General features: G+C 40.8%; 1 protein-coding gene across 1 annotated transcript; it reads left to right on the top strand.

Moving 5' to 3' along the window:
* The first annotated feature begins 26,618 nt into the window (after window positions 1-26,618).
* Window positions 26,619-138,712, top strand: CDK19 (cyclin dependent kinase 19). The gene is made up of 13 exons (XM_084285399.1): window positions 26,619-26,791; window positions 42,115-42,190; window positions 68,561-68,671; window positions 79,727-79,867; window positions 106,340-106,397; window positions 107,596-107,727; window positions 121,504-121,647; window positions 121,905-121,974; window positions 123,158-123,230; window positions 126,007-126,104; window positions 127,628-127,706; window positions 130,797-131,063; window positions 134,595-138,712. The coding sequence occupies exons 1-13, from the start codon at window positions 26,664-26,666 to the stop codon at window positions 134,724-134,726; spliced, it is 1,509 nt and encodes a 502-aa protein (XP_084141525.1). The 5' UTR covers window positions 26,619-26,663; the 3' UTR covers window positions 134,727-138,712.
* Window positions 138,713-143,486: the final 4,774 nt, after the last annotated feature.

Genomic DNA, 143,486 nt, shown 5'->3' with positions numbered 1-143,486 from the left:
GTGGGGACCGCTTGCTCCAGGAGTGATGAGGGCTGTGTCGCCTCAAAGTGCCTACAAAACCAGAGCCGAGAGGCTGTGAACTCTGCCCGGCCCCAGACCCCCTGTATTTTTAATGCTCGTCCCCCTATGCATGTTTCTGCATCCATCACGCTAATCCCAAATCCCATCTTCTGTCAGTTTAGGGCTAGTTTTCAGTCATCGGGCTGATCCCACTTTATGGCTGTGAGGGGTCCCTGTGACATTGCTCCAACCAGGCATACCTTGGCTGGAGCCCTTGCCTTGCTGACCCCCGATTGCCATGCAGTTTGACCCCATGACTTGGCCCACCCGTGGATGTGCCATCTCCAGCATTTCCCCAAGGCTCGCTGTGCCCCATTCACCTACCACTTTCTCTTACTCTTCCAATTTGGGCTTCAATTTCTTCCCCCCCTGCCACCAGACGCTAGTCTGAGTGTGCCTAGCCCACCGGCTGTGGCAGTTGTCTCCTGGTTTCAAGGCACACCGATCACCCATAAGACTACCTTTAAGACACTGCTGAAAAGGACAATATTAAACAACAACAAAAAAGACACACTTTCTTATTTCTAGGAAGCTTCTCAATGTGAGGGAATAACCCAAGAAGTGGTGGGAAGCGCTGGTTTGGAAGTTTAACAAGTGACAATACGTCCCAGTATCACCAGCTGATGAGAGGAGGGAAATGAGCTCAACACTGAGCAAGACGAAGCCATGAAAGAATTTGGAAACAAAGACGAGTACTTTGTTTGATGTAATGGAAAAGCAGCAGGGCGACGTGGAATATCTGAAGCCAGAGTGTGGGCACGAACACCTAAAGAGTGATTTATATTACTGCTGAAGGTTGCAGGCCTTCCTTCATGAGAGGCTTGCCTGCTGAAAAACACAGAGAGAGCGAGCAGGTGGAGGAGAGAAAAGAGCAGTGAAAGCCCTTTTTTCAGCCTGACTGACAAGTAGGCATGAACAAAGTATTGTCTGAGGGACAGGCTGAGGTTTCAGGAAGGACAGAAGGAGATTGTTGTGGATTAGAGAGATGTTCTGTGAGTCATCGTTGGAAAGATGGTAGCTGAATTCATGTTTACAAGTGAGATTACCCACAGATAAGGGATGGCAATGGAGCTGAAGGACTTGCAGGTTTCAAAATATCTGTTCAAAGGGGTTGTGCTAATTTAACCACAGCAGTTTTAAAATTAATTTAATAGCCTTAGCCAAACATCTGAATCTGGAGGAAGGAGGCTCTAGAAGTCAGGAAGGCTTAGGCATTGTCATATGATCGTGAGACATAGGGCCAAAAATTATTTATCATCTGGCTCCTTTGTAGTGATCTGCTGGTGCAGCAGGCTGCAACTGGCCAGGTGCGTTACCCCGTCAACAGGAGGAATTTGTGTGTAGTACAAAACTGATGTCATTGTATCAGCTTGGTTTTACGGTGTTTTTTGTTAGGTGAGTAACCGAGCCCAGCAGTCAGCATGATTCAGAGTTCCTGCTTGCCAACACAGAGCTTCGGGACAGTCCAAAACAGGATGCAGACTTGTGTGGCGCTGAAGCTGCTCCCCGTTTTCCTTACCAAACCAGCTGCCAGACACAGAGCTCCCGGAGCCAGCAAGAAGCAGCCTGTGCTCTTAGCCGTATTCTCGAATCTGGCAAGCTTAGTGTCAACAAATAACCACGTCCAGAAAGAAAGATGAGAAAGTATGAATGTTTTATTGTGAGGAAAGGACAACGATGAATCCCGTATTCTTACCCAGCCTCTTTACGCTTTTCCAGTAGCACAAAGGGGCTGTAGAGTTCTTGAAATTTCTCCCTCGAGGCTACTCCTTGTGCAGAGGTTTCCTCACTTGGAACAGCTATTTTGAGCTGCTGCAACGATCCATAGGGGGCTGTGGCAGCAAAGTAATTCTGAGCTGCCAACTTAGATGAGAGGCATTGCCAAGAATAATGAAGATTCAAATATGGAATAAAGCTTCATTTACCAGCCCTCCACCCAACGGGCAGCAAAGGCTCACGCTCGCTCTTTGTGAAGGAGAACATTCATTGTAATATTTATGCAAAGGTTAATGTTATGCTAGTTCTCTGCAACCCTGGTATGTGACCACGAGAAGCAAAAACTAGTGTGCTGTGAGGAGGAGGAGCACCTTTGCTGCCTTCCTCAATCATTTTGATGGCCGCTACAACCAGAACAAAAAAGCAAGTTGCTAGAAAGCCAGGGCATGCCCAGAGAATGCATGACTTTCACGACATTTCCCCCCTGTTTTTTTAAAAAACAAAAGCATTCATCTCTAATATGGCCAACTTGGCCCTGCTCCTCCATTCCTGTTTCAATTTACTTGCCCCGCTTCTCAGATTTCTGCTTGCAGGGAGGATGGCAACAACAGCCAACTTCACATTTCAGTGAGTCAAAAGTCAGGAACAGTTTTGTAGCAAATCTGGGCTGTTCATTTAGGATATGGAAGTTCGGAGTTGTTTTACTATAGGAACAAACAACAGCAACATTTTAGTAACTCGAGTAATTTTTAGCACAAAATTAGGATTGCAAGCATCTCCTATGGTTATTTCCTACTTCTTGTCTACAACCAGCAAACATCCTTGTAAATTAAATGAGAAAAATAAATACAAAGAATTGTCCTGCTGTGAAATCCTTCTCAGGATGCCATTATGGTTTCCCCTGCAGTTAGCTCAGATTTGACTGAGAGAACTTGTCAATGTAGAGCTGATACTCACTTTGTCTGCCGACTAATGGCGATTGCTGATCAAAACCAGGAAACTTTGACAATTAATTAATTCCTGTAAAATTCTGGATACATTGAATAACAACAGTAGAGGTAACATTCACTTAAAATGTGGACATTGAATGTTATATTTTAATAATAATTTACTGAAGACTCTCAAAGTTCAGCTTTAACGTCTAGGAGCAAATATTTGGCCAATAGAATAACCACGTGATTCCCCTTTGAAAATGTGAATGAAATCGACACGCTGAGAATTTCAATTTTGACCTGAAGTGTAGTTGATATTCGTTCATTTGTGTTCTAGAGGCCCACACGTCATGGTGATAGGCTCCAAAATCACCACTGCAGGTGTTAGCCACCTTGTTGGTGATAGGTGTGAAATTCATTTCTCTCATTCATTGGGTATTAGACCCCTGAGTTTATGTGCTAGCTCCTTTCAGAAATGGAATGGAGATGGAGAAGTCTCTCTCAAGATGCAGTCTCTTGAACAGACTGCATTAATTTCCCTGAATTTTGCTTTGTTCTGAGCTATGCTTTTCCATACTCCTGCTATTATCTAAACCATCTTTGCTCCAACGATTGGTCATTGTCCTCATTAAAAAGTGAGGAACAATATTTTTTTTTCAGATCAATAATGAAGCACAATTTATCTTTTGCCAAGGTTATCTTCCATCTCTCTCCAGTTCATACTGCACTGCAGCTACAGTCTTTTAGTGTCTTTTTTTTTATGGGGATGAAGAATCTTTGTTGTTGTTTGCTTTTCATACCTTTTTTGAAGTCTAACTCAGCTTGACTTTTGGCAATTCTCATTTTGTCCTTCCTTTTCTTGATCCCTCAGATAACTTTTCCTTTGTGTTTGGTCCTCTTTGCCATTTTCTAAGTGTTTCAGTTTTTGCTTATGGTTATTTATTGAACTAGCTCTGAAGCCCTTCTGTAGAATTTTCCCTGCTTTCTTAAGACAAAAAGTCTACATACCACGATCCTTTTCATTGAAAATAATTACACTATCCTCAGCATTTGTATCCATCAGTCCCTGACTTCACATGTAAGTTCCCTTGATTTATCAAAGCTTGTCTTTTTGAAATTGAGAATTTTGTTTACTATTGGAGTAGCAGCTTTTACCATCTTTCCCCAAATCAATTTTGACCTAAGCAAATTGTTTTATCTATTGTAGCCCTCTTCTGTCATTAATCTGAACTCCTATTTTTTAGGCACTGACTATCATGCCTATACACGTTTGATTAATTAATATAATGCACTGAATGCGATGATGAATGTAATTCACAATGTAAGGATTACAAGGTAAATGTTTTGTCTTTATGAAGATTGCTCATAAGTGCTTTTACCTGAATTGTAGTTATATTCTACTTCACTTTTTAATTTATACTTAATCTATTAAATATATGGTCTTAATTTAACCGTATTCTAAACTTGCATTTATAGGTGTTCTTTGGAGAGGGTCTGAAAAAAGAGATTCAGGTAATCATCATTTTTTTCCTTAGTGATATTATTTTTTTCAGTGTTCCGAAAACTTGTGTATCAATCCCTGCCTAGGGATAATTCAAACCCACAGAGAAACTGCTGCTTGAGATGTTTTGCAGCTGTGTTCCTGAAAATAAATCGACTCTCTTAAACCTCCCTCACTCTGAGGTATGGCATCGGTAGTAAGTTTGAAGCAATGTTGATTTTCAGTCAGTGCTACAAAGCAAGAAAATTACCATCTGAGATCCTAAAAATATCCAAGATTACCTTTCTAAGTGAGCTTTTCTTATGACTCTAGTCTTCCTATAGCACTTGGAAACAAAGCTTTCAGTCAATGGAAATCTTACATACTTTAAGACCAAACGCAGCCTCCAGATGCCCCAATCATATTGGTCATGAGATTCCAGTCTAAAGGAGGTCAATACAAAAACAAAGGCCTTGCTCTTGCAAACACTTATATGTTTAACATTTAAACTAATTTGAAATCAATAGAGGTACACGAATCTATGATGCTATTCATGTACTGAAGTATTAGCGTGGGCAACAATGAGAAAAGCAGATTCCTCCTTGGTTCTTAAGAGGAAAAAAGGGTAATTTTTTAGTATTATAATATTCTGTCACCAGGATACAAGATAATCAGAGGTGAGCTTCAAAGAGGGCTTCCACAGAGGAATAGGGATGCTGTCTTTTTTCTTTTTTTCTTTTTTTTTGGTCAAATAACAAGTAGAATGGAATTATATTCACAATAGGAATTCAGGCTGCATCTACATTCCCACCCACCCACTACTCTACCCACCTGTCCCCAGAGGACAAGAGAAACATCACCCCAAAATTAGATGTTTTAGTTAAATAGATTCTAACATTCACATTGACACGTGCTGTAGTTAAATGCTAAATGAAAACACAAGAGATCTTCATTAGTTCATCTCAATTCCTTCATTTAGATCATTTAGGTCTCAGTTTGTACCTGAGACCTCTCTCCATCATGTTCTGATAGCAGCTAAACCAAAAAAGCTGTAGCAGTCAAAAGAGAAAACAGACGATTTGGTTCAGCAAAAAGTGCCAAAATTATTTGTACTTCAAGGAAAAGTCAAAACTCCAACTTTTCAAATACCCAGTCTGGACTTTATAAGAGCTTTACCTGAAGGAACCAGCCTGGAAAAGGCGGAATTTCAACCACATGGAGGAATTTTATTTACACAGAGTTAACAAAGATGCACCCTGCCTTCTCTCTCCCTCCCTCCTCCCCCCCCCCTTTTTTTTATGACCCCACATGCAAGGCCTGTAGTTGAAGTTAAAAGGATTCTCAGGAAGACAATGCTGAAACAGTGAAAGATATGTTCCTCCTAAAGAGCGCACAGGTAAGCCCAAAGTTCAGTTTGAGACAATGTTCCTTTTGTTTTCATGTAGTCTGAGCTGGCGGTGAAGCATGTTCATTCTTTATTGAATTGATTGAAGAAAACCAGGCTGCCTGCTCTTCGTACTGCTCGTTTCTGCAGAGACATCCGATTGTGATTGATTTATAATCAACCCTCTGCAGGGAAAATTTCATCACGTTTGTCACAAAAGCAATGAAAAAAAATATTTATATTGCTTGCAATTGCTTGTATTGTTTCTAATTGTTCATTTATATAAAGAAGAAATATATATTAGTTATATTATTATCAATGTTAATAAGCCTAAGAATAACAAATCACCAGTTAGGTCTTGAACTAATGAGATTTGTTCAAAAATAATGAGATTTCAGACATCAATAAATTGGGATTTGACCTCTGGGGTATTTCTCAGTGTGTACATGCAAAATTTTAAAACTCTGAAACTGAAGCCAAAAGAAAACATGAGGCTGTCAGATGAACAGAAATACAAACCTTAAAATAAGACACTGAACAATATTGATATGATAAGAGCAAAATGGCTCTACCACTGCTTTATGCAGGCTGCTATATTTCATCCATAGCACAAAAAAATAAAAAGCTTTCTTATAACAAAGAAGAGTAGCTACCAGACTAAATGTATAATTGGCTGTTTTACAATTGAATTAATTTATTCTACTCTATGCTACTGTCATTTACGTCTCTCTGCAGTAGTGTTCCCTGTTGACAATGCAGTAGCTGAGCTTGTGTCAGCAGTTCAAAAAAAAAACAAAACCCCAACACCCTTTAAACAAAGGTTGTGACTCATTTCTGAAAGTTGGTCGAGGATAAATCGTGACAGAGTGCATACTTTTGTATGACAGAAAGAAGCAATCCAGTTTGAAGGGTGGAAGGCAAAGCTTGTACATAAGTGGAGCTGCTGCTGATAACATCCAACAAGGTTCTGGCAAAATAATATGAGTTTTTCATGTCTCCTTTTTGCCCTTTTTACCATGGATCAGTAGTCCTCAGATAAACTGTGGTGTACTTTGGGCCCTTACCATTCACGGATGTTTCTTTAGTAGTTTAATACTGCCCTTCCCTCTATGTTTTCAAAATACTAGCTAAGGTCTGTAACACACAACTTTCTTTGGCTGCAGCTTTGAACTTGTGCACAACATATAACATAGCATGCTATAAAAAAAAAACAGTAATTCTGTTTTCATTTCCTTCCTATTTTCTCTCTGTTTTCTTTAGTTCATATTCCAACAAGGTATTCAGGACTTTTCATCTGAAGAACTTCTCTGATCTGGATACTCTATACCCAAACTTGCCCAAGAAAAGGTAGTTTGGTCCTTGTAGCAAGTGACATACATGGACAATGGTAGGAGACATTTTCTTGACTCACAATCACCTGATGTACTTGGCAGTACAAGAAGTTAATAACTTAAGATTATTTCTTCAAATTGTAAAGCATCATGTAAAAATGTTTCTTTTGATTTCTCTGTGATTTAAAGGTGTTAATTTAGCCATTCTCTTCAATCTCTAATTTTGTGAGTAGAAAGGCAAGATACAGACAGGTAATTAAGAATTTATTTACCTTCCTCTACATCCGTATCAGATCTGTTTTTGTCAGAAGAATAATGTAATTCAGGATGCTATCACTGTGCCATTTCCTATGATTACTAGAGTGGTTAAGTTTTACTGGTTGCTCAGTTTAATTTTCTAGCCTAGAACAGAACATGTTTTAGTTTGAGAAACTTCACATTTTGAATTTGACACAAAAAATAGAAAATACTCTTTATACAGACCCTCAATAAGTTCTGTCCAGGTTCTGCCTATTTCCTTTGCCTCTGGTTATCCACTCCATATTTTTGCACCTTTCCCTGTTGACGTATTCTTCTCAGCAATGTCTGTGTCTGTTTACTTTGAGGACACTTATAAGGTGTCCAGTTGCTCTGTGGCAAAACTACTCATGAAAAAGCTGATCAACATTTCCCTTTGGTCAAAGAACTTCCAAGTCCTTTCTTGTCTTAGAAAAGCCGTGCATCTGAGCTCTTTGGAAGGCACCATATGTTTCTTTTTTTTTTGCTAGGAGATGTCTGAAGTGATTACAGATGCAACCAGAGAAATTCACAACATTTAACTTTACATATGCAATGTAGATGTTGATAACTTAGCCTGTCACCCAGAGCTTCACTTGGTGGTCAGCACAGAAGAACAGGTATGGCTAGGGCATGAATCACCCAATCTATTTTAGACAAGGTTTCATTACATTTTCTAGGTACACCAAAGGGGCTACTTGTTCTACAGGTCCATCTGTACAGCCTATAAACTTTCTCTCATTTCTTTCAGGATACAATCACTTAGTTTTTGGGGCATTTATTTTCAGTTTAATTTGAAACCTTGAAGTTTTCCAGAACAGGGAAAAGTGTCACAGTCGATTCAAATCTCTTTCAATAGAGTGGTGTTTGCTGATGTTCAAAAACGAGGCATAATCCCACAAATAGTTTCTTGTGACCGCAGTAGCTTCTTGTGAAGGGCTCACAAAAGGATTAAAAAAATGGAGGAGCAGGCATCAGGGAGGTGGTGAAACTCTATGGCCAGTCTGGGAAGAGTGAGCAGAGAACTTAACTTCCTATGCAGAAACAGCAACGATCTTTTCACACATTTTCAAGAGCACTACAAGCTATGTTATATAAAAAAATACATGGAATAATTTATTTTATTAATATAATCTATTTAAATTGCCAAAGATTTTGAATGAATGCTGCATGAAATAGCTGCATCAAAGCATGCCTTTCTGTTTCAGGGATTGATAGACTGATGCATTTTTTCTGGAGAGAAAATCGTATTAATTTTCTTAGAAAACTTATGAAGAATGGCTACAAATACCCCTGTTCAGGTGTACACCCCTACATTGATCTGAGAGCTTTTGTCTTCCACCTTTACAGCATCAGCACTGGAATTTGTCTTATCTGCCTTGAGATGTCTGCGTTACTGCTGTCTGCGTCTCTGCTAGTTCTCCAGACCTCGAGCCTCTAACTGACAACCCCAAGGTTTAAAGATATGACTACACGAGCAAGTATGCTGTCAGCCTACAACAGCTGACGCTGCATCAGCAGAGTACATTTACCCGGAGCCGCTTCGCCTGACACAGCCCAGCCTCACTCTGTGTGGTTGTGTTGGGTGGAGCCCCAGCAAAATGTCAGGAGGCATCCTTGTACCAACTTGTACTGCACTTCTTTCTGCAGAATTCTTCCAGTGTCACGATATGAGGATCAGTCTCCCGCAATTCTCTGTTCTACGGTGTTTTCTGAAACAAAACTTTTTTAGAAAAGTTTTTTAAAAATTCACTTTTTGCTATTCTGTCTCTCTGCCATCAGCATGAGATCTGTAAAGGCTAATGTGCCATTTCTGGTTTGCATATCTCTGATATACGTGGGACTTCAGCAACCCCTTCTAAAATGGTGATGAGATGAGTGAAGGGAGAAGAATGGTGAAATTTTGGGGAGGAGAAAAAAAAAAAGTTCAGACCACGGAATAATGTTTTCGGGTCTGAAAAACATGCCAGAGGGGGAAAGTGCATGTTGCAGATTTTGGATGACGAGTGGGAGATGAAGAAATTCAGTATGAAGGAAGCCACAAAAATGAAATTGCATGCCGAAGAGGTAGTGGCTCTGGCCCTTCATCAAAGAGACACCAGAGCGAGAGCCACTCCGACGACAGATAAGCAAATACCAATCACGCTCTAGAAGTCTGCAGTGCTAGCACGCTTACCAGACAGTGGGCGATCAATTGGGCTGGAAAATCCACAGTGAAGACAGTTGTCATGCAGGTCTGCAAGACCATTAAGTGTCTCCTGCTTTCCTAAGATTAGGACTCAGGGTGGTGCCTGGGGAGCAGAGCCGTCTGAAGGAGGGGATGGTGAGATTGCGGTCGGGAAATAGCCGGGACGCATCCTGAGTCTGCACCCTCTGAATACAAATAGGAATATTTGTCCATGATGCAAACCCTGGCTGATCAAGAAAGACATGCAATACTTACAGGAAACATTTTTCTTTAACTGCTTTGTTTTGTTTTAATTGAAGCATGGGCACTGAAACTTAGCCTTTCCTTCTCAAATGCAGAAAGCAAAAAGGAGAGATTCAAGAGATTCAACACTCATTTTAGCAAATGCGAGGTGACTCCGGACGACTTCAAACTGACAAGCAACACGTCCTATTGAGACTGGTTGCAGTGAAGAGAGCATGCTGTTGTAACCACTGGGTACTTTTAGTTCTGTTTTTGTGAAGCCTGCTGTAAGCAACAGGGAAAGCTTGGCAGTAGGTTGTCAGGTTGAGCAGGCACACGTCAGGCTAGTTGTTATGGCATTGCTTTGTTAGGGGAAACATTGGATCCCTGTAGTATTGTGTTCTCAGGAGGGCTCTTTCTGGATAGTCGGTTTTCCCATTGTTGTCCTTAGAAAAAATAATCAGTTTCAAATTAACTACATTCATTACCGACTTCTCCTCAGTTTGGGGTTGGAGTCTGTGGGTTGGAGGAAGGTTTGGAAATATCCAGGAGCAAAAGAACACACGACCATAATGCATGTCTCTGGGAATGGATATGCAGAAAATAAGAACTGGTTCTAACAGCTCGGTATCCAGATTATGTGAATCTCAGGGGTCTTTACTTTTGGATTGGTTCTAGTCTGATCCCAAAACTGAATATCCATTAAAAAACCCAATGTGTCCTCCTGCAGAGCACTCTCACATACAGTTCTAGCCTATAAAATCTAGTTTGTGTACTGTAGGACCACTCTACAGCGTGTATCAAAGCACAGTACAAAGAATGGGGACAAGCAAAAGTTGCCTTCCAAAGGTTTCCTTTCCAAAAAGTTTCCAAAACAGACAAAAAAAAAAATCAATGACCGAATCCGTATGTGATTGGGAATAGATCAACACTTTCTGGGATCGTTAGATTAATGGGCTAAAGCCATTACTGTACTGTGAAGGCAATTGTGGCTTTTTGTAGCCAGCCGGTGCGTTTTGTTGTCGAGATGCTGCTGGTTTCCCTGGCTGGGCAGTCGAGCTGGGAAAGAGGCTGGCAAGAGCTGCTGTGGACGGGGTAGACGAGGAAATCCAGCTCTGCAGACAGGAAAATTTCAGAAATTCCAAGGAGGAATTTGAGCCTGGGGGGAAGGCTTGTTTCTTTTGCTCCGTGACTCCTCAACCTGTTGTCTGAAGCGCTGATTGCTAACAGATGCACCTATCTGCCTCTCTGCTTTTCTTGGGGGATGTTGTTTTTCAGCAGCGTGACGTTTTTTCTGTGATCTCCCCAGGATGTTGTCCCTCTGCTGCGTATGCTCGTCTGTATCATCGTTCTCCGCGGAATAAAGAGGCTCTGGAAGCACGGTACCCCTTGTTTAACCCCTTTTTCTCCTTAATCTATGTCAGTCTTTCAGCAGTTACTGAAGCCGTGGTTTTCTAGGACCGTCTGTCAAATGAGAGATTGTTAAGATTTGCTCGTTAACAGGAAGGAGAAGGAACTTGGAGCTTCTTTAGATAACTTTTCCTGTGTGAAAGTCTTCCAGATACAAGACAGAGGGGCTGTTTCCTTCCAGACAGCTTGCTCCGGGTGTTGGCATTGCTGCAGGGACGCGAAATTGCCAGGGACTGCCTGTGAGCCCGAAGAACGGATATAGGGGACCTTGAAATATGAACACTGGGGCAGTGGAGGCAATGTTAATGTGGAGGCAGTGCTTCTGGCCACCAGAATGTCCTCAGCAGTGACAAGGGCCCACTTCACTGAGTAAAGATAAGAACAGCTTGGGAACTCAAGTATGGGAAGGGATCAGTAAGGATCCAGGAGGATAGAAAGGACATTTTTCTGCAGTTAAAATGCATATTCCGAGGTAATCAGTTTTTTCCCCTTGTCTGAAAGCCAAAGAAAAGCCAGCTGCCATTAAAAGCCTGTCCCTTTGTTATGCTAAGCCACGGAAAAAAAGAAAAGGCAGTCCTTTTGAGAGGAAGAAGTCAGGTTCAAGCATTACCACAAATGAAATATCACACTTTTCAAATTAAAATGCAGGAAATCCTTGAGCTCCTGTCCCCTTTCCTCGCTGTACTCATCTTGGCTCTTCCAGGAAAGTGTCCCTGGTCCCAGGCTGTTTCAAAGAACTGGCTCTCCCACTGGTGCTTGCCCTACCTGGGCACTTTGTTCTCCCCTGAGCTCTTCAGAGGGTTTTGGCTGTTCCTCTTCACCTGTGAGCTGTTCACGGAAATTATGGTATTCAGGCAAGACAAAAGCTGAGCTTTTATATCAGTTTGGAGGAAATTGTTGTAGAGTACGTGCGTTTGCACTATAGATTAAGGAGAGTAAACAACTCTTTTGCAACCGAGCAAATCTCAAAGCACCGAGCCTTTGCAGCTCGGTGCTATGGCATCGCTATGGAGATTGACCAGCAGAGAGGACTCTCTGCAATTTCCTCTCATGTGCTTTTCATAATGATATATTAATTAAAATATATTAATTAAAAGGAAACAGATTTATGATCAATAGCCAGTCGGTCTGTAGGTCATAGAAAAATTAATGGGAGGCCCTTCCAAGAGTTGCTGCATCGTTTGTGTGCTTGAACAGAGGAATGAGAAGTACAAAATCATCCTAAACTTGCTCAGGACCCATGGCTTCTATAATTACATACAGCTCTAACAGAAACTGCAGCTACTAATGGGCTCCCAGGTAACACAACAGAGCGACTCGAGCAGGATTGTTTATTCCCAACCCTCCCAAAAGCTCTGGGTGAGCCCAGTTTAGTCAGGTGTTAAATATGATTAACTGCAGTGGCTTTGGGTGGCTTAAGGTTTTATTTCCAACCCCTGGTTTCTCACAGTGCCACAATATAGGAGGCAATCTAAAGATAATGCAGCTATTGATTTATTTTTTTTTAATGACACAAGTGCATAGGATGGAATACACCAGTATCGATTTCATGCTAAATTTCTGGAAGTCACCGCTGACTCTCACACACCTTAAGCCTGCCGGTTAAACAACAGATTATCTGCCTCTCAAACCCCATCTCCAGCAGGACTCCTTTCGAGGAACAGCAAAGCTGTTGTATAAATTCAGCTCGCTCAGGTTTGGGTTTGTTAAGCTCTTCTGGGGCACAAGTCTGCCTGTAGTGATTGAATGCAGTGCATTAGGCTTCATGCAAGTGACTACAAGGTATTTATGTCTTTCAGGGACACTCCTTGGATGAGCTGCTGAGAGTTCCTGTGTTTTCTGCACAAACATCGCAGCGGTGGCAGATAAGCATCTCGCAGAGGTAAAGCACAGTTTCGGGATCTGCAGTCCCAGGTATGGCACAGGCCACACCGCACGTTGATCTACTTGAACTCAGACAAATGCACGTCAAATGTCCTGTGCCAGGAGCTGAGATCATCTGTTTTGAAAAAAAAAGAAGGGATATACCACTCCCTTGTTTTCTATCAACAGATGGGGTGGTGCAGGGTGCCCTCTGCTATGCAAGAGAGTGCACAGGCAGTGCCATCCCCTGCAGTCCTCCCACCCCGAGCACTCAGTGCTCCAGTTGTTTTCAGGTGCAGGATGGGAAGCGTGGAGTCAAGATCTGTCAAACGTTTTCCAACACAGGGTTTATGTCGAGCTTTCTTTGTACGTTGGATTTTCACAGGAAGCACTGGATCTTTGCTGCAGGGGTAGTTTATCTTCAGGGTTCTTCTCATGCGTTTCTGATTCCTGAGCTGGGAAGCTATGTACGCTCTCCATCAAACTCTCTGTTTATGCAAAGTTATTCTAAAGGAAAAAAACAGGAAAAGGTAGTGGCAATCCCATTAACTCCAGGGCAGGCAGAGTAATTCTGGATTAAATAACTATTATGGCCCTTAGTGTGCAGTCCCAGAAGTTGCCTCTCCTGTGGGATACCCTGATACAACGTACCATCATTAGCAGGGTATCACCTCATGCCACCATTTTTGGTACCTATCTGTCAAAATGCTTTTATTCTGGTACACCGAACCTTGGCTAGAAATAGCAGATGGATTCCCGTCTTCATGTATGATCTTTCTTACATCTCACCTAAATGAAATTGCTGCTCTATCTAAATTACTTAAATCAAGAAAAAAAAGCTTCTCGCTTGCATATGCTGGGTGCCAAGCATGCACTTTCTTTTTTCTCTTAATTAGAGTGGGGCTTTCAGAATGACTTAAGCTCCAAACACTCTGACTGAGAAAGATATCCCAGTTTGCTATTTTCATGTGGAAATTGTTCCATGGAATAAAATGGTTGCATTTGGATTTGTTATGAGATTAGAAGAAGGAACCTCCTACCAGGAACAGAGCGCTGCAAATTGCTCGAATTCCTCAGATGTGTGGAGTGCCTAGGTGGAGCTTTTACCAGGTATTAAGCCATTTCTGAAGCCTCTGACTGATGCTGCCCTTGGGAAGATGGTCACACAGTTCGGTCACACAGTTCGTACTCTGTTAGGGACTTGGGTTGAGTATGGCCTTACTTGACTTTAAGAATTGTTTCTGCAGGTCTGTTTGTGTGTGTGCAGCTTTACAGCTCACTTCCTTTTGCAGGAAGATAAGTCCTGAGGAGTACATGACTCATAGAAACTGAAGAGGAAGAGCAGCCCCTGATGACACTACGCACATACGTGGGTGGCATGGTGCTAAACTGCACCTGGAGATTACAATTTGGGCAATAATCCCGCAGCTGTAAAGCTGATAACAAGCAATACAACCATAGGGTACACCCTCAAAGTGAATGTACAGGTAGAAGAATCAGAGCAGGTAAGGAGCCTTTTTTAATCTTACCCCCGCTAATGAAAATTTACAATTAGAGAAATGAAATAATTTTATGTCACGCATTTGTGTATTTAATATATATTTATATATAGCGTGACTTCTGGGTAGGTTTCTCAAGAAAGAGATCCTGTTTAGAAATGGAGCATCATTTAGAAATACGTTGTGTAATAAACACAGTGCTGGGGCTGAAGGATTTTAAGATGAGAAGTTTGCTATTTTTTCTGCTGTTTTACTTGGTTTCAAGCTGTATCCACCCCAATGCCACCAGCAGGCATTCAGGAGACCCAGGCACGCTCTGTGCCACCTAGCAGGGAGCGACCCCGCGACCCGCAGCCCCTGCCAGCTGTGCTGCAGCCCCCTTTGGCCCTGCCCCGCAGCTTTCCTGCTGTTCCTTTTGTGCAGCAGGGTAATAAGCACCTCCTAGAACTGCTTAAAGTTGTTCTCCTTCATGTTACAGTGCAATTAAAGATGAGATTAAATTTAAAATGTCTTCTGAGATGATAGATAAATAAAAGATGTGAGTAAAGATGAGATACTCATCTTCTTTTGTGCTTCTGCATTGGCTTAGGATGTTTCTGCACTGGCTTAGGATGCAGCACAACCTCCTGCTGTAGAATATGGTAAAATAACATTGTATTGGAGCTAAATTTATAGGAATATCACATCAGGGAAAAAATAACTGCAGAATACTATAAATACGTTTTATGTATAATATTCTATGCAAGAAGAGGGTCAGCTGTATTGATTTTCCAGATCAATATGGCAAGAACAGTACACAGAGCTGTGTGTAGCCAAGGTTTTAGCATGGTTTAGATCTGTTTGTACTGGTTTAGCTGTCAGCAGGGCAGCGGGCTGCTGTTCCCTTCCAAAAAAAAAACCAGAACAGTTGAAGAAATAACATGTCCTGTGGCTTGTCACCCCCAACATCTCCTGGTGGCAGGGCTTGTGTTGGTGCTCCTTGGCTTGTCTCCTTGGGGACTTCATCATCAGGAGCTTCTCCTCTGATGCAGGCTGGTGTGTTTTGGAGCAGGCTGGCAGCGCTGCAGGACTGGGTGGCGTTTTGCAAAGGTCGGTGAGGAGGAGCTAGGGAGTGGTCGCATCTCTGAAGGGCACAACTGTCTGCAAACTTCATGCCTATGGCCTCGAGGTATAACTGTAAAATAAACAGGTACAAACAGCTCTAAGGGAACAGAAGACAAACCACACACAACAGTTGAAGTTTTTTAGTTAACATGGCTTGAATTCACTCCATATAGCTTATGGATGTAGGAAAGGGTTTCTGGAGGGGATTTTACAGGATTTGTCCCACTTAAAGCTCTGCAGTATTCACATCACAGCACTTGGATCTGCTTTTTTTTTGCGTGACCAGACTGAACTGGGAACTTAAATTCCCCATGTTCTGGGGCTTTCCTCCATCTTTTATCTTTATTTTCAGCCTTTGTCATGTAGATGGTCAGAACTTCTCTATTATCCCATTTCCCTGTGAAAGTGAATTATGTGCCCGACCACCCAACCAATACGAGCTATAGTCACTGCGTGCTGTTTGCTCATCAGGAGTGTATCACATCTACCTCTCTGCTTCCAGTTCATCCATAATCAGTATAACCATGATACTACTTTCACACATTAAGTTCTTCTTACACATCTTTTTGACATTAGATGGCTTTTTCGGTGACCTGGCAGACTTTCAACGAAAACTGAATTATTGGCAGACAAAAATAAAGTCATTTGTAAAGCCACTGAGTTCATCTAATCTCTCTGTCTTATTTCCATCAAAGTCATATCAAGGTGAATTTGATGTTTGGCTTTTTTTCCCCCCCTCACTTTTAATGTGTTCTAGGAGGGGTTAGGATGACATGTGGTATCAATATTTAAGTGATATCAAGGAAAAGAGATTACACACAAAAGAAAGCATTCGATTTTATCATACTACAGAACAGGTACCATCTGTTACCTGCGCTGTGCCAAAACTGGCTCTTTTTGCATCTGAGTTTAAGCTGGATACCGTCTAGGATGTTGGCAACATGAAAGAAGAATGCACTTAATAAAGGCAGAAAACACGGCCGTACATGGCATGTGATTCTCATCTATGGATGGTCAAGTAGAAGATCTTTCATACGCAGGAAGTTCTAAAGGCACTGGGAATCTCTCATTCCCAATGAATTTTTTCATTCCCAATAGTAGCACCTATGAATGCTTTTTTTTTAAAAAAAATAATTATTATTATTAATATTATTATTTTTCCCCAAATAAAAAGCCCTAGGTTTTGACAACAAACTACAATTTTATTGTTTGGGAATTGATGCGAGGACATATATCAAAGACTCAAGTTCTGGCTCCTGAAATGCTGTCCTGGTCTCTGCTAAATTCTGTATTAATCCTGATAAATCAAAACAACAATAGTTTTCTTGCTGTGATGCCACTAACTGGTTTTGGAGATCCCCCTTGAATGTTCTAAATGGTTTGGAGACTCCAGAGACCAATATTTTCCTTGTTGCCCAGACCTGTCCTCAATGTTATTATATTTGTTTTAGCATCAGAGGGCACTTCTCTGTGACTGTAAGCCTTAGGAAACAGGGTTGAGGTGATAATGCCGTTTGCCTACTGCTCTTGTCAAACCCTCTCTCATAACTTTTGAACCCACGAGCTTATTTCAGTTACATTTGATACAGAAACAGGAAACTTCGTTTGAAACAGAAACCAAAATTCCTTCAAGTTTGTGAATCGTAAAAGAAAGATCACTTCCTTGTAATTATTACTGTGAAGGAGAGGCTGCTGCCTGAGCTCAAAACTTACTGTATTTATTTTTCTGCCAGCCAGCACATGCCTGGCTAGAAAGCAGCCACATCCCAGTGGTTGTCACCAGCTGGGAGCTGGGGGCACTGGGGGAAGGGAAGATGGATGATGGGCCGGGAGCCCGAGCTGTGGCACAGGGGAGGGACAAAGGATGAAGAGAAGGCAAGGTCTCGTTTCTGCCTCTTTGTAACAGCACAACTTGAATGGGAATGACCCGAGTCAAAAGCAGCACGATTAAATCAAACAGACTGAAGGGGCTTGACACCCAAAAAGAACCAGCACAATGGTCACCATTTAAAGACATGTTATTTCTATTACTTTATCTTCTTTTCCATAAGCATCCAGCTCAATACACACAATATTTGGGACCTCTCATGAGCAATTCACTAACTCGAAACTTGCCTACTGTTACTGTTTGTTACCACTGATAATGCACTAATTTCTATGTCAAGCCATGCTTGTTTCTATAACAATATAGTTTGTTTCTATAACAATAATGGTTTATTTCTAATAAACTATACAGTTTCAGTTCCTTTGTTTGGCCTTAGACCAAAGAATCCACTGTAAGTGGTGGACTTATAGCTTATATGAAGGAAGTCCTGTTTGCACTCCCAACTATTGCCTTGCCATAATGAAGTAATGGCAATAAAATAATGGTAAATACTTTGAGCTTTGAGCTTTCTGTCCAAGGTTATCAATTAAATTTACACAGTCCTATTAATGATGTCTATTGTTCCTCATTACAGACACGAGAGCCAAAACATGAATAATGGAGTTTTCCAATGGTAAAAATGAGGTTCTGTATAGAATCCGGGGTAAATGCAGTTCCAATAAGTTACTATTGAAGCTCAGTGTATGAATTTCACTCTTTAAAACTTAAAACTTTAAAACTTAAGTTTCTCCATTTTGAGGAAAAATATACAAACAACCAAACAAAAAAAAAGAAAAAGCAAAAAAGCAAACAAAAACCAAAAAATCCCCAAACTTTCCACTTTTTTTTTTTTTCTTTTTTCTTCCAGACAGTCCTGAAAAGCTCATGTGCCCGTAGAATCCAAATTCCTACAGTTCATCAGGAGTCACAGAGTTGGTGGAGGAGCCTGTTCTGCAGCAAGATTACCCAATGATAAGAAAACTTCCATCAGAGGAAAACTGTAGATTGGCTGTCATGGGGTCAGCGTGTGGTTGTGCAGTATCAAAGTTTCAGATGAGGAATACGAAAAATGAAAGCTTAAGTTCACTTGGCATCTTGTCAATGCCAAAGGAGTGGTCAAACTGCAAAACGATTTTATAGACTTGTCTGTTACAGACATTTCAGTGCAGAGGAGAGCTAGGTTCGAGGCAACAGGGTAATTTCAGATTCAGCAGCTCCAGAGTTTGCATTTTCTAACAGCTGGACATACAGAATTTGCAGGAACTTCTGTACTTAAGCCGTTTTGTTTGCTTGTTTCACACAACCACCAATTTGTGAATCCTTTAGAGATCCATACTGTCTTCTCACTGATAGGATAGATGGGAAGGAGAAAAGGAGCTGTGACTTCTTCCACGCAGTCCTAGTAATAGGGATTTGGTAGTTTCCATACACACTGCAGAAGACAAATGCCAGGCAAGGCAATTAGCCAGGTAGGATGCATCCCCCTCCTTCTCTTTCTTTCCCAGATGCGGTGGGCTGACCCCGACCAGCAGCTCAACCCACACCCAGTTGCTTGCTCACTGCTCCAAGTGGGACGAGGGAAGAGAATTAAAAGGGCAAAAGTGACAAAAACTTGTGGGTCGAGATAAAGATATTTAAGAAGTCAAGGACTGATGAGCAATGGCTACTTTGCAAAAACTTCCCCCTTTCCCCCCCCACCCCCTCTCGCCCCAGTTTTGTTCCTGGGAACAGTGTTATACAGCACAGAATATCTCTTTGGACACTTCAGGTCAGCCTACTCGCTGCGGGGGCAGAGTGAGAAACAGAGAGAGCCTTGATGCTGGGCAAACACTGCTCAGCAGTGGCCAAAACTTGGGTTTGTTATCAACGTGTTTTGGTCACAGATCTGAAGCACAGCACTGTACAGGCTGCTGTGAAGAAAATTAACTCCATCCCAGCCAGATGCAGTATGCTCTCACAGGCTATGGAGAACCAAAGGCATGTTATATATCAAAGAAGCATTAATGTGGCAGTTGAAAGTGCTTCAGTTTAGGTGCATTAACTTAATACCTTTGGTTTCTTTAATTTAGCTGAGTCTCTAGGCGTACAATGGAGTAAGAACAACACAGAAGCACTGCAGGTGTTTGACAATAAAATTTTGAGGGTCTGGTGGCAAGGCTGTAAGAAGTAGTTTTGCTCCAATAGTTGGTGCTTAGTCTTCTCTCTCCATGGCATTAGCAATAGGCATTTGTCTCAGGAGAATCATTTTTTACTGAGCTGTAGTGGCAAGATCACAGTCTGAAATGTAAAAAGATCTTGGTCTGTTGTTTTTTTTCAGGCTGATTGACATTTGGCCTACTGCAAATTCTTTACTGCTGGACGGACATAGCTAGTAAAGCTAAGTGACAATTTTGGTAGAACTTTAATCCAAAAGTTTTCCTGAAGATGGGGATGTACGCTGCCTTGTATTACAGATAGAAAGCCTGGACTCAAAAGAAATCAAAGAACGCATGGCAATGGCACTTCTGGCTCCTGCTCCCATTAGACCATCTGGCTTTCTTCTAAAATTCAGAGTTGCTCAACTTCTTCAGCATAATGAGCCAGCAGCCGATTCTGTCATTTCCTATTTGGCTGTAAATATAGTTCTGGAACCTAGATAATTTAGGATTTTGCCACTGGGACACGGACAGAATTAGGTAATAATAAAATCAGAGAAGAAAAACAGAACTTCAGTAACATATCAAGGCTCTCAACATAGGAGTTCTTCCCTGGTTTTCTTAAGTCTAATTCCACCATAGTTTCACAAAGCTTGAAATTATCCCCAGGAAGGATGGAATCAGCTCTTGCATTGCTGGTTTCTTTTGCCAGTTCATCTTCTCAGCTTCTAGTAAGCTGAGTTGTTTGGAGCTGGTAGTTTCCCCTGAAACACTGTATATAATAGCCACAAATGACACTCTATTAACCAAGTTTATCCAGCCTCTTTCAAATCAGTGTAGTTTTTGATCATTCTTCACCCCCTATTCATTTATTTCCCCATCTAATTGGTCCAAATTTATTTAGTGTCTCCTCACTGGATGATAAGAACGGCTATAGTAGTCCACAGCAGTGGTCCATCTAGCAAAAAATGAAAGAGAACAAGAAAAGGGCCAGCACATAGCCATAACCCCTTCTGTACTTCAAGACTTTTCCTGACTGATACAAGCTATTCTAGAGCCCATCATCATGTATGCAAGTTTTTTTTCCCCCTCGTGTGCATTACACTGCACTTTGGAACACTGCTTTTCAGCTACCACTACTCATGGGAGTCTCTCTTGCAGCACTTTTCGATCAGGTTTCGATTTGAGGTATTATATATGTTCTTCAAATGTTGTCACATCATCGCTCATTCCTTTTCCCAGTTCTTTTATGAGCTGTGAATGACTCAGCTTCAAGCAATCCATATGGGATAACCTTTCTGCCATGGAAACTCGGGGTTTACTTCTGTCTTTTGTCTTTTAACTTTGTCCATGAGATGACACCCCTTGTACGTCGTATAGAATCAGAGTGTCATAGAAAAATAGGGCAAGACAAAAAAAAAAACACTAAAATCTAATTTCTATCCCCTCTCCTCTCATCATATTGACCTTTATTACCTACAAGATTTCTGTCTGAGGCTTATCTAATCTTTTCTAAAAAACATCTAGTGATTTTAATCTAATGATTAAAGAGTATCTCCAGAAAATTCCACTATGTAAATATCTTTACTTCTCAGACGTTTTCCTGTACATAAATCTCACTCGGTACAACTGAATTCTGTTTTGTCTTGTCCAGTCTTGTCCAGTGTCTCCGATCTGTTGACGATTTATTAAAGCCCTTTTGAACATTTGCTGTAATAAGGGCATCAAAATCTATATGGGCAAAAGGAATACAAGAATGAAATACTGTCCTATAGACTTGTCATGAAATACCATTCCATAGCCATAGCTGTCCATCCATGGGATGGGTTCTCCCAGTAAATTGGTATAAAACTTATTATACTCAGTGGAAACAGCTGAAAACATAGCAGTTACCATTGTGCTGGAATAATAGAACTCGATAAGGCTGAGGTTGTTTACCAGGGCTCTGTTTCTTCTGTGGGAACAGATTTAACTTCAGAAAGCTGTCCCACTGGGCTGTTTTGATGTGTTCCTCTGTATTCTTCAAGTGTATTTTCCCTAGAAATTAAAGAAACATCTTTCATTTTTCATTATACACTACCATCTTTTCCATTTAATGGGAAAAAAAAAAAGGGTGTATTCTACAGGGAAGTTGAGAATTATTTTAGCTTCTGAAAACTGTGGCCAACGTCAGGGAAGCAGTAGTAGGTGGAGTGTGGTGGTGCTGGAATGCCAATGATGCAAGTAGGTTGGAAAAGCCGAGGAAACTCAGTTACGCTGACTGCACGGCCCCCAGTTCCAAATTTTTGGCTGCTATATTCAGAATTAGAGTTTCTGCTTTCTCTGTAATGAAGTGCAGATTCTACATTTTTAGAGTTCAAGGCTTTTCTCTAAATCCCTGCTTTATGCTGGTGGTAATGACTGGCCCGCTAAACCAGCTATCAGGCTCGCTATGTGAACGTGATGGCATTAGTTTGTTGTTTCCTCTGACTTTTTGCCTTTTCTGACAAACTGAAGCAAGCACGCTGTACTGCACGCTGTGTTTCCAGCTGCAATAAGCTCACACATCTTGCTTCACAATTCAAAGGGAGTGAGTGGATGTGCTAAGGCACTGGTGGATCGGTGCTAAGGCTGAGCCGTAGCCCCACACCACACAACGCAGAATTATTTTGCTTTTACTTTGCTGTGTCCCACTTTTTTACCTGCTGAACACTGAAGTCCTTTGTCTCTGTGAGGTAACTGTTCAGTCTTGCCTGTCTGTAAAGAGAAGGTAGGGAGCAGCTTTTGTGAGTTTTTCTTTTTTTTTTTTTGTGAGGGCTCTCTTTTTCTCAAGAAAAAAAAAATGGTTAAAAGCAGCACTGCCTATTTTGAGAGCAGTTTCTTGGATTATACTCAAGAAAAGCAACACAAGGTTTCTATTTTAGTAGTATTTGGATTAAGGTACTGTAAAAAAAAAAAATAAAATAAAAAACACAGAGCTAGCCAAATAATTATATAATGGGAGCAGAAGTCAGGACTCCCATCTTCCATTCCTAGCACGCTCTCTAGATTTACTGCAAAATCTTGATAGAGCACCTTAGTTCTTTACTTTATTTTCTAAATGTGTAAGTTAATACTTTTATTATATGTGTTTTGAAGTTAATTGACATAAAAGGTTCCAAAATAGAGTTTTACTGAGAATGAAAACACCTAAACTTACAGCCAAAGACTTCTTAAGCTATGCCTACCAAAAATCCTCTGACATGCTGTCCCTCTAATTAGCCTCGTCACACTTCCATGCCAATATGTTTGAAATTCCCAAGTATATTTCTACACTTTTTGAGCAGAACCATTAGTTTTTCCCTGCTTCTGCAGAGATAATAATGTAGTTTATGCAATTCTGAGATGCATGAGAAGCAACGTCTACTCCAATCTGACTGACATCAGTAAACATTGCTTCTGTACATTTATTAATGTCCCACTCAAGATCTACTGGAAAAAAAAATCTGTCCCTGAGCCCTAAGAACTCAATATGTCTTACTGGATTAACAAGTAAAATCTACAAAGGTTAAGTTAACAAAAGGTGCAGCCACTTCCAAATGTAGCTTAGAAAAAAAATTCTAAAAACTATTTTTTTTGATCTCAGCAATACACAAATAGGGAAGAGTAAGAGATTGGCTAAGACAGAAAATGCAACTAATTAAGACAGGGAATGAATTTAAAACAAGCTGGAGGTAAAATAAAAAAAAAGTATATTTTATGTGCAAGGCAATATGAATAAAAGAAGATAAATGGTCTGTGCTACTTTCTTAATAGTGAAGTGTTAAAAACCAAATTCTGCTTTTTGTTTTGTTTTGTTTTGTTTTGTTTTATTTTATTTTATTTTATTTTAAATTATTTTAGTTTAGTTTAGTTATTATTAGTAGTATTATTTTCACTAGAAATGCATGTCTTATCTGTTTGGGAGAACCAAATAGGGTCTTTGTGAAGATAGGCAGTTCCTCGTCTTTCAGACTTGTTTCAAACACCTTTCCTGTCCAGCAGCCTGGACACTCCTTAGCCTCAGCAACTCGAGACTGTGAGGAAATGGTGATTCTACCAAGCAACAGCCCTGCATCTTCAGTTAGGCTGTCAGCCCCTCAGGAACCATGCTTGCAGTCTGCAAGCCTCTCCCTTTCTATTTTTGATGTGGCTTTTCAGAATTTCTGCATCAGCACAATCAGCAAAGGGTAGGGCATTATATGTTTAGTGTTACATTCGTTTATCTTCTGATTAGGAGGGAATAACATGATAATAAACCAGAGTCAAGAATGGCAGCAAAACCTTTTGAATAAGCAACAGCCATTCCACGGGAGTACAGTCTCTCAGAACAGGATCAGTGGCAAAGTGGAGTTCAGTAACTGGAGACGGTCCAGGTAGGGGAGAAACACAATCTGAGTCTTTTTACCTCCCACCCATATTTCCCACTCGGCCAAAGTCTGGTTTGCTGGACTTTTTAGAAAAGTGAATGCTACAAGATGCCTATGACCAGTATCATCGTGTGTATGACCATGCTAGGAAGAGCAGCGGCCGTGCCACAGCACCGCTCTCCCTCCCTCACCCCTTTTGCTGCTGCTTGCAGGATGTGTGCAGGGCTGCTCGGTGCCAGGCAGCTGCTCTCAGTGACATTCTCCGTCTGTATGGAGCTGAGGCAGAATCCTGCCGTGTGCCCCAATGTCCAGACGAGACAAATGTGCCCGTCCTCTAACCGTGACCCGATAAAACCTCTGCAGAAGGTACCCTCGTTCCTGCCGCCCTCTGAGCTGGCCTAATCTTGGTGGATGCTGAGCTGATGCTGTGCTTTACATGTTCATCTACATTTTCAGCAGGAGGTTTCAGAACCTGGAAGCAAGGCTATGCCATGAGAGAAGGAACAGGAGCACGGATAACATTTTGCTTTTTACGTATCTTGCTTAGAATCAGCCAACCTCCCATTTTTGGTACAGTGATCAGAGGGAGTCCCATTTTGTGTTATTATTAAACAGACACAAACCTCTCAAGGGTAAAACGAGTGAAAATGAATTTCTAAATAAAAAGGAATGCATTTTATTTAACCGTTTCTATGAGAATTCATAAGGTCATTTCAGATTCTAACAAAACACATGTTTAAGATGCAATGGCATGCTTGCTGCATGAAATGTTTAATGTAAATTCTCCTTTGCAGGATTGGAAAAAACAACAGGATGATCAAAAGAAGAGGGGTTGGGAGTTAATGAGGGGAATGAGAAGAGCACGGCCGGTTTAGTCCAGCAATATAAAGGCTGTGAAGGGATGAGATTGCTGTCTATAAATACTTTTGGCAGGGGACCCGCACAGGAGAGAGGGAAAGGCTACTTCAGGGCACTATTTGCCTGGGAAGAAAAGATGGATGTAGGCTGGTCAGAAGGAAACACAGGCTTGGAATTTAAAAAAAGGCTTCCACCTGGCAGAGAGGTTTCTATCGGGCAGGCTCCCAGGAGCAGCAGTGAGTGGCAGAATATTGACTGCCAATGCATAATCGATTTATGGAAGAAAGGAGAAAACTATTTGCAGCACCAGGCAGCCAGGTACAGTACAGGTTAGAGGGGAATTAAGCTGCCTTGGCTTACAAATGTCAGCCTGGCTGACCTTCTGTACCCGGCTGTGCTGTCAGCTCTCTTAACCAGGGCTGCGGGCATGCAGCAAGAGGCAGACTTTCACCGCATGGTGTAATGGAAAGAGAAGAAAACAAATGTCACTGATGAAAACGGGAAATAACAATTATTACTCTGAGGGCAACGGGAACTCGTAGAGTTTGTTATTACCGACAGCCAGGTATTCCTTAATCCTTGTGACTTTAAGTCTGGATTAATGCAGCGAGGTAGCACAACCTCCTGCAGCAGCTGCATGCGTGTCCTTGTGAGTCTGTGTCCCTTTCTTCTCAACGCTGGATTTGATTACCAGGTGACTAAAGATGTGAGAGCTTTGCAAAATTAAAACGGTTAGCTCTAATTTTAGCAAACGTCTTTAATGTCGATGCTGAAAGATAAATGGCCCTCTCTCCGCTGTGTGTAGGATAATTGCCAGCTCATGATCTGGTCTCATTCAGAAAGATCCGTATCTGCAGCTGAAAAAAATAAAAGGTACTTGTGGTTCTCTGGGCAATATTGCTTTGGTGACGGAGTGACGGTTTTCTGAGAATTTTGACTGTTAGATACGTGGCACATTGGACCAGCCATTGCCTTTGGGAAGAAATAATCACCTCACAGCGTCGTTTGGGAACCAAGCTCCTGGGATAACTGACTGAAATGCGATTTTAAAAGGGATAACTGACTGAAATGTGATTTTAAAACAGGTAACTGACTGAAATGTGATTTTAAAACAGGTAACTGACTGAAATGTGATTTTAAAAGGGATAATTGACCGGAATGTGATTTATACACGTGAACCTGTGGGTAGCACCACCTTTGCCCCAAATCTCTGGGGCTGCCACTGCAGCTTTTTGTCAGGATCCCCAACCACCGCACCTCAGGGCTAGGCGGGGGTCCCCCTGCGATCCCTGTGAGCCCCTCGCTCTAACGCCCAGCCCGCTTCGATCCCCTCAGCGCGCACCCTCCCGCCCCGCGCGCGGCCCAACGGCCGTAACGGCCCCAACGGCCGCCCCGCCCCCAGGCCCGGGCTGCGGGCGCGAAGCCTTTCCCCGAGGCCAGGCAGCGGGGGCGGGGCCGGGCCGGCCAATCAGAGGCCGGCATCCAGCAGCGGGGGCGGGGCTAACGCCTTGAGTGGCAGCCGGCGGGGTAAACAAGCGGCCGCGCTCCCCGGCGGGAGGAGAGAGAGGAGGGGAGGCAAAAAAGGGGATGCGGCGCGGGGCACGCTGGGACTTGTAGTCCCGCCGCGCTGAAATCCCGCCCGCAGCCTCCGGGGCCGCCACCCGCCGCCGCACTACGACTCCCGGCACCCCCCAGCGCCGCGCCGCCGGGAGCCGACTTGAAGCGGGCGGGCGGCGGCGGCGCGCGCCCCCTCCCCCCCCTCCCCCCCCCCCGCCCGCCTGCCTCAGAGCCCCGCAAACCAAAACAAAAACAAAAACAAACCCGAAAACGCCCCCCCCCCCCCGCCCCAAAACCTCCCCTCACGCCCCTCACCCCTCACCTCATGGCGGCGGCCGGAGGGGGCTCCGCCGGCCGGGGGTGCTGATCCGGCCTCTTCCCCCCCCCCCTCCCCCCTTCACCCCCTATGGGCGAGACATGGACTACGAGTTCAAGTCGAAGCTGGCGGCCGAGCGGGAGCGGGTGGAGGACCTCTTCGAGTACGAGGGCTGCAAAGTGGGCAGGGGCACCTACGGGCACGTCTACAAGGCCCGCCGCAAGGACGGGTAAGGCCGACGGCTTCCCTCATCACCCCCCCACCCCCCTTCCCCTCCTCCTCCTCCTCCTCCTCCTCTTCCTCCTTCTCCTCCTGTGGGGTTCAAGGAGCGGTGTTGAGGCCTGAGGAAGGCCCCCCCCGTGCAGGTGCAGGGGCTGGCGGTGACCCCGCTGCTCCCCAGCAGCCGCCCAGCGCTCCCCGTGCGTTGTGGTGGCACAGGCCGGGGCTGCAGGAGCGTGCCAGGCTGCTGGGTGAAGACTTACAAAATATACCTGCAGGTCTCACACCGTACCCGTCAGGCAGGAGGCTGAAGAGCCCTCCACTCTAGGCAAGCGAAACTTCGAAAGAAAAAACCCCTCGTTACGAAAAACCCACCCTTTTCTTTCCTTTTTACCAAGTTCTGGCATGCTGCCTTAACTTCATAGAAAAACCCAGATATCCTTCTTTTTTTTCCTTCTTTTTATAGGACTAAATCACATTCATGCATGTCTCAACTCTAAGCTCTCAGCCCAGAAGACGCAGTATCAAAGAGAGCAGTAGCTGAAAGTTAGCGTGCGCCAGCGCAGGTGGAGGACTGAATGCTGAGAAAGGAGCTCTGGTTCTGACTGAGTCTGGCTCTGCAGCCTAAAAAAAAAATAAATAATTACACCTAACGAACTTTAAAAAGAAACTTTAAAGCCTTTCTGGGTATTACAGGTGCCCCCAAGCTTTCCTAATATCGGTGGGTTTACTCCTCCTGGTTTTATAATTTTAAGTTATTTATTCACATGTGAATATATGACATACAGAAAAGTTATATGAGAGGAAGCTGTGGTAAAAATACCCAGAATGCTGATAAAATATTTGCTCCTGCTCTCTGATGCACTAATCCTGAAATTACTGTTGTAAGAAAAACATAAAAGAGTTGGAACTTTGAGTCTGCTCTTTCTATGACCAAAAAAAAAAAAAAAAAAAGTTTGATGTCTGTCTATAACTTACCTGCTTCATTCCCTTCAGTAGTTGCCAGGATTGCATGGATGCTGTGAAGCACCATGAAGAACGTGTCTGCAAAATCCCTAAATAATAGTATTGGAAATACAAATGGGTAATAAACCAAAAGTAAACATGGCAAAAAGATAAATTATCTCCAGCTCTGACTGATTAGCAAAGAGAGACCTTGAGCTGTAAGCAGGCCTGCTGGTAAAAGGAAGTGAAAAGTTTCAGTAGGCAGTCAACTCGATTGAAATGCTATATAATGTGGCACAAATGCAACCGTACTTTGTAGTCAGAGGTTTTACTTCGTGAAGCATGGAAACTGGGTTATTATCCCCTTTTTTACAACATCAGTAAGCTCACATTCAATTGCTTTTGTTTGACATTTGGACCTAGGGTGAGAAGGAGATGTGACATTAGGAAAATGTAGAGAACAACCTAAGTCATTAAGATGAGATTATTTCTTTACAAAATAAAACTACCTATCGCATCTCTTTGCAGCAGAACATATTTACCATTAGTTCTTAAATTTAAGGGTTTCTTGATGACAGAGGGAAACTTTTTCCAGTGCTAGCAACAACAGAAACCCAGCAGTGATGCATATGTATAGCATGCTGATCACTGGGGGGTTTTGAGGCACATGTAAAGGGATTCTTCTTTGCTTGATCACAGAGAGGCTGTTTCAGTATTTCAAGCTGGCGAAGCATTCTTGTATCAACTGAAAAGATTCTGGCTCCTTGCTTCTCATAGTCAATTTGCAGTCTCGGGGGGCTGAGAGCAGTAAGAACCTTGTAGCTCTGCAGAAATTCCACGGAGAGCCTGTCACTTCATGTTTCAAAAACTTGGCGTATAAACTTTACGAAATAGTAAAATGTGTTTATACGGAGCTTGGCAAGCTGTTGGATAAAGTGCTTGCTTAGAAAAAAAGTGGTTGCGTTGCTTAGATCTCAGTGAATGGCCTGGGCATAAAAGCAGTTTTTAAACAAAGTGGCAACGTAGTTTGGCTTTTTCAGCCTAGAATGCAGTATCATTGGGCGTGTTTCCAGTGAGCCGATTGATTTCTGTGAAAGTTTAAAAGACTGTGTTCAAACCTGACTGCCTTTAAAAAAAATAACGTTGGTCCGATGTTTGCATGTACTGAATGAGCGTATTTTTTAAAGATGTTGAGCACCTGCAGCTTCCATTTGCTTCAGAAGTGTTTGCGTGGTCTGACGAGGTCTGGAGTGTTACCTTTGTTTTGTGTTTAGCTAAATGAGGCACTTGGGTTTGCAGAACTTCCAGTGATATCTTTGTAGCCCAGTAGGGCTAGAAAACAGGGCTCTGTATAAGCTGTCCCATGGTTTGCTTCACTGTACACTGAAGTCACTGGATGGGGGAACAGTGATGCACAGATAAACCTTGTGATGGCAATTCAGCTGCCAACGTTAAGTCTTTAGCTCTTCATGTCGCTGGAAAACCTGTTGTTGTTTTTCTGTGTGTGTTGCCTCAAATACTTCTTTGGACACTGGCTTGCATTTGTCCAGTAAAACAAAGAATGCAATTTTCCCAGTCGCGGCTAGGAAGGTGTGATTAGTTCCACGTCTCACCTCTCCTCCTTACATTCCTTGCTGGTACTTTGGTCACCGTTTAAGCCACCGTGGTGTGTTTAGTCGTTTGACTTCGTGTACCTCTAAAATACAATTACAAATGATAGATTTTTTTTTTCCTAAATAACAATGCATGTAATATTTTTAATCCTCGTGTTTCAAAACACCTTTTAAAAAGCATGTAAGTGCAGGGAATGAGAGCAGTGACCGTCCTGCCATTTAATACTTGGCAAGTGTAAATAGTGTGGCACTGCCCCGTGCTCTGCTGCAGTCATAAACTCACTCTTGATTAATACAGCGTGTCTGCTGAATGAAGAGCATTGATTTCTGTGCTGGTAGAGTAATACACTTTTTAAAATTAAGTCTGTTTGTAAGTTGTCAGGTTGTACTGTTATTAATATACTGAGGTTTCCAAGAAGAATTGGCATAAAACAGGCTCCCCCTTAACTGCCAAGTAGAGAATTCCCTCTTGGAAACTGCGGAGCAGTGACACAGATTCAGAAACATCACTGTAAATTACAGGCATAGGAGGGGGGAAATGAATACATTCACCCTTCCTCCCCCGTTTTTGAGTGTTGTAGATCTGTAACTAAAGGGGAGCCTTGTTTCTTCTGTGTGATGTTGGTGTGTAGAAGTGTGAATGTAAAGTTTGTAAGCTGATCTGAAGTGCTTACAGCATCGAAGTCTGCCCGAGGTCAGGTGAACTTCAGGGAAAGGGCATGGGAAGAGAAAGGAAGGGGAAGTCTGTAGCCAGAGCAAGTGTTTAATCTAACCTAGGAATGCCGGTTTTGGTGCCAACCAAGTAACCTTCATTTCCATTTATTTATTTATATTATGACTCTTATTTGCTTGAAGCAGAAGTGAAAAAATTTAAAAAGAGAAGAAGGGGGATGCTGCAAGGCACAGCTGCCTTGGAAAAGCAGCCTTTCTCCTGCTGCGACTCACCGTGGCTTCAGCGAACGGAGTTGGGTTGTTCAGAGGTTGCCTCTGGTCACACTTAGGGCTGAGATCACCGTGGTGGGAGAAAACCGTCAGTGCCGAACAGGCCGAGGCAGTCTGTTTATTCTGTTAAATCAATATTAGTATAGCAAGAATTTGTGTACAGTTCTCCCCCTATTGCTGTTCTTCAGCATTTAAACTGCTGAAGTAATAGAGCACAACTGTGTCAGGAAATGAATCTCGCACCGGAGCTGACTAAATGCTACAAATGAGCAGTGCTGGGGGGGGAAAAATCCCAGGGAACCCAGAGCTGGGGTACTGCAGTTACGTTCACTGTAGAGAGAGGCAGCTCCTTGATGTGCCAAGCGTTACGCTCGCCTGGATGTGAAGCTGGGGAGTTCTGTACCACTGCAAGTAAGTGCTTGTGAGATGTTTGAAAGCCCGTGATGTGCTGTTTACCTCGTTTTCAGTTTCTCTGTTTGACATTGCCGTGAACTTAAGTGAATTGAATTGTCAGCTGTGGTTGCTGTTCTTACAGGCTCCGTCACGGGAATATTGACCCAAGTCAGAAAGCGATGGCTCCTGAACGCTTCCCTTTCTCTGCAGCAACATCTCTGCCTGCGATGAGATGTGAGAAGCAGTGTTTTCCTCCTTACTTTCATCATTTTTTTTTTTACTCCTTGATGAAACTTGCTATCTTGGGGAAGATAGAAAGGGTAAAGGTGTTCATGCCTCGCTATGATCTCTCCTCGCTAAGGAAGCCTAAATACGAGGCTTACACGCAAACACCGAGAACACTTTATGGCAGCAAACACAGTTAATGTGTGTGAGAAGAAGCAGCAGAATTAAAACGAACCTGTCTAACTAGTTGTCTGCAATGCCTTCTCCCCTCAAGTAGGAAGAGCTCATTAGTATTTCATAATTGAGCCACGCTGAGAGCTGGTAGTCCAGCTATGCTGGTGGCTCTGCTTCCTGCCCAGGAGGACAGTGTGAGTGCTAATGAGTAATTTTCAGTGCTTCCCGCCTATGGGCTCCCCCATAGCGATTTTGTCCTTTCTTCTGCTGCCCTCTGAGCGCAGGGATGAGCTGTGTGGCCCGTGGCCTGCCAGAATGCAAACAGCATTCAGCTGGTGTTTCATTTTCTGCTAGGGCTTTGGGGTGGTGGTAGGAGATTGAGGAAGAAACGAGATGAGTGTGGGTGATGAGAAACAGAAGAGGTTAGGTTTGAGAGAGAAGCAGATGAAGATTTTTGCCAAGCTTGCAGAGGAGTACTCATGTATAAGGTAGCCCAGAATAAACTATGAAGGAAAATCTCTCAAGATTTAGCTTTTTTTTTTTTCTCATTTTAAAAGGAGTTTCCTGATACAGAGAGAGAGAGAGGGTTAAGAGTTGTCTAATGATGCCACATGAAAAGGCAGTGAGAGCAGAGGAGGGAGAAGAGACTGCTTTTGGCACCCCACTTGGTAAAAAGGTGCAAAGTAAGATAGAGGGGCTAAATATTGCATGTGTAATCCGAATTTCTGTGAGATGCTCTAACCAAATTTTGTTAGAGACTAAATGAGTGATGTAAGGTTTTCCTATACCTTTTGGAAATATCTCCTGAAAGAGCATCTGCCTTTCCTGTGGCCTTAATCGATCTTGTGACTTGTACAGATGCTGCCTGACCCAAATCTTTCTCTTCTCTTTTAAGGTCAAAAGTTCTATGCTGCAAAATAAGTTTATATTTACATATGCTTACTGCTGCTTGAAGTATAGTTCAGGATATCGTCCAGTCCATGTGTACGATACAGGAAAAGGATCTTTAGAAGTGATTTTCAGCTCTTACCTTTGCCTTTCAAAGATGTGTTGTTTTTTGAGCTTGTTTGCTGCTATTCAAGAACTGACACAATCTGCATTTTTTTTAATTTATTTTATTTTGCAAAGTATCAGAACTTCAAAAAAAAAAAAAAAAAAAAAGATTTATTTGTTTCAATAACAGCGTGTTTGCCTGGAGGAATGCTGAAGTTGGTCCAGGGCAACTGCTCTTGGATTAAATTGCCTAGCTCAGCATGTCGCTTTAGGAAATGAAGAACAATTTCTACTTGTATAGCAGAGACACAACCTTGACTGTTTTGGCTTGACTGATGAGTGAATGCATCTAAATAATTTAAGTTTATAAAAGACCTCCCTGCTCTGGGGACTTTGTTTATATGGATCACTTGACTATAAGATCCATGACTGACAGCTAAAAATGCTGGTTGTGAGGGTATTAGAAATAATGACTTCTGAGCTTGAGTTATCTTGATAGATTTGAGAAGAAATAAACTACAGAAAAGGAAACCTTTTAAATCAAAATTAGTTGTTATTAGCAAAGTCCTGCGATAGCCTTTAATATCTGAATATCTTTAATATCTGAATTTCTCATTAATGGTTCCTTAGGCTTTTCTGTAGGATTGCAAGGCTTTGGTTTAGCAGGGTTTTCTTAGAGGATTGCTGAAATATTAGTGTATCTGATAAGGATGAAAGGAGTGCTGTGGAGGTTGTGTAAACTGATCTTTGCAAAATGGGTGTCCTATTTTGTTCATTTTTTTTGAATTGGAAAGTAGAAGCATCTTTTCTTACCATGAGAAAGATTGGTGGAGCAGAGCTTACTGGAGCAGGTGATCTCTGAAGGACACTGCTTCGGTTTACTTACGTCTTTTTTGGGATTAGCAGTTTTTTAATGAATATTTTAGGTGTCAGGCTTTCTGATAGGCAAAGCAGCACACACGAGGAGCTATAGCTACTAGGAGTGCTGGATTTCTAACCTACAGGTATGAGATCTGATGTAAGTAAGAGCACAGGTATGAATTGTGGACAGCCGTAGCCAATATGGATTTAAACATACATTCTCATAAACTGGGCCTCGTGTGCAGTAAGGTTTTTTTGTCGATTGCCATTCCCTGCTGACTGAAGTAGAAGATGCTATTGATGACTTTATACAGTCAAGTGAAAATAAATGTTACAGGCAATTGATTGGGATGCAGAAGCAGATCTTCCAGAAAGGAAACGACATCCAGAGGTGAGGTAGGACACTGCTGTTTTGAAGTGATACATCTGGTTTCTTCGTGCATTAATTGCAGAAAGAGTTAGTCACCTCTGTGTGGCCAGAAAAGGTTTTCTGCCTCTTTTCTCCCCCTTTTCTTTCCCTGCCTTTACCGGAGTGCTTGGAGCACCCAGACTGGTAGCACTGGGACTGCTCCGACCACGAGTGCCCCTGACTCTCCCGTGGCTTTGCTATCTCCCGGTGCCCCTGTGCCTGGAGAGATGTGATGATACAAAGGCCGCTCACGCGTGCAGTTCTGGCAGCGTCGGATGAGCTGTTGGACTCCGAAGCAGATTCTTTTGGAAGAGGAGCCTCTTGTCTTCTGGTTCATGGATTCTGCAAATTCAAAGGCATTTAGAGAAAATTCTCACCAGTCTTAATGCTTCCATGGATTGCCACAGCTTCATGATAAGATTCAGCACCTTTAGGCTGTTGCCAGTTGAATGCCATTGATTCTACCTTTAGCATGAGTTCAGTGGCAGGGAGAAAATGTTGGTGTAAAACTTCATCCTTAAAGGCTACTGGAAGAGCTCAAGAGCAGCCAGTTTTCACTATGTGATCATAGAATCGTTAAGGTTGGAAAAGCCCTTCAAGATCATCTGGTCCAACCATCCCCCTACTACTATTACCCACTGAACCATGTCTGTAAGCACCTTTCCTTAAACACCTCCAGCCATGATGACCCCACCACCTCCCTGGGCAACCCATCCCAGTGCCTGACTGCTCTTTCTGAGCAGAAATGTCTCCTCATTGCCAACATAAACCACCCCTGGTGCAACTTGAGGCCATTCCTTCTGGTCCTATCGCTAGTTACCTGTGAGAAGAGGCCGACCCCCAGCTCCCCACACCTTCCTTTCAGGTAGTTGTAGAGAGCAGTAAGGTCTGCCCTGAGCTTCCTCTTCTCCAGGCTAAACACCCCCAGCTCCCTCAGCTGCTCCTCACAGGCCTTGTGCTCCAGGCCCTTCACCAGCTTCGTAGCCCTGCTCTGGGCACACTCCAGGGCCTCGATGTCCTTGTTGTACTGAGGGGCTCAAAACTGAACACAGTACTCGAGGTGCGGCCTCACCAGAGCAGAGTACAGGGGGATGATCACCTCCCTGCTCCTGCTGGCTACACTATTCCTCCTACAAGCCAGGATGCTGTTGGCCTTCTTGGCCACTTGGGCACACTGGTAGCTGCAGAGCCTTCCTACCCTCTGGCAGATTGACACTTCACCCCAACTTGGTGCCCTCTGCAAACTTACTGAGGGTGTCCTCGATTCCCTCATCCAAGTCATCAACAAAGATATTAAAGAGGATGGGCCCCAACACTGACCCCTGGGGAACACCACTCGTGACCGGTCACCAGCTGGACTTAACTCTGTTCACATTCGCTTCGTGTGGACTTCTGTGTAGCTTTAGTAAAGAGTTGAAGATTTCACGTGTTCAATCTGTTGAGCTGAAACGTCTGAGAAAAAGAAGAGCAGAAGCGGGACAGATCTCTACATGCTTTAGGGGAGGCACACTGTGTCATGAACCAGGAAAGGAAAACTAAATAAGTGCAGTTTTTAGGCTGTTGTCTAGGTCATTGAGTCAATAATTTCTTCCTGCTGTAGGTGAAACTAATGCATCATATTAATTTAGAAAAAAAAACCCTGCTGTGTTTCAAACTTGAGGTTCTTGCTGAAGAGACTTAAAACAAATGCTGGCTTCTTAGTGTTTGTCATTGCAAACTGTTTCCCACCTATCCAAGTTGCAGTATTTAACCAGATAAGCGCTACAGAGAAAGACCTGGTGTGCAGTGAGCTGAGCTGTGTATTTACAGTATGGTTTTACGCTGAGGTTTTAGGACTTTTACTGAGAAACAGATGGCTAATGTTATTGGCGTTTGTGGTTAGTCACAAGCATGCTCCTTCAAAGTGACTTTATGAAACAAAAGGCAGATTCCTTTTTGGCGTAGTCTAAAGGACCCTGTATCTGTGTCCTTGATACATAATTCCCTGATAAATAAAAGCTTGTTTTCTCCTTATTTCATTGTGTTCTTTTTTTTTTTAATTTTTTTTTCTTCTTGCTGCTGCTGCTTATTTCAAGGTAACAGATCCTCAAATATGGATCCTTAAAATCCAACAAATAATCAGGAGCCTTTCCAGAAAGGAGGTGTTTCCTAAATGTGTTCATTAGCTGTAATCGAACCTGTAAATAAGATCAGGTACAGATCAATCTGCTGCTTTAATGCAACAAATGCTGAAAGAAGTTACTTGGAGCGACGGAATACTTTTACTGCTTTGCAAGTTTAATGTGAACACTTCAAGTTTTGCGTTTATAAATATGCTGTCAAGTCTGTTTATGCCAGTCTGTTATAAAATAAACCTACTCACGTGAACTTGATGGTTCTCGGTCATTCATTGGAGCCAGTTTAGCTCTGGCAGTGGCACAAGCCCTGTAGCTGGTTGAGGTCTCTGGGTCTTCTCCAGTGGCTGTGGAGTTTCAGTGGCTGAAGTTGTGCTCCTTTTCCTTATAAGATGTTTTATTATGTAAAGGCTTAGCTATGGCTGATAAGTTTTCCAGTTGTCTGTTGTTAGAGAGATCTTGAACATCTGTCAGTGGCTGTGAAAGAGTGTCGAACTGTTGTTAACAGACAGTATCTGTCTGTTATCTACAGGTGTTGTGAAGATCATTTCTTTTTTAATACTTACTTCACATATACTTTGTGAGGTTCTGTGGAAGGACAGAGTGTAAGGGTGTCACGTTTAAAGGCAAGTACCCCAGCATCACGTTAAGAACTTGCCTTTTTCTTTAACAGGCATATCTCCTCCTGAGTTCATAGCCTGGCTTGCAGAGGAATAAATAGACAGAAGAGCAGCCATATCAATAGTGGTTTTTAAAGGTACACCCCAGGATATGCTGTAGATAACAGAACAAAATCAGGGCATAGTTCAACTTCTAATAGGATAGTGTGATAACACCGAGTGTCTATTCATAGCCTGATGCCAGTGGTACTTGTAACGTGAGCTCTTTTACATCGCTGGGATGCGTCAGATTTTCCAGCAGGCTAAGCTCTGGGAGATTGTTCTCCTGTGTGTTTCTTATAATGCATGTAATGAGAGTCTTTTTTCTTATAATGCATGTAATGATAATGAAAGTCTTTTTAATTTTTTTATTATTCTTTTTAAGGCTAATTGTTGTAAGCAGTTGCTCCATGTTCGCACAACTCTTGCAATATCTTTACTTAGCCATGTAGTTGCAGAGGAGAAGCAAACTCAACTTTGAATGGCTTTTTTTTTCCCTACCCCTCCAAGATTCATGCTATTGAGATGCTTCAGTATATTTTGGGGTGCAAACTGAGTTCTGTTTGAGTTATGTTGACTTTTTTTTTTTTTTTTTTTTTTAAGCTAGGCAAATCTTTATTGCTTGCTTCTCAACTCCAAGATTTTTGATCTGGTGTTCCAACAGTTACATGCAAAAGGCACAAATTGTTTATTTGTGCTAGTAAAAAGAGCATTTGATCAAAACAGCTCTAAACCATAGCAGACTTCTGTTTAAAAAATGTTTATTAGTATAATGATGCTAATAGTAATGAGACATTAACTCTTGTTCTGGAGGTAGAAATAGTTTCTCTAATTCTAGAGGGGGCACAATAGCATATTTTCTGTTGCAGCTCTTTTTGGTCTTGACTTCGGTTAAGTCTATGTATCATTTTCCATTTCACTGATAGCAACTTCTAAAGAAAATCCCCTAAAATGGTTTGTGATATTCTGTCTCTCACCTTAGAGCATGTGCTTGTAATTGCTGTTTTATTTTTTCATAGCCCCCTGGAAAAATGAATGCACCATTTCTTGTATTTTTGTTATTCCCAGTGCCGAATGGGATCCCTGCAGTGGCTTTGCTCCTGGAAAGCTTCGTGAGCCAAATACCACAGAGGGATTTTTCACTTTTTCCTGCAGTACTCTGCTTTGAGGCCACTGGGCTGTGTAGTGGTCCCGGTCTTTGTCCTATAAAGACACAATTATGCGTGCCACAAAAATGTGATTATTCCATTAGTGTTGCGTACAAGGGTGACTTGTTGTCTTCTGTCAGTGTTTTCTAGCTAGGTCTTGGGATGTTTATTGTGTACTTTATTTGTTTAAGGCATTGCACGCTTTATTTTCTATTTTCAATGCTCTGCTCTTAATTAAGAAAATTAGTATATGGTATAATGTTAATATCTGTATTAACTGGTGTAATAGTTACAGTTGTAGCTTAAGTGTGATTATAGGCTTCCAGGCCAGTTCTTTGATGTGGCTAATAAACTATGGATTTTGGTATGTTAAATACTTTATGAATTCAGGAGGGACCATCATTAGAAGTTTAAAAATTTGAATAATATGGATAAAACAATAGTTTGAACCATGTGCTATTTTCAGATCCTCCAGTTTTTTCCTTGGGCAAGCTGTTTCTAGTCTTCCATTGACTTGTTTCTTGTTGTATTCTAAGTCATCCGAACTGAACCCTTTTAAAGTGATTTTTTTTAAAAGCATGCGGAAAAGGAAAACTGAAAGTGTTCCCCAGGAGGTGATATCATCATATTTTTCACATTCTGCACTGAATGCTGTAATCGGACATAGAGCCAGCCGAGTACAGTTTTGTGGGGAAAGGACAGAAATTTCCTTTGCACTGTACATATGAAAATGTTAGCATTAACCTGAAGGACTTAAAGAATGGGATCTTTACTGGTGAGGGAGGAAAGCTTAAGCTGAAAGACCAAGCTGCAGCCTTACACCGGTATGGGTTTTCCTCACAGAGGGATGTTCTGAACGATTGCTGCTAGGCTTTGAGGGAGCCTTGAGCTTGGTACTGTGGAATACAGACCTGAGAGTGCACCCCACTTTTCTGCTGAGGTGGCTGTCTAATTGACCCCTCTTGGTCCAGCTTTGCCATGCACCCTTCTCCCCTGCCCGCAGGCACAAATGGGCAGAGCAGGACCTCCTGGCACGTTGGCTGGCTTCTAGGACACTGGTAGTGTGGACCCCAGGGCGGTATCTTCACACAGGGACCTTGCTTCTGCTTGGTTACCTCCATCATGGTGCCTTCTGCCTCTTCCCAGACCTGTGGAGCTCATTGCTCTGCTTTGTTTTCTAAACTGGATCCTGCTTGCTACGCTCTCGAATGAAAAATACACTGATGTAGCACCTGTCAGAGAAGAATTTAGGAAAATGAAAACTGTATTGTTCTGTAGGAGTTCTTGAAATATGTTCCGGGTTCACTGGAGCTTTTCTGTGTATTCAACATGAAGCAGAAATAATTCCCTCTGCCCACGGTGTTTCTTAAGAGCACAGGTCTCTAGGGAGTCGAACAATATACTTGCATATCACTGCGTTTTACATTATTTATGGAGCTCTTACAGCAGAGAAACAGCTAATAAAGTACCTATTTTTTCTTTGGCCATTTAAGACCGTTTTATTGAGTAAACAGAATTGTGGATTTCATCAGATTGCGTTGACCGACTCAGTGTCGAGGATTTAAATATATTCCTTTCTCAAACTATCTTGAGGTCACTCTTAAATGAGAAATATTGTTAGTTAAAGTACCAGTTGGTGGAGATCTTTTGGGAAGTGCTTTAAGCAGCCATTATGTTTGCTTAATAAGAACCTTGAGCTTTGGAAACATTTTCATATAACCTTGCTTCTCTGCCAAAACTAGTAAATGATATTGATGTACTTAAAGGAGGTTATGATTTGAAATTTTTGATAAAACGCAAACAGATGTTTTTTGAGACCTAGAATATGCTAGTTTTGGAGTTCTTTGTACTTGATGCCCATTTACTTTAGATAAGTGTTTTAATTATCCCCATTTTTACTCACTGCTCACAAAACCCAGTGTCCTAGAAGCATGCTGGTTGCTGCTTGGTGATACTGGCTTCTTATTCCACATGCTGTAATGTCTTATGGCGATATGGTGTTTTTTTTTGTTTTTTTTTGTTTTTTTATGCGTCTTTCATAATTTCTCATTTGTCTCCTAAAATCCTACGTAGAGCGGTTGGTGTTTGATGATGACAGACTTGCAGTGGTGCTAAGCCATGCTGTTAAATACAGCATGTGCCAAACAGCTTACCCGTTTTCTGCAGCGTCCTTCAGCCTGCCCAAGCCTGGGTAACTGAATTTAATGCTTGCCTTGCCGAGCTAGTTGTAGTTGTACCCGTGTGGCGGTGTGCTCTCTTCAGGAGATGTGCCGAAGGAAGGGGACATTTCACTTCTGCAGTGACCATTTTGTACTGGGACTTCAGCTGGTAAGCACAGGATCATTCCGTACCATGCAGTGTGAGCATGACTGTAGTTTAAAACCTGTGAGCAATTTTAAATATCTGGAGTTGGTTTTGGTTCTGCTGACAACACAATTTTGTCTTCATAGCTTCAGTGCATGATCTGAATAATGAAGTTAATACTTTGCACTTCATGTAAATCTGTCTGCATAGGTAGAACTGTGTATGAGAAGGGACGAGCATTTATTACTCACTTTTCAAAATTTAATGAAATCTAAATTTCTAAAAGACAAAATATGAGCTTATCACCTGTAAATGCACAGATTTCTTGGTTCTGTATCGGTGTCTTGATCCAAGTTCTTGTAAATGACATTCACAAAAATAAATGGCTGCTCTATGGGGAGCAAAGATGGAATCTGGTTTATCGTGTCAGTAGATCCTGGTGAGTCCTCCTGCATAGGAAGGAGATAAACCTGTGAAGTTATTCCTGAAAGGGTCCTTGGTGAGCAGCTCGTACGGATTATCTTTGTTAATGCAGTGTGTGGCCTAATCTTAGTAATGGTAACTTCTGAAACTCTCTTTTTTCCCCTCAGTGCAGAATCTGAAGTTACACCTTCAAAATAGCATGTTATAAAGCACTTAATTTATTTAGCATAAAGGAACAAAAGCTTCTTTTAGAAGGGGAAGGTCTAATCTTGCTATATTTGTTTGTCATATGTGTTGTTGAGGTTTGTGTCTAAGTGTCCGAATAAGCGAATATTTCTGGTGTAGTTACAAGGCATGGTGTAAGCTGCTGGCCTTTGTATTTCTCCACAGAAGATCAGTGCACAACGAGGACATGCATGTATTTCTTCCTTTTGGCAGCTCTAGCATCATTTAGGTCACCTTAAAGTAACACATTGCTTTCTTTTCAGCTGCAGAAGGGCCTTTTGTTACTCCAGGCCTATCAGTAGAGAGAGGCCTGTTGGAGCCTGTAGCCTAACGTGCTTCGTCTTGCTTGCTTTGGGAGCGCTGCTACATCAAATCCCAAGCACAATGAAACGCCCAGCTTGAAATAAAGCAGATGGTAACCCCATCACAACTGATTTTTCTCTGTTTTTAATTTGGAGGGGATACCTTTTCAAACATAGCAAGTGATTTCCAAAGACTTCAGGTAGGTGCTTGTTTGAGAGAGGAGTAACAACCGCTTTTGAACGAGGGTGGAATAACAGCGCCCAGGTTTTCCAGTTGGAACAGCTGCGGGATGACTCATCTTCAGAGGTGGATTTACTTTTTGCAAATCTTGCAATGCACCAGCTTAATTTGTAGTCTGAGCAAGACTGGAATTTTTCTTGCTGAATTTTCACGTCAAAAAATGTGGTGTGAAACTGGTCAGCTGGGAGCTAACCACAATCTTAACGACAGATATGTTTTATGGATGTAATTGCTACTGAAAATTGCTGATAAAAATGATCCTCTGTAGTTACTAACGTGTGTAGGTGGTTTTAATTTCTGGTCAGTCCCATGCCTTCCCCACATCGCTCTGCTCATCCCATCAGTTTCAGAGATGGGGTTTCTGGAGGAGGCTGGAGCTGGGCAGGACCTGGACCTGGAGGTGGAAGCAAGACAAACTGAAACCAGGGCAGCAAAATGAAATGGTGTGGGACTGGAAAAGGGGGAAACTTGAGATGCTGTAGGGAATTTGGACGGGAGACTCTGGGTTACTGAGTGGTCCAGAAGTTGTAATCGGTGGGCCCACATAAGTGCATCAGCGCTGAGGGTGATGCTGCTCATCAACACCCATTGCTTCCAGCTGAATCTTACCCAAATTTACCATGGGTATTAAAGTGATTATGTTGTGTCACAAGGGCTTTGAGGTCCTCCTCGTGTTCTTGTTCTGGTTGTCTTCCCTGACAGCCAGAAATTACTTCCAATTATGTTTATTTAAAAGGATAATGCTTTGTTCAGGCAGAGCAGTTTCACGTTCTGTGTAGGGGTCTGTAGTAGTGAGTGCTTGACAGGAGTCCTGTACTTGTGGCTGGCAAACACAGACTTGCCCAGTGAAACTCATGTTCTTTCAATGTATAATTACTTATGAAATGCTGTTATGTTTTAAATTAAAAGTCAATTGACACTGGCTCATAAAATCAAGTAAGATCCTTGTAGTTTCTAGGTACTTCCAGGGGAGTCCTCCAGGCATGGGATGCGACAGACAGTATTTGAAAATGTCAAGAAAATACCAAAATATCCTATAGGATTCAAAAATTTCAGGAAAAATGTCCATCAAAATACCCTATGGATGTGTTTGCCATTAACAATATGGTTTAGAGAGAAGTGGAAATAGGTTAACAAAGTTTATTTACGCAGGAGTTTTTGTTTGTATTTTTTGAAGTCTCTTAAAAAGGAAACCTGCTTTTAATATCTAAGTGTAATTTATACATAAAAACAGATTAGCTTTTCAGCTTCTTGATCTAGACAAAATCAAAATAAATCATTGTACTTGTATTGATTGGTGCAACATAAATCAGAGCTAAAAATATTCCCCTCTCTCTTTCTTTCTCTCTTTTTTTCGTACAGAAAAGATGAAAAGGAGTATGCACTGAAGCAAATTGAAGGTACAGGGATATCCATGTCGGCCTGTAGAGAGATTGCAGTAAGTGTGCTTAAATGAAAGTATTTTTACTGACATTATTATTCAACAGATATTTTCTTTTATCTACACCAGATAACAGAAAGGTTATGTAAATGTTTTCCTTGAAGTATGCAAGCATGAAAGTTATTCAAACATGCGCTTTTCATAAAATGCTTTGTACATATTACAGTTTTTTTTCTTGGGTGTGGAAAGAGGTGTTCTTGCTAGGTTAATGGTAACGCCTCTTTCTGGTATTGTTGTGTTTTATATGCTTTTATGTGTTGAGAGGGAAATAAATGAGAGTCTTTTAATGAAGATTTATTTTAAAACTGGATGTTTTTAAAATAACTTGAAGGAAAAAGGTTCTGAAAGGTTACAACTGCCATTACCAGTCAGCTTGCTAACAGTGTGTTTTATTTCAGACTAATGGTAGCTTACTGTTGTTTGGTACCTTATGACAGTTTGTTCCCCTCATTCTTTATGTGCTTTACTAAGTACAGAGAACTTTCATAGCAAAATAAAATAAAAAAAAAAAAACCTTTAATTGTATTTTTATTGCATGTATCTTAAGAGGAAAAAATGGATTCACTTTTGCACATAGTAGCGTCCATGCATGTGTGTGTGTATATATTTAAGTCCTTCCGAGGTGGTAAGAATCAGGTGTTCTTATATGAAGAGAGAATTTAAATCTATTTAAATCTTTAAATGCTTATTCTATAACTATAACAAAGTATAAAACTTTGATTCTTGTCAAAGTGCTGAGTCACTTAGTAAAATTTTGCAATGCAAGAATTCCTTGCATTGCAAAAGAAGTGCATTTTCTTGATTAAATATTTACCTTGTTTGAATGGTGTCAGTATGCTGAGGGCTGTTGAAATGTAACACAGGATTTGTGCCCAAAGCCTTTTATGATCTAGTAGTGTTGCACAGAAATACAGCATTCATCGTGAGGCGCTAGGAACTCGTGATGTTCATGAACTGAACAGAACGCTGTGTTGTGTTCAGTGTAGTGCTGTATCAAGAGACTGGGCAGATAATAGTGCTATCTTTTCAAAGGGCTTGTCTCTAGAAGGTCAAGGTCACTCCTAGATTTGAGAGGTGGCTCCGTTGCTGTCCATTAGTTTACACAGAGTCTATTCAGTCACCTTTTTGGTAATATTTCTCCCTTTGGAGGGAACAAGAAGTCCTTTAACATTAAGACTAGGTCATATTCTTTTTATTTTACAGTCTGTTTTGACAGCAGTGGAGTGTTATTCAGTTTCTTTGTCTCCATAGTGGTATAATTTAAAACAGACAAAAAACTAAATCACAGAATGGTTTGGGTTGGAAAGGACCGTAAAGATCAACTAATTGCAACCTCCTGCCATGGGCAGGGAAACCTCCCACTAGGCAGGTTGCTCAGAGCCACATCCAGCCTGGTCTCAAGACAAGAATCAATGTGTGGAATATAGCCCAAAGGAGACCTTTCTGTTGCCATGATAGCACTGTGGTATGGAGCTGCTTCTGTCATACTTGGAGGCAACATCGCGAGGAAATAGTGTCAAATTATTTTGTCCTCTAACCGTACATCAGCATTTCATTCTTGATTATTTATTTAATTTTAAAAAATTGGTTGAGCTTTGTACAAAAAGCTCAATAAAACATGGGAAATACCATAAATTGTTTAAATCCCCTGAATGGTTCCTCCTTTAATTTTTCCATGGATTCTGTTTTACTCTTCTCCAAACTTCAGAGTAAAACTATAACTTGAGATAATGTAGCAAATCACTGCTTGCCTCAGTGAATTTTCAGGCTAGTCAAATATTAGAAATATGTAAAGGGTAAAGGTGAAATAGTTGAAAAAGAACCACAATCTGATTTCTTTTCCTTACAAAAACAAGCAGGATCAAGTGTATTTTCCACAAAGAGAAGCAGACTTATAATTAATGCATTAATAGTTAATCTCGTGTTTAAAAGCATAAGCAGGTAACAAAACAGGTAGTGTTTACTGATTAAATAATGATTATAAGCCAGAAAGAGGCCACGTTTAAAATACTGTGGGTAGTTCTTTTGATGTCTAACTTAACAAGCCCCCCCAATTGTCACATGGAAGAAACATCCGTGTACTTGGTTCTTGTGTGTGCTCAGAATATTTCAGTAGTCCTACAACCTGTAGACATAGCCAATGTGCTCGAGAAATGAATTGCCGAACTGAAAGGCATTCAGAGTTGTGGTCCAAGACTGGTTTGTGTGTAGTCTTGCCTACACACTCACAGTAAGATCTACTGGATATCTTTCCCTAAGATAAAAGGCAGTCTACTCATCTCTTCTGGCATTACAGATCGAATTGGGCTGGCTTTGCTTAGCACTTTGGAAAACATCAAGCCTCTTTGCCGTTATTACGATGGGTTTTTCACGGAAGAAGGCGTATGTCAGTGATAACATCAGAAAGGCAGTGGTTCCCGGGGCGAGTGATGATTGCTTTCTTTCGACTGTGGGGTGATACCTGCCGAAGCAGGAATCCGTATTGCAGCCAATTCTGTTGTGCCAGAATGTGCAAATGGTAGAGGACAGTCCTATACGGTAAAGAATTGTATCTTAAGAAAACAACACACACACAAAAACAAAAAACAAAAAGCAAATTTATTCTCTGTAACTAGAGTCTGCTCTGAAGATAACTGAAATGCCAACTATTTGTGTGTTCTTGTCAGACAGTTTATTGCTGGGCTTAAGCATGAATATTTCTGAAAAGTAAAACTGGAAAATATAAATGAGAGTTAGTGGCTGAGTCACTCAGAATTTGTGGTTTTCTGCTGCTTTTCACATGAGGGATTGCAGAAACCAAAGGCTGAATGTAGCAGAGGATTCTCAGTGCTCGGAGAATCTCAGAAAGATTCCAGTCTTGAACAACAGGGAGCTGCAGTATGGCTGTTACTGGCTTATTTAGGTGAGCTGGTGGAGTTTAGGATCCTAGGAGAAGTGAGCACAGCAAGAAGCAGGTTCACAGCCTTCGTTAGTGACCTGGATGCTGGGACAGAGCGCACCCTCAACAGGTTTGTAGGTGATGCACACTGGAAGAGCAGTAGGTACGCCAGAGCCTTGTGCTGCTCAGGGGGGTCAGGTGCTTTTCAGTGGAGCCCGGTAACAAGACAAAAGGCAACGGGCACAGATTAAAGCACATGAAATTCCATGTGAACATTTAATGACAACCACAAAACGCTTAACTTTTTTATTGCAAGGGTGACTGAGCATTGGTACACGTTGCCCAGAGAGGTTGTGGGCTCTCCACTGGTGGAGGTGCTCAAAACTTGACTGGACACACCTTGGGCAATCTGCTCTGCATGACCTTGCTTGAGCAGGGGGTTAGACCAGATCCTAAGAGGTCCCTGCCACCCTGAAACATTCTCTGATTCTGTAAAACAATTTTCTAGTATTTCTCTTCATTTATTGGAAATAGAGCCACACCTTTAAGATGTATTTCTAATAAGCAGATAAATATTTTGTACTAACAAAACAGAATAATTATACACTACTTTGCAGTAAAATATAATGAAGAAACATTCGATAAGTTCCAATAAAAGACACGGATCCCTTTGGTCTCATGATCCTACCCTGAGTTGCTGTTTCTGCCTGGTCACTGAAATCAGGTATCTTATGCAAAGTTCCTGGAAACTTTTCTGAAGGTCTGAACTCTATTCCCCATTTTTTGTTCTGATCTATTTCTCACCAAAACACACATTTATCTAACATTTATAGCAGCTCCCTGGTATGAATTAAGAATATTTTCAAAGAAGTCGATGAGAAATCAGAAGTAAGTTCAGTTTGGAGCTTCATTGGATTTTCTGTTTCAGCACTTTTTTATAGCTCAGTAGCCTTTTTTGTGGGCGGGGGGGATGAGGCTATTCCATATGGCTGAAACGGGAGAAACAGAGCCACGAAACGGCAGCATTTTTCTCCTGGCCTTGCTATGAGCTCTCTGAATTGTTGCAGTTGTGCCCCGTGCGAGTGTGGGGTCTGGGATGCGTAACCCATTCCTCTGCGTGCTGGCTGTTAGCGAGGCTGCTCCTTCTGGGAGACCTTGACGTGGTGCCAGCGCGCTGTGGGATGCTGGTGGGAGCATTAGCTGCCCTTTGTCTTCAGGCTTGCATTTATGGGTACAGGCTAAAATAATTCAGGCCGACGTTAAATGAGTTACTGAAAGCTCATTCAAACAATTTAGCCTGCACAAATTATTCTCAGGCCTTTTGCCTCTTGATGCAAAGTATATTACAAAGTGCTAGAGGGTACAAATGTTTTGGGCTCCTCGGTTTCCGAGGGTGGGCAAGGTTTCAGAAGCCTGGCTGGTTAAATGATGGTTTTCTAATCTTTATGTGTTCAAATCTCTTGAGTGAGGCTCAGTCCCCTCGATATTTGCATTCTTCTTTTCCTTCTCTTCTCCTTTTCCTTCCTTTTCCTGGCAGCACAGTGCACGGTGCTCAAGGTCGTGCCTTGCTGAGAGCCTCATGGGCTGGCAATCACACGGTCAAATGAGCTAAGCATGAGGCTACTTAATTTGAGCCTCCGGATCGTGCTGGCCTAATAACCTTTTGACCTGTCTGCATCTCTTAGGGATGTAGAGGAGGTCAGTTGGACAGGACTAATGATAACATTTTGGTGTCAATAAATCACTCCGAAGATGTGGAGCACCACTGACTCCTTGCAAGTACAGTTACGTCGAATTTCGTAACTGACGCTCCTTTGATTTGGTTATATGACCCTTTCCTTGACTTTAAACATCACAGCAGCTTGCAATATTTACTGTTACGTAGACAAATAGGCTTTTAACCTTGGCCCTTGTCTTCATTTAAGACAACTCTAGGTAAAACAAGGTATTCAAAAAAAAAAAAAAAAGTGCCTCTGTCAGTACATTTGCTGTAGGAGATTCCTTTTGAATGTCAGAACTTCTTTCCCTTCGCCAAGATAATATGAACATGTACAATATTTGGCAGTATAAAATCTCACCATAAATTCTCTACGACCTAATTAGAGAAGATTGCTACATTTCTGTTGGTGGAAATTTTGAAACTCTGCTCCCTCTTTCAATAGCTGGAGGTAGTGAAATAAGTGTAAGGCGTGTGCTGTTTTTTTTTTTTTTTTTAAAGGATTTTTTTATTAGAAAATTAGGGCATGTGTTGGCTAGAGGTATCTGCCTATCATGATTTTATAAGTATGAATCAGCTGGAAGGGAGGTTTTGGTTCAGCTACATGACAACTCATGTTTTGCATGCCATAGGATGAATAAGAGCTCTCTGAATTACATGCCCTAATCTTGTATAATCTGTGTAATTTAAATGCTTTTTGTGTAAGGGAGTTCCTGCTTTGGTTATTCTTCTAAAGGGTTCTGTGGACATTTTGTGTCCTCCTCTATTTTATCTGAAAGAAAAATTGACTTCATAAAACAGAAAAAACACACAGGTAATAAATCTGCTGAATAAAAAGAGATTTTTTATTTTAATCAATTAAGTTGACGTTTATCAGCACATAAAAGCACTGTAACGTCTATGAAAGTAGGTTTCACAGGCTTGGAGTATAATATTTTGTCATTTATGACAAAAGTAGAGTGTCATCTGAAGAAGCCGGTCAGCTCCACTATCTAACTACAACCACCTCTTTCAGCAGTGAACAAAAAGGGCGTGCGGAGGGGAAAGAAAGGGAAGCATTGCTTTCAGCACCCAGTTGCTTTCCAACTACCATATATGAAACTTTTCAGGCAAGTTATTTGCATTTTCTTGAAATCTCTATGCTCAGAGCAGGAAAACACCATCAACAAACCAGTGGCAAGCTTCTTAAGAAGAAAGCTTTTCACTTCTCGATGAATTTGGTACTTGACATCATTTAGGGTATCATCCAAATTCCCCATGAAGTTGAGATGGGGAATTTGATGTTTAATGCTGTTGCAATTTGGTTGTTTTCACTTTACTGACTTGGCATCCCGAGTACTTTCTGAAGCACCCAAACAGATGGTGACTTCGACAGAAATGAACAAAAAGAGCACCTCCAAGCCTCTTTAAGTTAAGGTGTAGGCAGCAACACACTGAAAGGAAACAGCTGCCTTATCGCTCAGATAAAGAAGAAAAGAGTCACAGATAAAATAGGAAAAAAAATCTAAATACTTACTTGCCAAACTTAAATATTCTTTTCAAGATTGTGTGTACAAAAACATATCTGTATATGTTTTAATGCTTCAGATGGTACAGTTTAAAAATCTTGCTTTCTGAATTTGTCCTATACCTTTGTTTTCACTTCTGTACATTTTTCGTTACGTATTGTCCTTTTGTTCTTCCATGTATGATTTCTCTGTCGTCAAGCAAAATTAGTTTATATATGTTTTCAGTTAATTTTGTGGGGCTTTGTAAAATTGTTTGCATGGTATCTTGACTTGTGTAACTCTGTGAGTCTTTAACTTTAACCACGTGTGGTTGTTTTTGATGCCTCAGACTGGAAGGTGAGCGCACAGGTTTTCAGGTGATGGATTCTTTTTAAGGCAGGACTCTTCTGTATCATCTGTATTCAGTTACTCTGCCCGCTTCTTGCAGCAACAGGCTCACGTTTTCTTGTTCAGCCTTTCATAGCTAACGTGGTAGCAGACACTCTTCTTGTTGCCCTCGATTGTTCCTTGCGAGTGTCAATTGTAAGTGAGCTTTGACTTTCCTGGTGTTATCCTTACATGCATGGGTGATCCTTTGAAATTGTTCCTGTGTAGCCTCTCCCTGTTTTCAGCCCTGTCCCTATACTGCCCATTGCTACTCTGACAATTAGGTTAGGGAAGCCAGACTTGTGGTATTTGTATTTTTGGGTAGACCTGCCAGTTTTCCAGGGCTCCTTTGCTCTTCGGAGCCTGCCTCCCATGGCCACCTGCCAGTTCCCTGAACAAGCTGAAGTCTGTTCTCGTAAAGCCAAGATTTGTACTCTGCTGCTTGACTCCTTTACTCGGGATCTTCAGTTGCACTACTTGATGGCTGCTACACACCAGGCTACTCTTGGTTGTTGCATCTCCAGCCAGTTCTTCATTTTTTGAAGAGTTGTGTGCCAGCCTTCTTGGTCAATCCACTAAGTATATCAAGAAGTTGTCCCTGATGTCCTCCAGAAAACACCTGCATTACTTGCTCCCAGTTGTGTTGCCCTTCCTGCTTGCTCCCCAGACAACGCACATCAGTGTGTATAGTTGAGATAGGCTTCTGTGTGCTCTGATTTATTGGTCCTGAGGGGTGCCATCCTTTCATCGTACACCCTCTGCTTTCCATCCCTGTTCATGGCTTCTTGTCCCGCACTGTAAAATAAGAACGACTTTGTGCTGTGCATAAGTTGCTAATCTATAGAGTACTGAATGTTAGAGCCCCGGAGCACTTTTCTTTTTTCTTTTAAAGGGTAATAGTCTTGATTTTTACATTCTTTACATTTGATTTTATCATCGTTAAAATTTGTGATTGTGTTATCAAGTCTACAACTGTTTTGCTAGTTAACTTGGCTAGAGATGAAACGTTCTTATTAAAATAATATGTAATAACAACAGTTCTTAAAATCAGTGTTCCTGTATTTCCACACACTGGATAGAGAGGCTCATCATTCTTGTTCTGTGCCCATGGAGTCTGTGAGGCAGAAATAAAATGGTATTGGCAGTTCCTTAGCTGGATAAACTAATACAGAACAGAGATGGCTGGACTGAGAATAGAACATCAATGGGGAAATCTTTAGGTCTTGATCAAACGTTAATGGATAGGTAACTTTTTTCAGTAGTTCACTTGGCGTTCGTTTCAACTCTGTGTATGGTTAAATAAATGGAGTTTGGGGTCTACTGTTGTTTACGGGTTTTGTATCTTAAGCTGTAGCCAGCCTTGTTATTGAAGGCAAGATGTCTTGGTACCTTGAGCTGAAACTTTATTAACCTCCTAACCTAAATTTCATTACGTTCCAAGTTTCAGTATGGTGTTCATTTTCATGGGAACCTCTGTGCCTGTTTCTGTAAGTTGAAAACCAGCTGTGTTTAAATACAGCTTCCATTAAATCTTCCTGTGACTTTCCTCGTCTTCGCAAGGCTTTGATGCATTGTTGTATGGGGATTTGGAGACACAGGGGTGCTCTCCGAAGTCTGTGTGCAAACCAGTTAACAGTACAGCAGTCACCAAATGAATATCCAAATTGCTTGGATATCTCAAATTCTGTTATTACTGTGTAGCATTTGATAAGTTTGAAAAACAAAAAACCGTGAGCATCACAGATTTGTTCTCTGCTGCATTTTGCCATCTGACTAGCTAAATGCTCCTGCCTTGTAGAAACACCATCATGCTCACCCTTCCTACCCTCATTAGCAGCATCAGGATGTTGTTTTATACCTGCTCTTTGCCTGTATGTTGTGCATGCACTAAATTGTGGCTGTGCATTGATGGTCAGTGGCTTGACATTGAGCTTTTTTCCATGCATTCGTCTGAGGATATTAAAATTAGGGTAGTCTTGACAGGCCACACCATTAGACAAAGAAGTCGTTTTTTGGAGTATGTGAGCAGCATATTAAAGGAAGTTATCGGTAAAATAATTTTGATTGTAGACAAATTACGAAGTATGACACATACTGCCAGTTCTTGAAGTCATTTGAGGAAGCCTTCTCTTTCTCTACTAACAAGCTTTTCCCATCTCTTGGCCCCTGCAGAGCTTTTCTCAACTCTCATTGTCTTTCTGTATTTTTACTTATTAAATTACTCTTAGTTTCTTTTTTATCTCAGTTGCCTTTTGTACTATTTTCCCTGATTTCTTCGCCCTTTATCTCCAAATGCCTTTAATATTTGCAAGCAATGCAGTGGTTTCCTGTCCACTAGCTCCGTCTTGGATCCGTTTTGATTTGACTTCTCTGAGCTTCTACTCTAATGAAACTGTTCTTGCTACTGTGATGAATGACCTTTCTCTGACCAAACTCCAAGGTTTGTTCTCTATCCTTGTTTGCCTTAGCATCTTCGTGTTTCAGAGCAATAATTGTTCCTTCCTTTTTGACACGTGATTTTCGTCGTGGGTTAGGGATTCTGTTTTTGCCTGGGCTTTATCTAGGGTTTGTATTTATTTATTTATTTATTTATTTATTTATTTATTTGAGGTGGAGGGATCACTGCAGCTTTACATTCAGTCTATAACCATTTATTATATTTGTGGCTTAAATATTTTACCAGTAGCAAACTTCCTTTGGTACTGTTTCACATCTGAAATTCTCCGAACTTGCTCAAAGTCTTGCAGTCTAAATAAGGAATTCTTCTGTGATTTTAAGTTTTAATGGTTTTCAGCTATCTCCATTGTTCAGATTTTCAGTCTGAGGCCAGCAGGATTATTTCATTTCTCCTTCTTCTGGGTATTTCAAATCTGGACCGTTTTCTAGCTCTTGCATTGTTGGTTTGGCGCTGTTTTTTTGTGCTTGCAGAAATCCTTTTTATTTCAGTGCATATAGACCTGAAGAAAGAATCCCACTTGGTTTATTTTCAGCGCTACCTTTCTCCTATAAAACAGTGCTGCATAAGATGCTGCCACAGAAGTCTTCCTTTAAACCATTCCCGTTCTCTCTTACAAGTTAAGTGACTGGAAGACCCCTCTAAAAACGCAAAAATGTGCAAAACAAATGAAAGCCAGTCTTACTTTCTATGGTTAAACTTCATATTCCTGGTTACTCTAGTGAATGTTCAAAATGTCATCTCCTCACTTATCAGATGTTCAAGTAATTGCGTCTGTGCTGTTCTGCGTGCTGCTGGAAATCCGTGGAAATACAACTTCTCGGAGCTCTCCCCGAAAGTATCAGTCATGTTGGCATTAGGAGAGTCCTAAAATACTGAATTTAAATTCTCTCCTGTGGTCTGTGGTGAACTGCTTGTTTATATTTTGGGTTAATAGTGTTTCCTTGTTTTCTTACTTGGCATTTTCTGCTGCTATTGCCTTGTATTGTCTGACTCACTCGAAGCCTTAAACACGTACCCAGGGCCTGATGGCTATTGTGTGTGCAAAACCAACCCTAAAAACTATAGGGGTTCTCCTACAGAAGTTTCCATCCCAACCAGGGACAACGACAGCACATGCATTTGAGGACAATGGTGTTCCTCCTCTTCTTTCAGCCAAGAAGGGAAGAAGGTAAAGGAGGGAAAGTAGCTTTGGGCATTGCCAGGAGGAGGATGAAATGGTATGAATTTAGAGATGGTGGGTTGGTTGTGTCTTTGCCTTTATGAGTGCTTAGTTCTTAGGTTTCACACATCAGATGAGCTTCTGTGTTCATTGGTTCTCCATCACGTGCACATAAGGGGAAAAAAATCTCTCCAACTAACTAAAACGTGAGGGAATCTGTCGTCTGGTGCACGTCGTTGTTCATCTTGCATCAGTATTTATGAAGTTGTGGTGAGTTTGCTCAGGCAGCAGAAGGCATCCCCCAAAGGTTAACCTGTTGCTACCCTCCTTAATTTTAACTGGGGGGCACTGTGAGCACCCACCCCTATGGGATGGATTAACTCCAGTAATCCACGGCCACGGTGGCGAAGATGGTTCTGGACAACATTGAAGGAGACAGAGCCGAAATGTCAAGATTTGGTAGGACATGCTCAAAAGTGAAGACGTTTGGTTATGTGATGAGGGAACGGCGGGGAGAAGGAGTAAGAAGTGAGACTTGGGTCGGGGTTACCCTTTTGCAGCGAGCGATGCTCCGAAGGCTTCTGTTGTCTAGGTAACAGGGTCTGTGCCTCATTTCTTAGGAAAGACGAACAGATGTTCCTACAAGAAGCAGCCAATTATCGCCAGGGAGAATATGGGCACTATTGAAACTAATTGCTCTGTTGCTGCCTACGGTCCGATTCACAGACTATGAATAGTAAAGAAAATGTAAAGGAAGGGATCTTCCTCCCGTGCCATGTTCTGAATGAGGTATTTGAAAAATGTATGCCATTTATAAAATAGCACTCATCAGTGTTGCTTTTCACACTTGCATTTATAATTGTATTTTCTTCAGTATCATGCAGTCTTTTTATTTAGTCTTTATAATGTCTCCTTCACGATTTTGGAGTCCTTTTGCTCTATCAAGCCAGTGTAATAATATCACGTTAATTGACCTTTGTTATTTAAAATTCCTAAAAATCTGAGGCCAGCGGGGTAAAAGGACATTTGGAATGGAGACTGGGGGCCTTTTCTGAATTAGGTAAATCTCTTCTGAGATTTTGGTGCTCAGTGGCAAAATTCAGGTATGGCTGCTCTGATAGGGGCTGCGCCATCGAAAGCTGGAGCAACAGAGGCACGTAGAGCCAAACAGAGGTGTGTACGTGAAACCCTACTAGGTGGGGACATAGCATGTGTTTGGTGGGAAAAGCAGGTGATGACAGTGGTAAAAAAGACAAGGAGAGACCTGCAAGGGGACAGGAGCAGTGTGGAACAAGGAGCAACAAAGCACTCTCACTGAAGTTCTCCTCAGCAATACATTGTGCTCAGGTAAGCTCATGTACAAATTACACTATTTAATATGCTTGTGAATACAGGTTTGTGTTCCTGGGTAATTACTGTAGCCTTTCCAGCCCAGGTTAGTGAACTCCGCTCTTGTCTTTATGTAAGCTCCTCAAAAGCTGTTATAAAATTTGTTCGTACACCTTAGGAATGAAGTCTGATGCTGGGCGTTACGGAAGAACAGAGGGCGGTGGGGCCGGATTCTCAGGGCATGGTTTTGGGTCCTCAGCAAAGCTGAACCATACCCTTATGCATTTTTAACAAAACATCTGGCCCCTTGCCTGAACTTTTCCACGCTTCTTGCCAAATGTAAAAGGTCCCTTCTATGTTTTTAGGAAGGGCATTGCAAAAACATGTTTTCTGTCTTGGCAATAATAGGATAAAGGAAGAATCCTTGACCTGCTCTCTTTTTATACGGCTCTGATAAAGGACGTGAGGTTTTGATTTTTATCTAACTGTGCAAAATGTCATAATGAGTGGAAACAAAATGCATGTTGCACTTCTTGGATCATTTGGCCAAGTTGTCCCATTGTATAGTAGTGACATGTTGATTGGGACAAAATGTCTTAATACGTTCAGTTATTTCAATAACCATTGTAAAACATTTGCGGTCGGAGTAGGGAGAAATATGACTTGTAGGGTTTTCTAATCCTCTTTCCAGGCTACTTGTATGTAACTTCTGCTCTTCTTTGCTTATTATCCTTCCCCTGATTCTGGTTCCTGGTTCTCTTTCTGTGAACTCTTGTGTTCATCCTCTATAATTTGATACAGATGATGCATCTGGTTTCTTAGCCATGACTATTAGCTTGAATTTGCCTCTTCAGTCAGGGAAAACACTACTTAAACGCTCACATTTACTAGCAGAGCTGCTCTTTTGTTGTCCTGGTCAAACATTTTTGTCTCTCACATTCCTAGTCTAAAACCTTGTTGTATAATGGCTGGGAACACGGTGTATCCTTCATACCCTGGTGCTTAGACTTCCTTATGGTTTCTGGTGTGTAAGTATTCATGACTTCTCATATCCTTTCGCTCCACTTTGCTTTTCTTCTGTTGATGTGCTTTCTGATTCTCCTCATGCTTCCCTATTCTGTCACAGGGTCTGCCAGCAGCAAGATTTGCTACTTTGGCTGCTCCATTTCTATGCCAGGGTGCTTCTAATGAAATTTTATAATCAGTTTGTGCAGATTTGGCACCTGCTTTCACAACTGTTTTTTATTTCTGCAGTTTAATTGTATTACATATATTCAGTCCCAGACTCTTCTTATCACCCTTGACACATTCTTTGAGCCGTCTGCTTTTCCAGTCTTCCCTTTTTGTATGAATCTGACTGATTTCATTTCTGAAGGTCAAGCTGTAAGGAAAAAAGAGAATTTGACAGTTACTGTACATTTTTCCACTGTGTATCCTGGAAATGGAAGCTTCTTCCTTATACATCCACTTTTTTCTGCAGTGCCTCCCTTCTCTTATACCCCATTTTCTGTTCTTCTTTCTGCCCTTCTGCGCTCAACACAGACGTTAGCATCCTGGCTGAAGAAGCCCTCCTTTGACAGTAGCTAAGGTGTAAAAGAAGAAAAGAGGAGGGCATGTTTGCCAGAGGATTGGTGGGGCTTTGGACTTTGCACCAAGGTTAGGAGGGGGATTTGCTGTATTGGATGCTTTTCTGCATGCCTCTATCCCCTTGACATTTTCTATCTTTGCCTTTATTTTCACTTTCCACTAGTCTTTTTGCCTCAGTCTGTTTTTTTTTCCTAGTTAATCCTTTTTCAACCCAGTTCAGTCTCTTTTCTAGTTGGTGCCCTTCTCCAAGGCCTTGCATTTCTTCACTGCTGGTTCCAGCTCTGCCATTCCTCCTGTCCCTGGTGGCTGCGGTTTGTGTCCTCGTCTCCTGCCTGCTGCTTGTCTTTCCTCCTCCTTGGGGTGGTTCTCCTCGCCTGCTCCTGCTACGCCTTCTTCCTGCCTCTCCTGTTCCTGACGTGACCATCGCCCTTGCTCCAGAAGAAGGCAGAACCGCTCCTCAGTTGTGTTTCTCTACTAACCTATGTAGAAGTGCAAAAATACATAGTTTGTGGGATAAAAATGCTTGCGTGTATCAGCGTTGAATTTTCGTGTAGTGGAAATGAGAGAAACCACCCTATCTACGTACAGACAGGGATGGATCTGAATGATCACTGGTGGAGTAGGGGGAGGATTTTTATCGCTGTTCCTCTGCACACAGCTCCAAGTTCAGGAGCAGTCAAAAAGGCAAATTCAAGGTCACTAGAATTACTTTCAAGTGAGTTACTGAAGTCAAGACCTGAGAACAAAGCAGACTTGGTCTGCCTCATAAATCCCTGGTGCATTCAGATGTCGTGTGTTCGTGTGTCTGTCACTCAGATCCCCTTCCACCTCAGAAGGATACACCAGCACTAGAGAAAGTAAAGAGAAGGGGAGCCAACAAAGTTGGAGATACAAAACTACCCCCTTATCAACAGAGACAAAGTTGTCTGGGAATCTGCAGATGGGGAAGCAAACCTTTCCTTCTGTTGGAAAATGTGTTGGAAGGGGGGAAAACCAAAGGAAAAAGTAGGTCTACAAATGAAGAAACTATATGGGAAAGTGAATTAGGGAATGGTCATTCAGTGTTTATCAGAACAACTACAACAACTGAATGAAAACCTCTCCCCAGTACAATGTGAATTTTGAAATACAGCTCTAAGAATTGTAGGGAACAGGGATAGGGCTACATTTAAGAATATGTATTACTTGGAAATGTGTTGGAGGGCTAATCAAGCAAAACCAGTGAAGGGCCTTGATTTAACCTGTGGTTCTCATGTCCCTGAAGCGGAGGATTGCTGGATTGCTGCATCCCACGAAGGCTCGCGCTGCGGCCGCGCTGCTTTACGTGTTCTTTTCCTTGGCGTTGGCCTCAGTTGCATCAGGGACAGGACAGTAAGCAGGCTCAAAACTAATCTGGAGCCTGAGTCGAGTACAGCAGCTTTTCTTTCTTTGAGTAAGAACACGCATGCACTGCATATTTTGTCCTCAATGGTGTGCTCCTAAGTGGCTCCTGCGAACAATCAGCGTTCACTAGCACCCAGGCTGGAAAACGTCAGCCCAAACAATTCGTTTGGCCAAGCTAGAAGTAGCAAAAAGGCAGGAGGCCTGCCGTAGTCTCAGGGGTTTAGTAGTGGGTTATGGCATAATTGCGTAAGAAACTTTGCTAATTTCTGACAGATTCGTTTCTTTTTCTGCAGGCAGTCTGAAGTTACTCCAGAAGGATGGTGCAGAGAAATGAACTCTGATCATTTTGCTTGGCATTATGAAAATGCTATTTGGTACTGCTCATTGCACGCTTAATGAGATGCACCGGGCCTGTTGTAGGGCTCAAGAGTGACTTCTTCCAATTACTCATTTCTGCGTAATATCTGGGAAAGTATTTGCTCTTGGTTCTCAGGAAGAAAGTCTAACATGAGCGTTCACAGTATGTTATTTTCAGCTCCCCTTTGCTTTTGCTGCCTTGGGCAAGAAGTCAGCTCAGTACCCATTTCTTTGCAGCAGAAGTTACTTCAGAGAGAGGTTATATTCAGTGCAAGATTGAATGCAGAACACCACATGCTGTCATGGTGCTAAATCCTAGCTGGTTACTAGTTTCTTCATCTTACTACCTAATGTTTAGAAATCTCTTTCAGAAAACTGGCATTGTTTTGAGTCCTCACGGGTTGCCATAAGACCATATTTAAATACGTTGCTTTTATTTTCATCTCTGCTCACTGAATTGTATGAATTGCATTTAGCCACCTTTTAAGCCTTCCCGAATTGATCAGTATTTACTGGGGAAATGCTGCTTTTGCTGCATTTACCGCCTCATCGAAGCACTTTTCATATTTAATTGAAGAATGAGGAAATTGCAGGCTTTAGATTACAAACGGATTTTTTTTTTTTTCCAGTTGCAGTCTGATCCTGAGAGTATGAGAGGAATCTGGTGGTAGGCGTTTAATGACTTGGGAGACAGCCAGTGAACATCTTGTTTTAGCTTGCTTCGCGCGTTGGTTTTATCTAACGTGTGTCTAAAAGGTTGTCGAAGATTTGGGTAAGAAGTGAAAACCTATGGGCAAAAGCATAACGAATTTAATGGGTAATTGTGTTAATAAACTCAAAGAACGTTCTAGCCTTGTGCTTCCAGAGCGAAATGCTGAGTTTCTTGTAAATGAATGTCAACAGACGAATCACTTCTATAAATCTTGAATAAAAGCTCTGAAAGAGCAATATTCTTAAACGAGTGTTATCCTGAACAGCAAGCAAGAAACCTGATTGTAAAACTATCTGCAAAATTTTTGCTATTTCAAGCAGACCCAAATTAACGAAAAGAAGTCAAGACCCCCAAAATATTCTCTCCTCAAGTCTGCAGGCATGTTCCTTGCTGTGAGCATGGTGCTAAACTGAATTTATATTTGTAGCTGTGGGCTTGTCTACTAGCTTGCTTAACGAGAGGTAAGACATTAGGCAGATCAGTTGAAGTACATCAAACTTTAATGGATGCTGTCATTCAGAGCTAAAGGAGCTTTAATTTGATTCATGTAGGGAACACAGTTTTACTGTGCTTAATATTATTTGAATTCATAGCTCTGATTTGATTTAATTTTCCATTTAATGATGATTCGAACTATAAATGATATATCTAAACTTCTGCCTCCAAATCTGGAGTATATATGAAGAATAACTATCAGTTCTTCTTCTCCTTTTTTTCCCTCCTTTTTCCTTTTTTTTTTTTCCTTCTCTATCTGCAATAATTTAATATTTTTTTATTTAACCCTGAAGAACAAAAGTATGTGAAATTTATGCTATGTAGTACTATCAATGAACACTTAGTTAAGTATCCAAGATTTTATTATTTCTTCTTGAAAAATCTGCTATTTTTATGGTTAAATATCATGGAAGTAGAACCTAGAAGTGTACCCTACCTGGAGATTGCTGTTGTGTTGCTGGGTCGCCCATCAGTCTTTGATCCAGATGGGGCACCAACACCTGATTTCATTTCTTTTTAGTTTCTTAGAGCATTAAGATTTCATTTATTTTTAGTTTCTTAGAGCATTAATCGTGGGCTTTACGCAAGTTAGGAGATACTGACCTAGCATGCAACCAGTGGATACGAAATTAAGCCATCACAAATTTTCAGATAGTTCTGAATCGTAGGTGAGTGTTGAATTAACAGTTTGTATTATGAGACTGCCTTTTTTGTGTAGTGTTGGAAAATTATTGTTGGCCCGTTTCCTAATCACACCACCTAATTTACATTCCCCTGTGTTTTTGTATCTGATAATTGTTTCCAGTGACAGTACTCCCCGGCAGGGTGTTCTTTGACCTTGAGTAATCCACTTGTCCTTTACAAAGCAGGGGCAGAGCTAAATTCTGGAGATGGTTTCACGGCGTTCATCATGCCCAGTTGAGGAGGTGTGTCACTTTGCTACCCGGGTTTAAGTTACATTGTGTGTGCAACGTTTCCTGGCCTTCCCAGGGCTGGGCTACCTTCCTTCAAGCTGCAGGGAGTCACCTCCCTTTTCTGGGAAATACTGTCGTGAAGTCTTTGCACTTGAGCCCAGTCCTTCCAGCCACTGTGTCCGATCACTCAGCAGAGCGGTGAAGGAGGGAAGAAAATTGAACACAGGTTTCCCCTTCGTGGGAGCGCCTTAGAAAACCTTAGAAAAATTGAAAATCGATCATAATTGGTATCTGATCTTGTTCGTTGACCTTCTACAGGTGTTTTGGAAAACATCAGTTGCTGGCTTTTGTAATTAGTGAGATACAGTGCAAGAGCAGAGGTCGTCAGGAATCCTAAAAGTGCAGAAACATTAGGATAAGCACTGTAAGTGTAGGCTAGTTGCAGTTTAAAAACCCAGACTGAATGTTTAGGTTTGTGGAATTATGTACCTCTGTATTTTAAAGGTATGTTAGCAAAGTGTTTTTTTTTTTTTCCTCCCCCTCATTATGCAGACTGATCTTAGATGGCTTTAGGTTTAAGTATCTTTGTTACGTTGATGGGAAAGTCCTTTCTCTTTTCAGTAACAGGAGCATTTCTTCTAATCAACTGAAAAGCAAATCCAAAAATCTGAAAATATCTGAAAATCTTCAGGAATGACAAATAATCCATATTGCTTTTCACCAGTTTACTTTCTCTAAATGTCTTCAGTTTATTTGTTGGTATAATCTGAGTGGATGAATGTTATTTTATTTTGTTGTAGGCCCACTAAGGAGAAAAATCTTCTGTACAGAAGAGAGAGAGAGCTTAAATTTCTCTATACTTTTCCATTGGAAGGAAAATGGTTGTTAATTCTGTGGCAGGCTGACCGAGTTTGACTACAAAGCCGGTCTTGTAAGAGAAGAGAGAACATGGCATCTGATTTAAAAACAAAACAAAAATAGAAAAAAGAACCAGAGGTTCCATTTAAAATGTGCCTTTCTTCTTCCCTCTGCTCCAAAAATGCAAATTTGCCCTCGGTTGATTTAACTAAGCTGGTTCTTGAAATAATGGCTTGAAATAATGTATTTCTTGAGCCTCATAAATTAATATATTTGAAACATCATAAAGGAAGCTTGATTTTTCCAGAGGCAGATATTCAGTATTCATTTAGATGTGTTTTATTTCATAGCAAAGCCATGAAAATAAATGATACACATAATCTATGCGTTGGAGCCAAGTTAACATCGTATGATCTTAACGTCAGCATTTCCTTACATAGGTGTATTAAAATGAAGGTTCCTTGTTTTAGGTGTAATTTTATAATAGTTCTTTCTATTTGAAAATCCATGCCATGTTACACCATACTGGTTACTGAGAAATGGAAAGAATAGTATTTCTTCATATGTTCTTAAAGCAAAAGGCTAAAGTTAATTATTATTTTTTTTTTTCTGGGAACCTCAAGAATTCGAAATGCAGTTCCTCTAGTTTCTATTCATTTATATTAGTTAAAATGTAATATTTTGGAGAAGTCTTTTGCCAAGCTTTTGTTTCTGAATAATGTTATTTAGCCATGCCAGACCATTTTGAGCTCCTGAAATGAAAATATTTATTCTATAAATGCTTGCTTGATCCTTGTCATAGGAGCAGGGTGTGACAGCTTTTCTGTCTTCTTCCTGTCCTGACATTTGGTGAGTTACTGGCTAGAATTCCCTTCAAGGTCTTTCTGTGTTTAGTTATTTTTTAGAATTTACTTTGTCTTTCTCTCGTGGAAGTTTGGAGTTCCAGCAGCTCAGGGGCTGTTTGATTTAGATGGATGGAAGTGTGGAAGGAAAAGCCCGAAGGAAGCTAAAGCAGCCTTGAGGGGATGCTTCAAGGATCTGCTTGGGGTAAAATAGGAGAATTAGAGCAAATGAGACTGCTTAAACTCATGCTTTAGGATACTTCAGCTTGTCAATTTTCATGTGAAGTCTGCCTTGTAAACTGAGGCATAACTCAGAGCAGTTCATGTACGAATGCCAGTTGTATTTTTGGCATTTCAGTTTGCCTTCCCACCTGGGTTTTGTGTGCCAGTGGCTATCCAAGGGTAGGGGAAAACAGACCAGCACACAGAAGATATCTCCCCTCTGAAGCAGAGCATTCTCCTCAAGTTCCTCTGGCAGTTTTTCTCTTTTTTTTCCCCTTTTTCCCCCCTCTCTTTGCATATCCATTTGTATATGTTGCCCACAACTTTTTGTGAGACCTCTTAAATGTGTGCCTGCCACAGGCAGCTTACAGCTGTATGGGCTGGCAAACCAACCTCTATACCAGTTTGGTTTCAAGTCATGACTGAGTCAAAGACTTTTTTCCTTCAGCTGTGCAGTAGCTCTGGAAGTGGAATTTCCCCAGCTAGAAAAGGGAATCCAAACTGGAAAAACGCAAGCTTGAGAATCCATTCGGTTGCTCAACAAAGCTGGATTTTGAGGAGTTTTTTAATGTGGCACGCTGTCCCTGTTCCCTCTTTTTCTTTTTTTTTCTTCTGGACTGGTAATTTTGGGATCTGTAGCATCCTTGTTGAAGTTAACAAAGGGTGGTTTTTACATGGTTAGTAACATTAATAGATGCTTGTTTTTGTTTTTTAATTTTGAGAGATGTCCGTATTACTGCCCCGAGGGAAAAGCTGCAGCATGAATTCAGTATGGTAACAGGCATCAGAGGGTCTGTGTGAAAAGAATAATATTAATAAGAGGGAGGAAAGGATGGAGGCTTGATTAATGGCGTCTGAACAGGCTGGAATTTTTAAAGAGCCTCTGTGGGAGTCAAATGATGATCTTTGTTCCTTTGAAAATCTCAACTTCAACTTAAAACCAATTTATCGTAGAGTCAGAATGGTTTGGGTTGAAAGGGATCTTAAGGACCATGTAATTCCCCGCCACCACCCCCTACTTCTCAGGGCAGGGCCGCTTCCCACTAGATCAGATTGCTCAAAGCCTGATCCAGCCTGTAAATTTCTGTGACCTATGGGGCTTTGAATATATTCAACACACAAGTAGATGGCTTTAAAATTCTGCAACGTCCAAGTGTCTCTTGTGAGCCATCAGGTTTATGCTTTGGTCTTTCCTGTGATGGCTTAGATCCACATCTCTGCCAGCGTAAGGGCTTGCTTCTAACCTTGGAAGCAAGTCAGTGTATCGCCCATTGCATTTCCATGGAAGAAACTACCAAAATTTTCCCGAACAGATGAACGAAGTAGATCAAAAGGCCAGAGTAAACTGTGGGGAAGATGTGGAAGACCTCTTAGAGGAGATGATGTGACCTCAGAATGCCTTTCTGAAGGTGCTTATGGGTTTTGTCTTCACTGACACAGAAATATATGTTTATGGTAAGATTTACTGGTGTAAGTCTTGCTGTTTTCTCCGATTTTTCTTAGTTTACCTTCACAGTAAGTTGAAAGTGTCTGTCTTCACCTCACTTCTGGAGGTGGTAGAAAGCATTATTTATCCAATGGTGAAAAAAATTTCTGTGAGAGTTACTTCCTTGAGGAATGTACATTCTGACTATTAAAGCGCTGAATGCCTTCCTAATTGATCGTTTTGTTTATAGTAGTAGGAGCATTACTCTTCTCCATCCTTCTCCCAGAAGTTGTTTTTAATTTTTTGGGGGAAAAAAAATAAATAACTTCGTATACCTCAGAGAGCAAGAGACTTCCTAGCTGCTAGTCATGCAACCATTACTTGTACACTACAGTGATAGACAATTTGCAGGCTATGTTCAAAGAGTTTTAAACAAATTCCTGTAGGAGCTGGCTGTCAGTACTTTTATTTTTTTATCTGCTGGAGGTGTCATCAATAAAACCCCACCAAACCCACCTTTTGTTCATCCTCTGTAAAAACACAGTACTACACAGACGTTGCATCACTGAATCTAGCGGCGGACTGTTAAATCAAATTCATCAGGTAATGAATTTCCTGTGATGATCGAGCTGCGAATGAGATATGCCATTTCCTCTGCTGTTGAGAAGCTGTTCCTGAGCCTTCATATTCCTGAGGTGGCATCTTTCAGGGGAAATTCATCTGTTATCAGTTGTATCTGTTTGTTCTCCAACCATTGTTGCCATTCAGCATAATTATGTCTTTCGTCTTTGCTGCTCACGCCTTTGTATTTTGGTGGATATCAATCTAATTTCCTTTCAATAGTTGATTTGTTACAGTAATTGAGCAAGCTTTTTCCCTCCCTGTTGAGGGATGGACTGTATGCTCCTTTAATCACCCTTTCCCTGTATATGGGTGAGTTAATCTCTGTGGTGTGTGTGGATGGGGAGATGTTTGAACATAATTAAAAACTGTACGTAGTATTTCAAGACTGTATCGCAGAAGACTTTTTAATTTGGATACTTATTTTTGTCTTTTAACAAGATAATATCCCACTTTAGCTTTTTTATTCTTGTGTTTGCACTCTTTCTTATGCTGTCTCCCTGGCTAGACAGTCTTCTCTGTTTGACTTTCCACACCAAGTCCAGCTCTGCCTGACCCCTGACAGCTCGGATTTCCAGCCCTCTCTGCTTTTGTACCAATTCTGTTGCCAGCTGAATGTTTTTTCCAACATGGCAGGCTTTCCTGTCGTGGCCCCCACCCCTCCCCTGCTATAAGAGGCGCTCACATATGAGGGAAACGCTGAATGTCCCTAGTGAGAGAACTGACTCATCAGATAGCAGAAATGACCGCCAGTTCCACATACACTGTGAAGCTGCCAGGAATCCTGCACGCTGCTTCATGCTGCTTGGGCTATCTGAAATAAGATGCTCTGTTCCCTTAGTAATAAACCCGAGCAGTTGCAGATCCATTTTGTGTTCTGGTTGTTGCCTTGCATTGAGGTGCATCAGGTGCACTGCAATCTTTCAAGTACTATAACAGTGTATTAGTCTCTTCCTTCTGGTGTTTGACTTGAATTAATCAAATCTCCAAGCTGATTTACTGCTGCACAAGACCTAAGAAAAATGGTTTTCTGTTTTTTTAATCCGGTTTATAAGTTTAAAGTTTATACAGCAATCCATGGTGCAGAAAAGCTGTGGAGAGTGATTTACTGGGGCTCTGAAGTTGTCCTTGGGATTCTAGGAGTAACTAAAATGCACATTTGTGAAGTGTGTTTATGGTGAAGGAATGACATACAGCCATTTCAGAGAAAGGGTGCATGACTTCACTGGTAGACGTATTTGTCATGTGTCAGCTCATAAAGTGGGTATTGGAGGGGTGAAACTGCAAGGAGAGCTATTACAGAGCCCCTAGGCTGCAATTTTACCTAACTGTAGTCTTCCAAATCTTTTTTTTTTTTTTTTTTTCCCTTTTCTGCCTTGTATCTCCTGTTTGGATAATGCATTTAGAAATGACTTCTGTTCCCTCATTCGAAGAACTTCGGGTTGGGTTAATTCTCAATCTGTACGAAGGCAAGAGGCAACCCCTTCCCATCAGAGCAGAAACTGAGAGCACAAGTGGCAAATCTGACACGAGGTGAGTTAGGCTGTTCTGCCCAAGATAGGGGTAACTGAAGAACTGGATGCTACCCTGGCTTCCTTTAAAGTAACACGTGCTTTCAAAGCCAGTTAGTCACAAAATAATGATTCAATGGTTGGCGTAGCGGGTAAGTGTTTTGACAAAATTCTAATTAAACATGGAAATCATTAGGGTACAAGTAAGTTATAAATAGCTTTAAATACATCATTGGCTCCTACCTGTCAGCTGTAATGAAAATGCTGTTTCCAAAGTCTCTGATTTCATACAGCTACATCTTACATCAATACTTGTCATTGAAACAGTCATCTCAGACGTGCTGATTTCCATGGCTGTGCTTTTTGGTTCTGCCCAACACATCTTCCCAGTGCTTCTTTTCTCCATTAACACTAGTGACAGGACCCGCGGGAACGGGGTTAAGCTGAGGCAGGGGAAATTTAGGCTGGACGTCAGGAGGGGGTTCTTCACAGAGAGGGTGGTTGCACACTGGAACAGGCTCCCCAGGGAAGTGGTCACTGCACCGAGCCTGGCTGAATTTAAGAAGAGATTGGACTGTGCACTTAGGCACATGGTCTGAACTTTTGGGTAGACCTGTGCGGTGTCAAGAGTTGGACTTGATGATCCTTAAGGGTCCCTTCCAACTCAGGATATTCTATGATTCTATGATTCTATGATTCTATGATTCTTGAATCCTCCTCCTCCCCTTCACTCTCTAAACACCCATGAGCAATATCAGTTCGGTCCCTGTGGCCACCCTCTCTTCACCTGCAGACCATCTCCAGAGGAGATGATTTTTAGGCATCCCTCTAACAGTTCTACTTGTGACTCAAGCTTTTATGCTAAGCTACAGTTTTTGATCTCTTCTAGTCGGCATCTAGCATGACTGCAAACCCAGCTTAGTGAAAACAGATCTCGTGCTCTTGACTCAATGTGTTGGACTTCAAAGTCACTGTTTCTTTGGTCTGGCTTCTGCCAGTAATGCACCAGCTGCTCTGGGACCGATATTTCTGATGGCCAGAATGCAACAAAGCCTTGAAAAGCTTTTCTTCCACTTGAAGATTTGAGTTTTACATGAAATTTCCTTTGGCCTGCTGTTATGTTGAGGTTGTGGTTCAGAAGATGAAGGTATAAAGGTCTGTTTTTCTCTAAGACTACAAAAGAACTTCCAAAATGTTTGTTTATTTATCCATGTTTATGTAAATGTTTGTTTATTATCCATGGTAATTATTTATTATCCATGGTAATCCATGTAAATGTTTATTTATTATCCATGGTAATCACTAAAGCATTCATTTGAGGTAGAAATATGAGACTAACACAAAAACAGAGTTGTCTTTCTCCTTACTCAATGTATTTATTCATCTCTTGCAGCACAATGTAGGTAACAACCTTGTTTAAATATTCTTGATAATAACTGATGGCTAATTTCTGTTACATATTTTTAGATAGAACAAGGCGATTTGACAAGTTTTTGGTCTAGTTTTTAACATTTGTTGGTGTTTAATATAACTACAGAATGATTTAAGGTCAGGCAATCAATTCTGCAAATGTTCTGTATTAAATTATAAACATCCCCTGAAGTACGGCTGTTAATAGAGGTTTTGGTAAGCATTTATGCCTGTGAAGTGTGCTTTGTGACTGCTTCTCTTGAGGATAAAATATGTTTTTATTTATAAGCTTGGTGTAACCCCTGTGATCAAAGCTTTGGGAACATCTCAGAGTCTTTTCAATTGCAACTTCAAAAATAATATTTTTGCTTTTAATATGCTCATTTACAATATGACTTGGAAAAAAATGTTAGGTAGCCTCTTGAAATTCTTTAGGAGTCTTGATTTGCTTTCAGAGCAGACTTAAAAAGCAGGCAGGCAGAGAGCGTCTGTAATGTGCATGAGCAGACTTGGTCAATTTGGTGAAAACTCTTTCCATATCTGTAGATATGGAAAGCAACTGTAGACTGTCATTCAGTAGCTAAAAACACATGTAGTACGTTTTCTTTGCTTTCTTTGCCCTTACAGCATTCTGTTCTTCAACTTCAGGTCTGACACACAAATTCTGATAGAAGCTCAACACGTTTAACATAAAACTAACATTTTCCCCATGCTTTTTGTAGAAATCAATAGGAGATTGACTGAAAAATTCTGTTTAAATAAAGATATTTTATCTGAGGTGAACTGAAAGATGCATTAAAAATAACCTTCTCCTTATAAATGAGCACATATTGTTGTGGATAAGAAACTTACCACTTTTGTTAATATGAAAACATCCTCCTTTTTCATGACTTCCACGAAAAGGAAAGGTTTCAGGCTTTGCTTATTAATCAGGCTGCTCTGGTAGGTGACCACTGCTGCCTAAAAGTCCTCTGTTCAGACTGGCTTGAGCAGCGTTGTTGTTTAGCATATGGAACTGTATGTTCTTGGGCTGTTTCTTCCTGCAAAGTTGTTTTTTTATATTTTTTTTTGAGAGACTGCTTTCCTTCTTCTCATTTATGATATGAAAACTTGAAATTATTTTAGATCAGTATTGCTGCTAACGGTGTCTTTAAGAAAAAACTAATAGCAATAATAATAAAATCACCTTCTAAAAGATTTTATTAAATTACATAAAAGGCAGAAGCATCACATCAAATCCCTACTGGAAATATTTTTGAGTATTATTGAAAACAAGGAAATATGGCAATATGTGTTGCTACGTGTTAAAGAGCTGCAATTTTAATCTCTAAGTTTTTGGTAGTTTATAATTCTGAGAAATAATATTACTATTTGTTAGGTGATAACATTTTTTTACTGCATCATATTAGTGATATGTGGGAATGACTACTGATCACTTTGTTAGGCAGGAACTTCCTTCAGAGCTAGAAGTCCTTGTGTTAGGGAGACGAAGAAACAAAGAATATTTCCTGCCTGGTAGAAGAAATATTTAAATGATTTCATCTGTTGGAAAAGTGGAATAGATTTAAACAGTTTTAATCGTCTTTAGAAGACCTCGTCAGACCTCTTGTCTTGGCAGATATCTCTATAGCCAAAGGACAGTCTAATTTATAATTAAGCTTTTTCTTTATCTTTTCCCATGAAATAAGCATCAGAAGATGAAGACTTCCTCTGTGGAGAAAAGGGTAGATTTGTCTCTCAGATGTGCCTTGTAACATGCTCTATTCACTCTTCAGCCATTTGAAATGGATGCTTGGCAATTTATATAGTAGTGCTGCAGATGCAAGCAATTTCCAGATAAAACAGAAGTGATCAATCATTTTTGGGAAGACAGTGTCTCAGAAAAGATTCCATGGAAATGATATTTTTGGAAATACTTCTTCCTAGCTCCCACTGAGGATTGATCTAATCTGTCAGAGCCGGGACTCCAGCAGCAGTGTGTGCTTTACTGTGCTCTCTAATTATCAGCGTAATAATCACGAGACCTAGTTTAATCTGGCAAGCAAAAATAAGCTCGGATTTATTTGTGGGTTATCGAAGAGTAGTTGAAAGAACCATTAAAAGCAGTTTTTGATAAACTTCCCTTCTGAAAACAAGAACCTCATTGACTTTGAGGCAAGTGAGGCAGGAGTGCAATGCAAAAAATGATTGGTAACGCAGGAATTGTGTGGTAATCAGGAACTGTGCTGTTCACATGAAGGATGGCAAGCTACACAAGCTTCACGTTGGCATTTTTAAATTCTGATGTGTGCTTTTGGCAAGAGAACTGTATAACGCATCTGTAAGATAGAAGCTGAGGGTGAATGGGACAGGTGGGATAACCTGGGAAGAGGGCAGCATGGCTAGTGATGGCCACCTGTGCTTGCAGAGCAAGAAGCCCATCCTATGGAGGCTATCTGTATCCTAATTTTGACATTTCTAAGCAAGGTATTGAGTCAGTGGCAGCTTTTCTTCTAGGGCCTGTTTCAGGATTGCTGGTTTGTTTAGTTGTGGTAGGACACCATTATTCTTTTTCTGTTGTGTTGTTCTTTTTAACACGCATGGAAATAACACCGGCTTGTCTGTCTCTTTGCAGCTTTTACGAGAGTTGAAGCACCCTAACGTGATTGCGTTACAGAAGGTTTTCCTTTCACACAGTGACAGAAAGGTTTGGCTGCTGTTCGATTACGCTGAGCATGACTTGTGGGTAAGTACAGATTTCCCTGAGCGTTTGAGATAGTGTAATATAAGCTTGAACAAACTGAAGTGTGTGTGGTGTACCTTCATGTAACACAGATGCATACATTTCTTGCTCTGTAATTAAGGGTCTGACTGACATCCTGTTCTTAGTATACTTTGATCTTTCCTTTAAAACATGCAAAAAGCTCTGTAGATTTTTTTTTAATGTCAAACTTTGTTTTGAAGCTAAAACAATTTTCTTTTAACATTTAATTGGAGTTAAAGAGAGTATTCCTAAATTAAATCTTGCAAACTAGGGATTGGAAGTGCATTTAAGATTTTCTTTTCCCTCCAGTTTTGCCAAAAAAAAAAAAAAAAAAAAAAAGGACAGGAATTACGTTGAGTTCTCTCACTGAGATACAGTGGAAGTGACCAACATTCAACCATGTAATGTTGTAAACTTCAAGCAAAGTGCAATAGGATTTGATTACTGATACTGTACAGGTGGACATGAATGACAGCATGAGCTGAACTCAGATACAAATACTCAAGCTCTAAAACTTTCAAACCTTTCAATGAAGTGAGTTGCTTGGAGCTGGGTTAGAATTTAAACCCAAAAGATATCGGACACTTACTAAGAGTAGCCAATATGTTTGTTCTTCCTTTGATAGTACTGCCAAGGAGAGAAGGTGGTAATATTAATTTTGGTATTGCTTTTTAAGGCTTCAGTAATACACAAGTTGCTATTCATAATGATAGTGGTTGCTCATTTTTGTTCAAGAGCATGTGCACTTGTAAATGACACAAAAATGTAATCTGGAAGACAAACTTGGACCATGCAAGTACATATTTTTGGCTCAGAACAATTAAAGTCATGAGATTTCAGCCCCTTCTTATGCTTAAAAATAATCAGATTTCGGTTGTATGGCAGCAGCTTTGTATTTTAGTTTTCTTCATCACATTTCAGTGTACACAGAGTTTGTGTATTTCTCACAACTGGTGACAGTGAAGATGAATAGAAATGCAGCAGATAAAACCCTGGATGGATAGAAATTATTTGTGCGTCAGCTGGGTTTACTCATATTAAAGACCAACCACAGCAACCACATTTTACTGCTACGTTGAGTGACTTGTTTAAAACACCTTTTTTTCTAAACTTTTTCCATTTGAATTTATTTGGGGCATGTGCTTTTTACACTACATGGTGATTTTTCACATCATTTAACGCTTTAGATAAAGAATCGCTGCGGTTTGATGTTCTTGCCACTTGTTACGTCTGGCTGGGTATTGGTCATAATCTCTGTGAAGTTAATTCTTTTCCATTTTTTGAGATTGAATGTTTGTTGTACTAGTTATTTGATGTGAACTGGTCTCCTACTTCCTAACACTCTTACTTTTTTTTTCTATGGGACATGCAACACAAATCATTTTTCCTTTCCTGTATAAATGCCCATGTTTCCTTGCTTCTTTAGCCTTTACAGGAATTCTTTTCCCTCCTTTGCATAAAATTGGCCATATTCAAGGCACTCTTGGTTCTGGCTTAACCTTGGTCCTCATTTCCTTTACCGTCAGCACTTCCCAAGCATCACTCTTGATTCCCCTTTTGTCTCTTTTGCTCACTCCCAACTTTGTGTCTTTTTCCACGCTGCCTCCTACACATGGAACAGCCTCCCAATTAACGTACGTAAAGATCCTTCACTATCCTCCTTCAAAAACCTCCTAAAAATCCACTTACTTTGTAACGCATTTCAGTAATACCAACCACTTGCCATTCTGTCTGTGTTGTGTTGTGTTTTGCATTTCCTGTGCTTTACAGCTTGTGCCCTCTCAGCAGTTTGGGGTAGAAATTGTACGAGGGGATCGGCACGTTGTGTTACTGCTTTGCACCACGTGCTCCCCCAGCACGACTTAAAAACAAAGTAAGTTTGGTCATCGTGGGTATCAGTGCAGGATTTAAGTTCTGATAGATGTGCCATTTCTAGAGAAACATGGATTCCCAAAGGCAAACAGTTTAAAATGCAGGTATCTTTGAGTTACTTACCAAGATTTGTCTTTAAGCATGGGAATTGTCCATGTTCAAAGCTGCCCGGCTTTAGTAACTCTTACCGGCTTCAATGAGAGGAGTAGATGCTCGTTACTTATAAGCATCAGATTAATTAAAATCATTACATCTTCAGCTTCTGTACTGGAACCATTTGGCAAGAGATGAATAAGCTGTATTAGATGCTATCTTTTTCTGTTCGTTTTGTAATGCTGAAAAAAACTGTCCCATTCTAATGAGGAAAAGTGATGGTGCCAATTAAGCTTATTAAAAAGTTCTTTTATGGTGAGCAACAACTTTTTCTTTTTAAACTTTGCATTTAATTTCCAAGGATCAGACTGCTCAAATCTGAAATTTAAGATAGCAACATACTTTATAACGTGCTGTAATTCCTGTTGATATCATTACCAGGGGATGAAGAAAGCTTATGCTTACTTAAAACTAGTTTTGACAGGTATTGATGAAGACTTACTGTGTTGTTACTGCCTACAAACATGCTCAGTTTGACTGCTAAACCTATCACGGATTTTTCTTCATCACCTCTCAAGTTACATTATACAAAGCAATGTGTAAACGATTCATGAGATTACAGTGGAGATTGTCAAAGAATTTAGTAGATCGTTTGACGATTTATACTTTGTGTTTATTTTAATTACCAAAATTCTCAGTGTAACTCACAAATGATTTCCTTGTGATTTTTCTGGGCTATTAGCCTCAGCTGGTAAAGTTCTTAGGATATTGAACGTGCCACATATGCTAACTTACAGCCTATTGTCTACACTGTCATCACTGCTTACATATGCTTATGCTATGAATTAAATGCAGGATTCCTTAGCTTGTACCTCACCATGTGCAAAGGAAGCATCTGACACAAGGTTTATAAAGGTGCATGGCCGCAGCTGTTACTGAATACCTCATCCATTATGGGCCACATCCTTTCTTAACTCTTGATAATTTGCTTCAGTCTCACACCTTTGCTATATGCTTGGATTGTCTGAAAGCTTCAGCTGCAGACGTTCACAGCCAGAGAACCAACTGTCTCTTGTTACTTCTCTAGCAAGGAACATTCCCTTTTTAATATTTACTCATAATGTCTTAGATGCTTTTCATTCAAATTGTATCCAGATTTTCTCTCTCGATTAATTAATGTTTAGATTAAATATATATATATATATATATTAGCAACTTAATAGTTAACATATGCCTCAATTAATCTTAAGTCCTTAAGTCTATGGGTGGAATTGATACTATTTTTAAGTTACCTTTTCCAGTACGCAGACTTCACAGTCTTACAGTAAAACTATGCATGGATGAACAAGTGTCATTTCTTTAACTGATAACATCTATTTTACTTCTATGTTCTTTAATGACTTAAAAGAAAAAACAAGTTATTTTGAATGCATGTTTGTTGTTGTTTTATCAGTAAGGAATAACATTTGTATATAACTTTCATGTATGTTCCTTTATGTCTTAAGTAGTGTATTGCTGTTTCAGAACTTCCTATGTAAAACTTTGAGACATTATTCAAAATTATATTAAAAGCATTAAATGCATGGTGATTACTTAATTGGACTTTTCTTAAAGATTGATGTGAGATCTGCACTAGGGATGAATTCTATTTCTTGAAAGTGTAGTTACTTTTAGCTATTGGAGAGGTTATAATACTGAGAGATTGTGTTTTGCTCTCAGCTAGTCTCCTATACTTCTACACCATCAGCTTTTTAATACTGGTAGTAATTCAAGCGCACATTTTTTAAGTACTGCAGACAATGTGATCAATGTGTTCAATTCCACAGTCTCTGTATCTTTAAAAAGGATTTTAACATTGTAAAAAAAGATATCGTAACTCATTTTTATATTTTGAATTAGTAGGGTGTCTCCTTTTCTTGCAGAGTACAGAGTTAGTTCACAGTCTTATTTAACATGTATGTGTAATTTCAAAGCTTTAAGGTCCCCCCCTTTCTGGAAATCTGTGTTGTAACGATTTAGAATGATTCAAAAAATCTATTTTTTTAACTCCTGAAAACTAGTGACACTTTTATCATGGTAAAATGTGTTGAATGTGTTTTATAACTCTAAAAACTTTGCTGGTTCTTAATAAGTGATTAAATTATTGAAAAGTATTGGATGATATTGAATGTGATCATACATTTGCTATCAAAGACCAGTTAAACAATGGGCATTTCTAGGTTTTGTTGAATGTTTGTATCTTACTGCATTCTAGTGATCTCCAAGAAGTAACTATTTAATAGCATATATCACTGAGAAACTAAAAATTCAGCTCAAAGTTAGCTTTGATAATAATAAAAATATATAGGCAGACTGTTTTTGTGCTATATGGAATACTTGTTGCATATATATTCTGCTTTTTTAAAAATTTAGGATAGGGGGTAGTCATGTGTACTTAAATTTAGGATAAGGGTAGTCATGTGCACTTAAAAAAATAATCATCAAGTAATGAAAAGGAGAAAATACTCCTGTATGTGAATTTCATAACACTCGTCCTCGCTCAATATCTGAAAAAATATACTTTAATAACTGAAATTATGTTCTTGTATACTAAATAAAATGGTGAGGGTGTTGCATACTGATTTGTGCAATAACCTTGCAAATTTGTTTAATCATGTGAATATTTTCTAATAGATCTGAGGTTTTAAGTCTTCAGATCTAGTGCAATCGGTTGTAACTCTTAACTTCCTTTAGGCTTCAGTTTAGCTTTTAATCATGAGAGTGATCCAAATGCTAGTCAATCACAAAGATTTTTACTTACTTGAAGATAGCTTTCTCAGTGTAGCAGTTTAATTTTTCTCTTCTAATTTCCTGTCGCCTCATCCGTCGTGTACATATTTTCCAGTACAGGATTCTGCTAGATGAGGGAAGAAAGTAAGATTTATTGAAGGGAGTGGGCTGGAATAGTTTTTGATTGCTTTGAAGTTATAATTTCTATCATCAGCCATTGTTAGAGAAGGCTGTCTCTTTACACCATGATTTATCCGTTCCAATTATAGTAGATAGGGTGGTTTTTTTTGACACAAAAGTGGTAGCTGGGCTTATAGACAGCAACACTATTCCTTGTTGATAGCTGTCTGGCCTGAGAACGCACTTGTCATATCACGAAAGACTTAGATTATTTTGCTGTCTTCTTCTGCTAAAGCTGTAGGGAGTTGAGGGTAGTTTGTTTAACAGTAGCAGGAATACTTGGTATTTCAGATATATACTGAAAGGATAGTTGAATCCTGACTTCTTAAGATTATTGTATGGACTTTTTTTTTTTTTTTTTAACATGTTTAGCTCTTAAAGATCTAGAAAAACTAGAGACTTCTGCGAAACCAATACTGAATCTGTTTTCTGTTCACGTTTACTCTCTGATCCAAAGTTTAGGTATTTAAAGTAACGTTTAGCAAACTTAATGTATTAAAGATGCTTTCAAAATTACTTAAAATGTTGACCTCTTTTCACTCAGAAATGGATTATTTTTCAGGCAGTGTGGTTAATGGGACTCTAAAGAAAATACTTGAGAATGGCTGCAGAACAGCACTGTTTAGAGAGAGGGTGCTGAAGCTTATTTTTTTCTCCTCCTCTTTCTTAGGACCACTGTGTGACGTTTTAATGCAAATTAAGTCTCCAAATTGGAGACTTAATCTCTGTAAAAATACTTTTATCCGCTTTTGTTTTGATACAATTTTAGTTTGCTTGTGATATACCCTGGACAGATTTTTTGTGTCTAAACGTTGGTGTCTGAAATTAGTTCTAAGCTTAGGCTCGTGAAGCTGTGATTTATTTTTGCAACAAGAAATGTGACTCAGGTTAAATGGCTCTGTCTTTGCTTCATGTTTTTGAAAATTGTGCAAACCATGCACGTTTAGTTTTTGTACCACTTCTGGATTTTATTTTTCCATATCCTTTGAAGTGCTTTAACACATAACAATGCTAATCACCTTCATTTGAGTATTGATTGCTGAAGAGAGGTTTAAAGTGAGACTTGAAGCCTTATATTCTGAACCTTTTTCTTGACCCTGGCACAGATTTAATGTGTATGTAACCTCCATCACTTTTGTTTATAAAGCCTAATTTTACTTTTTACTGGTGCATTGGAATTGTCTGACATGCTTGTGTTTTATTCTCAAAAGTTGGGTGAGGGTTTGGATAGAAAGAAGAGTTTTGCTGAAGCAGAGCAGACAATTTCCATCAGCGGGGAGAAGCACTTGCGTTGACAAGATAAAATTTCATTTTGATGGAAATGCGTGTAGTTTTAAAACAAGAATTTATTTCAGCAGTAGAACTCAAAAAATCATATTTTCTAGGGAGTTGTGTCTTGAGGTCAAGCTCCTGTAGGGATCATCTCATGTCTGTTGAGGTGACAGCTTGTACTGTAACTTCTTTTAGTAAGACATATGTGAAATGTCTCCTTTAGGGACTCGCTTCCATGAAAACTTTCCAGATCTAGCTTTGTTTTAACCACTGTCATACTGAACAGCAGTTCTTGAAATTAGGAATGGGATGAAACAAACAGTGTGTGTTTGTATCAGCTTGACTTCCTTACAAGGAAAATAAAATTAGGATTTTTTTGAATGCTCATTTAACTACTTGATGTAAATGCTAGGGGGTTTCATAGAACAAACTAATTCAATTTGGTCTATATTTCTTGCATTCTGTTTGTATTACTTACAGTGGAAACTTTAGAAAATGTGTGTAGCTCCTCATGAGCCAATTTTCAAGCCAATTCCAATACTGTGGGCAACACAGAAGGCACATGAACTACTGGATTGGATACTGTTTCATGAGTTGCAATTGTATTTTCATTCAGAATGCTTAATTATATTTCATTTCTTTATCTATTGCCATTTGCATGGTCTTGGATTTGCTAAAGTTAAAATGGTTTTGCCATGCAAAAATCAGCAAAATTGCTCAGGTGAAAATTCCCTTAGTACATGTATAGCTGTGGTGGTACAGCATCTTTGGCTATGCGCCTGACCTGCCCGATCTGAGAAACTCCTGTCAAATTATGACAATTCATTTATTTCTGTTGTAGTGCTCTTATTTTTCATTTCTAATTTTTATATGAGGAATATTTTCCTACAACAGTGGTAGGGACTATACAGCTATATTTCTGAAGTTACAAGGAAATGAGTAATAAGTAAAAGCTTGGGCTTGTTGCCACCAGTAGAAAAGATGCCGGTGAGTAATGGCACCAGTTTCCCCTTCTGTTTCTTAAAGCAGCATTAAAATTGCTGTTCAGTGCTGCTTGTGTGTAATGCTCTTTTTAAAAAATATATATTTGGGTAGTTGCATACGAGAAATTTGGGGAACTATTTTTTTTTTTTTTTTAAACAACCCCCTTGAGAATTGGCCGTGATCACAAGCACTGTGGGTGCATCCCAGTGGCATGGGGCAAATACAGCTTTTCAGTTCCTTTTACTATTTGGCCCTGTGGTATGTTTTTGAGAACTGAACAGAAATTAAACTGTGATGGGGTGAAATTAGCTCTTGTGACTAAAATAAACTAGTTTATATCAGTAAGTATGCAATAATAATTTTTATTTACTTTTGTAGGAAACTGAATGTTATTTAGTGGTGATATTGCTTGCTAGAAAGAAAAACTATCAGATGTAATTATCTGAAATTCAGAAATATGTACAGTAGACATTGACTTAAACTTAGACATGTAAAGATAACCCTGTTTGGATAAAGCTATGTTATCTTTATCTTGGTATTATTAATTTTGAAGATCTTGCTGCTGTCAAAGTTGTGGTGTTTTTGACATTTATTTCCCCTCTGCATTGTAATGAGGATAGGAAATTTTGAAGGTGTTGTAAACCTGTCCCATGGGATGTCTCGCTAGACATGACGTGAGCCATTTGCTGTGTGTGGCTCTGGCAGAGCAGGGGCCCTCTTCATGCTGAAGCACCTGGGGACAGGGGGCTGTCCATAGCTGCGAGCAAGAGTTTTCCTAATTCTTTTGCAAGAAAAGGAGACTGGAAAAAGCTCACAGCCAGCAGCATGCAGGACTTTTAATCATAGAACCACAGAATATCACAAGTTGGAAGGGGACCCACAGGCATCGTCATTCCAACTCCTGGCTCCACACAGGACCACCCAAAAACCAGCCCATGTGTCTGAGAGCGCTGTCCAAACTGCCCTGGGGAGCCTGTCCCAGTGCCTGACCACCCTCTGGGTGCAGACCCTTTCCCTAGCCCCCAGCCTGACCCTCCCCTGTCCCAGCTCCATGCCGTTCCCTCGGGTCCTGTCGCTGTCCCCAGAGAGCAGAGCTCAGCGCCTGCCCCTCCGCTCCCCTCGTGAGGGAGCTGCAGGCCGCCATGAGGCCTCCCCTCAGCCTGCTCTGCTCGGGGCTGAACACACCAAGACACCTCAGCCGCTCCTCACATGTCTTGCCCTCCAGACCCTTCAGATCCTCAGAGCCCTGAGGATCCCCACTAAATGACAATGCTATGAGGATTGAGAGAAACAAGGTCACTTAATTAGCTGAACTGAAAGCAGACAGAAAGGAGCCTTTGACTGGGACAAACCAGCACATAAGCAAGATGATGTAGGATGATGTATCTAGGTGGTATTTGACAGTCAAGAAAGAGCAAGCTCGTCCTTTCCATGTGCTGAAGTGGTAGCTTGAGCTAGGAGGTCTGGCTGAGAGGCAGGGTGCTTCACCTTAGCTCTGCATTGATACAGTTGTGCTAGCTCTGGTTTAGAGGTACCTCACATTCAACATAAGGCTGGATACCTGCCTCAAAAGTTCATGTAGGCATGCTCATGGAACAGCAGAAAAAGAGGAAACCTTCCCATCCTGTACCCTCACAAAAGTCTTGCTCCAGTGGGTGGCCTTGGCATGCTACTAGTTGCTTCATTAATAAATAGCATCCTGCTCCTTTGCAGCTCTCCCATTACTTTAAAAGTCTTAGTGCTTTAATATTTCGAGGGACAAAGTCTTCAGCGCAGGGTTCATGGTTCATTTGAAGAAAACTGGCAGCAACAAGAGAGGGCAAGGACAGAAAGCAGGGGGCCCACCTAGTGCCTTTGCACTCAGGGGATGCAGCTGAGACAGCTCTACTGGGGCCAGAAGGGTAGAGTTCCTCCTGAAAGTACCAGGTGCTGATTTAGTCACGTGGTGGCCTAGGAGAACCTTTGCAATTTCATTTTCTGTGTTCCTGTATTACAGTGGTTTTTGTGGATCCTAGACAGTTTTTAAATAGGCATAAAAATCCGTTTTAGTGGTTGCATGTGCATTGTTTTACCAGGGTTGAGCTTGGTTTAGGGCACTGTGTGTTGTATGTAACCCGTGACTTTTGGTGCTTTTGTGTTTTTTTTTTTTTTTTTTTTTTTAATACTGTGTATTAACATCCACGATTATTATCTTTATTAGAGTATGGTTACTGCTTTGTAAATCATACTGTAATTACCTGTGAAGGTGGTTATCCTGTGAGCATTGTACAGTACTGGAAGGTAGGGGCTCCCAGTTGAAAATGTGACACAAGATCACTTTGTGACATGATAGCAAGAAAACTCTTCTGGAGAAGTAATTCCTTAAAGCTTTCCAGTATACTTTTCAGAGTGATCGCATAATTACAGAATCAGGTACTGAGAGCTTTGTTTGCTGGTCCTCATTTATATATTAATCTAATACTCTTGCAGATTTCTTTAAAACTTCTTAAATATACCGACAGCCACTGTTGTGTTACATATAGTAGTGAAAAGATCCATGGACACTTTAATTATAATAGGGACTAAGCAGTTTTTTTTATTTACTTAAAAAAAAAAAAATTACCAGGTGCAATTTAACAGTGACTGAAGCATTAAGAGTGGCTGAAGTTCGGTGAAAGCCAGAGGTGACGTTAACCTGTAACCACTTTCCTTGGGATCATTAGTGACAGATGTAGTGGAGGCTGCTGCTGGCGGGAGCAGAGGTCTAATGAAAGCACGGCCATTGACTATCTCTTACGTTTGGAGGGGGATGATCTCGAGCTAGACAAATCGTTTTAAAAATTGGGTAATTAGTAGTCTTGTTGCCGTACAGATTAGCATTTTGAATCACTTTCATTAAAAATGCAAGCTGCTTTTACAGCTTCTGTCTCACAAAAAGCACATAATTGGAAACTATTTTGTTATTTGTGATGCTTCTTTGAACCTCCTTCAAAAAGGGTGCATATTTTTTCATCTGAATGAATGGATTTCGTTGTTCGCTTAATGAAAGTATGTTGAGATTGCATAGCCCCTTGAGTAACATCACCTCACCTGAGGATTGAACAGGTAGAAGGGCCTCACCCCGCTCGTTACATGGTGCAGCAAAACCAAAACTAACCCATCATCTCCATGTTGATCTTACAATAAATATTAATTAGTGTATGAATATTTCATGATCTCTCAGCAGTCTTTTCATTATCTTTTTTCATTCTTTCAACTGACTAATGTGAGGGTCCCTTTTTGCATTCCATGGTTTCAAGTGATACTTGTCCTCTTGTGGACTGACTGACTTCTGTAATCAATGAAGTGTATGGCCAAAACTTGGAAGTAGGAATGTAACCATTTTTAGATGTTTTCACATAATCTCACCCTAATGATGTGGGATTTTGTTTCATCTTTCTCTGCTGGATTCTGATTTTGGGAGAAATGTTAAAGTGTAGTGATAGGTACTCTGTCCTGGGTGGTTTTGGAGGGTAAGGAAGGGGGTGAGAGCACAGAGCACAGGCCTCTTTCCAGTATATGCTGCTGGTTTGGAAGCTTCTGATCTAGCAGTGGTGTGGGTAAGAGGATCCCCAATGGGTAGGAGGGAGGGAGGAGAATGTCCAAGAACTTTTACTGGAGGTAAGTAGCCAGTCTTCAGAAGTTACCAAAAGCTTGACACCTATTTTTAAAGCAACTTGGAAGCTAAAAATGATTTAAGAAAATTGAAAGTACATCACAATTATTTTTAATTGCAAATTTCAACAAACTTTGTATTTCATTTCATTATTTAGTGTTACTATTTAAAAAAAAAAAAAAAAAAGTTTTGTTCTTTAACAAGCTTCATGTTTCTACTTGTTTTATTTCTAGCATATTATCAAGTTTCACCGTGCCTCAAAAGCAAACAAAAAGCCCATGCAGTTGCCAAGATCTATGGTTAAATCACTACTCTACCAGATCCTTGATGGAATCCATTACCTCCATGCAAACTGGGTGCTTCACAGAGATCTGGTAAGTGTTGCATGCTGCACCTGGTTAAGGAAGTTTCACTTGCCTGTCATGGGGTAGGAAGAGAAAAGTCCCTATTAGTAATCTTGCATATCGATCCGTACACTCTTCCTGTTATTGTTGTGGGAGACCGATGGGGGTTTTAAACATGAAAACAAACAATGTTTTTACATTGTTCTTGTCTGAGTCATCTGAGCCCGGACAATGACGCTAGATCCGGTGAAAGGGCTGCAGATACCAATATCCGAAAACAGTACATGAGCCAGCTGGTATACATTCATTGAACTTTCTTATAGGTTTGTGCACTACTTTGAAAAGGCACTTAGGGAAGTGATTGATACTCTTGTACATTGTTTGGCTTACGTGCAAGTTACCATAAAAGCTAGTGAAAGAGGAGTTTTTTCGTGGAATATTTCTTTTCCATGTGATATTTTTTCTGACCGTGGGAAGAGAACTTTGAAAGAGTTGTCATCGTAGAAATTTCTCATGACCTGAAGTGGCTCTTTAAGTTGATTGCAGATTACGAGGGCAGCCAGTTGCCTTGTCTTAGTTACCCTTTCCCCTTGAAGTTTCCCACCACTCCTAATACTTAGGCGAGTTGCTCTCAATGGTTACAAAAAGAGGAATATTCATATGGGTAGAGTGCCTGCTGCCACGTACATTATAACGAGAATTTTTGGTGTGAGACAAACAACATGGTGGTTAATACGATAAATCTGTTAGTAGTTATGCTGCCTTGGTAGAGTAAGATCAGTAGTAGGTATGGTGGGAAATACAATGTCATCTGTATATGAAGCCACTGTCTTCATTTGGTTGGATATTTCTCAGTTGCCTTGGTAAATCAAACCAGGGATGCGTGTCCAGGAGCTTATAATCACTGTTGTAGTTTAATAAGGAAACATAGAGTGTTCCCAAGTCTTTTAATAATAATTAAGGGGCTTATATTCATTTTTGGATGCAGGTTGAATGTTTTGTTAAAAGGTTATGAGTAAGTTAAGACAGCCCCGGAATGGAAGTTAGAGATGTCTTCTGAAATAAATTTAATTATAGTCATAATACCTGTTAACAGTGGCCAGAATTGGGGCTTAGGTTTTGGTATGGATCATTTTTTACCTCGTTCTCTGGGATTTGTTGTTGATCTTTCTGTGAAATTCCAGATGTTAGTATATTTGTAGACTTTTTTTTTTTTTCCTTTGGAAGAGTAGCCATGAGCAAAAGCAGGAAGCAAGTACATCTTCAACTCTCATGCTACAATTATTGCTTTCCTAAGGAGACATCTGCTGTTTTGCCTGATTTCTGAGATGTAAGATGTAGTTAAAAGGAACACCTGAGAAGTCTATATTCAGCTATGTGTAAGGGAAACATACGTATTCATATATGCAGTCAAATGCATGAACTTGTTATCTTGATAGGAAATACAAGATGGTATTTAGGATAACAACTACAAATACCCTAGAGAATTTTCTTTCAAGTGTTTGTATTTCCAGCCTGCAACACCCCGTGTTTTGCATGACCAGTGCTGCTACTTTACAGGTTGTATTAGTTGTTGATGTGTTACAGCAAAGCTGGTGCGTACTGTCTCCCACTTTTCTATTTGAACTTTGGGAATTAAGGGCTGCTTTTATGAAAAAGACCATTTTTCATATCACTGGAATGATAGTGCTTGACTGATGTTACATTTACAAAGGGAGAAGAATAGACATTTGTGAAGTCCAGTGCGTTCTTGTTATGCAAATAAGTTTAAACTAATTCTTGTTTACCTCAGTGAGAGAAAAGAAAAACATTAAAAATTGCTTTGGTACAGTGGTGATATAAAGGTATATTCACAATTCTTAGGTTTTTTAATCATTGCAGATATCTGAAGAATCCAGGTATTTCAAATTGTTGGTTTGTATCTGGAACACCAACCAAGTGATGGTATTCTGCATGTGTCATGTCTGCTCTTGAAATTAGTATTAATACGATCAGTTAGTAACCAATTTTAATTCAAATAAATGATTATATATGTATTATTTTTGTTTATACACTCATATCTGTGATTTTTGCTTCTAAGAATCATACCTCAGGCCCGATTTCACTAGGTTCAGCTTCTTGTGTAATAACAAGAACTAAATCTCCAGTGTCGTCTTAAGACAAAGCACAGTTCATCTGATGCTTTTTCCCTTAGCTCCTTTAGTTCCACGGGAAAAATATTTTTCTATTTCATACAAGCTAATATTTTGCATCAAGACACCTTGTACTTTCCTGGTTTAATATAACTCTGTTCCTACTATTTTTAGCATGTGTTTGGATGTAGACCAAAGATGGTGACATCCATAAAAGTCGTGTTATGCTTATTTCATTGCTTTTTCTTTATTTGAAAATTAGGTTCTCTAAGAATATATCATGTAATATTAGTTAAATTCTCCTCGGCCACAGAAATGACCTTTTAACAAGTGTTGCAATAAAAAAACAAACACGAGAGGTTAGGCATGAGAGGGTAGGTACTTGCTTGGGGGTATTTCAGGAACAGGGTTTAAATCTTAAATTGGTGTTGTCTGAAATCAAAAGACGTTTTAAGGAAGACAGAACACCACATGTGGTTTTAAAAAAGTCTCATCCTCAATGGATCCGTATTATTAAATACCTTAAAATTGTTACCCTAAAGTTATTTTTAAGATCACCAAAACTGTTATAGAGTGATAATATAGACCTGCAATACGTATCATCATGTCCTTGGGTTGAGCTAAGCGATAGTTGCCACCACAAGGAGACAGTCTCAGTCTCCTCTTCAGTACCACCAAGGCATTGCCACCCATTTTAATTAGCTGGTGGATGACACTCGTCTAACTCATGGTAAGCTCATTTAGGGAGTTAAATGTGGAGAAAGTATTCAGTTTTCTCCCAAAGCATGAATTTTCTGTGGGGTTAGCTCCCTGGGAAGTGGGATGTGTGCAGGAGCTGCTTGGTGCAAGAGCAGCATGAGATTGCAGAGAGTGGCAGAAAGCAGAACAGGTTGTTCTGGCATCACCTACAAGTAGAACGGATCAATTTATTGCTAAAATGCACTTTTTTAAACTTAGGGGAAAGTGCAAGTGTGTTTAACAGATCTCGTTCCATTGCAATTCTAAATCTGTGTCTGCCTTTAATCTCTTCTGATGTAAAATTTATGTCAGATTAAACTGTCAACACAAGTCCAAATTCAGGAAAGCGCCCAAACTGAGGCAAATGGTAGTACCAGAGAAGCTTGTACTCGGACTTCTAGAAATATAAAAATAATTTAAGGTCGTGTGTAGTTTAATTTCTTGTAATGTTAGGGCTATTTTGTTTCTGGTTTTCTCATCGTGGAAAGAGCTCACTGGCTTTCAGGTATAATTTTTTTCACTAAGCTGTTAAAATCTGTCATTTAAAAAATATTTTGCAGTAACTTTCTGTACTTCTAGATTCAAATCAGTGCAGAATATGGGACAGGATCATTAGGGTTTCTGATAGGTTTGGGTAGCATGGTGTCCGCTTATTCAGCGTGGAATTGATGTAAGTCTATAAAAACACATACATCTGCTGTCCTCTCAAGTCACCTGGAATGCTATTTGGTTATCAGATTGTGTGGTGTTGGGGGAAGATAATTTTGTATTTTCCTGCTTCGCAGAGGCATCTGCAAATGGAGATCTTCCACGTACCGTTCGCAGTGTGGGTTCATGGAAACAAAAGAAAGGAATTTGGCAGTTTTTCTTGTGTTAAGAACCCTTTGGTAGATGCTGTTAGTTGCTCATGGATAAAAACAGGCAGAGACCGTTTCCCTTCGAACTTGATAAAAGTCATTTCTATTTGTAATAGGATGTATCCTCCTGGAGGGGGACATTATCTACAAGATGCTTTAAGTGCACGGAAACCATACTGAGGAATTCATTTAAGATTCTGCTCATGTCCTTGAGCCTGTCTCTAGAATAATGCCTAATGTTGTTAAAACTACTGGTTGAAAACAAATGTTGGAGATTAAGAGAAACGAGGATTTTGTTTTTCTCCCCTAGGATCGTGTTAAATAGTTGCTTTCAGCATTCTGAGATTGGAAACTTGCTGGTTGTAGTAGACCTGTAAGATTAACTTGACAAAATGAGCCACCCTCCTGAAGTGTTTTTGTTATTTTATTAAATACTTGTTGACTAATAACTTCCCAGCTTTTCTCCTTTGCCTCTCTGCAGCTTGAGAACGTTTAAATTGACACCGTGTGTCATTTTACAATTAAGGAGGCGCGCTTAGAGCAAAAAAAAAAAAAAAAATCTCTGAAGAGATGGAACAAAGCGATATGGGTGAAAAGGCTCGGCAGCTGACACGCCTGCAGACTCGCAGCTCTGATTTGCATAGAGAGGGCAGAGTCAACATGTTCCGACAAAAGGTGTCCGTGAGTCGTAACGTTGCAGGGATGTACAGCATTCCATTTCCTCCCAATCATTTGTGTGATTCCTCCTTCGGAGAAGCTGTAGGTGTTTCAAGCACAAGGCGGCGGAGATCCTAGACGAGGTGCTTCCCTCAGCTCTTTGATGTACGAGTTGCTGGCGATGCCGCAGGAGGCCGTGCTGCCTCTGCTCCTTCCTGCTCCCCTGCGCTCCTCTCCTTCCAAGCTGGGGGCTGCAAAACTAAGCCGACTTAAAAGGAGACTCGCAAGGAAAGTGTCGGTCTGCGTGCGAGTGCATTCCCTGATCTGGTTCAGCGTGCAGTTACACAAATGCTGGCGTTAGATGGATACATGGGCGAGGTGTTTTGTGTGTGGGAACCAAGTGGACAGGGATCTTCATCTTCCATCTTCAGTGCCACTGTCATATTTTGCTGGCAGTGTTACATTTAGGATCTATAATCCTCCCCCTGAAGCAAATTCTGGTTGTAGGGTCCTTACGCACTACTGAACAGCACTGCTAGTGGTAATATGCAGTGAAAAAGGCAGCTGTAGTGAAAGCTTAAGAATTGTTTTTGTCACTTAGAGAACAAATTTTTAGGGTTTTGAAGGTAATGCGCACATCAGCTGAGTGTCTTGTTGGTTTATGACTAAGAGATATTGGATGGAAATCAAAAATGGGGAAGGAAAACAGGTAAAAGGACTCTCCGTGAGAAACGAAGACAAAGATGGGTATTTTCAGAAGACAGCTAAAGGAGAGAGCGAGGAGGAGGGAGAACCAGCGAAAGCCTTCCTCTTTCTGCAGTTCTGGTTTCCAGCAGTCTCTGTGTACGTGCCCTGTGAGCTACACCACTGTGCATCATTTTCCTCGCTGAAGGCTTGCTTTTCTCAGGATTTCTGTCATGTTCCACCCCATCATGCCAGTCACACCCAAATCTCACCTGCGCTGGCCATTCCTCACTACTTCAGCTGCAAGGTGGGGCTGAGCTGGTGATACTTCATGCCCACGTGTATTTCTCAGTGTAACCTTTTCTCTCCAAAGCAGCTTTCTGCCTTTCATTTCAGTAAATTCACTTTGTAGATTTGGTTTCCCAGTGTGCAGCTCCCTGCTTTTTGTTTTCCCTGCCTTCGTTTTTAGCTTTCTTCATCGTTTGCACCTTGCTGCCTCTCCCTGGCCAGTGCAAAGCTTCAGACTAGCAAAAATGAGTAGGAAGGATCGTTTCCCTTTCCTAGCAAGTGCAGCATCCTAGCGAGCAGGCTGTGACCAGAGCACCTTCCTGGCTGTGCGTCCCTGCTTTGACCAACTCATCCCAGAGTTCCTCCACGGCAGCTAAAAATCATAGAGGTGGGTTTTAATTTCAGACAGCAGATGACCACTTTTTCTTTTTTTGGGAGGAGGGGACAGAGGACAAATCCAACGGTGGTGGATTAAAACCTTGCTGTTAGTTTTCCATCTCCATTTTTTTTTTAATTTATTTAACCATCCCCATATCTCTTAAAGCAGGGGGGAGGAATCGCGTTCTTCACTGCACTATGTCATCTGCATTAGCTGATGCTATTTTCACTGAGTGCTTAAGCTAATCACTTTGTGTTTCTTCCCAGAGTGGATTACAAAGCACTCATGTGCTTCTGTCACCCGCAGAATTTAGGGAGTGCTAATCTGGTGATTTTTGGTGGAAGGACATAGCAGACAGCTGAGGTTTGATATAATTTTGAGCCAGCGTGTCTCTTCATATAGAGATTGATCATCCTAAAGGCAGCATAGAGACAGACACGTAAGCTCCCAGATCCAGGCTTCTTAACAGGACCCCCAAATAGCCAGCTGTTGCAGCAACAAGCCCAGTGCCTTTCTTTCAACGAGGACATTTTTAGCAGAGCCACCAGAAGCCAGTGCAGTGGCTGGTGCTGGCTCAAGCCATCCTGAATGGTGCGTGGAGCAAGCTTTGGTATTCCAGCCCAGCATCTCCTGTGAAGCTGGAAGATGCAGTGGTTGTTCTCTTACGGGATTGCCTGGAGGCTGCAGCCAGCTGAAGCCTCTCCTTTTCCCCCTCTTGGAAGGGGGAAACCTGAAGTGAATTGACCCAGCCGGGAGACTTTCTGTGGGGATCGGCAACTTCAACCTCCCTCAAGGGCTCAGCGCCTTCAGGAATCCTTCAGCTGATCGGTGTTTCCATCCAACTCCGCTGATAATTTCTGATATTAAAAAAAAATCTATTATTAAATCATTCAGGAAAATTATCCGAATGAGTATTTTCGATGACCCTTCATGGTATTTGTATAGGATAGCAACGTTTCAGTAGGCTTTCATCGTTCCAATTTTAATAAATCCAATAAAGCTCCAGCGCTTCTCAGATTTCCAGTTGACTGGCTGGCTTTTAAGGCAGTCATCATTTCCTCGTAGTAATGCTCCTCCAGCCGTGATGTCAATCTGCAGTCTCGTATCGTGGACCCTGCTCTGAACTTTGCTCTCACATTACACAACTCATTTAACCTGCCTCAGCCTCCGTTTCCCAATCTGGTAGCTATTTCTGGCTTTAATTTGTAGCTTACTGCTTTACGTGCTACCAAATCTTTGAATGAAAGCGGCGTATGTGTGGTTTATGTCGTTAGCTTTTTTTTTGTTTGATACTCTCACCCTAATGAGACGGAAGTATTAACAAAGGCGAGGAATTAAAGTCAATTACACGTTGTATGAAGACGTCAAAAAAATAAAAAAAAATATATATATTTAAGTGTATACTGACGTTTTACCTCTGCTTTCATGTCAAAGCCTTTGAAATGAGGAGAGACTCTCGGTGCTTATTCCTACTGGTTTATAACACTAAAATACTCTGTCTTCTAAATCCCTTGGCCCTCCCAAGAAGTTTTTCCAGGCCAGTAAATAATTGAAGCTACCACAACTGCAGTGGGACCAACGTGGGTTTTGAACACGCTGCTTGTATATAACTAGGCAAGCAAACTGTGCTTCTGAAAGACAAACCGTGAAACGACGCGTGCGGGAACCCCCTTTTTCTAAAAAAAAAAAAAAAAAAAAGGATTTTTGCAGGCTGATATCAGAAGTAAATTTAGCTGTGGGCTGCTGCAGCCCTCTCCTGCCAGCCAGGAATGCCCCTGCCAGGGACCTTGTGCTGGCTCGGGAAGCCTCTTGGCCCCACATGCCCCCTCAGGCAGCCCAGCTCCTATAAATAAGTAACAGGTCATCCTGCCTGCCTGTGTCTTCACACTCTTATAAATGGTTTCTAATTGTCATCCTCGCCGTTTTATGGCCAGGGCCTGCGTGTAAGTGTGTGAGAGAAGGGCGGGTGAACGTGGGCCTACACGTGCTCCTGGCTGACGCTCCTGCCTAGCCCCGTGTGCTGCTCTGCAGGCAGGGTTAGGGCCTCTGAAGCTGGTACTGCTCCATCTGTGCGATCCCTTTACTGTGAAGGGGGCTGTCGGCTGTCAAAAAAACTTGTTAGTGATTATACACAGCTCGTAGATTTTCCAAAATAAAGGAAAATCTCTCTGTATTCGAAGAGAGAGGCTTTAGAAAGTGATCTGAATTTGGTGCTTGAAAGATTAACGCAAGGAAGACTAACACAATTTTCTTCTTTCAGATCCCTTCAGAGAGAGAAGATACATTTTTATTTTTTTTTTTTTAATTTACTGCTGAGGAACAACAGTGTATGTGTGCTTATATATATGTCAGTGTGCATTTGTGCTTCCAGAGAGATAAACAAACCTAAAGTTTTACGTGCTGAAGAGCAAACAGTTCTATCAGCACACATGTTTCTTCTTTTTCAAAATGTCAGGCTGGTTTCTTCTTCTTGGTAAGCAAGAAGCTGCACCAGGCTGGATGTGAGGAGAAATGTCTGTACCATGAGAGTGGTCAAACACTGGAATCAGCTTCCTGGGTAGGTAGTTGAAGACCCAAACCTGTCAGTGCTCAGGAGGCGTTTGGACAGTGCCCTCAGTAATATGCCCTAACGTTTGTTCATCCCTGAAGTGGGATGGTCTTTGTAGGTCCCTTCCTACTGAGCTATTCTACTCTATATATTGAGGGGCACTTAGCAATGACACATTTCTCATTACTCAGAGCTTTGTTTCCCCTTCAATTGTAAAAACTGATCGTCACCTGGTGTAGAACAACTTGAGAAGACCCACACAGAGTTATCGCATCCATTAAGTACGTGGAAACAACAATTTTTCAGAGATTGACTAATGCATACCTTTGGTTGCTGGCAGGAGTATTAAGAAGATGTTTGTAGATTAATTTTTACTAATAAAAATAATTGCAGTTGAAGAAAAATGTTTTGCCCCAGGTTCTGAAACAAGCTTACGCCCATAAAGCCCTGACTGGATATAAATTCAGATGAGTCAGAAGAAACAAAGGTACTGATTTAATGTTCTTTTGGCTGGGGCTTGCTGCTGAAGTCAACAGATGACATATGGTTCCTGTGAGCTTCGTATCTCTTTTCCTGAGGTAGGAAAAGGGCGAGAAAGGAACAAAAATACGAAAGTAATGCCAGAATTTATTTATTTATTTTTCCGGTAAAGGGAAAACAGAAGGAAAATGTCATCTTTTCCGATAGCCTCGATTCAGGACCTGTCCTCTCTGGGAAGCTTTCTAGTAAATCCACAATGTATTTATCGTGCTGGTGCAGCTGACCCTTGGAGGGAGCCAGCTGAGCTTTATGTTCCAAATGAGAAATGCAAAGTTCATGAACAGCTTTTAGAAGTTTTTCTTTTATAAAAAAACATCACTTTTTTCCCCCTTGGAGAAAGGAGTTTTTTTGGGCTGATATCAATGGCTGCAAGGTTATCTGTCAGGTCTTTTCTTTTTGGATTCGCTGCTCTTTCTGAACAGGGTTAAAAGGGTTGTCACCACATCGCTGACATGTTCTTACTTACAATAATAAAATTTAGTGAAGCTTAGCTATCTTCAATGATTTTAACACACTTCGAAGTTACATGAAACAAGGTAATGTTCAAGAACATGAAACATACAGATGAGAATGCAGTGTTTTCATTTTTCCTTGCATTTGTTCGTGTTGCTTGCCTTCTTGTGCATTCTCTTACACATTTCTCTTCATTTGCAAGCATGCCGAAGTCATTAGTGCTCTGCTAAGATGTTGTAATAACGTTGCAAATTGTCTTGCATTTCAATGAAGTATCTTTGATCCGGGATCCAGTAAGCAGCAGTGACTAACAAAGGCCGTTAATTTCTTTCTCAGTTTGATTCTGTGTGAACCTTGTCAGAGAAACTCACCCTGCTGCAGTAAGTGGCTGATGGGCTGGGATTTCACTGACAGCTCATCTCAAGGCCTCGCTGGCTCCTCCAGCATCCCTCCTTTTCTGCTTTCTGCCTAATGTTTCAGAAATCATCATTCCTACTGCAGCTGCGCTACCAAACTCTCTGTACACCAAACCCAGGTGGTAACAGGATTTTTCTTCAACCATTTCTTTGCTCTTCTGTTTCTCTGCTCTCTGCAAGTTAAAGCCCATCTGGATGTGTGACAGGCGTTTAGATAGGCCCCTATTCCGCTTCACTCAGTGCCCCAGTGATACCCAAGCACAACTGAATTTTATCCTCACTTGTCTTTTTAGTGTCTTGGGGGAGAACATTTCCCAGCAATTCAGTAGCTTCCCGTGCTACTTTGTAAAGTACAAAAAGAAAAATCATCACAAAAACACAAAAAGCGGTGTAGAGATTCTTTTGTTCTATTTAACGAAGCTAATAACATCTAAAAAATGCTTTTTTATATTGGGATTGCGATACTGCAGTCTCAAACAAATGTCACACCCCCAGAGGTAATCCCCCACTGTGTTGCTTTGATTCTCATTGGTATAATAAGCTTTGAATGAAAGGGCTTTTATATTAGTTTTATTTCTATTTAACCACTTCTTTATAGAGTTTTATTTAAAAAAAAAAAGTCCAAATAGTAATAAAAATTAAATAAGATGGTATTAAGTGTTTGTACTTGCTCAAATATTGAGCCAAAATCCCAACCTGTAACGTGGTTATATTCTGTATAGCTGCTGTTCTCACATATAACTCATGTCTGTGAAAATAATTCTGCAGACAATATTTTGCATTCCTAAATTCCCCTCGGTGTTCAGCTGCCCAAGCCATTTTGTCTTCTGCTGTAATCGCTGCCAAAGAGTGGGTTTTTCACAAATGTGTCTTTCTGTTCTAAATTTTTCCTTGATTCCATGAAACATGCTTGTACATTCTTACTTTGATTTGCCTTTAATATAATTACTTTTGATGTAGCAGTTGCGGATGGTGATTCTTAGAAGTATGTGTGCGAAATCCAGTAGGCTACGTTTTAATGAGCTGATATCGACTTGTAATGCTATGAAAATTATTTTTATGGCCATTCAACTGTGGGCATGATGAGCTGTTTGCCAGCTCAGCTGAAAGTCAGGCTCTAAATGAGACCCTTAAGTTGTTTTTACTTCTCTAAATTCGAGATGCGAATTTCAGTCTCAGCCCTAGATCTGCTTGCCTGTCAAGCAAATATTAATTTGAATTCCTGGTAGTAGAAATAAAGAAAATTGCAGACTCATTTAATTCTTGGAGATCGTGTGTGCTCCCAGTTCTGGTTATCTTGGTAGGATAATAATTTCACAGTCTCTTCTCGCTTATTCCTCCTTCTTCAATAATATGTAGTTTGCTAAGATTCCCACAGTCCTTGTCACTCATCATTTTTATTTTTGCTTCATCGGGAAAGTACGAGACCCTCACCTCTCCCTCTGTGGGCTTGTGTGCACAGCAGCGCTCAGGAAAGCATTAATTAACTGTTGAAATAGGTCACCTAAATCACACTAGCCTTCTTTGGGGATGCTCTGAGCAGCCTGAAAACCCGAGAGGTGCTCGATTTGGCTGTCCCACTTGAAGATGCTGCAGTCTGGGGCCGTCCTGCTCTGCTCTCGCATCAGTCGTCTGCTGTCGGGGCGCTCATCTCCAGCCCAGGGATGGTGCGGGCTGCTGCAGGCAGCAACGCCTTCACCTGCTGCAGCTGTTTTCCTTGGTGCACGCAACTTGGAACCCTCCTTCGGCATGTAGGTAGTCTTAATTTAGGGTAGTCGAAAATCCTAGCCTAACGCTGAGGGTATGGCTGCGTGAACAAGTTGCAGCAAGGCAGCCGAAGGCGTGGATTTGCACGGCGGTAGCCGCTCTGTGCTGACTGCTCGCCGCGTGTTTCTGTCCTGCAGAAGATGCACGGTCCTTTGATACTGCACTGCTTAATGAGTAAGATAAAACTGCCCAATATTTACCAGTGTTAAAACTGGACAGATACTGTGGTATTGTTCAAGTGTCTCTTTTACATTGTTTCTGATGGTTATTTCATTAAAATGTCATATATTTTAGTTACCAATGACTTCATGGCATATTTTTTTTTCTGATTGGTGCCCATACGTTGAGCTTGTAGAGCTCAGCTTGACTGATCCTTTAGGGCACAGTCCTGTAGTTCATGTCTAGTTTAGTGTTTAATGTGACAATCACTTCAGTCTCACAAAAATGGTGTTCAGGAGCAGGGTTCAGTCTCCTTTTCATTTTACTAATACCAGATTTCAAGTTGCCATGTCGGCTGATAGCTTTTGGATTTTTAATAGTAGGGACATTACAGTCGTTAAATCTCTTACCGACTCTAGTAAAGCTTCCTTAGACTTCCACCCCGTTCTGAAGTTTGTAACTTGACTATTTTCAAAATGCTTGTTGCAAATACAGGGAAGAATTTTAGCTGGTGGGCACAGCATATGCAAAATACAAGACAACAGAGTATGTTGTGGTTTAACCCAGCAGGGAGCTGAGCATCACACAGATGCTCGCTCACTCCCTCCTCAGTGGGATGAGGAATCCCACTCAGAATTGGAAAAATGGAGAATCAGAAAAAAATGTAAAACTTTGGGCAGCCTGGGCCAGCTGTCCTGGCCGTGTCCCCTCCCAGCTCCTGGGGCACCCCCAGCCTCCTCGCTGGCCGGGCAGCACCAGGAGCAGGAGAGGCCTCGGCTCTGTGCTAGCACTGCTCTGCAGCAACTGGAACATCCCCGTGTGATGAAAATATGGGTGATAACAAATCCAAAGCATGGCATTGTGTGAGTAAGACCAGTAACTCTATCACAACCGAAACCAGGACATACGTCCGTAGAGTAAAAGTGCTCCTATGGTATGTTCTGAAAGCTAGTTTTTTTTCAGAGATAACTAGTTGCACAGCAGGCTTTTTAGAAGTTATAATCTGGCTTTGAGGAATAGGAGTTGAGCCCCTAGCCTATTTATGCAGTTTGAAAAATAATAATAAAAAAAAATCCCCCAGGGAGTTTATTTGCATTTTAAGCGTTCAGTGTTTTGTGAAAATGTCCAAGGACTTACCGGCAACATCAATAGCAAGGTAAAGCATAAATCTGGAGCGCTAACAACACAGAATTTTTCCTGATAAGTTGAGGCCAGTTTGCTGCTGCTGGGACAATCACGGCTTTCTTTGAAAGTGTTTGGAGTTGTTTAATTTAAAAAATAAAATAAAAAATTAGGACAGCTTGACCTGCCACACTTGAACACGCTCATGTTTTTGGCGTGAATCACAGAACGTTTCTCAGGAATTGGCGGTATCTCACAGCCACTGCATGCCTATGCAAGTTGTTTTTCATTTTTAAAAATGGCATAATTGTTGAATGGAAAAATATTATAATTAGTTTTGAACTATTTCAGATTTTGGTTTTGGCAGGCACAGCCTTCTTCACAACTCTTCTTTTCTGTTTTCTTTCTTGACACAAATCTTTCATTTGCTTCCAACTTCCTGCTCCTCTGCCCACGTTCCTGTATCTGTTGATCTACCTTTTGCCATCCCTTTAACATTACTCATATAACCTTGACTCAGCTTTGACTTTCCTGAAATATTCCCCTTCCTTCATCTTCACAGCAGTAATTATTGCTCCTCCCTTTGGCATTCACAACTTCGAGCTCTGCAGTGGCTATCGCAGGTAGAATTCTGCATTTCTTACCTTGACCAATATGGGAGGGAAAGCTTGCTCATTCCAGGTGCACTCATCCTCCTTTATTTTAGGATCCAGTTAAAAGTTACCATACTCATTTGAAAGCTTCAAAGATTCATTAAAATGCAAAGAAGGTCTCTAAGTTCTGTTTTTCTGAAGTTGATGATGGGCCTGACCATGGTGGTGCTGGAAATTGGTATTGGAAAAATCCCGTATGAAATGAGAAGGTGTCTATCCATTTTAAATTGTGTGGAATTTTTGTCCTACATTAAAAAAAAAAAAAAAAAAAAAAAAGACAAAAAGCAACTAACGAAAATGCCCAATAAAAATTAACTTTCCAGAAATGTTTGTAGTATTTGTATTACGGGAAGTATATGTGAAAACTATTTTTACAGGTGTCAAGCTGATCCCAAATCATCATTAATTAACCTGTAAACATTTTGTGCAGCAAGTTTGTAAATGTGTCTAAAAATCTTCAACCACGGACTTCAGTTCGGAACTGGCCTGGATTAGTGATTGATTTTAAAACCTCTTTTCTGCTGAAAACTCGATAAAGGTGTTCCAAATCAATAATTAACTGGCTCTTTCACAAGGCATTAGATACGGAGCAGTACAAGGTATAAGAGGAGTCTTGATGTTTACTATAAAACTCTTACAAAAGTATTGCAAATAACTCCAGAGACATGATCAAGTTAATAACCAAATTGATAAAATGGTAGGTTAAAATTTTATAAGACGACTTTGACTTTTTGTGTGTGTGCTGCGTATGTCATTTGAAAGTAGTCGATCTTCAAAAGACTCCCACAACTTTTGATACCATTTCCCACAGCATAGGAGGGCTCTGCAGAGGGATCCACATGGGCCTAGGCCAACTGCATGAAGTTCAACAAGGCCAGGTGCCGGGTCCTGCACTTGGGGCACAACAACCCCAAGCAGAGCTACAGGCCGGGAGATGAGTGGCTGGAAAGCTGACCAGTGAAAGGGATCTGGGGATATTGGCTGACAGCCAGCTGAATATGAGCCAGCGAAGTGCTCAGGTGGTCAAGAGGGCCAACAGCATGCTGGCTTGTATTAGAAATAGTGTGGCCATCATGACTAGGGAAGTGGTTGTCCCTCTGTACTCAGCTCTGGTGAGGCTGCAACTCGAGTGCTGTGTTCAGTTTTGGGCCCCTCACTACAAGAAGGACACTGAGGTGCTTGAGTGTGTCCAGAGAAGGGCGATGAAGCTGGTGAAGGGTTGAGATAACAAGTCTTACGAGGAGTGGCTGAGGGAGCTGGGGTTCTTTGGCTTGGAGAACAGGAGGCTCAGTGGAGATTTTGTCGCACTCAATTACCTTAGAGGAGGCTACAGCAAGGTGAGGATTGGGCTCATCTCTCAAGCACCAAATGATAAGATGAGGGGAAATGGCCACAGGTTGTGCCAGGGGAGGTGTAAGTTGGATATTAGGAGAAATTTCTTTACCAAAAGGGTTGTGTGACGTTCGAGCAGGCTGCCCAGGGAAGTGGTGGAGTCGTCATCCCTGGAGGTCTTCATGGAACATCTAGATGTAGAAATTCATAGCATGGTTTAGTGGTGGACTTGTCAGTACTAGGTTAAAGGTTGGACTGGATGATCTTAGAGGTCTTTTCCAACCTGAATGATTCTATTAACTTTTCTTAAGTTGGCTACCTAAAATATTTAAGCACCACCCGTTTATATCCTGCCACGAACTACTTTTTGGTTTACGTTAATGAGTACGAGTAATACCTATCATATTTGTTCATAAAAGCATGTGTTAACGTAATTGTATTTTGATGCATTTCTATTTAGTAGTAAAATAAAAAATAAAAATACTAGCAATATACTAAGGAAATAAACTTCTGGAATCTGAAAGTCTAAATATTGTGAAATACGTATGCCTAGTGTATCTCCTTCTTCCCTCCCCCTAATTTCTTTTGCACTTCTCCAAAGTGGAAGCAAAGAAATTACTTGTTCTTTCCATAAATTATTTTGGCTTGATTGCCAACATCTTTTTTTCTTCGGTTTTCTTTCAGGAGTCAAGATGCAGTTTTGGGACAGAAAGATTAACATTTTACTAGTTACTGTGCAGCTTTTAACTTTAATGACCTGTTGCCATTTCTATAAACACTTCAAATCACTCTATCAAATATGCTCTGTACAAATGCTCGTCTTCAACTTACCTTGGTTATTTTTACTTTGACGGCTGAGAGATGCCGTAAATATTATGCAAGCCTTACATTAATATTCATGAATTTGACAGAGTGTTGTTGATCAATCATACATCGACGTTGTAAATACAGTGAGAAACCGGGGCAGACAGATAAACCCATTATTACTCCAAAGAGATTTCTCCCCTGCTCTGCTGCAACTTGATTATCAGACACATGGGATCTCTAAACTGGAGAGCCTCTTCATTTGAGTCTTGCAGGTCAGAACAGAAGCATGTTTTCTTGGTGGAGACAACTTTATTGTGAGTACAAGTGAGAATATGCGCTGGAAGCCTCTTAGCTGCTCTACCTGCCTGTGGGCACGCTTTTACCAGTGGCATCCTGTGGTAAATAAGAGATACCTTTATTCCTGCATGAAAAGAAGCAGGCTGTTGAGTGCTTGCTGCAAGATACCACAGGATAAGAGTGTGCCCATGGCAGCTCCCCACACGTTAGCTGAGGTGCTGACAGCTCACGCTTTCACTTAGCCCAGATAATTTCTTCATCTAGGTGCATGAATTTCCAAGGCTATTCCAAACGGGTCATTTTGCACCCAAAAACGCCTGTGGAAAAGATTAACAATGTAACTGTGACTATTTAACAGATATATATGTGAACCATTTTAAAGGGATTTAACCTCATTGATGCTGTTGAAACGTACAAAGACTGCTGCATTTTGGTTGTTCTACCAAAGGTATGAGTGAACAGTGCCTTTCCTACAAGGCACTAGAGTGCCCTGTGAGCTGTTCGTGTTCAGCATTCATAGATTCAAGAACAGGAGATCTAAGCTCTTGTGCAAACACAGTCTCATTTTTCAGTTCCAGTTGTTAGTAAGAGATGCATGGGATAGAAAGGAAGGAGCAGCGTTCACAACTTTCAAATGGTAATACCGTGTGCATACGAAAATGGTGTATGAAAAGTCTTTATTTTGAAATCTTGGAGACCCATGTTTGAAACGAATGGCTGCAAAATAGTCTAAAGAAAAACAGCTTCTGAGTGAGAAAATATTACAGAAAAGGTGGGGTGTTTTTCTGAGTTAAAACCTGGGAGCTGTAGAAGCAGTTATGGGTAGGGAAACGTACTTTTCGTGCCCAAGATGCCGGCGTACGTCCTGGCATTACAGCTTGCCTTGGACTGTGACTGTTGGTACTGAAACACAAGTTACCAATGCCATTCTACAAAGTGAGAACTGTTTTATATTAAAAAAAGATATTGAAAATCAACATTTATCAAGCTGCATAAGTACTATGGTAACTGAGAGACCAAAATATTTCTTCTTTCCTAGATAAGAAAACTCAGCTATCTTGGGCTATACATATGGCAGCCAAGTAACTGTAGTAAATGCTTGATTTTTTTTTTTTTAAAGATAATTTGTGGTCTCCATTACTTTCTAAATTGACTTACCAAATCTTAACTTCAAATAGCTGTGTTTTTTTCTGAACCAAGTTCGGGTTTTCGATCTCTGTATTCTGAGCCATTTTTTCCCTCCTGCTCATATCCCTTTCTCCACCTCCACCAGCTCAGCCAGTGGTTGCAGACACGATCCTTCATTCCCTTTGTCTTTCCCTTGCTCCTGCCAACTCTGCTGTTTTCCCAGACTGTTTTAGCTTGAGAGAACCTCTCAAGATTGGGGTTGGAACTAGGTCATCTTTAAGCAGCCCAAATTTACCAGGTACTTTTTAAACCCCGTAGCTGCTTGTTCCAGTGGAGGCACAGCTTCTGAGGGAAACTAGGAGAAGCAGTGTTCTCCAGCTTGGTGATACTAGACTGGATTTGAAGTATCACTGTTGCTAAAGAACATGGCCATTGGTGCTATTCTTAAAACTAAGAGCCTGAATGGGCCTGAGGATCCCCCAAAAGTCAGGAAACTTGAGGAGTAAAGGAATAGTTTCAGTGTAAACTGACAGAGAGATGTAGAGAGATTTAATCTGATTGTTAGTCTGAGCCCTTGCTCTCCGGTGGACTATTAAATCCTAACTGGTGTTGCTGTAGGTGTCAGGGCTTGTATTAGGGTGATAGCATTTCTTCTGAAGCCTGGGCACTGATCTGCTGGGTGGTCCATGATGAGAAACCCCTCCAGATACTGGAAGGCAAGCGCTTGCTTCAAGAAGATCCTCAGAGAAAGACTGCAGGAAGATTGGGGATACATTGCAAATTGCTGGTCTAAATTATTTCTACATGAAGGAGAAGTTGATTGTACAGTAAAACAGACATCTACATCGATCACCTCTGTAAGGATTAGATTTCCTAGTCTTCATACTCACCATGAAAAAAGGGAAGGGGAGACGGATCCTTATCTTTTTTTCCTGGAGATTATGAGTGTAGGAAGACAGCATATATGAAAAGTGGTTAAATAATCTACTGTAATACTGCAGAATAGTGTATGTAGTAAACTGACAAGAGTTAATTTAACAATATGAAATATTAGACATAAATATTTGATTTTTTCAAAACTTATTTTTTCAAAATCTTGCTGAAACTTTCTACCCTAAAATAAAAGAAAATAATTCTGTAGTTGTATCCCCCAAGCTATATTCCTATGTCCATGTGCAAACAAAAAGGGACACTTAAAACCCACTCAAGATGGAAGCAACCTCTCTAAATAACTGTGCTACCTTCTTATTCTTTTTCTCCTTTGAAATTTCCATGATAGGACTTTTAATATTTCAACCTAATTCAATCAATCTAAGCTATCCAAGCAGAATCGTATTTGTAATGAAAATGGGTTACATTTCTATCTGTTTATTTACTGCGCTCCGCAAAGCTTTGTTAATTCTTTGCCTCTACCAGGGTCCCGGGGGAACGGAGGTATTGGAGTTTTACTGCCGAAGATACTTTGTGAAATGCAATTACCAAAATGTTTTATGGCCGTGTCAGTAGTCTCATTGTCAGTTGTTTGTACGGTGACTGGAGAGCAGCTTCGTCTGTCTGTCTCAATAACCCTACTGAAATGGGAGGAGTAGTCAGCGTGTCGTGTAAAACAAATACCGGAATTTGACAATAGGGGAGTTCAGTGCTGTAGCTGGAAGAGTTATCAGACGTAGCACTTATGGCCTGTAATCTTTAGGATATTGTAGCAGAAACAAAGTCATGCAAACAAAGAGCCCCAGCAGCAGGGAGACAGGTATAAAGCACCCTATGTCCTTTGCTTCTCATTTCAAGCTTAGTGCCAATTGTAAGCTTTCTAACGTTGGCATTCGAGCAGAGCTGGGTCTCAGGTTTTGCTTTTAAAAGGGTAAAGAAGTTTGTAGTGTCCCACGCGTGCAAATGCCTTCTCAGTTTGCTTGCCTTCAGGTAGCTATTCCAAGTGAAGCCCGTGGTGAAGGATGCCCAACAAGGCCTTCGTGTGGAAAATCCCAGGAGCCATGTGAATCCAGCGTGTTATTTAAACGTTTGCTTTATGACATTTCAGTTTTCGTTGATGATTTATGATGGTATTTTTCTTCGTTTCCATCTGGCTCTCCCCTTCTTTGTCCTTCTCAAGGTTACACGTAACGTTTTCTCTTCAGGCGTGCTGCTGCGAAGCAGCAGAAGGCTCTGGATAATGTTGCATAGCAACATAAACTTTAATTTGTGTCAAATGTTTTGGCATTCTCCTGATGTGCATTTTTGTCATTCATTTTTTTCTTCTTTCTTCTCTTGAACTGCATTGTCATGGATCGGGTTGAAACCACGAGTGCATTGTGCAGATTATTTCAGTGGAAGCAGTGCCCAGTGTCCGGAGTTGTCTGGAGTTTTCAGTTCTGTCCTGCAGTAATTTAATGCACCATTAGCCATAAGAAACCTGCAAGAAATGGCGTATGAAAGGAAGATGGTTTCGTTTCTGAGCTATTATATATATTATATATAGCCCAACATTATATTCTCCTCTTGTGATTACTCCTATTTCATATAACACTTGTGTTGGCAACCTGCTCTCCAGTGACACAGCTGCAACTTCATTATCCATTGCTTAGCCAGGGGATAGAGTCTGGCTAATAGATTTCTGTGTCAACAATGACCAAACACCTTGAGTTTAGAAATAAAATGCTCTTTCTAGCAATTGCCTACAAAGCCATTGTTTCAAATCAATTTTGAAGCAGAGGATTCTTACAAGGAGCAGGAATATCTTGGCCATTTCTGGAGAGTGCCTGGGTAGTGCTGATGGAAGTGAATGTAAAGAATTACGGTCAGTTGAGGTATGTGCTTGAACAGCTCTCACGAGAACATCCAACCTATGAAAAATGAGGTAAAACTGAGAAATTAATACTTTACTTACCCACTGGTTTCATTATCATAAGGATGGATATTTATGAGTAAGTGAAGGCACAGCAACTTGAGTAGGACGGATTAGCTTGTATGAGTCTGTTATACATGATTTGGGTAAAAAGATGGGCAAGTCCTTCCTTCCCATGGTGAAATACGTTTGCCACTGAGCTCAGGCAGCAGCATGCGGCGTTTTGGTGGGGGCTGAACTGCCCGGTGGGAGGTGACAGAGAATCTCAAGAGGTATGCAGAGGACAGAGGGGGGACAGGCACAAATTGCAACAAGAGGCATTTTGATTAGGTGATGGGCATGTTTTTTTCATCGTGAGGGTGGTCGTGGATTGCCCAGAAGGGCTGAGAAAACTCCAGCCCTGGAGAACTGCAGCTGCCTTGGTTATGAGTCTGCAACCTGATGCAGCTTCAGAGCCAGCTGTAACTTTGAAGCTGGCCCTGCTTTGGGCAGGGTGGAGACCAGCTGACCTCCAAAGGTCCCCCCCCCTTGAAGTATTGTATGATTTTTAACCCATTCTCCAGATAAATATTCAAAGACCTAGGCTTGTTTAAATCGGTCCATGTTGAAGCCCACGTAGGCATCTTTGCTGTTGCTGTAGGCTAGATAATATCAAGTTTATTGCAGGGCCTCTTTAATATTTTTTCAGTTACTATTATTATTTTTAATATGTGCAGATCCGTGGTTGCACTGTGGGCATGGTTTTGGTGTTCCTGCTTTCCTTTGCTTTTGCATTCTTTGCATAGAGGAGTTCTGTAGGAATATATAAACATGAAAATATTTCTTTGATAGATAGGCTTTGATATGGAAACACTCTGTTTCCCCTCTCAACACGTAACGGATACGGGCAAGGAATGTGTTTAACCAAAATCTTTATCTAAGACATTCCAAAGAAATGTCTCAGATATCTTCTCCGCAGTTTGCTCCTCGCAGTACTTCGTTTCACTGGTAGTCCCGGAGCCCCAGATAAATTCTGCGCTCCTTGTTGCTATTGGAATTTCTGGTATCTGAAGCTAATGACTATTTTGACCATAGCAGTTCAGCAGCTAGGAAATAAAGAAGCCCCTACCATTCTCTGACACCATGGTTTGTGATGGAGCATTTAATTTCCATTGCTCAGAAAGATGCAAAAGGCTTTTTTTGCTCTCAAATAGTGGCACACGTTTCTATGTCTCTGTATACATTTCATATCAAAAATATTTTTATAAGAAGCAAGCGTGGAGACAAAAATAGTCTTAGCACATATTTATTACTATATTAATAAAAACGTTTGTATGCATCACTGCTGTGAGTGCATTCGAAAATGTTTTTGTTGTCACCGGTATCCCTCTGGTGATTATCAAGTATGCCAGTGAAGCATTTTAAAGGTAGAAATCTGGCAACACTTAGTTGTGAAGTTTTACGTGTCCACATTTGTTCGTATTTTCATTGTTATCGCATAGTGGCTCTTGGACTGTTTCTAAATTATTTTTTTTTAGTTTAGTTTTAAAAGCTTTCCGTGGTATTTTTTTTGGTTCCTGTGTTGTCATGTATTTACTTAATTTGTTTGCCTCTGTTTTCTTTTTCTCCTCTTTAGATTTAAACAAGTTTTGATTTCATTTAATGAGTGCTACTTCAAAACATTTTTGCAGTCCTTTTTCACTGTCTTTTTAGTCCATGTGCTGTAGTGATCCATTTTATATTTGGGCCTTGCTCAATTTGATAATACCTGTAGAAACATTATTGGTTGGGATGAAATGATATCTTGTTGGGATTTGTTAACGTTAGTGCTTTGCCAGGTAAAGAATTTCAGTGGTATAGAGAAATAGTGGAAAAAAACAGTATGAGTTACACATTTAGACAGATAATATAATGTTTTTTTTTGTGAAGTTAAGGCTAACTCAGCTGAAAAAATGAGTTGGGAGTGATGCTGTGTGATCAGAGCAGTGAGTCTGATAGGAGTTCACACTATGCAGGGGTCCTAAAGAGAAACAGATGTGAAGATCTGCTCCTCTTCGTGGTTCATTTCTGTCTACTGCTTTGGTATCAGAAAAATGTTGACCAAATGGTTTTCTGAAAAAGGAGAGGGAAGTGATGATAACACATTTTCTTTATGTATTTCAGTATGTGGAAGAAAATGAAATGGAAGTGATAATGGTTAGGAGTTTTGCGGTACATGGTAAAATCTTTAAAGAAAGATTTTTTTTTCAAATCCTACAATCAATTGCTATCAAAAGCAGTAGTAGCAGTAAGCAATATTTATCTGAAGAGAATGTCTGGCTTTGAATAGCATTGGGTGAAAACAGAAACGTGCCTACGTTTCCTTGCAGATGAGAAGAGCAAAAGCCCTTTTTTTTTTTGCAAATTTATGTGAAAACTCTGCAGCTCCCTCTGCATTTTGAACTTTATGGCTCAGTGGTCTTCCGAGCAGTGCCCATGCTGTGGAACGGTGTCATCTTCTTTGGGAACATTTCTACATTTCTTCTCTAATTTTTTTGCTAGTGAATTGAAAGTGCATCTATGTGTGACACTGTGCTGTCTGCAATTTTTTAAATGATTAAGACTTGGACCTTATCACAAGCCAGTTTTCTTTAATTGTGGGGAGAGCTTTTATTTAGAAGACTTGCAATATCTCTTACAATGGAAGCCTCCTAATTTCAGCTCGTTCTTTGTCCAGTGATACATTCCAAAAGGGAAACACATTTGTTTGGATATAAACAATACAGAATGGTGTATGGAAAGTGGCATGTCCCTGCGGAGGTTTTCTCATAGGAATGCAATTCTGCACCAAATCTCTTAAGAATTGTGTCACCACTGCACTCAAGGAGATAACAACAATAACCATTAAAACCGAAGCGTTGCCATCTATTGTTCAGCTGTTGTTCCTGTTTTGACCCATTACTCTTTCAAGACGAGATGGCTTCTTTTCCTTCACCTTTCTTCTAGTCCCCTGCCTAAATGTTTAAATGGGGAGCCCATTGATTCACATGATCTGGATGTCAATGAGGATTCATTTCTTGTATTATTTATAAAAACATGCCTGTTAGCACAACGCTGTCAGTCCTCTCCCACCAAGCTCCTCTAATTGCTTTATTCCCACTGTCCCCGTGATGCAGAGAAGTAAATACCAGTATCTATTCTCAGTGCTTCTACAGGACCCATTAAATCATAGTCATCTACATCCACTTTTTTTTGCAGATATTTCAGGTTTTTGCTCTGGTTGCTGTTGACCTTGCTCCTTTTTTCGTGTGCTCTGTAGACAGTCAGACCTCAACCGCGTTTCTCTGCAGGGATTAGCCTGTTCATTTTTATAGCTGATCTTACACGTGAGACCCCGAACCCGTACTGTTTCGGTAGTTTCTATAGCAACTGAAGATGTGGAAATGCAGCAGTATCACTTCGCTTCGCAGCTGGGGTTTTTGTGTTCCCAGCAAGAGGGGAGTTTTAGGAAAATAGGGGGTGTTTTAATTGGGACGTAACTGGTTCAGAAGGGGAGTCGTTGTTGGATTACCTCACCTTCGACAGAGGAGTTAGTTAAGGATTTTAAGTAGGGTGTCTCAAACTTTTTTGAGACGTGATTTACTCTTGGGTGTCAATTTGGATCTTATAGCTGCTTGGGCCTTTTTCCACCTAAAGTGAAGTTTTCATCATCACATGGGTAACAGTGAGGTTTGTTTCTGTAACTTGAAGTGTGCTTATGACCTTCACGTACTCAGAACGTACCTGAGGCATGGAGCCAGTTCATTTCTCTGATTTTTGCAGTTGTCCAGTAACTATATTAGAGACTGTAATAGGCTCTTTAATAGGCTCTTCAGTGACTATCTCTGAGGAAAATGTTTTGTCACTTACAACTCCTACATACCCAGAGGTGAGACCAACACTCTTGGTTCTCCAAAAAGCAGAAGTTGTTCACGTTCCCTTCAGCAGTTCTCTCTCCTACCTCATGACAGCAATGAGGTTCTCTGATACCAAATTAAAACCCATGAAATGACACAGTTTTGTCCCCGTTCCTGAGCACCTGAAGGTCTGCCACCCTGCCTTGGTGTTGCCAGCGAAGCCAAGGCCTGAGGTCCTCGTGGTGTAGCCTGCATGTCGTGAAGACACCGGGGAGGTGTGCGTGTGGGGTTACTGCTTGGTATTTGAGCCATCATTATACAAAAACAACCACAAAATGCACAGCCTATGCTTTGAGCTCCTTTGAAGTGGTTTATTTCGGCTAAATAAAACTCTGTGGGCACAGGAACTGGCTATCTCGTGTCTCATCTCAGGAAGGCGTGTCCTACCTATCGGGGCAGCGCTCCTCTTCATGTGGCTCGGTGTTCCTGCAGTTCAAATGCTTTTCTAACCAGAATGGCCATGATTACCACGAGGAACTTCCAAAGTTATAATCTATTAGTGGCTGATAAGAAAAAAAAAAAGAAAAGGTTGATGTACTATGTGGGAAATAAGAAGCAGGTTTGGATGTGTCCTCCTGGCTTAAGGCCTCTCAGCTGCCATGACAGGAGCTGTTGCGAGACAGCGGCCTACAGGCCAGTTTTAGATTTTAAGTTTTATCTTAGCACAACTCCTGGTGTTATACAGTTTATTTCTCCCAACAAAATTCTTTGATAGAAAAAAATCATTAGAAATTAGTGCAATAACCACTTTCTTATCAGCTCTGTTTATTTGAAAAATAAATCCATTTTGTAGTTCCTAGAATCCAACCCTGAATCTGAAGGTCTCTACAAGTGGTTTTAACTTCTACTCAAGTCTCAAACAAGGGTGCTGGGTAGGAGTTTAGGGAAGAATTTTGATGAGGGAACTGAAATTTTGCTGCCTTGGTTGGGACAATTAGAGCTGTGTGATTCCTAACAGAGATCATGTCTTACAAACCTGTGTACTTCCACTGCTGCAGAATGGGATTGCTCTGCTCTCCAGAAGATTGAATCTAGCGTAATACATAAATATAAAAACCGAGTTTGACCAGTTGCCTTGAAGTGCTTTATTTCATTATCTTTAAATATTGCTGACAGCAAGAATCATCTTTATGTTCCCCAGGTCTGCTGGTGACAGATGACTCAAGATAAGTTAGCAGAAAAGCCCTTCCTTTTTTAAATTTTTATTATTGATTTACCAATATTAACCTATTTCTAAGTGATCAGTGATCCATCAGGGTTAATCAACTCAAGGAAAGGAGTGTCTAATGAGTAAACTTCTAGTAGTTAATTTGAAGAGTGTTAACTTACAGGTAATTAAAATACCTGTTGCATTCTCCAAGAAGGGAGTGCATTTTCCCTCAGGAAATTATCCTGAGATTTAAAAAGCAAACAAACAAAACAAAACAAAGCAGCAGGTAGTGTTCATTTTTAAAGTGAGGAGGAGGGCTGAGGCATCTGGAGCAGGGTTAGAAGGAGAGGGAAAAGAGAAACCATGGTTGGAGCCAGGGAAGAGGCTCCAACCCTGGCACCGGGCAGGGGTGGGAAGGGGGAACAACTTCACGGGGCCAGATAGTTAGGAGAAAGAATAACTGAAGCAGAAGTGCTGAAGTAGTGCTATCTTTGCTTTTGTGGGGGCAAAAGGAGCTTTTTTGTTGTTGTTGTTTTAAAAAAATCATAATAAATGTAATAACTTGCTGCATGCAATTTTGAGCCAAACTAGCAATCCTAGTTTGACTGCTTTATTTCAGGTAAATGATGGCAAACATTAGGAATTGAGAAGTGAGGTCGGATTCTGATGTCTCTTTCTGATCCTTGAACAAATCCTGTTTGAGCAGACCTCTTTGGGCACTAGAGACTGTAGATTGTGTATTAAAATATAATTAATGGTTGTATGAAAACCTTCCAAAAGTTCTGCTTTGAAAGTTTGTGTATCTCTTCATTCAAACCACTTAATGTTTTCAATCTTGTTCACTTTTTTACAGCTGTTAGCACAATAGGGCAAAAGCTTCCAAGGAATGCCTGTTGATGTTTGAGGGAATCTAGATCCTAAATGCAGAACAAATGCTGTGATGCCTTGTGCAGATTTTATGTGGTGTTCACAAACAGCTTGTTGGGAACAACGGTAGATTGCACAAAATGCCCGTAAAGATTTTGTTCTACCTGTAAATATTTCTGTCTACAGTGCAAAAAAGCTCCTGGATGTAGCTGTGTTATATTCTTGTTTTAAGTGAATTCTCATTTCAGAATCTCTCAAATTATCTCTCTAAATTCACATGAAATCAACTTTGTGGAAAAAAAAAATGGTTTTGCCAAGGTCATTTTCTAGCATTCATACATTTCAAGCATACTAAGATTTGGCATAATTTTCAATAAGCTATACTGGCAGAAGTAATTCCTCCTGGATTATGGATGTATAGGATAAACATTACCTGGTATAAAATTGTCCTGTAGAATAAAGTCTCACAAATGAACCTGACCATTCGGGTAAAAATGGGAGTGAAAATTTAAATAAAGATTGCAATTCTTGCTGTGAAACGTTGAAGTACTTCACAGTTTTTCTAATTGTGAAATTGGTAGCTAGGAATATAAACCAAATGTCAGCAAAACTGATGTGTAGTAATTTTAGACATCTAAAAGTACTTAGAGAAATGTTTATTTTTCACTTACGCACATGCTTATTTCTGTAAAATAAATACACGTGTTGTTGTTATTCCTAAAGGTAATCATCAAAAGTTGGTCAACTAAATATTCTGCTTTTGGTTTTCCAGAAACCAGCAAACATTCTGGTAATGGGTGAAGGTCCTGAAAGAGGAAGAGTCAAAATAGGTAAACATCCTGAGAAAGTTTCATTGCACAGCTAAGATTAGTTACTATAGGATTGCTATTTATATATTGTGTTTGTCCTGAACTATTTTTATATAAACATCATGCATATGTTTGCAGAGGTCCAGAGATTTGCTGTGGAAAAGGTTATTGGGTATCAAGGTAGAAAACCACAGTAATTGTGATGGATTTTATCCAAAATCTAATTACCTGTGCAGAACTTAAGCCTTAGTCATATGGATATAAACTTTTTTTTTTTTTAATAAAGCATGTGGCAATCATCAAGAAAGTAGTAATATACTGGAACCTCTTTTCTATGCATTTACTTCTGTCATATTTCAAAATGTTCAGTTAACCATTTTGTATTCATATACTTGTATTAGGATAGGTAACTGCAAGAAAAACATACATGGCATTTCATAACTTTGGAAGCAGAAAGATAGAGGTGAAGTTTGGGTAAAAGATAAGTTTCAGATTTGGATAAAATGTGTGTTTTTGAATACACACACACATTCTGTATTTTCCCTTCTAGCATTTCTTAATGTTACTTACAAGGATGTTTCTAGAGAGAATTTTTGGTTTATATAAAATCCCTGCAAACATTTCAAATATCTCTCTGTAGCTGTGTACACTAGCTAATTTCATTGATTTCTGTTTATTCTGATTCTCTGAAAGGGAAAATATTTTTTTCCTCATCTTGCAGGCGGTCCATCCAGATCAAAGATGAGGCAAAACAATCTATGCTGTAGTTATTTTGTTTTTGCACTTTAGATCAGCACGTAGCAGTCACAAGGCATATCATTTCAGAATAGCTTTGTATGTATGAAAGAGAAAAGGCACGCTGGATTTAGAGACCTGATCCTATTGAATTTAGTTAGGCAGGTTTCTATTTCAGTTCTATTTAAATAAATGGGCATCTGTGTTATGAATAGTTTTAACAGTGCCATGGTGGAAGCACTTAAAAGTTAAATGTTTTCCTTCATAGTCTTATAAAGGAAGTAAATGGAATTTAGCTTGAGATAAATTTGGCCCAGTATTGTTATGAGTAATGTGTTGGTTACTTAGAAACTTCAATTTGTATGTTCTAATGTTTTGGAGCTTTTTTTTTTTCTTCAAATAGTCTTTTTGCAATATTGTTAAATTCTGACTTGCTATTTATATAAAAATTGTAAATGTTCTGTTTTTGTTTTGCATTTTCCAGCTGACATGGGTTTTGCCAGATTGTTCAACTCACCTTTGAAGCCATTGGCAGACTTGGATCCAGTTGTGGTGACATTCTGGTACAGAGCTCCAGAGCTGCTGCTTGGGGCCAGACATTACACAAAGGCTATTGGTAAGTTCTGGTGTAAGAATGAGGCTTACCTGTTAAATTTTTATTGGAAGGTGGCCTTATAGTAGATATGATGATCAGCTGACCAACTAATTTTTTTTTTTTTTTCCCTGATGTAGCAGTAGATATAGAGTGGTTAGATCCAATTTATAGTGGATAGATCCAATCTACAAAAAATTAACCCAGATCAAAAATTTTTGAAAAGTCAGTGCTTTTATTTTTTCAATATGAGTTAAGATTAATGATACATATTGTAAACGTATTTTGTTCTTCATTTTTTTTATTAAAATATTCTTTGGATTGGTCTATATGGTTTTCTGTTATGGACTTGAACAGTCTTCTAAAATCTTCAAAAGGGAAAGAGTTCGGCTCTTTAAATGGTTTTCATCTAGAGTGCTACATATCCAGATGCTTCAGTGAAGTGGATGGCTTCATAAAGGGAAGGGCAGTCTCCTGCAATGTGTGCAGTCTGCAGATCACTCATTCCTGAGGTCTTCTGAAGCTCCATGTTTAGGAAATGCTGGTAGCTAGGTTCCCATCTTTCTCCCTACTTCGTAGGTTCCAGAAGCACAATCAGCCTTAGTGTCCAAATATTCAGAGAATAAAAACACTGAGATGCACAGGAGGTATCCTGTTTGTGCAGGTGAGTGTATCAGAAGAGAACTGCTAAGGAAGCAGTGTCCCTCTGTTGAAAGAAATCATTCCTGTTTGTACAGGGTCACTAGCATCACCCTGCAGCCAGGGTCCTGGGTGTCACCACTCTGTCACCACACTCTGGGGCTCTGCCTTTGTTGAGGCCTTTGATTTCCCAGTGTATCTTCTCCAGTGGGTGCTGGAAATGGAGCCTTGCAGTGTGTCCCCCTGCTCCTTCCTGAGCGTTGCACAATCCCTCGTTGTCTGGAGCAGATTTTTAGGGCCTGCTTTGCGTCTGCCACCATGCAGACCAGCCAGCTGACCTCTAAAGTCTGTTTGATGCACCTTGTATTGGGTGAAAACAGTTACTAAGAGCGTTTAAAGAAAATATCATTAGAATTACTTTAATGCTTATAAATTAATGAGATACTTTAACTGCCCTGCCCCTGTTGATCTTGTGAAACATTGATGTGAGCTGGTTACTGGCTGATCTGTGTGCACGATAGTGATGAGTTACCTTACCTGGCAGTTACCCATTTTTGATAGGTAGTGTATTGTTTGCAGGTTTGGTGAGTAACATTATCTGAGGATCTCTGTTTGAAGAATGAATTAGTATAATGCCATTATCTTGTTGTTGTTTATTATTATTATGTCTTAAGTTGCTTGGTTCTTGTCCTGAGGGATTTGCAGTCTATACTATAACACAGACCGGAGTCCCTGTGAAATTTTGGAGGTTAATGCTACTTCAGAGTGTTTTTTCTTAGCAGTTTCTTATTTCTAAGGCTTGTATTTCTTGTAGCAGACCCACACCCGTGAATCTCCAAGAGGGGTGTGAATGGGTAATACACAGCATGCAGTGTGGTATTGAGGGCATTCAAAATGGCTTGGGTAGCAAAGTAAAAAAATATGGAAATGGAAATGAGGAGAGCTGCAAGGTAAGGTTTGTGTGTTGAATAGAAGATGAGAAGAGTATATGACAAAAGAGAATAAGAAAAAAAGATGAATAGGGGCTATCTGTCTGCAGCTTTAAGTAAAGGGGAGAAGTTAGTAACAAAATGACAGCAGTGATGTTAACGCGCTTAATGAGTCTAGACTTGTATTTTGCTTCTGGCATTATGTGTACTTATAAAATGCAGACTTAATAAGCTAATCACACTAGTGAGAGTTGCAGTTTAACGTGAAGGTTTTTGGCAGAGGATGCAATTCTTAAAGCTCTCTTAAATCTCCATGCAAGAAATACAATTTTAACATCTCTTAAAATTTACATGATCCTCAGGAGCTCTAATGTATCACTTTGCGTAATTGTTCATAAATTATATAAGACTAATTTAACTGCTGTTCAGTTTAACATACTCATTTAAAAGAAATGTGATTTGATACAGCAACTTACGAAAAGGTAAATGGCAGGATACTCGGCATCATTTATTTTACATAGCTGTTTTCATATGCCTTATGTATAGTACCAAAAATTGTATAAATATAATAAATATCAATAAAATCAGGCTAAAAGCACGGTCATATCTACTTTGGTCTATTCTTTTCCAGTGTTGTCACTGTGAGAAATGCTTTTGTTTGAATTTACAAGGAATGCATTGTCATCGGTTCTCTACGGCAAAACACTGAACATTGTCCCGCACAGTTGCTACACAATTCAGACGTTTGCATGATTTTTACTGGCTTTTAGTTTTATTTTTTTTTTGGTGTATTTTCTATAGTCTTTATCTCATACTCCTCTTTATTGTAGCTTCACATATAGCGTGCATACCAGCGGGTGTGCTTCTGAAATTATTGGTATTCATAATATCCTGGACACTGCCAGCTATAGTGTCCAGTTTGTTTCTATTCTTGTATGAAAGCCTTTGTATATGCTTGCTTGCATCTAAATAATTATTGTACGTGATCAAAGAATGAAAACAATTTGACTTTGGTTGTGTTTTATGGACCTGATGTCAGTTACGTTTTGTGGATTTAACTCTGGGGAAAAATTGGACTCAATACAGTCTGTATAGAAATAATTAGGTATTACGCAAAATTAAGTGGTAGGGTTTTTACTGACATTTTTCCCTTTATTTAGCATGTCCCTTCATCCTCATGAAATATTGTACTTTTCCTGTTCAGCAAGCAAATAAATGAAGTTGTTCTTAACAAGTATAACATCATATTTTGAGGAGGGAGACCCAGGAGTCAGGAAAGTACTGTTGCTAAAAACAGAAATATCTTCCACTTCCTGCATGTTAAAAGGATAGTACAAAGTCTATGTTAGTTTCATGGGGAATAATACGAGTTTCCTGAACTGTGAACATTTATAATCTAAGCCCTACTTGTTAATAAAGTTTCCTCTATAATCTGCTACCATAGTTACAAGCAACTAATTTACCAGAGGTATGCAAACTGGGAGAAATGGTGTTGTAGAAGTCAAGGTTCACTTTCTATTCTATTACCACAATATAAATGTGTACGAAATTTATTGTAGCCTGTGGAAGCCTTGGTTTGAATTTCCAGCATTCAAAAAGCACCATCATTCAAAAGCAGAATCTGTTCCCATATGTTCATTAGATCCTACTGCTCCGTACAATATGCAGAGAAAAGCAACTTGAACAAACTTCAGGTGAAAGCACATGACCTGGAAAATATAAAATGCTTGTGATCATGGGAAAATATAAACTGCTTGTGATCATGGAAACATTAATAAAATTACTGAACTCTCAAAAATTCTGCAGTACAGCAGAAAATGTTGTTATGTTGAAAAATACTAAAGAAAAAAGGTTGAAGCTTCACGGTTCAATACTCCTTTCATTGATGGGCAAAGACTTCTGCAATACGATTTTAAGGAAAAATAAAGGAAATGATTGATGCAAAATGAAGGAGAGAGTAAACTGGCTGTCAGGTTGAAAAGTGACATTAGTCAGAGTTTTTGCATTCTGGGCATATCAAAATAGGCAAGAAAATGACTTCGCAAGTAAAATAAGTAAGGACTTTTCTATCATAAGCTTTTAAGAAAGCATATAAGTCTCTACTGTGATTCATTCTGGGACATCTTATAGCATTATACCAAGCAAAGAGCACGGTTAGGGCTTGTTTTTATCAAGTTGCAGCTTGTATAGTTAGCAGTGCTATCAGGTAACATCATCTTACCTTTCCTTATCACTTGCCCTAATTAATGAATTAGTATATTTGATGAATGGTATCGACTTACAGAATTTTAGATAGTTTGGATTTTGTTGTCAAAAAAGTTCTTCAGCGTGATCCCTCAACCACCCCTTTGGTAAGACTAAAACACTGTCCTGCCCCAGAGAAGGATGGGGTTGTTTATTATGAAAAACCAACCTGAGAACCCGAGGTATCTCTTCAGCTTAGTTCCCTTTCCTCACTTGTCTAGATTGTAAGTCAGCAGGGCCATGTGGCAACTGTGTTTTCCAGCCCAAGCAAGATTTGCATATAGAAAAGCTGTAATGTAAAGCTTGGGCTGCACGCTGTCACCTTGTTCTGTTTCCAGACTGACATCTGGATATGGAAGCTGGAAATGTGGGAAAGGTAGAAGCGGGTGTCTGAATGCCTCAATCATCAGAATGAGCCCTATCTGGGAAATCTTGGTGAACCAGAAACGACAAATGGGGCCAACCAGAAGACTGAGGAGTCTTTAGGAAGAAAAAGATTGCAGGAGGGGGGTTCCCCACCTTTGGTCTGTGGGCCATAGGAGTATGGGGAGTGCTTTTAAATGTCCCTGAGGTCATTTAGAAGGGCAAATCCATAGCCAGTTCTGTTTGCTGCAGAGGGATCTGCATCCTTGTTTGTTAAAGACTTTCATTTTGGGGGAAAAGGGGTTGTTGGAAAACTAGAAAAGAAAAAGAGAAGTTTAGAAAATACTCGATTTACGTGCTCTGAAAAGAAAAACTCAGGATACACTAGGAAAGGGAGCCTTGTTCATGCCCTAGGCAACGTTATACGACATGGGAAGTAATTGGATTCAGATGATATTTTGTGGTAAACTTATTTTGGCATGCGGTAAACTTTCTTCATTTTGATTATCACCGTTGTTCTCATTCTTTTTTCTGAGAGGCAAAACATTTGAATACCGAAGATTAATTGTTGCTCTCTTATCTAGTTATTGCAGGTACTAGATGATTTACTGCTGGTTCTTTCCTCTTGCTTGACAGTGATCTCTAAAATAGTATACACTTTGTCAAAAAAAAAATTAAAAAAATAAAAAAATCATTTACTATCCTCCACAATCTTACCATAGCCATCACCTAAAAAAGTGAAGCTTTGTATAGGGTCATTAGGTTATTTGAGTAAAACATTTGAAAGCTACATTAATTAGTATTTTATGAAACTTGAGATGCTGACAGCATCCTAAGGGATATCATCCACAGGTTTGATATACAGCTCAACACGTTTCAACTGTTTTGAGATCCAGCATACAAGTTCTTCTAACTGCTCTGTTGCTCTCATGTGTATTATATATTCTCAAAGATACTGATGTTTAGAAATAAGCTGGTAAAGCCTGTGGCAGTTGTCAACTCCGAAGAGCCTGGGATATGTGTTCAAGTGTCCACTTGCTTAAGAATTAGGAGAATGAGAACTGACTCTCAGTGCAGTGGGTCAGACCGGTCTCTGATGTAAATCCAGGGGACGTTCTCTAATGTGGGGCAGACAGAAGGTTTGTCTTGTGGGACAAAAAGCTGGGTCTCAGGGGACATGGATTTAAATACAAATTCAGTCCCAAGTGTTGTGTGTAGGTCACGCCATGTCATTTAATCCATCCGCCGTGCTGCTCCATTATCTATAAAACGGGGATGCTACTTCATGGTAGCTTCCTGAAGATAGAACCAGTTAATGATAATAGGGAGCTCCTATAAAAGTGTTATCAATTTTTTGGTTGTTGTTAACTTTGTAAATTTTTTGTAAAAATTTGCCTGAGAAACTGGGATGTTATTTAGCATCTGTTAAGAAATACACACATTATGGACTTATTAATAAAAAACAAGCAAAGAAATCCCACTGAATTGTCAGTCACACCTTGAATCTGCCAATTATTCTGATTTAGATTGCTCTATAAATTAATCTAAAAATTTCTACCTGTGGTCACCCTATACTTTTTTTATATGTTTATGATTCTCTCCTCTCCTTCAAAATGTTTGAAGGGAAAAAACAGATGCTTTAGGCTTTTTGTTCAATACTTTGGCAGATTTGCTATTGCATGGTGATTATTCTGACTTAACCGTATGTGGATTATTTTAGAGTAGGAGAAATAAAATAATAAAATAACAAATATTTAGAAGGCAGAATATCTTTTGTAGCGATAACTTTGTTGAGAAACCACTTTCAGCAAGAGATGCCTTCAAACATCCAGCTATGCTTAGCACTGTGTACATCAAAAATTGACATTTGTGGGCCAAAAAACCCTCCTTGCCCACAGCAATCTGCCCATTTCTTTTTCTTTCTAATTTCTTTTCCCCTCAGCCTGTCGGTTTCATGTTCTGCCCAGCTGTTAATAATCATGGGGCCTCAGGAGCAACCCTTCCCTTCCCTTCCCTTCCCTTCCCTTCCCTTCCCTTCCCTTCCCTTCCCTTCCCTTCCCTTCCCTTCCCTTCCCTTCCCTTCCCTTCCCTTCCCTTCCCTTCCCTTCCCTTCCCTTCCCTTCCCTTCCCTTCCCTTCCCTTCCCTTCCCTTCCCTTCCCTTCCCTTCCCTTCCCTTCCCTTCCCTTCCCTTCCCTTCCCTTCCCTTCCCTTCCCTTCCCTTCCCTTCCCTTCCCTTCCCTTCCCTTCCCTTCCCTTCCCTTCCCTTCCCTTCATTTTCACAGAATCACAGAATTTCTAGGTTGGAAGAGACCTCAAGATCATCGAGTCCAACCTCTGACCTAACACTAACAGCCCCCACTAAACCATATCCCTAAGCTCTACATCTAAATGTCTTTTAAAGACCTCCAGGGATGGTGACTCCACCACTTCCCTGGGCAGCCCGTTCCAGTGTCTAACAACCCTTTTTTGCCCACTTTCTCTTCATACTCAGTTTGTATGTGTCAGGATAAATTGTGATTCCTTGGAATGTACAGCGAGCACATTGTTCCTTTAATGTATATATGGACAGGGGAATGGGTTGGTGCAGGATCAAGCTTGCATCTTAGAAGAGATTGGCACTGCTTTTTTTTTTTCCCTTTCTTTACAAGACAGTGCACCAAAAGCTAATCTTATTTTCTTAAATTAAACACAAGGTTTTCATTTAAAGATCCAACAGGATGTCTGTTACAAAACCTGGTTCTGTAAACATTTTCCTCTAGCTAACTAATACAGTAGTGAAGGCTTTTAGTGTGCCCTATCTACTGCCAAATCCAGACAGTTCATTCACAACAGTTGGTTTTCAGACGTTCAATCTACCATCGTAACTAGGTGAATCCTTGCGGTGCGGGGGGATATTTTGGTAAATTCATCGGTTTGGTCTTCAGGCACAGCTATTGCAGCAACATGAACTGAAACTTGCAGCACGGCAGCGCTGATTCAGCAGAACGACTCGTTACCAGGACAGTTGGGATTGCTTCACAAGCAGACGCCTTGGCACTAGCTGTGACTGACAGCAGAATTGCATTTCACAGCCGTTCGCTTCGTTGCCTGGCCAATATAGGGGCTTATAATTATGTAGGAGTGATTCCCAGTGCCTTATTAGAAATAGCTGTGAGGTTGGGCTCCTTAGAAACAGAAGCGTTAAGGGATCATGAGGGGTTCTGTTGGGAAGGAAAAAGGGGCCTCTCCGGGCATCTAAGGGGCAAGACTCCTTCATGTGCAGTCCCTGTTGACTGAAATAAGGTAGGCATCAAAACCTTTAGTGATTCCCAAAAAAGACTGTCTTGCCTTGTGAATGGAAGAGGTCATGAAAATACTCTTCACACATGTTCCTTGTAATAACTCAGAGTACCGGATAGCAGGGCTTTTGCTCGTCTTATGTTAGCACTAGAAGATGTCGACATGCCTGACCTAGTAAAAATAGTCGTAATAGTTACTGACACAAACCAAATGAGAGGACACAACAGGCCATAAACTCCTTGTCCCTCTGCATTTTAGCATGGAGTTCACCTCCAAAGAGCCCCATTGTGAACAGAAAGCTGGTTTGTTAAGATACTCTGATACAGAATTCTGCATTTAATTAGGCATGAGGAAAAAAAAGAAGTGTATTTCCCTTTCAAAGAGCACGTACTGCTGTCTTGTCATCCACTGCAGTTCAGGAGAGCGCAGAAAACGGCAACAATCCTCTAATGTGCTATGCTATTTGTGCAGTAGAGATTGCACAGGATTGGAGACGTTACCTACAGCGATGGACTAAGATGGAAAAAAGTGGAGTGGGAAATGGAAATGAATGGTAAAGCCCCATAATTAGGAGTCAGGAGTTCCTGGCCTTCCAGCCCTGTGACCAGGTGACACCACTGAGCATTTTTGCATGGGATGAAGCGAACGTGCAAAACTGTGGGTGTTCCCTGAAAAGCTTTGTAAATGCTGTTTTACCAAACGGTGGCAAATCTTGCCAGTCCTTAATTCTTTCCTACTTCCTTTACTTGCTGCGCTTGTTTGAGATTTGGTAGGGGGAAGCAGCCCTCGGGCTACAAAGCTGCCCTTTGTGTCACCCGTTACACTTCTCCTCCTTTTGATGAGTTGTCGCTAAAAGAACATTTTTCCTCTGCTTTTGTTTCCCCGCGAAGCTTTGGCAGCCTGCCCGCGTAATGCTTGGACCCCGCGAGGTGCAAGCACTGCAGTTGCTGGAACAAAAGCAGCAGTACGTGCTTCGCTACGTCTTGGAGGTACCGTAGCTGGCATAAAAATCATAGCCCTCTGCCTTCTCTGACGCATCCGAAGGCTTAGGATTAGGGAGAAAACAAGGCTGTAACACGCTGCCCTCCCCAGAGCTCAGCACTTGCCCCAGTGACCTAATTCCCTGCCCTGCATCGGAAGAATATTGGTAAAAGTTCAGGTTTTTTGCTTTGTGCTGCAACTGCTGCTAAGTTTGCCTTTTTGCCTGCCTCGAGGATGCCTGTCTGCAGCAGGACATGGATTGCACAAGGAAAACAGAAAGTTGCATAGAAATTCATAAATCTGGAATTTCTATATTTTGGGATGTGAATGTCTGTAAATTAAAATTTAAGTTCTTTAATGTGGATTCTTTGCAGTTGTGTTTTTGCTTCACAAAAGGACTTACTGGTGCCCCTCGTCTTACTGCCACTCCCCATACTAAGTCTACTATAGCTGTGTTGTCACGCTTACTGTAATAAGTTAAGTGTAGTCTTGCCAATTAATATGTCTAATGCACGGCAGAAGCCTGAAGTCGTATGACCCCAGGTTCTTCATTTAATACAAATATACTGAGGAATAGAAATTTAAGTGGGAGAATAAATAATCTGACAATTTAAAATAATACAGTATAAACTTCTGTTTTTCAGTGAAGTTCTGTTGCAGTGCTGGTTGTTAAAGATCAGTAAGATGTTGCCTAACCTGTAAACAAACGATATCCAATTTCTGACCCTTTGCTCACCACCTGACACAGTTTTTTTTGCTTCCCTCGGAAAAATCTGTTGCGTTTAAATGCTCGACCCATTATCAGTTCTTCCTAGGTGTCAGATTTAAGACTAGTGACCTCTCTTTCCTCAGCCTTCTATTTTGCTGACTGAAGTTTAAGTGAAATACACAAAAACTGAGACCTCTTCGTAAGAAAGAGAAGACCCTTTTTGTGTGTGCATGTGATAGAAACAGGTATTCACCATAATCGAGAAAAAAAAAAAGAGAAATTCTCTTTAAAAATGTATTATTTCTTCTTAAATCTAATGTCTAGGCATTTAAAATGAGGCTAAAAATGAATGAACTCTTACAGGGTCTCTGTGCTCGTAAGTACAGTGGAATAGGGGAAGTGTGGCTCAAGTGGTATAGGGGAAGTGTGGCTGGAAAGTTGCCCAGCAGAAAAGGGCTAGCCTCTTGGTTGGCAGCTGGCTGACCGCGAGCCAGCAGAGTGCCCAGGTGGCCAAGAAGCCCAGTGGCATCCTGGCTTGCATCAGAAATAGTGTGGCCAGCAGGACCAGGGAAGTGATCGTCCCTTTACTGTCTGCACCTCGAATACTGTGTTCAGTTTTGGGCCCCTCACTACTCAAAGGATACTGAGTCACTGAAACACGTTCAAAGAACAACAAAACTGATGAAGAGAGTAGAAAACAAGGCTTAGGAGGAGCAACTGAGGGAATTGGGATTGTTTGGCCTTGAGAATGCTGAAGGGAGAATTCATCAGTCTTTACAACTACCTGAGGTGGTCTCTTTTCTTAGGTGACACGACATGACACGACCTCAAGTTGCTCCAGGAGGGGGTTAGATTGGATATCAGGACAATTTTCTTCATGCAGAGGGTGGTTAAGCATTGGAAGGGGCTGCCCAGGGAGTTGGTGGGGTCACCATCCCTGGAGATGTTTGACGTGTGTATGTGGCTCGGAGGGGCATGGTTTGGTGAGGGACTTGGTAGGTCAGGTTGGTGGCTGGACTTCACGATCTTGAAGGTCGTTTCCAACGTAGATGATTCTGTGATTAGACCAATTGATATTTATCTGAAAAATTAGACACATTTGCCTGCACAGCCCCTTCAGGTTTCCAATATCTTGGATTATTTGTTGTCCTTGCCTTGATCTGAAGGCTGATGCTGTTAAATGAAACCTCGCCATAGTTGAGCTCCCTATTGGTTGCAGCTGAACTGATGATTTTTTTTCCCATTTCTTAACTTATTTTCTACAACAGTTTTATTAAAGAATGAGTCCTGTCTTCAAATGAAACATTTTAGTTCATATGCATGGGAAAAGATGTTTCATTTTTGCGAATCAAGGCTGTTGCTCAATGAATTGTCTTATTGTCTTAAATTGCCTTAATATTCTTAAAGAATGTTTGCAAAATACTGAAACAAATGCAGCAGTGAGATTATTCTGCCGTAGAAAGGAAAGAATACACGAGCATTTGTGTGTTTAATCAGCCCTATCATTACATGAGCTTTACTGGCATCCTTTTGTACTTGCTCCTTGGCTACAGCACTGAAGTGGAGTGGGTCATGTAGGATTTTCTCAGATTTAGTTGCTGACCTATAAAGCTATCACGGTCACAGTTTTGTTGTTATAAAACATTATAAGAAATTCCTGTTGTGTTAGATGTAGACGTGCACTAGAGTAATAATGCACTGGGGCTGAAAATTACAGCTTAAAACACATAAGCACTAAAGGCCATCTTTTGAGGGGCAGCACTTCTTATTTGGGCTACATTGTTTGATTATAATAGGATGTAATAATCATTAATCTTTATTAAGGACCACAGACCAAAACCATTTGAAATGGCACCTGGTGGGGAAATTTCTAATTGTTGCCACATATTTCCGCAGTCAGATCTGAAGTTTGTATTCGGTTGTCTAACATGAGCAATGTGGGAGATAAATACCAATTAGGGATGTTTGCATTCAAGAAGCTCTTAAACTGGCCAGAATTTAACAAGGTATTCCTGCTAGGAGAGTGCCACATGTGGTAAATAATCACGGTAAATTATGAATGCTATTAATAAAAAAAAGGGAAGGGGGGGGGAACCTAGACAAATTTGGCAGAACAGCATGAACTGTGAGAATGGTTTCAATATGTGCCAAGGATGTGCTCCAGATCAGGTTACAAAGGAGTTAGGTTGACAAAGGGAAGAGCCTGACCTGCCTGTGCTACAAGGCTATCAGGCCTTTTCCAGCTGTTTAATCTTCACCTACGGAAATGAAAGCTTCAGGTTTTCTATACTAAGTACTTTGAAGCTGCAGAGTATCTAGCAAGAAACTTGGAGGGTTGAGCCCCAGCACTGTGACCTCCTGGATGACCGGTTGAAGTGTTTTCATGCTTGACTTGTCTAGTAATGCCATCCCAGAGCAAATAAAACACCAACTTGGGAGCTGTCAGTGTTTGTTCAGATGCAACTTTCAGTTACCAGTTATTACGATGTCTTTTTTTTTTTTTTTATTAATATTGAGTTCTCAGAGGGTTTAAAATGTGCTCTCTGCATTAATCACAAAGGCAGGAGTGGGAGTTCATTGCCACTGTGACAATTCTCTTGCATGGTTCATCTCATGGATGGGCAGAGTTTGCTGTGTCAAGTCAGGGACATTTCCTAGTTCAATTTTGCTGTCAACAAGAATACTAGGTGTTAGTTGTGTTTGTCTTTTTTTTTTTTTTTTTTTTTTTTTTTTCCAATTATTCAGATGGAAAAGATCAGTCTGGATGCAGCAGCTGCAAATGGAAGAATGAGCAGAGGCCCAGATTTTCCCTAACTATGACAACGAGCACTGCAGAAAGCCAGGGTAACCAACGGGGTTACAACCTCTTGGGCCTCTAGATAAGCCATCTCCAAAAGGGCTTGCTATCTAGTGTGAAAATGAGTCAATAGATGTCATTAAATTAACATGTTATTCTTCAAATAATAAATAATTTCCATACTGGAGTAGATAAGTTATACCTACTGCCCAAGTAGGAGTTGTGATTAATATGCCGTATTACCTGCCGGAGCAGATAAAATCTCAAGAGCTGGAGATCTTGTTTTCATGCAGATAAGGCTAATGAGAGAATCAAAGGAAGATAGAAGCTTGAAAAAGTGATGTAACGCACGGAGCAAGTTATATCCTGTTGAAACTGTAAAGTAAAAGAAGTGGGCGGAAAGGCTTAGATATTGGGACAGCCCTAAAAGCCCAAACTCCATACCTGTAATATAATGGAAAGGGAACAGACATGTTTTTGCACAGAGTGTGTAATCTCTTCTTCATTCCTTACAATTTCATAGAGAGAGCTGTGTTTTCCTCTCTTCAGAAGACCACATTTCTCTTAGGTGGCATACTCTAAACAGCACCAGTGACAGGAGGTGGGATTTTGGGTCTTGGGTTAATTGCAAACAGGTAACAAAACCAAGAGACTTTTCTTGATGCTCTCTTTGGCCTGAATCTAATAAACCAAACTCCAGTTAGGTATTTTTTTTTTATCTATTAGATTTTAAATATAGGAATAAATTGCTTTCTGCATTTATCCTATAATTTAATAAAATCCAGAAGGTTTCTCAGTGTCATCTAGTTTAACCTCAACTATTAAGCAAGGCTCCACAGTCATTACTCATCTGATCTCAACATCTTTTTCCAGAGGTATACCCCAGACACATTGCATTTGTCAATGTAGCAAATCCTTTTCTTCTTTCCTTTTTTTTTTTTCTTTTGTTTTCTTCTGCTAGTAACCTTTTCTTCACTGACAAATTCACACTTTTGTTTTCCGATGCATAGTAAAGCACTTGGGTCATGCAGAACACTAAGATGGTGGTGATAGTAATAACTGCAGTGATTATATAAAACCGAGAGGTTTTTTCTCCTGTGAATGAAGCTATTGTTCTTGTCCACAATATATTTAATTTTGAAAAGCATATTAATGAGAAATTTATGAAAAAGAGGTTGATACCTTCATAAAAGCATCAGTAAATTATGCTGTTCTGTGCATGTGCATGAGATACAGATGAAACGGTTCCAGTGTTGTTCCATTGGGAGTTAGTTGTCAAGTATGATTTTTTCTTTTTAATTTATTAATCACTCTTCTACTCTTAATTAAAATTAGGCTCTTTTTTTTCTCCATTTAAAGTAGCTTACGCTATTTGTCTAAGCTTGTGAATCACTGGCTCTTTTCCTTATTAGCTTGTATTTAGTTATCAATTATCTGTTTAGAATTGTTCTGAAATGTGCTACAACTTCTAGATCAATGTATGTTTGTGGGGGATTAATGTTGTGGTTTTGATGGTCAGTTTAATGTCGCTTAAGGTATGTTGTCAACAAATACTGCATAGGTTTCTGCCTTAACTGTGAATACATTAATGAGGTGCTGGACTGCCAGCATACAACTTGAAACAGAATTTGGAGATTGTCTAATTTTGCTTGGGGAAAAAAAAACACCCATCTCCCCAGATTTTATCCTTTTTAATTTATTATACTAACGTATTATTTTTTAAAATACTATATGAAATCATACAGTGAGGCATTTTATCTTACTATGATTATACAGATTTTTGAAAAACCATACAGAAATGAATATCTGAGTGATAATGTGCAGTAAATTTACATGAACGATCTTCCTTCTTCCTTAGATATTTGGGCAATTGGCTGCATATTTGCTGAACTATTGACATCGGAACCTATATTTCACTGTCGTCAGGAGGACATCAAAACAAGTAATCCCTTTCATCACGATCAACTAGATCGCATTTTCAGCGTAATGGGGTTCCCTGCAGGTAATTTATTTTCATTAAAGGTTCAGGCATAATGCTACTAGGTTGATTTTTTTTCTTTTTTCCCTAAAGGAAATGACTAGTTGTTTGCATAGGTGTGAAGAAACTGTCAGTTTGATAGATTTGGAAATGCTGACGGGTATGGAACAATAGCACATGCCAACAAACTTAAACAATCTCTGTAGTTATTCCTTCTTGAGTGTTACTTAACATCACTTCCAGAATTGTAAATGCTTCTCTTATTTTTTCCCCCACCAAAGATAAAGATTGGGAAGACATACGAAAGATGCCAGAATACCCAACTCTTCAGAAAGATTTTAGAAGAACAACGTAAGTGATGATAAAAGCACATTTCAGTGAATGTGGGGGAGAGGCAGAAATTGGCCCCTATTGTCTTGAAACTTTTTCAGGGGGGTGGGGTTTTGGAGTGTTGGGGTTCCAAAGCTGTGACAGATGTTCTGTTTCGAATTAGCTGTTTTGCTTGAATGGAGTTCTCTCCCTCAGGTACTTGTTAAAAGCATCAGCTGAATTACCTCCTTATTTGTTTAGAAGGGATCATGTGAAGTGCAATTTATGGCAGGCACAGACAAACAGAGTTGGTTTAACCAGTTGTATTACATGTTCAAGGTAACTTCATTCATTTTGTGAGAGAAGGAAGAGGGAAGTACCTCTTGGTCCTTTTGTCCAGCAGAGACCTGGAGACAGTAAAGTAGCGGCAGAAGTTTCTGTACAAAGGTCATGCATTCAATAGATTGTGATATAAAGCCTATCTGGGATCTGAGAACTTCCTTCTTTTACTGTTGCCAGGGGCTTTGGCTAAATTAGTCAGTAGTGGTGATGGTAGATCAGAAGGTAGAAGGAACAACACAGACTTATGCTATAATGCAGGGGACAGGGATTTGGGAGTTTGGGGTTCTGTTTCCAGCTTGCCATGGATTCATTATGTTGGCTTTAGACAAGATGTGAAGCTTATTTGTGTACAAGGCTTCTTTCTCTTGAAAGTGGCTGTAGTTAACCTCTGGGTTTGCAGATTCAAGGCCAGGCACAGGTCATACATGGTTGGGGCGTTTTTGAGCTTGGGAACTATAAGGACTGTGTGGTTTGCTGCAGGTTGGGGAGACAGAAAGGTTAACTTCTCTGCCAAATCCCAACTGGAAACAATAGCTTAACTGTTAGAAACTGCTGTACACCTTCTGTGGTGGAGTTGCTTTGGAAAACAAGTGTGAACTTCAAGTTGAGTTTCTCTGTCATGTGCCAATGTCAACAGCTTATCCATATGCTATAAAAAGTCGCATGGTCTGTGGACATAATCTGCGCACAGTCGATACTAATGCTATTAGTGAAAAGCATACACAGTGTCAACTGCTTGATAAGTATCTGACGTATTTTCTGATAGCACTTCTTTTTACAGTTCACTTATTAAAGGCTGGTGGTTTTGTGGTCGCTTGGTATACTCCTATATTTTTAATGCTATATTATTTCAGAAATGTCTTTGTTTAACAATATTTTTCAGATATGCCAATAGTAGCCTCATAAAATACATGGAGAAACACAAAGTCAAGCCTGACAGCAAAGTTTTTCTTTTGGTAGGTACAAACCTAAGCCTTCTTTAGTTCTTTATTCTTCTGTGATGACAGGAGTGAAATGCATTTCTGATGTTAATGTCTGTGTCTGTTCTACCACCTCATTCTACTGAACACTGACATAAAACAAAGCTAGTTATCACCAACTGGGTAGTTTTGAGATATATTTTCTTCATTTACATTCGTGCTGAGGGTGTGCTTGAACTGCTTGTACTCCAGATCTGAAGCTTTTATGTAATTATTATCTGCAAGGCACTTGTATACCCAGCCTCAGCAAACCCTTGGTCCCATGTGGTTTTAGAGAGCTAAAAAGCTCCCAAGAGTGCAAAACTCTTGTGAAGTAAAGGGAAGAGGAAAGGAAAATAAATGTGCACATTCAAGAACATCTTGAAGAATTTTTTGTTTTGTTTTGTGAAGGGAGGCATTCACATATGAAGTGTGAGACTTCAAGAAAAAATAATTAAAATTTCTTGAACTCAGCTTTCTGGGCTAAAATTGGAATGATCTGGAGGAAGAGTCTAACTGAAGAGACTAAGTTATAAGAGACATAATTAGTAAGCCCCTGAATTCCCCTGCTTTCCTACTAATGGTGAAAGCCACCAGAAAGCCTGCTTTTGTGGCAGGGCAAAGAAGGAAATGGGCTGCTGACAGATTTTATGGCTAATTCATCAAGGCTGTGAATGCCAAGTTGAATCATCTGGGGTGGGTAGGCTGCTTTTCCAGGGGCAAATACTAACTAAATCTCTGAAGAATAAAAACTTACCATAGGGTGTTAAAAATATATTAAAAAAGCAAATAAGCTTTTCATGATGGAGAAGTAGTGAGGCAGGGTTATTACAGGGTGATGAAACAGGTAGGTGCCTACCCATGTATTCTGCTGTATAATCGTGAGCATGAGAACTGGGATTTCCTAAGGTCTCAGGGTTCTTTCTGAACATCATGAAGAAAACGTAGTTCACTTAGCAAGGTAGGTTTTCTGTAGGTTTTTTTTCCTTAACCATTCTATAGCAAAGGGCCTCAGTAGTTGCTTTATCTTGTGAAAGATTCTCAAAACAGCAGAGTTTGAAGGTAAGGTGTGCATTAGGCCTCCAAACTGAGAGACTAGAAATGCATCTAATTCTGAAGCAGACTCCCTGAAGCTCCTTGTTCATGTCAAAGGTAGTAATGCTATTTCTTGAGGTAACCTGCACCTTGCAAGATGATCTATAAGACATCTGCTTCATTGGGCAAGACTTTGCACTAATATTTGCAGAATGTGTGGCACGTACAGAATAGGTGAACATGGTACCAAGTAGACAGTTCAGGATACCAAATGACCCTTGACAAAGAGGCAGATACTGTGCCACTCTGCTGACTGACATTGAATGTTCATGTCCACGTGCAAGGGGGAATGTTTTCTGTCCAGGGAGATCCATCTGTTCTTGCTGCTCTGGAAAAGTCACCAGCATTGTATTTATAGCTATCATCTCAGGCCAGCCAGAGCCTGACAATCAGTGAGCTTGAGAACTGCTGAGATGTACAAGACTCTGATGAAGTCCAGTCTCACAGGCTTTCTATATTGTATTAGCACTTGCTAACCTGCAAGCAAATTGCATCCAGACTTTTTTTTCAAAAAAATCATTTTCTTAGAAGCTACAGAAAAACAGACAAAGAAAGCTGTTTCACAGTAGCATCATTGATAGGCGGGATGCCTCCCTTAGAGTGATGTTGTGTGTGGCATCACCTGGGATGGACAAATTCGTTATATCCTCTGGGTGAGAGGGGAATGGTTAAGATTGTGAGCAGATCACTAAAAGGTCCTGGATATCTTTAGGTTTTCTGCTGTGGTACAATAACACTGTCCTTAAATGAAAAAGAATACAAAACATATTTGGAGGCAGCCTTTGATGAGGATGAAATACATGTATGCCATTTTCTTTTGCTGGCTTTCCAGAGTATTTGTGTTGGAGGCATGGAGGATAGTTTGAGCTACAGTGCCGTTCACAGAAGGAATTTTATTTTCACTGTTAACTTGTATTAGGAGAGACTTATGTGAAAGCATGACACCATGCAATATAATCTGAGCACCCAAATTTCCCACAGTGAGTTTATCAGAATGTGATAAATGACTAGAAAGGGTATGTTATCCCTATAATTCCTGTTTAATACTACTAATATATTATAATCCTCTTTTATAGCCGGCTGCATTCAGCAGCATTCTAGCTAATAAATTTGTTATTGCTTTCCTCCTGGTAAGGAAGAAAGGTTACTAGGAAGGGTACATTCCTCTTTCTCATCTCAAAACCAATTAGAGTAGGGCTGGGACCTGTGTGCTCTGACTCTGAAATTTTGCTGGTTAGGGAGGTGAAGATTTATTCTTTATGGCTGAAAGTGATATGGAGAGTCTGGTCATACTCGGTCTCTTCTGACATGCTTTTCCTGTGCTAGGGAACAGTATAAAAGTTATATGTGTGTCACAACACTGTTATTTAGAAATCATGCTTTATGAACCTGTAATAGCTGGATTTAATGTTACTTTAGGACAGTGGTTTGGCCTTAGCAATTAATACTGCCTGCTACATTTAGCTGTTTTTATGTGAGAGCCATTCACAGCCATAGTATTTTGTGGCTTTTGGGAATATGCTTTCTAGTTCTTGGGTACTTAACAAGAAATGTTAATTTAGGCTTGTCTGGGAAAGCTGCAGATAATTTAACAATTGTGTAATTGTTTGCAATTGTGCAATTGTGTATGTTTGATAGTTTGATGAGCTTTTTGCTGTTTTTAATGTTATGTTTGCAGCTTCAGAAACTTCTTACTATGGACCCTACAAAGAGAATTACCTCAGAGCAGGCTTTGCAGGACCCTTACTTCCAAGAGGATCCTCTGCCTACATCAGAGTACGTATTCCCTCTTCTGTGCTTTTCAGGAAGGTCTACCTTCTGCTGAATGCCAATCCCTGTTATGAGATGACAGCTGAAATATAAGTGCCCACCTGCGTCCACAAGATGTAGTAGCTCAGTAGAGCTGCACGTCTTTATCTACTGGTGTCAGAACTGAGTGGTCATGGGCAACAACCCCCTGTTGCACTGGTGTTGTAATTCTGAGTGTGCTATCAAAGCCGGTGAGAATATTATGCCAGTATTTAGAGAATTCCTCTGTGCCCTGTTCTGTTCTAACTCACAGAGCCCTGCTCTCCATCACTTGGTTTCATTGTCTCTCTCCCTAGGACTAGGACCATTCTCTGATCTACAGCCTGTTCCCATGCCCTTTTGTGCATGGTCATAACAGTATGAGGAGAGAAGAGTGATCAATGACTACCACAAGTCCCACTGGTTTCTTGTTCAGGGTGCTTGAGAGTACACATTTTGTGTATCTATATATTTTACTTTTATACATTCAAATGGTAGATGCAGTTGCTACTGGCAGACTTTCCCCTTCTAGTTTCTCTTCCCAGTTTTCAGGAGGAGTATGGTCTGTAGGAGCTGGATGCAGAGAGACTTCCACCTTTGCTTTCACTGTTTCCTCAGCAAGCAGGCAACAAACACTAAAAGGAGGGAATAGTCACTGGAGTGTAAATGCAGTTGAGCTGAAACTAGTTGTTTTTTTTTCTTCGTTTTTTCCCCTCTGATTAGATAAGCCAAAACACTACTTAGCACCTGGGTTAGGCACTGTTGAGACACTTCAGAAAATCATGCCATGTTGATTGTATCACAGTCTAAATGCCTTCAGCAATTCTGAATGCTGGCACAGAAGTATAAGAAATTGATACTGGTCAACGTCTACCAGTAAGTTTCTACGTAGCATTTACTTTATGCTGTCCTACGTAGCTCTATAGCTCCTCAGGGATTACAGGATAATATTATGATAAAGTATCTGCCATAAACACAAAGGAATGTTCCAAATCCTATTAGCCAGGTGAATTTAAAAGCTGTCTTCTCCCTCTACGCAAGACCTGAGAAGCTAATTGAACGTAACTCAGTAGTTGTGATTGGCAAATACATTTGGCAAATACATTTAAGATTGTTGTAAATCAAGTAGGGGCTTACAAGGTGTTAACTCTCACTGGATCAGGCTCTTTACTCAGTGAGCCATGCATGCTCCAACCAGGTGTTGTGGAACATCTGGCTGCTGTGACACTGTATTTTGCCATTGGAATCAACAAGTGGTTGCTGTGGCATTTGGGCATGTTCAACCACGCCACGATTTCTAAACGATGGTCTCATGCCAACAGCAAAGAGATAAGGCCGTATTATCAGCACCTAGCTGCTGGGATCTGCAGCTTGGGTGTTCAGTGCCACTCGCTCATGGAAACAGGAATCGTGAAATAAAAGAAATTTAAATCGTGTTATATTCATAATTTTAATATAACAGTAAGTAAATATATGTCATATGCATTTGTTGTGTGTTTACTGTGTTCCAGTGTATTTGCTGGCTGTCAGATTCCATATCCTAAACGAGAATTCCTTAATGAAGATGAACCTGAAGAGAAAGGGGATAAGGTATAATACGCTTTTTTTTTTTAAAGTATGCAATAAGAAAGAGTTATGGCACTAAAATGAAAAATAATAAACGTGAACAGTTAAGCAAAAATGTGTTTTCCAGGCAAGGCTGTCTTAAAACCACTTTCCAATGAGATTCGAAGTATCAGATGACTTTGGGGTGTCTTGGGTGGTATCACCAAGAGTTTGCCCTGACCTGCGGGGAATGAGCTGGCTGAGTTCTGTCAGCGGTTGCCTGCTTTCAGCTGCCTTCATTCCAGGAGGACCTTGCCTACCTCCTCCTGCACAGTGAAAATACACTGCGCTCACAAGAAAAGAATGGCATTTCCATTGTATGAATGGCATGCATCCAGCCATTTGAAAGGAGATGGTTGTCAGGGTCTCCAATAAATAGTGGCAGCCTGCTTCTGGCACTACATCAGAACGTTTCATCCATCTGCACGCTGTTTCCTGGTCGTGTTCTAAGGGCCCTCAGACAAAAGAGTATTAGGGAGCATGAACTGTTCTGTAGTGACAATCCACTCTGAATACCCTCTTTCCCATAGTCCCCTTAGACACGAGCAAGAGCTTGTTTGCGTGCGTAGTAAGCTGTGGTGTGTTTGCAACTTATCTGAGTTCAGCCGTGCTACGTGACAGCAGTGATTGTCCCATCATGGTGTGGAGGCTGAACAAGACTGCTATAGTGTGTGATAGGGTACCATGAGGCACCAACTGAAAGGTACAGCTAGCAAAATGTGAAGAAAACAACCATAAACTGTAATTACCTGAGGGCTACAAGAGGACTGTTACTGTTCTGAGAAACTTTTAGATTACGTGCATCTTCTCTTTTCAGATTTTCTTTGTGGCATGAGAAACTAGCTGAGTTTAAACATGTGCCTCTCGTGGTGCATTTCAGACAGCAGATTTTGTTTTCAGAACAGAAACTGTGGATTCTTCTGTACTGAGAACAAGTGGTAATGTCCTGGATTTTTTTGTCCAGATAGTTATTCAAAAAGAGGAAACTGAAAGACCTAAGCAAAAATAAAATCAAAGTCATGATACTGATTTGGTTGTAATTTAGTTACTGGTGCTGCTCTAACGTGCACAACTTTAAAAAGAAGAACAAGCCTTATGAATTAAAATGACTCTGGCTTTTGTTTAGGCAGTGTATTTAAAAGTAAGTATCTGTCTTTTCCATGGGAGCATTGGGAAGAAATAACAATGGAATGTTTATATTTAAAACAGCCATTATATAAATAATCTTTGAGATCGCTGGGGACAGTCACGTATTTATGCATACTCCAAATAAAAGTTTTTCAGACCGTGTAGGTAACTCAAGTTCTGCATTACTCATTGAATCTGTTCTCACAGCGTAGAAAATGCGAAGGTAAAGAATATCCTCAAAACTGGATCTGTTCCATGCTTTGTTTCTTTCTGATGATGTTGCAAGTGAAAGGCCTTATTTATTTATTTATGATAGAGTTAGTTTCTGATTTGTTTTTAAAACAAAAGCCCTTGTATAGCCTTAGGAAACACAGAGGAGTTTTCTTTGTTTATTTATTTGGAACTCCCATCTTAATTGAATAATCTTTAACATAAGCATCCTTTCTTCAGCGTGGCTAATTGTTAGTCAGCAAAGCTAAGCTGAGAGTTTGTAAAACAAAATGAATGGAGTCTTCCCTCATTAAAATTGTGTTAGGATCAGAATTTAATTTTGGTAACGTGTCTGATAAATGGCACGTGGGCATATGTTGCTAACTTTAGCCCTTGTATAGTGTTTGTTTAAGAATCACCATGAAATAAACTGACCTGTGGATATATATAGTCAGCTAAACTTTGTGCTAATGTCCAAAGAGCCAAACATCAGACCCATGATGAACCGTGGTGCTTGATTGTGAGAGCTCCTCCTGTATTTTTTTACAGTTAACAAAACTGCAGTTTTTCAGCTCTCACAGTAGCAATCACCTCGCTCGCATCCCAACATCCCTATGAAAACACAAAGCCCAGAATCTAGCACAAGCACTGCCTTAGTTATAGGTGCTTGTTTGTATAAGTGAAGCCCAAACCATTATTTAAAGGATAAATTGCTTCTTAACAAATTTTATGACAAGCTAGCGTGACGTAAACGTTTAAGAGTAAGTCTCCCTGGAAGCAGAATCTGACCGGGCTGGGATTTGAGGACTGCTCCTGGCAGGATATATTACTGTTCTTGCTAAATGTGGGATGGAAATACAAGCCATCTCCAACTCCTTGGAGATGCAAGGCTTCTTTGTAATCTTGAATAAATACATCACTGCAAATTTGATTTGAATGTGTCTTGGGAAACCATCGTGGTGAATGTCACAGACACAGATGTTTATGTCATTTGTCTGAGGTAACGAAATGCCTTCTCGGGGCTGAGAGCATCAATTTTGTGCTGGTGGCAATTGATTGTCATCGTTTCTGAGATGCAGTCTCATGGACTGCATTCCCAGCACACCGCTTTTTCCAAGGTGCTTTTGAAAATGCAGGAGAGCAAAAGGGGCACGGCACCACGCTGGTTCTGCCACAAAATTTCCTCGCAACCTGGAAGAAATTATGTGATTTCACCGGCCTCGGTTTGCTTACCTTTCTGGCAGTGTCGCTGCCAGCCTCCTTCGGATTATTTGCATGACTGCGTTATTGTGTCATTTGTGAAAATGGGAAAAGTGGTTTGGATTCGGAGCGAACGGGGCTGTTGAAGCACTTTAGAATAATTGACTGTGGTTCACCACATCTGCCGCTGAGCGCTAGTGAAATTTGGGGGTTTTTTGATTCGGCTCATTAGGTGATTACTGCTTTATAGAGAGCTCCTTCCACCCTCCTCTCTGCTCGTCAGGGCTGAGTGCTCGCTGCAGAAATCACCAGGCTCTCATTCCAGTTTTCGTGGAGCTTGCTTTGTTCACAAAACACAACCACAACAAAAAACGAAGGTGAACCACGAGCTGAACACCCCCGTTTGAGGCCTGAAAGCCTTGCCGTGCTATCCCGGAGAGCGGCTGGGCCTGCCCCATGGGCACGGCGCCGCGACCCCATCACGGTGACGGCCGAGCCCGGCGGAGGTAACGGCGTGGTGTCTCTTCTTCCCCCTAGAATCAGCAGCAGCAGAACCAACATCAGCAGCAAGCAGCACCTCAGCAGCAGCCGCAGGCCGCGCCGCAGCCGCCGCAGCAGCAGCAGCAGAACAGCACCCAAACCAACGGGACGGCCGGCGGCGCGGGCGCGGGCGCTGGGGGCGCGGGCGCCGGGCTCCAGCACAGCCAGGACTCCAGCCTCAACCAGGTGCCTCCAAACAAGAAACCACGCATAGGGCCTTCAGGCGCTAACTCAGGCGGGCCTGTCATGCCTTCAGATTATCAGGTACCTCTCGGGTTCGTGCCCCTTCCGATAACGTAGAGTCAGAATGTCGTTTTCTCCCTTCCCCGCCGCGAGAAGGGATTGTATTTTAATGATTTTTTTTTTTCTTGTAACCTGAGCAGGCATGCTCTGATACATGAGATAAAAATGCAGGCTTAAAGCCTATTAGGGCTGTAAAAAGGTTTTGTGCTATGGTGAGTAATTTTCAATGGAATATGAGTTAGATTCGCTGCGCCCTGTAAAGGGTTGAGGACTGGTCCGCTCCAGGAAAGCACTTAAACATGTGCTTAGGTTTCTTTGAAAGTAATCATACTGAAACCAGGGGAACTATTTCATGAATGTAAATGCTGCATTAGATCAAGCTCAGAGTGCTTGGCTCTTGGAAAGATTAAATCCTGTGTGAGAAGCAGAGCCTGAGAAGCAAAATCAGAGCTAGGCTTTTCCATTTGATTTCTGCTTCATTCTACCTCGTATCATCAAACCTATGGAATAATTCTGTAGTTTATTCTAATATTTTGTTAAATATACTTCTAAAGTTAAAGAGAAAATGCGTGTTAGCACAGGAATGATGTTTTGGTTCATCAGTATGATTCATGCTGAAGCAGGGCATAAACATGCATTATTTCTGATGCGACCATTGAATGGATTTCCTGTTTTCCAGTGCAGTAACATTCAGAACTAAAAGCAGCATCACTGAGGGTTTTTTTTGACTCGCATGCTTGTCGATGCTTACTAAAATATTTTCCACTGAAAAAGTGACTTGCACTAAACATACAGTTTGTATGTTTATAAAATCATGTATGTTTGTAAATCAACACAACAGTCGGTGTTGATTGAACCATGTTCTTCAATACCAGTGAATATATGCTCACCAGAACAGTAATAAGTTGAAAGCAGAATAATAGAAAGGTAGCTAGTAAAAGTATATTTTGACAGATGTTAGGGATTCTGTCTGCTTCAAGAGGACACCACCTTGGAGAATGCTGTTCAGGCTACTTTAAACTTAAATAAGCAGATGATATTTTTTTTAAAAAAAAGCAGCTCTGGAATTGCTGCGACTTACCCATCCAGACCTCCTCCACACACAATTGATTTCTCAGTGCCAGACATTTTTCTCTCAGTTCTGTTTTACTCCTAATTATAAATGATCATGAAGGCATTGAGGGCAACTTAAGGGTAAAGACAACAAGGTTGTTTTTTTTTTGTTGTTTTATTTTTTTGTTTTGAAAAGTTGCAGACAGCCTTGAGGTCTGGACAGATCACTACAGCTGTCTGACTGCACAGTATTTATGGCTGGCCTGTTTTGGTCTGTATTTTGAGGACTGGTGTGCTGCATTTGATGATGTCCATTATAGAAACTTTACAGAGCTCTCTGAAATGTTGGCAGGCTTCCCACTTACAAGTTTTTAGCAGTCTAAATCCCATTTTTTGAGATAGTTAAGACTCCTTTTTACCCCCTGTGGTCCTTCCTTCTAAACTTTAACAGCATAGGCATCAAAATAATGATCTGTATGTTCTCGTTACGTCGCTTGCTAAATTATATGGTCTGATTATCCTTTTTTGCACTTGTATTTGGCTATCTGCCCTTAAATTCTAGCTGACTGTCTTCTGTTTGCAAAAGGAATGTCGGCAATTTGTACAAGTCTGACTTTGTTTTTTTAAAAAAAGGCAGCAAATTCTCTTCTGCAGAACAAAAATAAGCACGGGCAAATTAATATGTTCTTGTAGTCTTCTGGCATTAGTTTTACTCCTTTTTATCTTACTCAGAAGTAGGAAGAATCCTCTTGCGTTGAGCTTCACTTAGACAGTGATCTAAAATCTCACTTGAGATTTTTTTGTAGTTCACCAGCAACAATATATGTTACTTTTAAAAACGGCAGTAGGAATTTTTGTTGAATTTTACTGAGCATTCCTTATGAGACCTCAGGTTTTTTGCTTATCACAGTAAGCTGATGCTTTCCATCCAGAACTAGTTCCTATAAAGCTGTTACCTCCCAGACTGACCCTTGCTAACAAGTGAAGTTACTCAGTGCAATCTACTGGTTTTCCAGATACCACATTGAGATACGGTGGTCTGCAGGACTGGACAGTTCTGTCTCTAGCAGTGCTGTGTTTCACCTGGAAACCAATCTCTATTTTCCTGTGTTTAGGCAGAACACAAAAAGTAATGCAATTATTTTTAGGTTTTAGTGCATTTCTAGTTTATCTGAAATTAAAGAATATAAACTATGTACAGGAACAGAAAGAGCAGAAGTTTTACATTGCCTGAACTTTAGGTTTTTACTCTTCATTATCCAGCTGAGAAGTTGCCAGGATGCTTCCACAGCTCTCCTAGTTGGGATCTGGTGGGTAGATGAAACCACCAATTTGGCTCTTACCTTCGCTGAGCAGTTGTGGAGAATGCTGTGTTATGGACCTGCTTTATCTGTGGGATTTCTGTTCAGAATTCAAACTTCTCCAGAGGTTTTCTGTAGCTCCTAATTTTTATATTTAATCAGAATATAGTTTTTTACACTCTTTTTATGATGTTTATAGCTTCCCACAGTCTTGCTGATGACTCTTGCATGTAGCCAGGTAGAACAATCCCCTAGACAGTGAACAGAGATCTTTATTGAAGGACCCTGCACTTAATTTTGTGGAAAAGAAATTGTTAGCTGTTTAAATAGTATGTTTTTTTGTAGACACTCCATTCTTGTGGATTGGGGTGAGATTTACCTTGCTAGAGAGTCTCCTAAAAGTACTGTTAGAGCAGTTCTTTTCATACAAGTGATTTTGCAGATCATTATTAATCCTTGACGAGGAATGGATATGGTAATAAACATGCAAATTAAGCAGGCTGGAGGTCACAAATGATCCATGAATTTGGCTTGCTGAGATTGAGGTCCACTGAGCTAACATCTCAAAGATGTGGAGGGGGAAAAAACATTTAGCACATACATACAAATTTGAACATACATGTGCCCATCACTAAGAAGCTCTTTTTGTTTCCAGTAGATAAGGCAGCAGGTTGAAAGACTCACCTAAAATTATAATACTTTATCTTACTGGACATTTTCTTGGTTAGATAAATAAAGTAGTTCCTAAGTCATGATTTCCTTTTCTAAGGAACAGAGTAAGTTATTTCTCTGTACTGTTTTAGTATTGTCTATCTTGAAAAGAGTGCTTTTGGTACTAGTAGTTGTTTGTTGTTGCATTAATAGTGCTTACAATAGTGAGAGATGTAAGTTTAAGAAACAGCTGTTTTCTCTTTTGTCTTGTGCGTTTTTCTATGCTTTGTCTTGTGTATTTTTCCTTCAGAAATAGGTGTGCCCATGCAGTACTTTCAGATATCTGCCAGTGACGTAGTGTACTTTCTGTGGTGTATTAAGCCTGATTACAGAGCAGATTTTATGGGACTTTAAACAGCAACACTGTTTAGTTAGTTTCTCCAACAGTCAAATTTTAATTAGCTTCAGAGAGGCTGAAAGTTTCCTGTGCTGCATGGTCCTAACAGGCTGGTTTTCATTCCCCTGTTCCCATTCTCTTTTTCTCCAGCACTCCAGCTCACGCCTGAGTTACCAAAGCAACATTCAGGGATCTTCTCAGTCCCAGAGTACAATGGGCTATTCCACATCATCTCAGCAGAGCTCTCAGTACCATCAATCTCACCAGTCTCACAGGTACTGAGAGGCTTAAGAGACTGCACTCAAAAAAAGAATGGACTAAAAGCCAGAAGACTCCAGCAATATGAAGTTCATAACGACGAGAAGAACCAAAAACACAAACTATGATGCAGAATTAAAATTCACAATTGCAAAAGGAAAACTTTACTTACTGAAGACTTCTTTTTTTTCCTGCCCCTTTATTGCCATAAAGGAGATTCTCGTGAAGTTTTCCTTCCTCCCTCCCTTGCATGTGCTCCATTGTGGTTACTCTAATGAACCCTTCTGATCTGAACCCAGCACTTAACTTCTTTAACCTTTGGAATTTTGAAGGATTCCTGGTGCACCTTCCTTATGCTGTAGTGATTGCCATAAATCTGTCTTTTCAATCTCTTTGATGGGATTTTAAAGTTTTAAAATCTTGAACTCCCAGGCTTTCAAGCTTGTATATAGTTAGTTTTATACTAGGCAAACCAGTTTAGCTATACAGGTATATTGCACCTTTTTAAAGCACTATGTTATTTTCACAGGATATTACTGTTTTGCTCATGGATGTCAAGAACAGCAAAATTTTACTGTTCCAGAGTATTTTACTATTCTGTTTTTATTAGTCTAGTTTTCAGGCGAGGTCTTAAAAAAAAATAAAAATTAAAAAAGAAAAAGAAAAAAAAAAGAAAAAGGAAAAAGAAAAAAAAACAACCCAAGTCTCTGCAGCGACAGATATGCTTCTTGCTACTGGACTGAACACCAAACAGAAGATTGCTGATATTTCTTAACTCATTCACATTGAATTCTTGAAATCACAGTGATCATGCTCTGACTAGTTTTAAACTAAGCGTTGTTTTAAATGAAACCAGGACAGTCACAGAACAAGGAGATGCTTTCAGGATTTGTTGGAAACAGAAGCAAGGAATGTCTTCCCAGGCTGGACACCAAAATAGTCAGGAAAATGTATTTACTGCCCTCAGATTTCAGGAGGAATGTGGTTGGTGGCTTGTTTTTCTGTTAAGCAGCTGATTAATGTATGCGAGAGTTCTATCAACGTAGCTTCTCTTTCACATTCCCGAGTGTGACAGAAATACCAAGACTTATAAAAACAAATACATTTAATCGTTTTATGTTAGAATTAATAATGAAGAGAAATTCTTGTGCAGTTTGAGAAGCATGTTGAAAATTCTTCCTTTTTCATGTTTGCAATGCATACTCTGTGTCCCTCACATTGCTGTGATTAACCCAGATTAGTTACACCAGATGCGCTTGATTGCACTGAAATGTTTCTTTTTCCCTAGAGCAAACATGTTTTGATTGTGCCTAAGGACTGTAAGTGGATGGGTAGCTGGCAGAAAATCCCCAGTAAATAAGCAGAGTTCAGAAGCATAATCAGAGGATCATTGTCCAACTTCTGTAACCACAGTTATTCGAAGAGACACAACATATAATTTGGGACAGCTTCGTTTTTCCTTCAGCCTTCAGAAATAAGGCTGATTCTTCTTGCAGAAAATCTGGAAAAAAAATTATTAATGCGGTTAGAAAGCTACCAGCAATGTCACGTCGGTGAGCTTGTAAAGCTGGTGCTCAGAGAAGAGGTACAGTGAGATGAGTTTATGTGTAAACAGTCAATGTTACAATCATAATACTGTGCCCTCCTCTGTCCTGTACCCATACAAAAATAATAATAATAATAATAATAATTGTATGTACCTGCACACGTTCACACTGAAGTTGTGATCAGCCCCAGCAAAATGCTGTTGGATCTGTTTGCTGTCAGGAGAGTGGTTTTTATCACAGCCAGGCTGGAACTTAATTCTACTCGATTTGATCTCCTGATCACCTTTAGCGTCCCTTTCCCCCTCGAAAATGTGTTGTTCTCATGCTTTTTTGCGAGCTGTTGGCTTAGTTTGGACATGTCCACCATCCTGTGGTTTTGACCGCACCCAGCTTCTCTAGAAGAGTGACCAAAACCTGCTTTTGTCATCAAATAGGTAAGAAGGTGGTGAAAAGGAAAGGAAGCAATTTGAAAGAAAAATAATCACATTTGTTTTCTGGGGAAAAATGGTCTCCCAGAGGATATTTCTGATGTGTAGCCCTTGAAATGCTACATGTACCCCAGTAGGCTGTTGGGAAGGTCAGCTTTTAATTGTTTATTTCATTGCAGTGAATCTGGGGTTACATCCTTCCCGTAAATCCAGTGTCCCACCCCTTACTGATGTTAGCTGAGGTACCTTGAGCTACTGGACATTCGGCCAATGCCATGAAGCATCATTTTTTTTAATATATTTGTGAAATGCATTTCACATCTCTGGAAGTTAACCCATGGCAGAGTAATTGTTGTCCCCTCCTGTGCCTCTCAGTTCGCCCCAGATCCTTTTGTCTCTTCCTGATGTTTCTTTTTCCCTGCTGTGACCCGAGGCTGAGGATCAGCGTTCACGCAGCAGCGGGGAGACCCCTTACTGTGTGGTTGTGCTGGGCTCTTGTGCCAGCAAGACAAAACCACGGTGTGGATGAACCTGTGTGTAGTGTGAGCCTTCCCAGCACTGTAAGGTCCTTCGATTGAGTGAGCTTCCAGCTTCTAGAGCAACTGCCATGCCCTGTGCCCAAGCTGAGCGGATATTTCTGCATCTGCTACACCAGGTAGACGGACCCTGCCCAGTCCCTTCTAGATTTTGTGCACACACACGGAGCTGAGCTGACTCCTGTTGCTTTCGAAGGTTCAACTGGAAGGAGAGTGAGCGAAAGCAAAGGAGTCTGCTGGGAAATGTGCGCTGTGCACGCTCCTCTCGTTTCTTTCTGTCTCCTGGTTGGGGAATAATTTGCCTTTCCTTGCGCGCTTGCTGTGCGTTTTGGGGGCGATGGCAGTCATTGTGAAAGAAGCCTTGCTTTTCAGGGGTCATGTCTTGAGGTTTTAGGGAGTGAACTGTGTGGTGTGTCACGGGAAGCCAGGACCACGTCACTTTGATGCTAGTTTCTGCAGTTCGGTTCGTACTCCCAGCTTTGCCTTCGCCCATCAGCTCTCTGTCCCCGCCGCAGTGTTTCACAGCGGGACGTGGCGAGGCGAGGGACCCCAGCAGGGGTGGTCGCTCCTTTTTGTGTGCAGGAGGGCAGGGCAGGCTGCTGAACTGCACAAGGAAGGAGAAATAACAAGGAAAGCTGCGAGTCCTGCACTGTGTCTGCGACACTGTACCCGGGGAGGGGGAGGGAAGAGCATCCTTAGCGGGGAGGGGTGGCGGGAAGCCAGAAGTGGTCCAATATGTATAATATTTTATATGAACATAATAAGCCTAGTTCCCCTTCGTAATCTTCAGGAATGGTACTTTAACACCATGAAGCAAAGAATTGTTTTAGGATTAAATAAATGTATTGTACATAAGGCCATACGTAATCTTCTAAAAAAAAAAAAAAAAAAAATGTCGCCAGACAGGAGCGATGTGTATTACTATATGAAAAGAAGTCCTTAATGCACTGTTATCTCCTAAATATTTAGTAGTAAATTAATACTATTTAATTTTTTTAAAAATTTGTCTTGTGTAGACACTAAAAAGTATTACACAAAATGTGGACAGAACGTGTCCTTTTTAACAGCAATTTAAAGAACTTTTTATATATGTAAGGTAGTATACTTTTCAAAATTGTTCTAGCTGTATTTTCCCATGTTTACTCTTTGTGGAAGTGTGCCTGTCTCTACTCAGTTACTTTTTTTTTTTTTTTTTTTTTCCTAATACCTTCGTGCACGCATCTTTCATTTCTGTAGTTTTCGTTAGGAGCTGCTGTGTACGCGCCCCGTGCTGCCGCAAAGCGCTGCCGCCTCCGACCAGTGGTGGCCACACTCGGCGATGGCCGTGCCGGTGGGTTAGCCAAGCCACAAAGCGAAATACTTTTCTCATTCTAGAGTGAAGAGTTTACTGCTTTTAAGTTGTCCCGATGTCACTCTCAAAATGACTGTTAAAACGAGACTCTGAGTTCATCGCATTTATTTTATATTCTTGGTTGTAATGAAATGGAATTGACTTTGCTTCAGTGTGAATTTTTTTAATAAAATAATATACATTTGTAATAATAATAAAAAGTTGAAATCACATCAGCGTGCTGAAAAGTTTCTGTAAACATTGGCTTTGGGCTACAAAGAGGGAAAAATACAGCCCGCAAAATTGCAGTTGTAATTATATTCAGGATGTTTATGATCGCATGCACCACACAAAACAAAGCTTGCGAAACCTCAGAGCTGAAATTACAGCGTTTAAAATGCCCACGAGGATATTCATGGTGATGTGTCTATCGGAACAGAATGAAGCCTTGTGGAAAACAGAAAGGACGGGACGCTTCTCTTTAGGTTTTGTCCTCTGCTGAAAAGTTGTTCCGGCGTGCCACGCTGATGCCGCTTGTCGAGGCTCATTGTTACCAGCGTGACGATCCTACAGATTTGTCTTCTGGGAGGAGAAACAAATAAATAAATGGGATAGAAAGAAACGCTTTGTTACTGCATGCTGAGCCTAAATGTCCTCTTGCTTATTCCTCCCACCGGACCTTGCAGGGTTTCAAGGATTTCAGCTGGCAACGTGGAGAGTACGAGGTAGAGCACACTGTTGTTTTTCAAAGGGGATTTTTGTGTGCTTTGCTTATCTGTGTATTTCTATCCCATCTAGTCGTTGCTTTGCAGACAGAATGTAAACTTACTCCAAAAATCCCACTGTTTTCTCCGTAACAGATACGCGGGTAAGAGTGGTTGGGGTTTACTTGCACTAGAGATGACGTTAATAAAGAGGATTCACTTCCCTGCACAAAGATAAGATCAGGATTAGCCTTTTGCACAAGGATAATACTGACAGAGGAATTATGAATGATTTGTCCATAATATTTCCAGGGATTGATTACACTTGTAATGTCTTTCTCCAAGAAGTATGGAAATGCATTTTAGGCCATACTTACAGGGCACAGGATTCTCAGAAGGATTCATATGTAATATTAAATGATCAGCTGAATGGCAGGTTTCATTAGCTATAATTTTAGGAAAGGAAAGTAGCGTGTTTTGGAATGCCAATATTTAATTTGATATCTATGGAAGCTTAATCTTTTGAGCCACTGGTGTGGTGTGAGTCGTACGTACCTATTGTGTTAATGATGCTGCCTTGGCGTTTCGCTGTACCCCCCCGTCCGTCTGCATCCATCCATCCGTCACCTCTCTGCATACCCACTGTTGTTTTACTACAGGTCAATGTGCAGGAGTAGCATGAGAAGCAATTTTCACGTGCTCTTTGAACACAGAAAACATGGTCTTGGTGCCAAATACTATCAGTTTGATCTGGCTACGCTTGGAGCTTCAGCAAGCATCATTCCAATAGCCAAAACATTTTGGTGCTTTACCTGTAATGTTTTTAACAGGTAGGTACTGCTCTTTTGCATTCCAGAGAACTTCATGTCCTTGTTTAAGACTTTAAAGAAAAAAAAAAAAAAAAGCTTAATTTTATTTTATTATTTTATAGGAACAAAGAAAAATATTATTGCATGATGACTACGATGATTGTTTCAGTGGCCAAATAAATACTTACTGGAGCAATAATTGTTTGAGGTAGATTAAAACCACCACCAAGGTTATGAAAGATATGTGTGCGGTTATGGCTGAGCTGTTGAAATTGCCGTGTGAGTACCGCAGCGTTGTGTTGCAGATATTCAAGATAACCCAGGGTAGATACATTTGAAAAATAGAGCCATTAGGATTTAAAGTCTGAAAGCAACGCCAACCTGCCTAATAATTTTTATGTAATGTGCTTCTCTTGGAATGCTATAGGATGTTTCTCCAGCTTTGAGCTGCTAAGTGTGTTGCATGGTCTGTAAGAGGCCGTTTCTGTGATTGATTTGTAGCATGTTCTTCAAAGTCTCTTGAAGGGGACAGAGAATTTGGGAGCGTGTACATACACACATGTTGCATGGAGTGAACACACAGCTACAGGTAATATTCGGCAATATGTTCCTTTACCTAAAACATCTTCTAGTGCTGCTTGGCAAGAAGTTACGTGAACCTCCAACTCCATCCCAGTCTGTTTTCAGAATGGAATTTTGCTTTGTGAACATTAGCAGTGAAGGTTATTAAAAATATAACACATTAGTAAAGGAGAATCTGCATTATTTTTAAAATACCATTTTTTAAAATAAGGAACGAAGAAAGCAGGTGCCTTTTACCGATTCCTCGATGCAGTTACGTCTCACAAGCCTAATGAAGTGTCTTACACAATGAAAAAAACAGCATGCGAAGCACTGAAGAAAGGAATTCTTCATAGCTCTCCTCAGCAAATAGTTCTAATCATGGACCAGGTCCTGCTGAATGATGCATGGCTTGGTAAGATAGTTCCCTCCTTCCACTTGCAGGAATTTCTTCGGATGTTAGAAAGTGAAAGGAGTGACAATATTGTGGCCTTTTGGTCATACAAGTTACAGTGCTATCACCATATACGTTATAAAGCTATCAAGTTCGGGCAGCAGAAGTTCCCCAGAACACAATGAGCTATTAAATACATTTGAAAATGTATTTTTAACATATACATTCTTAAAAATACTTCCCACTGCTATCAGTGCCACGTGGCACAGCCCAGCTCTGGCAAGATGACCTCTTGCTCTGAATGCGTGGCCCGGCCAGGGGCACGGCTGTCAGCTCGGAGCCTGGTAGGCGATTTACACAAGTGGACGCTGGCCTTTAACCCCTGTGCTTAGGTCTCACGGGTCTGTGGAGGAGCAATTGATTTTTAAAGAAAACACTTCCCTGGCTGAAAAGGGAGCCAAGGAACTGCGAAATAAAAGGCTCAAAGTCTCACCGCAAGTCTCCTGGAGCTCTCTTTGATAGATAGTGCTAGGAGATGTCTGTAGATTGTCAGATCGTGTTATTACTGCTAGACTGTACAGCACAAAAACATCTGGTTTTGGTCTTGCCTTTATCTAATATGATGTAGAACGAGTCATTTGTGAAATTGTGATTTCTCTTTTCAACCTATTGGAACAGTGTGAGTCGTTCTTGCAGTGGTGCACGAGGAAGAAGGACAGTTTCCAATACTTTGGTTTTGGCACTAAAACTCTGAACGTTAACGAAGAGATGAGGGCTTCTCCCTTGGTGGTGCCCTCTTGTTACAGCAGAGGCCCAGGCAGGCAGAGTTATTTTATGGCATTGTGTAATGACTGCAGTTCTTTGAAATCATTTGGGTCTTGAAGAGCATCATCTATCTCAAGAATAGGATCACAACTGCAGAAGCCATACATAGGTAAGTTGACTTAAGTGAGTAACCTTTAGTGACTGCTGTGCACACAGCCAGCACACCGACTCAATCGTTCATGCCAAAAAGCTTATGGACTTTGGTCTTACCAGCCCATAAATGCATGAATATTTGCATAGTTTATGGTTTCAAAATGCTCCCCCTGGTAATAATAGAGCCTTTGTTTAAGAGCTTTTCTTGTTATTGTTGGGTGTTTTTTGCAGCTTGCAGTATCCCGCAAGCACAGAAAACAAATCCCGACCCATGAAACGAAACAATGGAGACATCTACGAACACGCCCTGGTGGGTACGTCCCAGCGGGGATTTACAAGGGTTGCTGGGCGAAAGCTGGAAGTCCCCTGTGCCTTGGAGACAGTCAGGTCCGGGCAGCAGGGGTGCAGTAACTTCTGTTATCAGCCCGCGTGATGCTGGAGCTGTGTAAGTGTATTTGAGTCACCCGAGATCTTGATGTGTGCCGTGTTTGCGCGCTGGCCGCACGCTTTCATCTCTGAGAGCTCAGCCTGGCGTGATAACACGTACGTATATTTGGGCTGCGGAGAAAGGCTCGGCTCGGGTTTGTTAGTGGAAGCCTTATAAAACAGCTGTCAGTGGGCTGCGTGTGCTGGAAGATGTAAGAAATGCCCTGCCAGCGAGATCAGAGGCAGGCATATTCTTCCCCCCCTAACGTGCCAAACTCGTATATCAGCCGCGGTGCGTCATGCGGTTATTAATACACAGTGGCTCTGCTGTTCCCAGACCGTGTTATCGCTGCAGCTTCTCCTGTGTCGGAGCTGAGGGAATCCATCTGTGTTCTACCTGGCTCCTTCGTGATGTTCTGCCTGGTGCTGTGGGGACAGCAGCAGCTCACTGGTCTGTGGCTCTGTGTAGCCTGCGGACTACCTTGAAAATCAAATCCAAAGAGCACCACAGCGGTGTTCAGTCTTCCCCTTGTATGGCCTGAGGTTCCAGTGCGTGGGATGTGACACGAATGTGGAGAGGACAGGGCAAGGGAGTGGGAAGGATCCCTACCTCTGCGGGATCGGGGATGGTTTCTGCATATGCTACAGGTGGATGTCAAAGCAAAAGACACTTGTGCTTCGGGATTTTGGGCTCTTGCCAGACAGGTGAACTTCAGCAGTGTGCTTATATTAATTATTAGGAAATGTCCTGAGTATATTTAGGCTGGTGTGGCTAATAAAACCATGCTGACATTGAGAGTCTTCTGTTGAGTTAAAAAAAAAAAAAAAAAGACCAAATTTCCTATGTCTCGTTCCTCTCATGCACATGTCCGAATACGGAGTTAAGGAATAGTCTGCTCCCCAAAAATGCAGTGACAGAACCGGATACCCTGCGTAGCCAGAAGAGCAATGCACGCTAAATATAACAGTGCTGAGCCCTCCTCGGGCGGGTTTCAGGTTTACCCGATGCCCGGCAGCCTCGGGTGCTGCAGGCCAGACGTCCCCCACCGCGTAACGTGAGTGCTTCCTGCAGCGCTGGAGCTGCTGCTGGGAAACTCGGTGTCCTGAGCGAGCCCCCGGTGCCCTGAGCCC

The sequence above is a fragment of the Netta rufina genome (assembly GCF_964035555.1).
Source record: "Netta rufina genome assembly, chromosome: 3".
Taxonomy (NCBI): Eukaryota; Metazoa; Chordata; class Aves; order Anseriformes; family Anatidae; genus Netta; species Netta rufina.
This window is presented reverse-complemented; position numbering and strand designations above follow the sequence as displayed.

Bases quoted from the DNA above. Each gene is read 5' to 3' on its own strand.
- CDK19 (XM_084285399.1), top strand. From the start codon at position 26,664: ATGGACTACGAGTTCAAGTCGAAGCTGGCGGCCGAGCGGGAGCGGGTG. The intron at 68,672-79,726 runs GTAAGTACAGAT...TTTTATTTCTAG, and splicing joins ACGCTGAGCATGACTTGTGG to CATATTATCAAGTTTCACCG. The intron at 121,975-123,157 runs GTAAGTGATGAT...AATATTTTTCAG, and splicing joins AAAGATTTTAGAAGAACAAC to ATATGCCAATAGTAGCCTCA.